Source organism: Hemitrygon akajei, chromosome 20 (assembly GCF_048418815.1).
Source record: "Hemitrygon akajei chromosome 20, sHemAka1.3, whole genome shotgun sequence".
Classification (NCBI taxonomy): domain Eukaryota; kingdom Metazoa; phylum Chordata; class Chondrichthyes; order Myliobatiformes; family Dasyatidae; genus Hemitrygon; species Hemitrygon akajei.
This window is the reverse complement of record NC_133143.1, coordinates 21,366,713-21,510,891: the sequence shown is the minus strand read 5'-3', so window position 1 is coordinate 21,510,891 and position 144,179 is coordinate 21,366,713. Positions and strand designations below refer to the sequence as shown.

Sequence of the window (144,179 nt, the reverse complement as noted above, 5' to 3'; positions counted from 1 at the left end):
ACCGCCATTGCTGGGTGCGGACTTCCTCTGCGCGCACTGCTTGCTTATGGATTTGACGGGATGACGATTGGTCAATGTGAAGATGTTCCAGACTTTCTCCCTTGGTGAGGCCAGGTTACCGGCCCTGCACCTGGACTCTATCACGTATTCTAACAACGAGTTCGCCAGAGTGTTATCGGAGTTCCCATCTATCATCACGCCGCAGTTTTCCTCAACAGACCCCAAGCATGGCGTGATGTACCACATCCCCACACAGGGACCTCCCCTTCATGCCCAGGTCCGCAGGCTACCGCCCGACAAACTCCACCTCGCAAAAGAGGAATTCAAGAAGATGGAGGAGATGGGGATTGTGCGGCGTTCCGACAGCTCGTGGGCCTTCCCACTCCATATGGTGCCCAAGTCCACGGGAGGGTGGAGACCATGCGGCGACTATAGGAGGCAGAACGACGCCACCATGTCCGATCGCTATCCGGTACCACACACCCAGGACTTTACGGCCAACCTGCACAGGACGAGCATCTTTTCGGAGATTGACCTGGTTCGAGGGTATCATCAGATCCCAGTCCACCCAGACGATGTACCCAAGACGGCCCTCATTACCCCCTTTGGCCTGTTTCGAGTTCCTCAGGATGCCGCTCGGGCTCAAAAACGCGGCACAGATGTTCCAGCGCCTGATGGATGCAGTAGGGCGAGATCTGGACTTTCTGTTCATCTACCTGCATGACATACTTATCGCCAGCCGCTCCTGCCAGGAACATCTAGCACATTTACGCCTGTACTGCCGCCACCTAAGTGACTATGGCCTGGCTATCAATCCCGCCAAGTGCCAGTTCAGCCTACCCACCATCGACTTCTTGGGACACCGGATCGACCGCCATGGAGCTGTGCCCCTGCTGGCAAAAGTTGAAGCCATCCTCCAATTCGCCAGACCCAGCACTGTTAAAGGCCTGCAGAAATTTGTTGGGATGGTTAACTTTTACCACCGTTTCCTGCCCTCAGCGGCCCGGATCATGTGGCCCCTTTTCGGCTTGATGTCCGGCAAGGTCAAAGAGGTCACCTGGAAAGAGGAGGCGATGGCAGCTTTCGAACAAGCTAAGAACGCACTAGCAAACGCCACGCTCCTGGTCCGCCCCCGGGTCGATGTCCCCACTGCCCTCACTGTGGATGCCTCTGACGCAACAGTTGGCGGCGAGCTCGAGCAGCTCATCGAAGGCCAGTGGAAGCCGTTCGCTACTTTCAGCCGGCACCTACGACCCCCGGAACTTAAGTACACACTTTCGACAGGGAGCTTGTCATCTGGCACTTCAGGTATTTCCTGGAAGGGAGGGAGTTCACGGTCTTCACAGTCCACAAGCCCCTCACCTTCGCATTTGCCTAAGTGTCGGACCCGTGGTCGGGCTGCCAGCAACGCCACCTGTCATACATCTCAGAGGACCACCACGATCAAGCACATCTCCGGGAAGAACAATGTGGTAGCCGACGCGCTGTCACACCCCTCTGTCCAATCAGTGCACTCTCTGTCTCCGGGAGTGGATTATACGGCGTTAGCTAAGGTGCAACGACTGGATAGCGAGATGCCGGCGTACTGAACCGCGGTCTCAGGACTCCGCCTTGAAGACATACCCATTGGGCCCGAAGGTCATGAACTCCTTTGCGATGTGTCCACTGGGCAACCGTGGCCCATTGTCCTGACCGCTTGGAGGCGTCGCGTTTTCGATGCCTTGCACGGTTTAGCCCATCTGGCTGATCGCAGACAGGTTTGTGTGGCACGGCCTATGCAAGCAGGTCGGGCACTGAGCCAGGACACGCACGCACTGTCACACCTCCAAAATCCAGAGGCACGTGAGGGCCCCACTGCGACCCTTCCAGCCGGCACATAGGAGGTTTGAACATGTCCACGTGGACATCGTCGGCCCACTGCCGGTTTCGAGAGGAGCGAGATACCTGTTCACCATGGTGGACAGGTTAACGAGGTGGTCGGAAGCTGTCCCACTCGCTTACACGGCCATGGAGACATGCGCCAGAGCCCTGATTACCACCAGGGTGGCACGGTTTGGACTCCCAGCCCACATCACTTCAGACAGGGGTGTGCAGTTCACATCGGCTTTGTGGTCCGCACTGGCACAACTCCTCGGAACCCAGCTCCACCGAACGACTGCTTACCACCTGCAGTCCAACGGCCTGGTGGAACATTTCCACAGGCACTTGAAGTCAGCCCTGATGGCAAACCTCCGAGGGCCAGACTGGGTTGACGAACTCCCCTGGGTGCTGCTTGGCATCCACACAGCACCCGAGGAGGACCTGGCCACATCATCCGCCAAACTTATTTACGGTGCCCCGCTCACAGTTCCCGGTGAGTTTGTGCCAGCACCCCGTGACCAGGAGGACACACCTATGGCGGTCCTAACTAAACTCCGGGAGCGGCTTGGAACACTTGCCCCAGTCCCGACGTCCCATCATGGAACAACACCCTCTTTCGTGCCCAAGGACCTACAACAGAGCAAGTATGTTTTCGTTCGCCGAGGCGTGCACAGACCACCCCTGCAGCGACCATACGAAGGACCCTACAAGGTGGTGCACCATAATGGAACGACCTGTGTTCTTGACATCGGCAGTCGTGAAGAGACCTTTACCATTGATCGTCTCAAACTGGTGCATCTAGACCTTGAACGCCCGGTTGCGTTGTCACCCCCACGACGACGAGGCCGGCCACCTGAAAGAACTGACAGTGTGCAGGCTGTGGACTCTGCACCTCCTAGCGCCGGTTCTGGGGGGGGGGGGGGGGGGGGGTCATATGGCGGCTTGCCCACACGGCAAGTGAACCGGCTACAGCAGTCGCGGGCGAATCCACAGCCAGCAGTAACCGAGAGGGCTCTGAGTGCGGGGCAGACCTCGGCCCGGAAGCCAATGTCACTTCCACCCCGCAAAGAGTGGGGGATGCTGGGAGCGGGCACTTAAGCGCGCGCGGATTGAGACAGTAAACAGTTCAACCAGACCCTGCTCGACTCAGTGTGTTGCTTTCACTCGTTGCGTATCAGCGTGACTACGATGTAAAAAAAGTACTTATCAGCTGTTTAAAAAAAAAACCAAAGCAAATCTGATGTAGTAAACTGGTGGGGAGACCTAAAATAAAATTCTGAGCCTCCCAAACCAACTAAACCCATTTGTGGTCCTCAGTATTGAAGGTTATTCAGAAGTAGACTAGATTACGCAAGAAAAATCTGAGTCCAGAAGAAAGCTTTTTTTAAAAAAAGTACTTATCGGCCATTTTAGAAAGTCAAACCGGGTCCGAAGAAGTCAAAATGGCTGGGAGACCTTCAATAAACTTCTTGAGCCTCCTTGACCAACTTGAACCATTTGTAGTCCGCAGTAGTAAGAGTAATTCGAAGATTGGCGGGGTTACGGAGGGAAGGTTTGAGTCCACGATTAAAAAAACTCTTTCATAACATCTTTGAACTCAGCGCGCATCTTCAAAACCTGAGGGGCATAGTCTTCAATGATGCAAATGCTGTTACCCCGATAATCCAGTTATCCCCTCTGGCATGCCTCCATGATCAGAAGGTTTTTCACCTGATATCGATGAAAACAGAGAATTACTGGACGTGGCCTAGAACCCAGGGCAAACCTGGAAATGAATGTCCGGTGTGCTCTGTCTAACTCAGGTGGAGTCGAAAGAAATTCTTTCCCAAAAATCTCACAAAGTAAAGAAGAGAAAAATTCAATGGGAGATCCCTTTTGATAGCCTCTGGCAGGCCGAGAATTTGTAGATTATAACGCCTGCTCCGATTTTCAAGATCGGTCATCTGGAAAGTAAATTTGATGTTTTGCTCCGTCAAGTTGGAGCAGACGGCTTCCAGCTGCTGAACGCGGCGTTTTAAATCTTCGGAAGTTATGTCGATGCGAGATAGGCGTTTGGCATGATCATCCACCCTAGCGTTAATCTGATCCAATTTTGACTCCAACGAACTGAAAGAAGACTTAAATTCAGACTTGATATCAGATAGAATGTCTTGTCAATGCTGTTCCAGGACAGAGAGAATCTCAGCAGACAGAGACATGGAGGCTTCCTTTTTCCCAGATTTAGGAAGCTTTGTAGCCATTCGCAGCATATTCGCAGGCAGATAAGAAAGACGAAAAAAATTAACAAACTGGGGGGAAAAGGGAGATACAGAGTGCAAAGGTAGGAAATGTAACGGAGCAAAAGTTTTAAGCGACTAAACAATTGCCATCTTACCAGAGGTTCCTGTACATCTACAGTTGAAGTCAGAAGTTTACATACACCTTAGCCAAATACATTTAAACTCAGTTTTTCACAATTCCTGACACTTAATCCTAGAAAACATTCCCTGTCTTAGGTCAGTTAGGATCACTATTTTAAGAATGTGAAATGTCAGAATAATAGTAGAGAGAATAATTTATTTCAGCTTTTATTTCTTTCATCACTTTCCCAGAGAGTCAAAAGTTTACATACACTTTGTTAGTATTTGGTAGCATTGCCTTTAAATTGTTTAACTTGGGTCAAACGTTTTGGGAAGCCTTCCCACAAGCTTCTCACAGTAAGTTGCTGGAATTTTGTTCCATTCCTCCAGACAGAACGGGTGTAACTGAGTCAGGTTTGTAGGCCTCCTTGCTTGCACACACCTTTTCAGTTCTGCTCACAAATTTTCTGTCAGATTGAGGTCAGAAAATGATGTCAAGTCTATTTCATCCTTGGGAGCAATTTCCAAACGCCTGAAGGTACCACGTTCATCTGTACAAACAGTAGTACGCAAGTATAAACACCATGGGACCACGCAGCCTTCATACCACTCAGGAAGGAGATGCATTCTGTCTCCTAGAGATGAACGTACTTTGGCGCGAAAAGTGCAAATCAATCCCAGAACAACAGCAAAGGACCTTGTGAAGATGCTGGAGGACACAGGCAGGCAAGTATCTATATCCACAGTAAAATGAGTCCTATATCGACATAACCTGAAAGGCTGCTCAGCAAGGAAGAAGTCACTGCTCCAAAACCGCCATAAAAAAGCCAGACTGCAGTTTGCAAGTGCACATGGGGACAAAGATCTTACTTTGTGGAAAAATGTCCTCTGGTCTGATGAAACAAAAATTGAACTGTTTGGCCATGATGACCATCGTTATGTGTGGAGGAAAAAATGGTGAGGCTTGCAAGCTGAAGAACACCTTCCCAACCGTGAAGCATGGGGGTGGCAGCATCATGTTGTGGGGGTGCTTTGCTGCAGGAGGGACTGGTGCACTTCACAAAATAGATTGCATCATGAGGAAGGAAAATTATGTGGATATATTGAAGCAACATCTCAAGACATCAGCCAGGAAGTTAAAGTTCGGTTGCAAATGGACAATGACCCCAAGCATACCTCCAAAGTTGTGGCAAAATTGCTTAAGGACAATAAAGTCAAGGTATTGGAGTGGCCATCACAAAGCCCTGACCTCAATCCGATAGAAAATTTGTGGGCCAAACTGAAAAAGCATGTACGAGCAAGGAGGCCTACAAACCTGACTCAGTTACACCTGTTCTGTCTGGAGGAATGGAACAAAATTCCGGCAACTTACTGTGAGAAGCTTGTGGAAGGCTTCCCAAAACGTTTGACCCAAGTTAAACAATTTAAAGGCAATGCTACCAAATACTAACAAAGTGTATGTAAACTTCTGACCCACTGGGAAAGTGATGAAAGAAATAAAAGCTGAAATAAATCATTCTCTCTACTATTATTCTGACATTTCACATTCTTAAAGTAGTGATCCTAACTGCCCTAAGACAGGGAATGTTTTCTAGGACTAGATGTCAGGAATTGTGAAAAACTGAGTTTAAATGTATTTGGTTAATGTGTATGTAAACTTCTGACTTCAACTGTATATGTTTTTGTGTTTTATGTGACAAACCAGATCTCTTCAAACTCCTAATGAAGTATAGCCGCTGTCTTGTCTTCTTTATAGCTGCATCAATATGTTGGGACCAGGTTAGATCCTCAGAGATCCTGACACCTAGGAACTTGAAACTACTCACTTTCTCCACTTCTGATGTCTCTGAGGATTGGTATGTGTTCCCTCATCTTCCCCTTCCTGAAGTCCACAATCAGTTCTTTCATCTTACTGACGTTGAATGCAAGGTTGTTGCTGAGACACCGCTCAACTAGCTGGTATATCTCACTCCTGTAGCCCCTCTACCTGAAGTTCTATCAGCAATGGTTGTATCATCAGCAAATTTATTGATGGCATTTGAGCTACGCCTAATTCAAATGCCACATTGTATAATGAATAGCGCGGAGATGTGGCCTTTGGCCCTCTGAGTCTGCACTATTAATTATGTACTATTAAATATTAACTACAGTCGGCCCTCCTTATCCGCAGGGGATTGGTTAGGGGACCCCTCGCGAATGCTCAAGTCCCTTATTCAACCTGTCTCAATGTGGTGGACCTTAGGACCCAGCAGAACCCCAGACCTTATTTAACCTGTCTCAGTGCAGTGGACATTAGGACCCAGCAGAACCCCAGACCTTATTTAACCTGTCTCAATGCGGTGGACATTAGGACCCAGCAGAACCCCAGACCTTATTTAACCTGTCTCAGTGCGGTGGACATTAGGACCCGGCGCCAGAGCTCTGAATGTGCAGTGTTTCTGTTCACAAAAATAATCACGATCGCGATTGAAAATAAAGTGGAAAAAAATAAAGTGATGGGAAAGAGGTAAAATGCCATCGGTCATTGGAAAAGCATTAGGCTACGTCGGTCAACGATTGGAACAACTTTAAAGCATAAAGATCACAAGACAAAGGAGCAGAAGTAGGCCATTCGGCCCATCAAGTCTGCTCTGCCACTCCACCATGAGCTAAACTATTGTCCCGTCTAGTTCCAATTTCTGGCTTTTTTCCCATATCCCTTGATACCCTGACTAATCAGATACCTGTCAATCTCCTCCTTAAAAACCTTCAATGATTGGGCCTCCACAGCTGTATGTGGCAATGAATTCCATAAATCCACGACTTCTCCTCATCTCTGTTTTAAATGGGTACCCACTTAGCCATTCTAAGACTGTGACCTCTTGTCCTGGACTCACCCACCAAGGGAAACAGCTTTTCCACATCTACTCTGTTCAACTTCTCTCATGAAGTGAGAAAGGCCCTGCCCCGATGAAAGCTACAATTATTACTAAGCAACGCAGTGGTTTAATTATTGGGTTTTGGGGTTTTGGATTTTTGATCCTCCACATCAAAAATGTGGAGAGCGCACTAGGAGTGATCTGAACAGAGTCCCGAGAACTTCCGTTCCTGAGCCCGGCGCTGAAACATACGTTCTTAAGTGTTTTATATGCATAGAAAGGTAAAATATATACTATATACTAAGACAAACGTTTGACTAACTGACGCTAAATAATTACCGGATGCACCTGTTCTGACTTACTTAGTAAGAGAACTTCCGATTTTTTCGATCCTGATCCATTATAACCCACGCACATCCTCCCGTATACTTTAAATCATCTCTAGATTACTTATAATACCTAATACAATGTAAATGCTATGTAAAATGGTTGTTACACTGCATTGTTTAGGAATAATGACAAGTAAAAAAATTTCTGTACATGCTTGAACAACAAGTGCTGGAAGAGCACTTCCGGGTTTTCGAGATTCGTTGAATTCGCGCATGCGGAATCTGCGGATAAGGAGGGCCGACTGTACTCACTAATCCTACATTTACGGCATTTTTTATTCTCCCCACTTTATCAGCCGTTCACCACAGCTTCTACCTCTCACCTACACAACAGGGGTAAATTACAATGGAAATACCAGCCCTTAAGGCACTCACTCCACCAGGGCTATTAAGGTTCAATTCCCTTAAGGCCGTTACCATACTCTGGGTCGAGGTTGGCTGGAACAGACTACCCCCTCCCAGCTACCCCAAAACAGAAAGCCAAAACTCGAGAGGCCAGATAATTTCCCCCTTTTCTTTTCTTTGTCATCAAAGGGATCAATATCAGTGGCATCCCTTCTGTGATGTAGTAAGGAGTCTTCATCCAAATTCAGCAATCTGACCCAATGGTCCAGAATGCAAATGCTAACACCATCCACAAGAATATATAACAGGATCTCCCACCACAAACTTGCATTCACCACTTTGCCATTCTGTAATACAGGATGAAGCAAAATGCACTTGCTCCTATTAGTCACTGGATATTTTAGGAAAAAAACAAATTTCAACTCATTTCATATGGTCACTATGAAGTGAGTCACCCATAAACGAATCGTATGGGGAACGAGTAAAAGAGTAATAGACACAATAAAGTAATAGATTTAGAAAACAAGAAACAAAATAACTGACTGAACAAAAAGGACCAATAAAGTAACAGATTAGAACACAACACATTGCAAAGCTGGGGCTGTACTCCTTTTGTTTAAAACTTCTTATAGAACTGCAAAAAAAAAGTGGCTAATTTCTGAAAGAGAACCTGCACTTATTAAAGAACATCTCATAAGGAAAAAGCAATTAGGCGGGACCCACCACATTCACAGTCGGTCTCTCCCTCTCCCACACCCCACCCCCCCTCCATTTCTCTGCATTCAGATTATTCACAATCTATTTACAGGGAAGAGGGATGCAGATCGAATGACACCCTCTCTACAATGATGAGGCAGGAATGTACTAACCACCACCCCTGCAATTCCCACTGCTGCCAAACCAATATCCTTCGTAGAGATCCTAAATGGAATGCAAGAATCTGGCAGAGCACAAAAGGAACGCTTATCTGCAGAGGACTTGAAGAATGACCCTTCCCCGTTAACAGCCTCCCTTCCTTGCTCTTCCTGACAATGTTTCCACATTGCATAGAGGATGGGGTTGGAACCCCAATTACCTGCTCCTCTGGAACCACAGCTTTAAGCAAAGCTAAAATCATTTCTTTACAGGACATGCGGGAGCCCCCACTCCCTGTCTGCTTATCTAACTTTCGTACTTGGCTACGCACAGCCTCTTCTACATACTCCAAACTATGTAATAATTGAAACACTGTACTTACAGGATGACCAACAGCTGCTGCTATTACAGATAGCACTGCCCCTTTTATTGGAAATACTGCTGCTATAACCACTTGTCCCGCCATTCCAGAAGTTAATTCAACGTTCTCTGGTGGGATACCACTGTCGCGGAATACTTCTGTGATAAGATCCGACTGGTGTAGAACTTTAGTACCCTCCTCTACTGTGCTCCACTCTGCATGGGGTTTTAAGTTCCATTCAATAAGAGTGGGATACCCAACTTTAACTGCTGCCCTTACCCAAATCCATAGTGATCCATTATGCTCAGGGAAGCAAGCAGTGTTCTCAGGGCATTATTGGTTGCATTTTGGGACAATAGGCTCCCTAAAGCACCCATCCCTCTGTAAAGTAGGATTACTCTGTGATGCACCATCAATAACTCTCTCTGAGACGTAAAGGCGAGATATCGGCTTTTATTGACTGGAAGAAGGAACAAGCAGTGGTTGACCACCATACTACATCCTGGAGACAGAGAGGTCGGGCTCAGACCTACATCACCTTTATACAGGGGTCAGTGGGAGGAGCCACAGGAGCAGTCAGCAGGGGTCTGAGGGAGGAGCCACAGTCAGTGGGAGGGGCCACAGGAGCAGTCAGCAGGGGGCGTGTCCAGACGGGTATATGTAGTTCACCACACTCTGGTAACCCCCTCATCCCATATCCTCAATAAGCATGTAGCCAGAGACATCCCAACCTTTTGTCTGTATCAATCCCCAAAACCAGTGGTCCCCAACCATGTGCAAAGCATGTGCTACCAGGCTGCGAGGAAACGATATCATTTGGCGATATGAGTCAGCTGCACCTTTCCTCATTCTCTGTCACGCCCACTGTTGAACTTGAACCCACACAAGGTCATCAGTCACCTAGACGCAGTGATACCCTAGCGCCAGGGATCACTGGTTGGCTTTCGGTAACCGGCTGCTTCGTGCGGCAGGCGAGAAGTGCCGTTGCTACTGGCCTGGAGCGTAGACAGATGGGCGCCGCCTCTAAACTTTTTTAGCACACCGAAAGTTCGTGGGAACTCGATGCTAAAATATTCGCAGATGACCTAATTCGGGCTCAGGGTTTCATAAGTAGCAGAGCAGCTACCTTGCTGTGATCTACTGAAAGTCATCCCTCGAGCCAAACTTTTGTCGACCGATAGATCCTACCGACCTACAAGGGGGGCGAGCACGCACCCTGTCGCACTCCTCGCTCGGTCGATCGTTCTCTCCGGACTGCGACCGCTGCGGCCCCAGTACGGGGACCTCCGGCCCTCACTTTGTCCTCTCACTGGTGTGTTGCAATGATTTTATATGTTTATACGAGGAAAATATGCGCTGTGTGTTTAATATTAAATTCGTTAGATAAACCCTTTTAGAAACGAAATTGAGTGTATCAGCCATTTATAAATGACTTATAGTTGACTTATCACCTATATTCCGGTTGTGATTAACAACCCCCACCCCACCCCTGTCAGCCGGTCCGCAAGAATATTGTCAATATTAAACCAGTCTGCGATGCAAAAAAGGTTGGTGAACCCTGTCCTAATAATTCTTAACAGAGAATTCTCTGAGCACTGTTGTCTCAAAGGTGTCCATTCCTGAGAGGAAGAAGCTGTAGATCGATACCCCCCACGGCAGGTGTGGGAACGTGTAATCACTGGCTTGCCTGTCCTGTTTTGGACACACAAGAGAGAGGGCTCCCTCTTCCTCATTTTCATCATCCACCCAGATATCCATTCCTGCCCCTGAACCATTCAAGTCCATTACAGAGACTTGGATGGCTCAGAGGCAGGAGTGGCTACTTCAAGTGCCAGGCTTTAGATGTTTCAGAAAGGACAGGGAGGGAGGCAAAAGAGGTGGGGGCGTGGCACTGTTGATCAGAGATCATGTCACAGCTGCAGAAAAGGTGGACGTCATGGAGGGGTTGTCTATAGAGTCTCTGTGGGTGGAAGTTAGGAATAGGAAATGGTCAATAACTCTACTGGGTGTTTTTTATAGACTACCCAATAGTAACAGAGACATCGAGGAGCAGATAGGGAGACAGATTCTGGAAAGGAGTAATAATAACAGGGTTGTTGTGGTGGGAAATTTTAATTTCCCAAATATTGATTGGCTTCTCCCTAGAGTGAGGGGTTTAGATGGGGTGGAGTTTGTTAGGTGTGTTCAGGAAGGTTTCTGGACACAAGAGGAGAGGCTGTACTTGATCTGGTATTGGGAAATAAACCTGGTCAGGTGACAGGTCTCTCAGTGGGAGAGCATTTTGGAGATAGTGATCACAATTCTATCTCCTTTCCCATAGCATTGGAGATGGATAGGAACAGACAAGTAAGGGAAACGTTTAATTGATGTAAGGGGAAATATGAGGCTATTAGACAGGAACTTGGAAGCATAAATTGAAAATAGATGTTCTCAGGGAAACGTATGGAAAAAATGTGGCAAATGCTCAGGGGATATTCGCGTGGGGTTCTGCATAGGTACGTTCTAATGAGACCGGGAAAGGATGGTAGGATACAAGAACCGTGGTGTACAAAGGCTGTTGTAAATCTAGTCAAGAAGAACAGAAGAGCTTACAAAAGGTTAAAAAAAAAGGTAATAATAGAGATCTAGAATATTATAAGGCTAGCAGGAAGGAGCCTAAGAATGAAATTAGGAGAGCCAGAAGGGGTCATGAGAAGGTCTTGGCGGACAGGATTAAGGAAAACCCCAAGGCATTCTACAAGTATGTGAAGAGCAAGAGAATAAGATGTGAGAGAATAAGACCAATCAAGTGTGACAGTGGAAAAGTGTGTATGGAACCGGAGAAGATAGCAGAGGTACTTAATGAATACTTTCCTTCAGTATTCACTATGGAAAAGGACCTTGGCGATTGTAGGGATGACTTACAGCGGACTGAAAAGCTTGAGCATGTAGATATTAAGAAAGAGGATGTGCTGGAGCTTTTGGAAAGCATCAAGTTGGAGAAGTCACCAGGACCGGATGAGATGTACCCCAGGCTACTGTGGGAGGTGAGGGAGGAGATTGCTGAGCCTCTGGTGATGATCTTTGCATCATCAATGAGGACAGGAAAAGTTCCAGAGGATTAGAGGGTTGCAGATGTTGTTCCCTTATTCAAGAAAGGGAGTAGAAATAGCCCAGGAAATTGTAGTGGTTGGTAAGTTGATGGAGAAGATCTTGACAGGCAGAATTTATGAACATTAGAGAGGCATAATATGATTAGGAATAGTCATTAGGCTTTGTCAAAGGCAGGTTGTGCATTACGAGCCTGATAGAATTTTTTGAGGATGTGACTGAACACATTGATGAAGGTAGAGCAGTAGATGTAGTGTATATGGATTTCAGCAAGGCAATTTGATAAGGTATCCCATGTAAGGCTTATTGAGAAAGTAAGGAGGCATGGCTGAGAGGTAATGTTGTAGCTATATAGGACCTTGGTCAGACCCCACTTGGAGTACTGTGCTCAGTTCTGGTTGCCTCACTACAGGAAGAATGTGGAAACCATAGAAAGGGTGCAGAGGAGATTTACAAGGATGTTGCCTGGATTGGGGAGCATGCCTTATGAGAATAGGTTGAGTGAACTCAGCCTTTTCTCCTTGGAGTGAAGGAGAATGAGAGATGACCTGATAGAGGTGTACAAGATAATGAGAGGCCGTGATCATGTGGATAGTCAGAGTCTTTTTCCCAGGGCTGAAATGGCTAGCATGAGAGGGCATAGTTTTAAGGTGCTTAGAAGTAGGTACAGAGGAGATGTCAGGGGTAAGTTTTTTTATGCAGAGTGGTGAGTGCGTGGAATGGGCTGCCAGTGGCAGTGGTGGAGGTGGAAACAATAAGGTCTTTTAAGAGACTCCTGGATGGCTACATGGAGATTAGAAAAATAGAGGTCAATGGGTAAGCCTACGTAGTTCTAAGGTAAGGACATGTTCGGCATAGCATTGTGGGCTGAAAGGCCTGTATTGTACTGTAGGTTTTCTATGTTTCTATATCCTCATCTCCCAGTCCCACAGTAGGATCATCGCCCCGTCTCAACATCTTGAATCTTAACAGGATCAGGTTCCCAATAGGCCGTTCGAGGCTTCTCTGAATTCTGTACTTTCATTAGCCGACAGGCTATCTGTATATCCATATCCTCTAACTTCATAGCCCTGCTTTGAGCTATCAATAGTGATTCATTCAGAATAATACAGTGCTGACTGAAATAATCCAATTCATTCTTAAGACTCACTATCATTTCATACTGATGCCTTACAATTGTTGCAAACAGCCAGAAAGCATCTCACTGGCTATCCTTTCTTTTGGGAAAGCCCAATGATTTAAGTATAGAAACAACGTGATGTCCCATTTCAACCCCCCTGAAACCTAACTGGTCTGACCAATCTACTGGCATTCCACAACCCATCAGTAAGTTGGCAAGACTTCCAAAGCCTCTGCTATTATCTGTCCACCCTGGGACTCTTCATCTCTTATACTAGGGTCCTCTCATTTAAGTAACCTTTTGAAGAAATACTTTTCTGCTTAAAAGCCACACCCTGCTCACAGTGCCAAATGCAATGTTCAATCAGGTTTGTGGCTCTGGCAAGTGATACAGAAATTATTTTTATTTATTTACAAACAGTAAAAATTCGACCAGATTCAGATAAGGGTGGGATGATGGGCAGGTGGGACCAGATGTGAAAGGGGGGGGACTGGAATGGTTGAAGAAACCCATGGTGGGTGAGAGTGTAAGTGATGGGCGGATAGAACCAGGTTGGGGAGGGTCACGCGTCCAGTTCAAGTTCAAATTCTTGCTGCCCTAGTGACAAAACCTTGGTGGTGGCATAAGTCAGACTGCCTGAGGGAAGAAGTGTTACCCAGGCTGGCAGCCATAATTCTATATCTCTGTCCTGACAGTGGTGGGTCAAAGAGATCGTGGGATGGGTGGTAGAGGTTATCAAAAGTCCTTTGGGCCCTCCATCTGCAACACTCCGGTAAATGTCACAAATGAGGTGGAGGGGGTGAGAATGTGAAGAGGGTAAGGGGTACGTGTAGAAGGGGTGGGCGAGGGGTAAGTGTAGCAAAATATGTAGACAGGACCAGGGAGAGGATACTTTATTGGGGAAGTAGCTGAGATAAGATTCCAGATAGTATTGGAGTATAAAAGTATAAACTTTAACTATGAAGTCAGTTATTTGCTATGCATGTACTCAATTTAGTAGAATGAAATCTTAGGAATGTAGAGGTAGCTAAAGAGCTAAAGAAATGTAGATTAGAACATTGCTCAGTTCTGAGTTTCCTATTTGCTATGCATGTACCCAATTTGGTAGGAGACTGCAGTCTTAAGATGACAATGGTGTGTTAATGAGAGGTAGCTAAAGAGCTAAAGAAATGTAGATTAGAACATTGCTCAGTTCTGAGTTTATTATTTGCTATGCACAATGTACGTGCAGCACGTGTAAAATGCAACTAGAGATTGCTTTAAAAGCTGCTGTGTCCGAGGATCAGTGGGCAATCAGCGACTAGCTCAATGACTGTCTCAGCTTTGATTTGCAAATTAAAGTTTAACCCTTCTTGAAGAATCTTCTGCGTCTCCTGGTCATTTGTAAGGCACGAAAAACCACGACATAATTGGCAACCGCGGCAGGACCGGATAGAGACCCGCGGAAGGGAAACGGCAGATTGGGAACGCTTCCCGGTCCTCTAGGGACCCCCACAAGGCTAACAGAATTAAGGGTGCACCCAAACAAAAGGAAAGCGCTTTTTGCGACAATTTGGACTAAGAATTCTGTTGGCTTTGGGGAGGTCTTGGAATCTCAGGAGTGTGGAACCGCTGCCAAAGGGTCTCTCCGGTCCAAAGAATCTGGCAGAATTGGGGGTTAACAGAGGAGGCTCAGAGGATTGCTCAAGAACACTGCAGTGAGGGTAAGTACAAATAAGTTAATATGTTAAGAAAAATTCCACGTGGTGTTGGTAAATCCCTGTGAGTACCGCTTCGTATGAAACAAAGGGCTAAACGGGCAGGGAAAGTAGAATAGAATTAGAGTAGAAAGTCCTCGTGGATACCGCCTTAAGAGATAAGGGTCTGCACGGGCGAGGTGTTAGAATAGAATTAGAGTAGAACGTCCTCGTGGTTACCGCCTTAAGAGATAAGGGTCTGCATGGGCAAGGTGTTAGAATAGAATTAGAGTAGCAAGTCCTCGTGGATACCGCCTTAAGAGATAAGGGTCTGCACGGGCGAGGTGTTAGAATAGAATTAGAGTAGCAAGGCCTCGTGGATACCGCCTTAAGAGAGAAGGGTCTGCACGGGCGAGGTGTTAGAATAGAATTAGAGTAAATTATAGGAAGAAAAAGTCCACGTGGTGTTAGACTAGGACTAGGTGTAGAATTAGAGTAAATAATATTATCCAGTAAACAAACTGTGAATCTCTGAAATACCTTAACAAGAGAGAATAACATGACAGGTAAAGGAACAGCAGTAGAGATTCTGAGCAAAAAATTCCCATTAGTTCAAAATGAGATCACAAAAACTTCAGAAAAATGGGAAAAAAGAACCAAAAACCTGGTCACAAAGTGGCCAAAAGAAGGAACGTTTGATGTAAGTTTGTGCGAAGGAATGGAGGGACTAATTAAAAATTACAAATCAAAAAGATAAATCTAAGAAAAGAGAGCAAAAAAGAGAACGAGAAATGGAAGTGCTAAAACTCTTGAGAACGGAGGGAGAAAGGCTGAGGAGGACAGGTAGAATATTGATTACAAGCGAGGAAAACACTAAGGTGCTGGAGAAACAGCCTGTTAGAGAGAGAGAAGGGTACGGTGAGAAGCTGGCTTCGGTTCCGTACCCGGATGCGAAAGAAACAGAAAAACCCCCTCCCTATAATGAGGAAGGAACCCCTAAGCAGTGCCCCCTGCTGACGGGAACAGTAAACATGCAGGGAGAAGTCCAAGTTTGGGATAATGAGGAGGGGAAAAAAAAACAATATGAGAAGGAAAAAGCGGCGATATGGCAGGAGATACAGGCAGAAAGGATAAAGATAGAACAGGTACAGAGAGAAATGCAAGAACAGATTGAACAGATGAAGTACTTGAGAGAGGAAAAGGAATATGAGGAGTATCGATTATACCATAGAAATAAACAGACTAGAAAAGGTGACTCATTGGAGGAGCAAGAGTTAAGTGGAGAGAGAGAGGATGTGAGAATTTGTGGGGAAGAGGTAGGAGGCAGAAGCCTAGAAGGAAAGAAGGAGGAAGAAGAATGATGCCGTTGTTAGTTAAAGGATCAGGACAAGTGCAGTATATCCCTTGGGGATCCCAGGACCTAGAAGGGCTGAAAAACACTCTGCCCAATTTACATGAAGGAGCAGGGAAATGGATTAGAGCCTTTGAAGAAGAAACAGTGGGACGATGATTGGCTATGGGAGATTTGAAGGCACTGTTGATAAGGTTGATGGGAACCTCCAAATTTAACAAACTAATGGAAATGGCTGGCATAGTAAACTCGAACGACCCAAGAACTGATGGAGACGGGTTTGACAGAGTGAGGCAGAGAGTATGGCAGGCCCTCAGAAAGCTTTATCCACCCAAAGTGGACCCCAAAGCCTTAAAAGGGGATCCACTGGGAGACACTGAAAACCCAGCAGCCTACGTAGAAAACCAGTTGAAAAGGTGGAGACTGGAGACTGAGCAAGAGGTGGAGAACAGCTTATTTATGACCTCACTGTTCCGACATAGCATTTTGGATGCAATGCCACCACAAGTAAAATCCAAACTGGAGGAGATGGTTGGGCTAACGTCAAAGACCCCACAAGAATTTAGAGACCACGTAGTCCATGCGGTTGAGAAATACCGGAAAGACAAACAAAGGTTGGCTGAGCAGCAGGAAGAGGTGCAAAGAAAGTTAATACAAATGCAGCTCGAAGAACTCAAAAAGAAGGAAAAAGAGAAAAATAAAAAGATGCTGCCAACAACCACCGGTTCGAGTACAGCCATCGAACTGGACAAAGCACTGCTATATGGAGGGACCAATCATACTGTAAGACAAGGGCTGGAAAACCCCATGCCAATAATTGTCTTTGAGGGAGCATTCCCACAAATGCCCTATCAGGAACAGACTAAATTCAAACAGCCCAGACAGGACTGGAAGTCCCAAGAAGGGGGACAGAGGAGCTATGGGCAGAGGGGAGGCAGATGAGGAACCCATTGTTCAGGTTATGTTAGAAGGGCAACTGACACCAATGATGATAGATACTGGAGCCACGTACACTTGCGTACAGCCACAGTATGCCCTTCACCTTCCCATGTCAGGAAAGTTTATTAAGACGGTAGGGTTCTCGGGGAAAACACAGTTAACAGTGCAGTGCAGTGCGGTTGAGAATGGGAAATAAAGAAATTGTTTTGCCGGTGCTAGTATTTAAAGGAACTCCGATTAATTTGTTAGGCAGAGATGCCTTGTTGAAACTGGAATTAAAATTAGAATGCACCAGAAATGGGCTGAGTGTGGAAAGAGCAGGGGCTCAATTGATAGTGCGAGAAGACAAGAAGGCTAATGTCATTTGGATAGGAGACATCGCAGACCAGATTCAGGAAACCTGGGAAAAATGGAAAAAGGGCGTGCAGGCTATATTACCCAGGGCTGTAATGCCCAAATCTGAGCTACATTGTACAGTGATTTTTGATGAGACTCAGAACAGGGAGTTAGAGGAGAAATGGCACCTGGAGGTATGTACCCAACAGCACCTGGAAGGGGGAGGCTGTGATAATTGGAAAGCAAGGGGCAGCTTTACAAGTTAAGTGGAACACCTTTTTAGAAAAAATGGTACAGGATACCGGAGGCTGCGCCCCACGTAACGTTGTTGGTAAATAAGGGATATCAGTCTAAAGACTTAGGACCCTTAGTTAAGAGTGCTGAAACCGTAACAGTGTGGAGGAAAATTACGCCAGAGGTGTGGATATAAGAAGACAACAATTGTATTAAAATAATGGTAAGTGTAGATATGGTAGGGGCAGTGAGAGAGGTCGAAATAACTCCCCACCCACACATGCCCATGCTGGGAAAGGAAAGAGGCCAGCAGAAAGATAAAAGGTTAGATGAGTTGCCGTCTATTCTGTGGTCACAGCATGACACGGACGTAGGAAAAATAAAAACAGCTAGTCCAGTGGAAATAAGGCTGAAAAACGGAGCAATTCCACCCAGGAGACCACAATACCCTCTAAGACCAGAAGCAGAAGAGGGAATAGCGTCGACAGTGCAGGGGTTGCTTGAAATAGGAGTGCTTAAAAGAACAAACAGTCCATGCAATACCCCGTTGTTGCCGGTCTTAAAAACAGATAAATCTAAGTGGAGATTGGTGCATGATTTGCGAGCGGTAAACGATGTGGTAGAGGACTGGCCAGCGGTAGTCCCCAACCCATACACGCTTTTGACTAATGTTCCACCAGAAGCAAGTTACTTTTCAGTGATTGATTTGTGTTCGGCTTTCTTCAGCATTCCTCTAGCCGACCAGTGTCAGTATCTATTTGCATTTACTTACAGAGGTGCTCAGTATACCTATACCAGAATGCCGCAAGGATTTAAACATTCACCACACATTTTTAATCAGCTATTGAAGGCAGACCTAGAGGGCATGCCATTGGAAAGTACATTGTTTACAATATGTGGATGACCTGTTGATTTGCTCCCACAGCGAGGAACAGTGTAAGCAGGACATACAAATTTGAAGAACGGCTTACAGTGGAATGGAGAGGCAGAGGTAGCTTTCAATACTATTAAGCAGGAATTGCAGTCAGCACCAGCATTAGCTTTGCCTGACTACGAGAAGGTTTTTCATTTGTATGTATCCAATCGACAGGAGGGTTATGTCACAGCGGTTCTAACACAAGAGACAGGCACAGGAAAAGCAAAGCAGCCGATAGCATACTACAGTACGAGACTAGATGAGGTGGCTCAGGGGATCCACCCTGTTATCAGGGATTGGCGGCGCTGTACTATGCATATGAAAAGGCATCATCGGTAACCCTGGGCTATCCTGTAACTCTGTACACACACCACAAAGTAGCAGAATTGCTGGAAAAAGGGAAATTTGTGCTGACGCCAGCCAGGATAGCAGCGTATCAGATGCCATTGACATTTCCTGACATAACTATACAGAGATGCACTACCAGTAATATAGCTGATTTTGTCCCTTTAGACTATGAAGGAGAACCCCATGATTGTGTAGGGAAGACGATGGCATTTGCCAAATTGAGAGCAGATTTACAGTCAGAACCACTAGAGGATATAGATAAAAAGGTTCTGTTCATAGATGGCTCCTGTTATAGGGATTATGATGGAAATCACGCAGGATTCTCAGTGGTGCAGCAGGATCAGTCGAGCTATAAGATTATTAGGATGGAGTCCTGTCCCCAACCGTGTTCCGCCCAACTAGCAGAACTTAAAGCCCTGACAGCTGCGTGTGAAATGATGGAAGGTGAGAAAGTAGACATCTATACTGATTCAGCATATGCTCATGGAGTGTGCAATTTGTTCGGGGCAGTGTGGAAGCGGAGAGGTTTTAAAAAAAAAGTAGCGGAGATGCCATACAACATTGTCAGCAAATTCTAGACTTAATAAAAGCCACAATGAAACCTAAAGCATTGGCTATAGTAAAATGCCAGGCACATAAAAAGGGAAACGATGTAATAACAAAGGGAAATCAAGCTGCAGACGAGGCAGCTAGAAAAGCGTCTGGATGTACATCAGCTGTCATTGCCCCCCAGGTAAGCCTAACTCCAGAACCTGACGTGGAGGACCTAATTGAAATACAAGGTAAGGCAACTTTGGCAGAACAGACAATGTGGAGACGAAGGGGGGCCAAGCAGAACCCGGAAGGCTTGTGGAGCATGGAAGACAGTTTGTTGGTAGCGCCCACCCCTCTACTGACGATTCTGATTTCAGAAGTGCATGGGATGGACCATTGTGCAAGGGGGGAAGTGATAAGGAAAATAAAGAAGGATGGTTTTTGGTCACCTTTATTTACAGGCTTCAGTGGACTTTGTTTTGTCACAGTGCGAGGTATGCGCACAAAATAATGTTCGGAAAGGAATTACAACCCCAATAGGTCACATTCCTGTACCTGAAGGACCATTTAAACATTTAGTGATCGATTACGTAGACATGATAAAGACAGTGAGAGGGAAAAGATACATGCTGGTAGTAATTGATCGATTTAGCAGATGGGTGGAGGCGGTACCTTCAAGAGATCAAGGGGCAAAGACAGTGGTAAAATTTCTGACAAATGAAGTGATCCCAAGGTTTGGAATACCTTACAGAAGTTAGCTCAGACAATGGTTCAGCTTTTATCCAGAAAGTGGTCAAACTGGTACTACAAGCGCTGAGGATAAAGCAAAGATTTGGATGTGTATACCACCCTCAGTCGCAGGGCATGGTAGAGAGAATTAATGGAACCCTGAAAGCCAAACTAAACAAAACTTGTGCAGATACTAAACTTAATTGGGCCAATGCTTTACCGTTAGCATTGATGAGTTACCGCATGCAAACTAATCGAATAACATGCCTGACACCGCACGAGGTGCTCACTGGGAAGCTATCATACCTGTGATAGGGGTAAGCAAAAATGTTGAATGGATAAACTATATATACTATAATCAACAAAGGTTCATCAACTACACCGATGATGCACTGGAGGCCTTAGGGCAACAGCTGGATGCAACTAGCAGGATGGCGTGGCAAAACAGACAGGTACTGGATTGGCTTTTGGCAGAGAAAGGGGGTGTGTGTGTAATGTTTGGAGAACAATGCTGCACTTTCATACCGAACAATACTAGCCCAAAAGGGTCTTTCACCAGAGCAATGAATAAGTTAAAGAATCTGCGGACGGAGGTCAAACAGAATGCAGGGTTCGGACATCAGTTCTTTGGTTAGAAAGTAGACTCGGAGGATGGGGAGCATGGCTGACTAAAATAGCAATAACTCAGTATTATATTGTTCTGCTGTGCTGTTTTCTTCCTTGTCTCAAATCTCTTGTACTGCGTGCTGCAACCAAACAATTTCCGATGCTCGTGGCAATTACTGAAGCAAGCTTAGTGGAGAAAGAAACACCAAAAATGTATCGTTACAGCCTACAACACCTGCAGGATGAACAGGAGCAAAACGACAGTGTGGGAGTAGATTGTAAGGGCTTCTGAGTCTTTTTCCCTGTCTCAGATACATAAGGATAGGTTTTTGGCTCAGCGGCCCAGGGTAACAGGGAGAGAATACTTTGAGGTCTTGGCGCAGAAAATTTTAGTTTAACCTGAGATTTGGGAATAAGTCCTTGAGTTTATTGGGGCTTTTGTGCGCAGACTCTTAGTCTTCTTTCTCTGTGTGAGTGTGAGACCCCTCTGGGTCTCAAAGGGGCAATATATTGGAGTATAAAAGTATAAACTTTAACTATGAAGTCAGTTATTTGCTATGCATGTACCCAATTTGGTAGGAGACTGCAGTCTTAAGATGACAATGGTGTGTTAATGAGAGGTAGCTAAAGAGCTAAAGAAATGTAGATTAGAACATTGCTCAGTTCTGAGTTTATTATTTGCTATGGACAATGTACGTGCAGCACGTGTAAAATGCAACTAGAGATTGCTTTAAAAGCTGCTGTGTCGGATCGGTGGGCAATCAGCGACTAGCTCAATGACTGTCTCAGCTTTGATTTGCAAATTAAAGTTTAATACTTCTTGAAGAATCTTCTGCGTCTCCTGGTCATTTGTAAGGCACGAAAAACCACGACAATAGCAGGTGGCAACCACAAAGAAAGGGGAACCTGCGACCACAAGACAATGCGTTTGGCAAAGTATTTTGAGCTATATACCTATTTTGAGTGTTTTGTTTGCGTCCATACCCATTCTGAGTATTACGCTTGTGTCTATGCTTATTTTCGAGTATTTCGTGTGCTTAGCTATGCAATAGCCAATCAATTAATGAATTCGAATTGGTAACCATATTTGTATGACCTTTGTAAACCGACAAATTGGGAGTTGGCTACCTTACGCCTGAAGTGCGTGGGGCTGCGAACTCCTCTCTGAATAAAAACCATTTCAGAGGTAATTTCGTGTCTCTGCTGTCATGTCGGGAAAGACTCTGATGATCCTCTGTGGGGGGGGGGTTTACTGTCCTCTGTAGAGTCTTGTGGTCCAGTCCTTTGAAACCTGCAAATCACACAATGACGCAACCAGACTCCGGATGGGACCCCTGTCTGGAAAGGGGGCGGGGAGCCTTGTGTGCCTCAGTCTCCTCAGAAAGTGCAGATGTTGCTGTGGCTTCTTGTGAGTAGTGAGGAGGTGTTGTGGGTCATCCGTAATGTGCACACCAAGGAGCTTTGTGCTCTTCACTCTCTCCTCGGCAAAGACACTAATGTGCACTGGAGAGCGGCCAGCCTGCACCTTCCTGAAGTCTGCAATCACCTCTTTTGTTTTGTCCACATTGAGACTCAGCTTGCTGTTCTCACACCATTTGATGAACCTCTCCACCGCCTCTCTGTGTGCCGACGCATCATTGTGGCTGATGAGGCCAAGCACAGTAATATCAACAGCGAACTGTGGGCCGAATCTGGCAGTGCAGCAGCGGACTGAGCACACAGCCCTGGGGAGGCACCAGTGCTCAGCAGGATGGAGTGTGAGATACTGCTGCTGAATCAGACTGACTTCGCCCTCTCCATCAAGAAGTCCAACATCCAGTTACAGAGAGGGCTGCTAAGCCCCAATGAGAACAGTTTACTCACCAGCCTTTGAGGGATGTCATGTTAAACGCCGAGCTGAAATCAATGAGCACATCCTGGTGTATGAGACACTATTTTCTAGGTGGCATAGGACAAGGGTATGGCATCACAAGTGGACTGGTTTGAGCAGTAGGCGAACTAGAAAGGGTCCAATGTAGCTGGAAGGTGGGATTGCATACGATCCATTACCATCCGCTCAGTGCCACTGTGTGGTAATCATTTAGGCCAGTTAATGTTGCTCTCTTGGGCACAGCCTCACAGGTAGCCACCTCCCTGGCCATGGTGGCTGCCTTGAGGTTGCAGGGACAGTGAACTGTTTCAGGGAGATCTGAAAGATGTCTGTTAAGACCTCTGTTACCTGGGCTGCACAGTCCCTCAACGACTGGTCGGGTACATTGTCTGCCCTGCAGCTTTGTGTGGTTTACCCCGGCGAGAGTCCTCCTCACCTCGTCTGCTTGTTCCTCAGGAAGAGAGAGGGCTTGATTGGTCAAGTTGTGCATTGTTGTCGTCGACACGCAGGCTGGGCTTGTAATCGGTTTACCTTGCCACGTGCAGTGCGGGCCCCTGGTGGCACAAAGTGTACACACGCTTTGCCTTCCTGATGGCCGGGAGAGTGCGGCTCTTGCTGACCTTGGAGTCGTCCTGCCCCCCCCCCCACCCCCGATCTGAAGACAGCATTCCGATCCCTAAGCAGCACAGGAACCTCTGCAGTCAGCCGGGGTTTCTGGTTTGCCTTAGCAGTGTCGTGTTTAATCACAATAAGGTCTTCAAAGCACTTTCCTATGGAACCAGTCACCAATCCCACATATTCATCAGCCTTGCCCTGGTGGTCATAGGTAGCTGCTCCAGTCCGTGTCTTTGGATCAGACCAGCAGCACTGACGCTGCGCATTCTACCTAGGTTCCGATCTCCCTGTCAACTGGTTTGGCACGTTTAACTAGTAGTTTGTATGCAGGGATTAGCAAAATGAACATGTGATCTGAGTATCCATGGTGTGGTCAAGGGCATGAGTGTAAACCAGCTCTAACATATTCTCTCCTCAGCTTGTGAAGTTGACGCTGGTAAAACTTTGGCAGTATTGTTTTTAAGTTGACATGGATTGAAGTCACCAGCAACAATGAAGAAACCATAAGGGGATATAGCGGAGGGTGGAAGTTTGTAAACAGCAATAATCACACTGTCAGTGAACTCTCTCAGTACGTAGAAGGGCCTACACAATACAATTTTAAAACTCTATCTGCACTGAGCAGTGGGCCATTACTACTGAGGCATTCACAGATCATTTCTTAACAATGTAGACGCACAGACCCTTGGGTCTTGCCGGAGGTCGTAGCATTTCTGTCTGCCTGTCAGGAGATTAGGCCTTCTAGCTGGATGGCTGGGTCTGGAATAGCCACACACCTGTCAGGACGAACGTGCAACAGTCCTGAACAGTGGTTCAGATGCAGACGCAGGTAATCCAGTTTATTTTCCAGCGAGAGGAATCGGCAGGGGCATGGGGCTGCAGGGATCCGCTTTAATACCGGTGTGCTACTGCGCTTCCGTGTTCAAGGGCACCGCCTCCCCGAGTAGCTGTAGTAGACCGAGGCACGGAGTGAGAGTCCGCTCCCCATGTTAGTACAGCACCTTCATTATTCTGCTTGCTAGCGAGGTAGGCTTACAGATCTTGCTGTTATTGATGTTCAGCAGTGTTCTTCGGTCATAGAGATAAGAAATTTCACCATAGGTTCAGGCTGGAGTAGCCGCTGCATCCACAAGTAGTGCCATCTTTTTTTTTAATCAATAAGATGCTGATATACAATCTAGATAACGTGGTGGAGTTGCAAAAGATGGACAAAGTGGGATATTTCTCCACTATATCAACAACTGCATTAACTCTGCATCCTGCTTTCATGTAGAATTCATCGATTTTATCATCTTTTATTACCAGATGCCTGGGGTCCACAGCTACACGTGGTTTCATGCTGCCAGATTTGCCCACCCACGGTGCCACCCCGACTGCTTAGTGAATGCAAAGTTAACTAATCGGTGTTCTCTACATAAGGGGCTTTCTCAAAGTAGCAGCATCTATCGTCGAAGATCCCTACCACCTGGGTCATGCCATCTTCTTGCAACCGTCATTGGTCAGGGGGTACAGAAGCCTGTGCTCCCACACCACCATGTTGAAGAACGGCTACTTCCCTTCAGACATTCAGTTCTTGAACCAGCAACCACAACGTCATCAGCGTAGCATAACTATAACCATTTTACAATAAAAGGAATTTGGTTTGTTTTGTTTGGTTCCAGTTGTATTTTCTTATACAATTCATGAATAATTTATGTTTTTTCTTCAAATGCTCTGCCTCTAATACCATGTGCCAGTGATGCTGTTGCAAGTAAATTCTCAATTGCACCTGTGCATACACGGCACTTGAGCATTTGACATTAAACCCAATTTGTCTTGACTTGACTTGGCAATGAAGATTGTTTCATAAAATTATCCTGGGCTTTGAGATATCAGAGAACAGGAAGCACAAGTTGAAGTTGAGGGAGAGATGTAAACACAACATATCGACTCAAAGAAATCTCTAGGAGATCCACTCCTTCATTATTGGTCCTACCAGCACCCTCAACCATTTAACTGACTTCACCACTCCCCGAGCACCTACCCAAATGAATGTCCAAAATTCTCTCTCGGAAGACCACTCACTCCACCCCAACATAATCCTCTTCCCTATCATCTCCTTCCCTCCATTCATCTCCTTCTCTACCACAGTAAATAAATAATGGCTGCCCTTGTGGGTTTTCAGATTCTGGGACAACCCGTGTGATGATGAGTGAAAGAGATGTACAGAGTTGAATAAGGCACTTGCGAGTGAATGAGACGAAGGTGATTACCTGAGGGACTGGAGGGTGATCAAGGGGTTGGAAATGGAAGTGGGAGCAGCAAACATTTGAGGGAAGTGACAAAGAGAGGTTCTTCAATGGAGAGCAGGCTCTGCAATACAAAATTACCACAAGCATGTATGTGGGCACATACACTCTAAGCACAAACAGATGTACTCAGAATGTTCAGCACTTCTGCCTTTAACCAATTGCAGTCATTAATTGAATCAGCTGCAGGTAGATTTAGAGGGTGCAAGTGACTCCCACAGGATTTACACCAATGCTCTAAACACTACACTTGCATAATTCCCAGTACAATTGAATTTTCAGACTATTTCCAATGGGACATGGATAGGTTAACAACAAAAGCAAATTAACTTTATGACTTTGGGAGATCGGTTCATCTTCTACTCACTTAACTATTCACAGTAACAGAAATTCGGACTGGAGTGCCAAAACCTTTGCGTGCCACTGCATACACCTCGGAAATCTTGTCACCACAGGCATCCCTCAAGCTGGAATGGGCTGCAGGCACCAACTTGCTCTCAGGCACTCAACCCAACACTGAATCCACAGACTGTCTTGGGTGGCTTCCAATAGCTCATGGAAGCTCTTCCTGCTCCCTCAAATATCTCTGTTCATCTGAGACACTGAGGAGAAGTTGAATATTTAAATTATTTTATGAAGGATGTTTTAAGTAAAATTGAAAAATAATATGATTTATTTTAATACACTAAATGAGTAAAGCTAAGTGTTTGTACTTTTTGTTGGATAATTAATTTGATACAAGTTTAATGCACTAAACTTAGATAAATTAATTAAAATATGCAAATTACTTATCCAACAAAAAATACAAACCACTTAGTTTCATTTATCCTTTTTAGTGAAGGTCTGAGAGTCCACTCAAATGAATGGGGCTGTGCAAGATGTAAGAATTACAGCTCAAGGACCAGGCATGAAGCATTCTGTTGGTTACATCATGGCCTCGTTGGGGTTGGTGGACTTAGCCAGCTCTATCATGGGCACACCTCTCCCCACTGTAAAGAGGTGATGTCCCAGGAAGGCAACACCCATCATTAAGGACCAGCACCATCCGTGCCGTGACCTCTCCTTGATGCCACCATCAGGCTGGTTCAACAGCAGCTTCTTCCCCACTGGCATCACATTCTTTAAAAAAAAATTATTTATTAAATTTTTAGAAAATTACAAAGAATAAATGTAATGATAAAATAGTACGAAAAAGAAAAAATAATATTAACCCTCCCCCCTCCCCCCCAACCCTTATCTAAGAAAGAAAAAAAAAGAAAGAAGAGAAAGATTGCCTGGATATCGGAGGATCCCCACATGCTCCATGGAGTTCAAAATAATTTTAATTTTAATTTTTAATTTTCCTCAATTACTTTATAATTTTATCTTCAAAGGACCTATGTATTTAATCCTATCTTTTGTAGGTATGGGAGCCAAATTTTCAAAAATATATCATATTCATTTCTTAGATTGTATGTAATCTTTTCAAGTGGAATACAACTATATATTTCATTATTCCAATGATCCATAGTTAAATATAAATCAGATTTCCAAGTAACTGCGATAACTTTTTTGGCTACTGCCAATGCAATTTTTATAATCTGATACTTATTCAATTTAAGTTTCGGTATTGTCCCTTCAATGTCTCCTAATAAAAATAATATTGGACTATGTGGGAGTTGTACTCCAGTAATTTGTTCCAATAAAAGTCTTCGATTTATCCAAAATGATTGAATTTTAAAACAAGACCAAGTAGAATGTAAAAAAGTACCAATTTCTTGATTACATCGAAAACATTGGTCAGACATATTTGAATTTAATCTATTTATTTTCTGTGGTGTTATATATAATTGATGTAAAAAATTATATTGTACTAATCTAAGTCAAACATTTATTGTATTTATCATACTATCAGAACATAATCTTGACCAGCTTTTTCCATCAATTTTAATATTCAAATCAGATTCCCATTTTTGTCTTGATTTATGAATTCCTGATTTAATTGTCTGATTTTGAATCAAATTGTACATACAGGATGTAAATTTTTTAATTTTTCCTCTTTGAATTAATATTTCTATTTCACTAGGTTTTGGCATCAACATTGTTTGACCCAGCTTTTCTCGTAAATAAGCCTTTAATTGAAAATAACAGAAAAGAGTGTTGTTTAATATTTTATATTTCTTAATTGATCAAACGACATCAATATACCTCCTTCAAAACAATCACCTATATATTTAATCCCCTTTTGGAACCAATTATGTAAAAGTTTATTATCCATTGTAAAAGGAATAAGCCGATTTTGAATTAAAGTTCTTTTTGCTAATAAAGATTTCTTTATCTCATTGTCCATATTTACCTTATTCCATAAATCAATCAAGTGTCTTAATATAGGAGATTCTTTTTTTTCCCGTATCCATTTGGATTCCCATTTATATATAAAATCTTCTGGTATGTTTTCTCCTATCTTATCTAATTCTATTCTAATCCATGCCGGTTTTTCTTCATCAAAAAAAGATGCAATAAATCTAAGTTGATTTGCTTTATAATAATTCTTAAAATTTGGAAGTTGTAACCCTCCTAAATCAAATTTATATGTCAATTTTTCCAATGATATTCTTGACATCTTTCCAAAGAAATTTCCTTACATATTTACTCAGTTCTTGAAAAAACTTCTGAGGCAATTGTATTGGTAAAGTTTGGAATAAATATTGCAATCTAGGAAATATATTCATTTTTACAGCATTAACTCTACCTATTTATGTTATTGGTAACGTCATCCATTTATCAAGATCCTCTTTTATTTTTTTTAATAATGGCAAATAATTTTGTTTATATAAATTTTTTATATCATTATCAACTCTAATTCCTAAATATTTTATCCCATTTATTGACCATCGAAATTGAGTTACTAATCAACATTGATTATAATTTCCTTTGGTAAGGGGTAAAATTTCACTTTTATCCCAATTTACTTTATACCCTGATACTTCCCCATATTCTTCCAATCTAAAAGATAGTCTTTGCAAAGATTGCAATGGGTTTGTTAAATAAATCAAAACATCATCAGCAAATAAATTAATCTTATATTCTTCTTGATTAACTCTAAAGCCCCCAATGTCTGAATCTGTTCTAATTAATTCAGCTAATGGTTCTATTGCCAATACAAATAAAGCAGGTGATAATGGGCAGCCTTGTCTAGTTGACCTCGTTAAGCAAAATGGTGTTGAAATCTGACCATTTGTAACTACTTTAGCTTGAGGATTAGTATTTACGGTTTTAATCCATTGTATAAAAGATTTTCCTAACTCATATTTTTCCAATACCTTAAATAAAAAATCCCATTCCAATCTAACAAATGCTTTCTCTGCATCCAAAGCCACACTCATTTCCTCTCTTTTTTGTGCCAAATGAATTATACTAAGTAACCGAGTTATATTACCCATTGATTGTCTGTTTTTAATAAAACCTGTTTGATCCATATGTATTAATTTTGGTAAATATTTAGATATTCTATTAGATAAAATTTTTGCTATTATTTTATAATCTGTATTCAACAAAGAAATAGGCCTATATGATGTTGGTTTTAAAGGATCTCTATCTTTTTTTGGCAATACAGTTATGATCGCTGTTAAAAAAGATTGTGGGAGTTTATGCATTCTTTCCACTTGATATATTAATTCCATAAAAGGAGAAATTAATAAATCTTTAAATTTTTTAATAAAATTCAGGAGGAAAACCATCTTCTCCTGGGGATTTATTACTCTGAAGTGATCCTAAAGCTTCTTCAACCTCTTTTAATGTAAAGGGCGTATGTAATCCTTTCTGTTCTTCCAAATTTAATTTTGGAAGGGTTATTTGTGATAAAAATTTATCTATCTCAGCAATCTTATTTTGTAATTCTGATTGATATAGTTCAGTATAAATTTTTTTAAAGTTTCATTAATTTCTAAAGGTTTATAAGTAACCTTATTTGCACTTGTTCTAATTGCATTTATTGTTTTAGAAGCCTGTTCTGTTTTCAGCTGCCAAGCAAGAATCTTATGTGATCTTTCACCTAATTCATAATATTTCTGTTTAGTTATCATAATTACTTTTTCTGTATGATATGTCTGGAGTGTATTATATTGTAATTTTTTATTAACAAGTTGTCTTTGTTTTTCTTCTGTCATATATCTTTGAGATTCTTTTTCTAACTTTATGATATCTTTTTCCAATTGATCTATTTCTGCCATGTATTCCTTCTTAATTTTAGATGTATAACTTATAATCTGACCCCTTAAATATGTTTTCATCGCTTCCCATAATACAATTTTATCCTCAACTGAATGTATATTCGTATCCAAAAAAAATTGAATCTGTTTTTTCATAAAATCACAAAAATCTTGATGTTTTAATAAAATTGAATTAAATCTCCATCTATAGATTGATTCCTCCTTATCCATCATTATCATTGTCATTATCAAGGGGGAATGATCTGACAGTATTCTTGCTTTATATTCCACACTTTTCACTCTATCCTGAATATTTTTTGATAATAAAAAAAATCAATCCTTGAATAAGTTTTGTGTCTATTTGAATAAAATGAATAGTCTCTTTCTCTTGGATTAATTTTTCTCCATATATCAATCAGGTTTAAATCTTTCATTAATGATAAAGTTAGTTTTATTACTTTTGATTTTGTAACAACTTTAGTTGACCTATCCAAAACTGGATCTAAACAAAAATTAAAGTCTCCACCTATTAATATTTTATCATGTGCATCAGCCAAGTTCAAAAAAACTTCTTGTATGAATTTTGCATCATTTTCATTTGGTGCATAAATGTTCATAAGAGTCCATAATTCTGAAAAAATTTGACAATGTATAATCACATATCTCCCCACAGAATCAATTACTACATTTTGTATTTTAATTGGTAAAGTTTTATTAACCAAAATTGCAACTCCTCTCGATTTTGAATTAAATGAAGCTGCAATGACATTTCCAACCCAATCTCTCTTTAATTTCTTATGTTCTGTTTCTGTTAAATGTGTTTCTTGTAGAAAAGCTATATCTCCTTTCATTTTCTTAATATATGTTAAAACTCTTTTTCTTTTCACAGGTCCATTAAGTCCATTAACATTAAAGCTTAAAAAATTAAGTAAATTAATCATTCATAATACCTTGGGAACTCTTTAAAATTCTCCATGTTGCTATGAGTCTCTTCCCAACCATCCAGGCAAAAAAGAAGAAAGATAACTAATATATAAAAAAAAACAAAATACCCCCCACTAATGTTGCGAATAAAAAGAACACAACATTCCCCCCCCCCATTTTACGGGTCATGGCAATCGCCATGATTGTACACGTGAAACTCGCAGCCATCGATCAGGAGCTCCTCCAGCTCCCCCGCAAAAAAAAATATATTAGTGAAGAAACAAAAAAGAAAATAATTAATGTCTCTACTCCCAGTTAATACTCCTCAACTATTTTTTTCTTCTTATTCCTTATAAATGTCCGTCAAGTCCAACCTTATTTCAGTCTTCATCATTAGTCCACTTCATTTCTATAATTCTTTACTCCCCCTCGTGGATATCAAGTAGTTCTTGTACAAATTTCTCCGCTTTCCGGTAGTCAACGAAAAATCTTCTTTCTTCGTTACCCAGGAAAATGATCAATTTTGCTGGGTAGCTCAATAAAAATTTATAGCCCTTTTCCCATAAAAATTTTTTCACTGAATTAAATTCCTTCCGCCTCTTCAGAAGATCGTAACTTATGTCTGGATAAAAAAAACTCTTTTCCCTTCTGTCATCAATGGCCCATTTCTCTTTTTAGCACCTTGAGTAGCTGCCTTCAAGATCATTTCTTTATCTTGGTACCTTAAGCATTTTATCAAAATTTATCTTGGATTTTGATCTTGTTGAGGTTTTGGTCTTAAAGCTCTGTGTGCTCTTTCCATTTCAATTACTTGACTTCCTTCTTTCATTTCCAAAATTTTCGGAATCCATTCTTGGAAGAATTTTATTGGATTTTCTCCCTCTGTACCTTCTATAACCATATAACCATATAACCATATAACAATCACAGCACGGAAACAGGCCATTCCGGCCCTCCTAGTCCGTGCCGAACTCTTAATCTCACCTAGTCCCACCTACCCGCACTCAGCCCATAACCCTCCACTCCTTTCCTATCCATATACCTATCCAATTTTACCTTAAATGACACAACTGAACTGGCCTCTACTACTTCTACAGGAAGCTCATTCCACACAGCTATCACTCTCTGAGTAAAGAAATACCCCCTCGTGTTTCCCTTAAACTTTTGCCCCCTAACTCTCAAATCATGTCCTCTCGTTTGAATCTCCCCTACTCTCAATGGAAACAGCCTATTCACGTCAACTCTATCTATCCCTCTCAACATTTTAAATACCTCGATCAAATCCCCCCTCAACCTTCTACGCTCCAATGAATAGAGACCTAACTTGTTCAACCTTTCTCTGTAACTTAAGTGCTGAAACCCAGGTAACATCCTAGTAAATCGTCTCTGCACTCTCTCTAATTTATTGATATCTTTCCTATAATTCGGTGACCAGAACTGTACACAATAAGACCAACAATTTTAATATTATTTCGTCTACTAGAGTTTTCAAGCGCATCTATTTTTTCCAACATCCGTTTTCTTTCTGTTGTCCAGGCAAGATTATTGTCTTTTATCTTATCTATTCTTTCAGTGTTTTCTTCCATTTTTACTTCCATCTCTTTAACTTTATTATCCATCTTCTTTTGTTTATCCACCACATTATCGAGTGTAATCTGCATCCTTCTTATATCTGTTCTTATAGCTTTTAATTCATTCATCATATATATCAGGATATCTCTTATGTCTCCTTTAATCTCTTCCTTTTCCTCTTCTTCTTCATCTGTGTTTCCCAAAGAATCTGATTCCACTTCCGATTCACTTCCAGCTGTAGTTGGGATTTGTAGTTTTGTTAGTATCTGTTCATGCATACTTGTTTCTTAGCGCATGCGTTGTTCTTGCCGTTTCTTCTTAGAGACCGCCGACATTGCCGCAACTTCCTGTCCTGCACCATCAGAAGTGCCATGCACTTCGCCGGGAGGAGATCCAATTTGAGTACGAGGCTTCGCCAAAACGGTTAGGCCTTTTTCCCCGCCGACTTGCGCAGTCTTTGAAGTAGTAGCTTTCTTCTGTTTCAGTTTAGGAGCCATAATCCTGAGTTGCTTATAAATAGTTTCTAGTAGGTATTTGTTAACTCTTCTTCACTTAAACCCTATTTCATTACTTTTTACGAGGGAGCTGGATTCCCAACGTCTCGAGCCTACGTCATCACGTGATGCCCCCACTGGCATCACATTCTTGAACTGACTTAAAACTCCTTAATTCTACCTTGGACTATATTGCCTCAACTTGCACCAATTATTTTTTTGTTTATTTTGTTGCATACGTTATGTATAATTTATGTTAACTTCCATTTATGTAGTTTATATGTGTCATGTTTGTAATGTACAGCGCTGATGTTGCTAAAAGCTATTTTCCACGGGATTTATACCCTGGGCATGTATGCCCATGACGATAAACTTGAATATGAACACCATGTATCCCAGATTCCCAGTTCAATATATAAAGGAGCTGCCCTTGAGGACGTAGCAGGATGTCACTTGCTGGAGTCTTTACGCTCACTATAGATACATAGAACATAGAATAGTACAGCACATTACAGGCCCTTCGGCCCACAATGTTGTGCCAACCCTCAAACCCTGCCTCCCATATAACCCCCCACCTTAAATTCCTCCATATACCTGTCTAGTGGTCTCTTAAACTTCACTAGTGTATCTGCCTCCACCACTGATTCAGGCAGTGCATTCCACACACCAACCACTCTCTGACTGAAAAACCTTCCTCTAATATCCCCCTTGAACTTCCCTCCCCTTACTTTAAAGCCACGTCCTCTTGTACTAAGCACTGGTGCCCTGGGGAAGAGGCACTGGCTATAAAAGTCACCAGTCATCAAAGTCATCCCCAGTTACTTAGACAGGATAATGAAGGCAAAGGAACAGATCATTCATTTAGTAATAAGGGAAAGTAGAATGTCCTTTGAATGACAGAAAAGCCTTTAAATGCTGATGGATTTGGTGAAACACATGATGCTTAAGCCTAAGATTCTTCACATCAAATGCCACTGCACAGCTGGTATCTAATAGTTTCTTGTAGGTTAAAAGGGTGAGTTTTCTCCCCATTTGTGATACCTTATGCACATCAGCATCATAAGTCCAGGGTTTTCACCGTTGATCTATAAGGTATTTAGAAAGTTGCCAGTGAATTATAAAGTTAAAATCCTGTATTGGTAGGAAATCATCTCCTTCCTTTTCCTTCACCCACTGTTTACACTTTGCTGAGATGCAGCTCGTGTTGTTCACCAACTATTGCTACCCTTTCCCACCAGGCACCCATGCCACCATTTGTGTTATTCAGATTTCACTGGTTTCCACACTATCGCAAACCTTCCCTCCACCCCACCTCTGTGCCCTTTGAAATTTCTTTAATCTCTTATCCTTTCCCATCTCTGGTGAAGCATTCACTCTGTTTTTCTCCCTCCTCAGCTGCTTCCTAACCTGCTATGCATTCCCATAATTGGCTTTTACACTCCACAGGGTATTAGTACACCCAGTGGGAAGAAGAGGTTATTGAATGTTAACCATGATCTTGTGCAAAATGCACCAAGGGCAATGAATATGTTTAGGAGATAGTACAAATGTAGACTGTCCATATCCTCCCCCTGATGTTGCTTGACCCACTGAGTTCCTCTGGCAGCTCATTCCTGTGCTCCCTTTTCCAGCACATGCAGTCTCAGGGATTGACATGATTTTTTTCTCATGTTTTTCTACTGTTCATCCCTCCTGCCTCCTGCACAGTGTCAAATTTCCACCCCAAGGCATCTTGTGATGTTTTGCTATGTTAAAAGTGTTATTTGAGTGCTGGCTTTGTTGTTGTCTTTAAGCTGCATTTATTAAATAAAACAGAATAATAGGAATGGATTAGAAACCTTGGGACATAGTTATAAAATGCTTCTCCAAAAACCAAAGAAATCAATTAAAACTAGTTGCTCTGCTTAATAATGCTTCATATTCTGCTTGGGTAGCCTACAACCCAATGGCATGAAGATTAAATCCTCTCCTCTGACCCTTTCTCTCTCTTTCTGATCAACCCAGGTCGTCCTACACCCACTCTCTGTAAAGAAAATTGACTTCTCCTCAGCATTTGCTAAGATGTGTACCACGAAGTGGAATTTTGCAAGACAGGACAGGGTCAGTCTGGAATATGGTGATAGCCTGGAGATGTGCTTTGATGCATATTAGTGAGATTAGATCTGGTGAAAAATCTTTTCATCCTTTCAGCCTCGGTTTCTGAGCTACGTGCCTAGGCCAAAGGGTGCAAGAGATAAGAACACATACGCTGATTCTACTAAGGGAAGGAAAAGTACTGGGATAAAAGATATAGAGATTTTTGAGGAGCATAAAGTGGGGCAATTTCTTTGTGCAAATGGGAATCTTGGTTTGTGATGCACCATCAATAACTCTCGGAGATGTGAGGCAAGAGATAGGCTTTTATTAGCTGGAAGAAAGCACTGTCAGCAGCAAGAGACCATCACACAACATCCTGGAGACTGAGGGAGGAGCAGTGCCTCCAATTGCCTTTATACAGGGGTCTGTGGAGGAGCCACAGGAGCAGTCAGCGGGGGGCGTGTCCAGACAGGTATATGTAGTTCACCACAGTTTGTGACCAGTGATAAGAGCTGGAGTTCGAGACATGGACAGACTATTATATTGTCTCTATTACTACATTAACCATATTTCTTTCTTTCTGTATTTTCTTCTTTATATAACTCTAAAAGATATTTTTGTAACCTTTAATGTAGGTACAGTACCTCCTTTGTTTGGGAATTCCTCTGGTTGTTGAATCAGGAAAGAGCAAGGAAAGAAATTTAAAATATTTTTGTGTGACACAATTGGTGAAGTTGATGGGATTCAGCACAACATTCTGCAAACAGGGTATACCCACAGGTGGGGTGGAGTTCAGGGTAGCAGAATGGTTGAAGAGCACTCGTGGTTTTGGAAAACTGGCCAACAGAACCGTGGTGGTGACATCACGGGTATAGCAGCCATTCTGTTAAATAAGTTTATCCCAAACAGGAAGAGATTAAGGGTACAGCCTTATAGATCTTGCTTATGACTCTACTGCCCAATATGTGTACAGGTTCTGCAACTTCTCAGTCAGGATTGTGGGAATGAGAAGTTGCTGCTCAATGGGATAGGTCAAAAGAAAATCACGCTGTGTTTGAAGTTCCACCCTTTCCTTATAAAGATCTTCATTAGGTGTCACTGAATAAACTTCATCTGTTTCTTTAATTCTGTTAGTAATCACTAAAAGTTCTGCTTTGGTTTTCCTTCTTAAACCTACTGAATATGAAATTATCTGTCCCCTGAGAAAAGATCAGGTGCAGCTGTAGGTATACTCTCCCTTTCAAAGTGGGCATAGAAGGCTTTGAGTTCATCTGGTAGTGAAGCATCACTGCCATTCATACTACTGGGCTTCGCTTTGTAGGAAATGATGTTTTGCAGTCCCTGCCAGAGTTGCCGTGCTTCTGATATCGCCTCCAACCTTGTTCGAAATTGTCCCTTCACCCTTGAAACAGCCCTCCACAAATCATATCTGGTTTTCTGGTACAGGCCTGGGTCGCCAGACTTGAATGCCACAGATCTAGTCTTCAGCAGTCGACGTACTGCCTGGTTCATCCAAGGCTTTTGGTTTGGGAATGTACAATAAGTCTATGTAGGCACACACTCATCCACACAGGTTTTAATGAAGTCGGTAACAACTGTAGCATATTCATCCAGATTCAAAGATGAATCCCTGAATACAATCCAGTCCGATTCAAAGCAGTCCTGTAAAAGAGAAAATTAAATGTCATCCCAAAGGCATTACACAAGTTCACCCCACATCACCATCAGTTCAGTTCCTCTTTCAACGCCCACCCCCCAACACAAGGTCCTGCACCACCTCTCCCTTACTGCCAGTTCCCACCGCACCTTCCTTCACCGTGAAACCTCCCAATCTCCCAGCCCTACCCCTAAACTAACATCTCCACCCCTCCCACACAGTCACACAAACCAAGCCCTTTCCCTAGCAGGGGGCCAAGTTTACCCCACATCACCTGTTGAACACTATCAGCCACTACCCCACAGAATGCCCCAACCCTGCCCTTCACCGTATTCGTAACTTCTGAACTAAATCGGACTGCAACCCAAATAGCCTTGGCCATACCCCCACAAAGGGGCTCACTTAACACCAAGTCCACCCTCTCCCCTCTCTCCCCATGAGGAGGCATGCATCCCCATTTCTCAGCCCTATCCTAACCCTAACAGCTTCACCCATCCTACACACCCCCATAAACCCAAGCTCTCTCCCCACCAGGGACTTGTTCACCCTACATCACCATCAGTTCAGTTCCTCTTTCAAGCCTCTCCCTTCCCCCAAACCACCCCTCTCTGCACTGCCAGTTCCCAGTCTGGCGTACTGACCTCTACCCTGCTGAGGCCAAGCGCCAATTCGCAGACGCCTCCTTTTACTTACCCCTCGAACAGGGCCCCACTCAGGAACACCAGGCCATCGTCTCCCACACCATCACCAACCTTACCGACACTTAGGGATCTCCCATCCACCACCACCAACCTCATAGTTCCGCACCCCGCACCTCCCGTTTCTACCTCCTACCCAAGATCCACAAGCTTGCCTGTCCAGGGAGACCCCTCTGAACTTGTATCTGCATACCTTGGCTCTATTTCATTTCCCCTTAGTTCAGTCCCTTCCTACCTACATCCACGACACTTCTCACGCTCTGAATCTTTTCAATGATTTCAGGTTCCCTGGCCCCCATCATTTTATTTTTACTATGGATGTCTAGTCCCTATACACCTCCATCCCCCACCAGGAAGGTCTTGAAGCTTTCCATTTCTTTCTGGACACCAGACCCAACCAGTTCCCCTCCACCACACCTTCCTCCTGGAACTTGTCTTCACTCTAAATAATTTCTCCTTTGGCTCCTCCCACTTCCTTCAAACAAAAGGGGTAGCCGTGGGCACTCGCATGGGTCCCAGCTATGCCTGCCTGTTTGTTGGCTACATGGAACAGTTTATGTTCCAAGCCTGCACTGGTGACCGTCCTGCACTTTTCCGATGCTACATCGGTGACTGCATTGGTGCTGCTTCCTGCACCCATGCTAAACTCGTTGACTTCATCCACTTTGTACCCAACTTCTACCCTGCTCTCAAATTTACCTGGTCCATTTCCGACACATCCCTCCCCTTTCTCGATCTCACTGACTCCATCTCTGGAGACAGCTTATCCACTGTGTAAACCCACAGACTTTACCCCGTCCCACCCTGTTACTTGTAAAAACCCCATCCCCTTCTATCAATTCCTCTGTCTCCACTGCATCTGCTCTCAAGAAGAGGCTTTTAATTCTAGAATGAAGGAGATGTCTTCCTTTTTGAAGAAAAGAGCTTCCCTTCCTCCACCATCAGCACTGTCCTTAACTGCAACTCTTCCATTTCACACACGTGTTTGCTCTTACGTCATCTTCCCGCCACTCTACCAAAGGATAGGGTTCCTCTTGTCCTCACCTGCTACCCCAGCAGCCTCTGCATCCAGTACATAATTCTCTGAAACTTCTGCCATCTCCAACGGGATCCCACCACTAAGCACATCTTCCTCCCTCCACCCATTTTCTGCTTTCTGCAGAGAGTGCACCTTACGCAACTCCCTTCTTCATTTGTCCTGCCCCACTGATCTCCTTTCTGGCACCTACCCTAGTAAGTGGAACAAGTGCTACAACTATCCCTACACTTCCTTCCTCACTACCATTCAGAGCCCTAAGCAGTCCTTCCATGTGAGGCAACACTTCACCTGTAAGTCTTTTTGGGTTGTATATTCTATCTGGTGCTCCCGGTGTAGCCTCCTGCATATGGTGAGACCCAACATAGATTGGGAAACTGCTTCGTTGAGCCAGAAAAAGTGGGATCACCCAGTGGCCACCTATTTTAATCCCACTTCCCATTCCCCATTCTGGCATGTCTATCTATGGCCTCCTCCACTGCTGTGATGAGGCCACTCTTAGGTTGGAGTGACATCACCTTACATTCCGTTTGGGTAGCCTCCTACCTGATGGCACGTACATCAATTTCTCAAAATTTCGGAAATGGCCCCAAACCCCCTCTCCTTCACCAATTCTTATCACCTTTTCCCTCCCTCACCTCATCTCCTTGCCCACCCATCGCCTCCCTCTGGTGCTCCTTCCACCCCCTTCTTTCTTCCATGGCCTTCTGTCTCTTTCACCAATTTACTTCCCTTCTCCTTACTTCATCCCTTGCCTGTCAGGGTTCACCTATCACCTTGTGTTTCTCTCTCCCTCCCCGCCACCTCTTAAATCTACTCCTCATCACTTTTTCTCCAGTCCTGCTGAAGGGTTTTGGCCCAAAACGTTGACTGTACTCTTTTCCTATATGCTGCCTGGCTGCTGAGTTCCTCCTGCATTTTGTGTGTGTGTTGCACACAATAACATTAAACAAATAGGGCTAGACAGTAATATCTATGTAAATCTCCAGAAAGCCACAATACTAAACGCCACTAGAATAGTCCGAAAGTTCCTAGCAATTGACAAATGAGCATGCTTGGCTATGCCAGTACCTCAGGTTTTACCAGCTTGAGCTGAGAAAAAAATAAATAATAATTTTTTAAAAAGCTATAAATATCAAGAACATGAGATGAAGAGTCCTTGAAAGTGAGTCAATAGGTTATGGGAACTGTTCAGTGATGGGGCAAGTAAAGCTGAGTGAAGTTATCCCCTCTGGTTCGGAAGCCTGATGGTTGAGAAAGTCCTGAACATGGTGGTGTGTGCCCTGTGCCACACACACCTTTCTCGTGATGGCAGAAGTGAGAAGAGCACATGACCTGGGTGGTGGGTGGGGCGTCCTGATGATGGATGTTGCTTTCCTGCAACAATGTTCTGTGCAGATGTGCTCAATGTCAGAGAGGACCGGCACATATCCATTACTTTTTGTTGGATTTTTTGTTTAAGGGTATTGCAATACCATACCAGGCTGCGATACAGCCAGTCAATATACTCTCCACTACACGTCTGTAGAAGTTTGTCAAAATATTAGATGTCGTGCTGAATTTTCACAAAGTCCTGAAGAAGAAGAGGGCTTTCTTTGTAATTGCACACGAGTTCCTCTAAAATAATAACACCAATGAATTTAAAGTTCTGACCCTCTCCACCTCTGATCCCCCAATTAAGGCTGGCTCATTAGACACTAGAATAGTACAGCACAGTACAGACCCTTCGGCCCTCAATGTTGTGCTGTCCCATATATTCCTTTAAAAAAAAGTACTAAACCCACACTACCCCGTAACCCTCTATTTTTCTTTCACCCATGTACCTGTCCAAGAGGCTCTTAAATACCCCTAATGTTTTAGCCTCCACCACCATCCCTGGCAAGTCATTCCTGGCACCCACAACCCTCTGTGTAAAAACCTTACCCCTGATGGACTTCTAGTTTCCTCCTCCTGAAGACAATAATCAGCTAACACACACAAAATGCTGGTGGAACACAGCAGGCCAGGCAGCATCTATAAGGAGAAGCACTGTTGACGTTTCGGGCTGAGACCCTTCATTAGGACAATGCATCTCCTTATAGATGCTGCCTGGCCTGCTGTGTTCCACCAGCATTTTGAGTGTGTTGTTTGAATTTCCAGCATCTGCAGATTTCCTCGTGTTTGCACAATAATCAGCTCCTTGGTCTTGCTGACACTGAGAGAGATTGTTGTTACAACACCACTCAGCCAGATTTTCAATCTCACCCCCCACCCCCCGCCACCCCATATGCTGATTCATCACCAGCTTTGATTCAGCTGACAATAGTGGTGTTGTCAGCAAACTTATATATGGCAATTGGGGCTGAGGTTAGCCACACTGTGCTGACGGAGATCATGGAGGAAACATCATTGCTAATCTGAACTGACTGGGGTCTGCAAGTGAGGAAATTGAGGATCCGATCCCAATATAAGCATGCATGCAGAGGAGATTGGCTAGAGTAAACCTCCACAAGAATCAAAATACATTAGTCTGCTCTTACATGCTCCAGTAAGAGCCGAGGACCACGAACCTGGCTGAGATCCTGCCACTTACATCAATTTGCATCATTCTCCAGGATACATTGTGAGTTGGAGGAATATCTCCCTTTGTTCAGATTTTCCATCCCTCCTCTTACCTACTGAGCTCCATTCTGCCCAATATTCCCCTCCTAATTTTTCTATTACCTCCCATCTCCTGCTGTACCCCTCTCCTGCACTTCCCTCTATTGACAATCTGTTGTCTTCACTCCCAGTCACAACATAGGGTCTTGACCTGAAACATCAACACATCCCTTTTGCCTCTGGGGGCAATTCAGAAGGCACAGAAGAGATACGTCCCAAAGAGGAAGTGTTCTAAAGGCAGGATGACATAACTGTGACTGATGAGAAATCAAAACCAACATAAAAGTAAAAGAGAGGGCATATAATACAGTAAAAATTAGTGGAAGTTAGAGGGCTTTCAAAAATCAATAGAAGGCAACTAAAGATGAAACAGGAAGCTGAACTAGCCTATAATAGCCTTTGTTGGTGGATCAGCAGGCCTCAAAGTTGTGTCTCTTCTCTGCACTACAGCAACAGTGGCTTTGGCACATTTTCTTTCATTACTAATTTCTTGCCAGTAATCAAATTTAGTTAGTTTTCAATCACACTACAATTTCTTTACCCTTTTCTGGCCAGAATTTACCCTGTCTTTGAAGTCCCTATTGACCTTTAATTTGACTATTCAGTGGACTCACTGTGGGTCTCGGACCCTGTCTTCCATCTACCATCTTGCCGCTCTCCAGGAGCTCAGGGATGTCCACCAGCTGGGCGGAGCCTCTCATCTACACTCGTCTCGTCTCCCCCAGAGACTCACAGTGGCTCATGGTCAAATGTTCTCCACAAACACTTCGCAAGTGATGCTCACATTGTCAAAGGAAATTTACTATCATTTCGCTTGGATCCTGTATCTACAGGGATCCCATCCTCATCGCTAAATTGTTAGGGAAATTAGTTTGCTAAGGAAATTCAATTAAAGTTGATTGCAAGTAAATTAGACACCAACTTTGACATAAAGAGAGCTTTATTCACAATATCGTGTGGAGTGGAGCTCTAACAATGGGTTCAAACTCCAAATAATACAGAGAGCACAGTTCTTTTTATGCATGCACAAATTGATTACAGAAGCAAAGGCTGTTCGATTGACCTTGTGAATCAGAATAGATAAACTAGGTTCAGATGCAGATCTCTTGCGATAAACTAAACCCACAGCCAAATATTAAAAATTCAGTCCTGTGCACAACTTTATATTAATAGTTTGCATCATATCCTTATGACTAATTCTTACACAATAAGCTACTGCAATATTTATTCTCAGAATCATCTCTGCTGAAAGCCAAGGCCATATCTCTAACAAACTAAGCTGCAAACTGGTCTCCATACTCAAAAAGCCAAAAATAACCCCTTATCAAAATCTTTAACTCACAATATTTTCTTCCACAGGATACCAGAAGTTTTTTCAAATATATAAAGTGTAAAAGAGAGGTGAGAGTTGATATTGGACCAGTGGAACCTTATGCTGGAGAGGAAGTAATGGGGATAAGGAAATGGTGGACGAATTGATTAAGTATTTTGCATCAGTCTTCATAGTGGAAGACACTAGCAGTATGCTGGAAGTTTGAGAGTGAATGAACTTACCACTACCAGGGAGGTGTTTTGGGAAATTGAAAGGTCTGAAGGTAGTTAAGTCACCTGGACCAGTAGAGTGGATATGGAGAGGATGTTTCCTATGGCGGGAGAGTCTAAGACCAGAGGACACAGTCTTAGAATGGAGGGACATCCATTTAGAATGGAGAAGAGGAAGAATTTCTTAAACCAAACAGTGGTGAATCTGTGGAATTCATTGCAATGGGTGGCTGTGGAGGACAAGTCATTGGGTATATTTAAGGCAGTTTGATAGATTCCTGATTAGTTAGGGCATGAAGGGATATGGTGAGAAGGCAGGAGATTGGGGTTGGGAGAGAGATGGATTAGCCTTGATGAAATGGCTTCCTCAACACTATCTGCCTTTCCACCAATCTTTGAATCATCCTCAGACTCTGTCACAAAGCCATCAATTCCATCATCCAGATATCATGTTTCCCTGGCCAAACCGTATGTGGCTGAACTTAAATTGCAGCACTGCTAGATCTGGTTGATTTCAAGAACCAACTATATCATATGATTGCAGCCAAGGTTAACATTGCACAGTTGTCATTCTAATCAACTGTGGTCTGTATTGATCAGGCATGTTCTGTTGACTTCAATTTCAACTGTTACGCCTGTGCCCCAACTCTGAGGGGCCGAAGGGTACAAAGTAGCCCCCTCCTTTTTGAGAATCGCAAGATCACTATTAATTCAGGTCAGGAGACCAGGAAATGAGAGAGAGAGATGCAGAATCCACAAGGGGTTTGGAATGTCCTGGCCCCTCAGCGATACAGCGTTTCCCCTCAGGGGAAACAGCCATTGTCTCTTGGAGACGGAATTGTGCATTGAGCACTGTGCTATTCATCGAAGCCCTCAAGGAATGAGCCACGTGGGCTGGTTGGGGGAGGGCATCATCCCAACCTGATTGACATCTGAGACCCCGTGAGTAAGGATAAAAGAGGGTCTGGGAACCAGGAGAAACGCTAGAAATCCCGTGACAGCGTTTAATAGTGACAGCCGGTGGAGGGCCCACGTGTGTCCTTTCCCGTTGCTCGGGATTGAGGCCTTACCACGGAAGACGACTTAACTAAAGAAGAGATCACCACCGACGACATTTTGAAGGATCGACATAAAAAGGAAAACGGGCAAGTTCTAAAAAAATCGTCTCTCTCTCCAACCAAAAGCTGCAGCCTGAATGAACTTGAGTGACTTTTATATTTCCATCGGACAATACATTATCCCCTAGACAATGATAGAGCTATTTCTTATTGATTATTATTATACCCACGCTTTTAGATTTAGTATTGACGACATATATTATCTGTATGTTTGCATTGATATTATTTTTGTGTATTTTTATCAATAAATACTGTTAAAAATAGTACCATCAGACTTCAACGGACCTCTCTATCTTTACTGGTAAGTGACCCAGTTACGGGGTACATAACACAATAAATAGATGATTTTCATTTTATTACGCTTGTAATGCTGCTATTGGCCTTTGTACTTATAGACAATAGGTGCAGAAGTAGACCATTCGGCCCTTTGAGTCTGCACTGCCATTTTGAGATCATGGCTGATCAATTACTATCAATACCCGGTTCCTGCCTTGTCCCCATATCCCTTGATTCCCCTATCCATAAGATACCTATCTAGCTCCTTCTTGAAAGCATCCAGAGAATTGGCCTCCACTACCTTCCGAGGCAGTGCATTCCAGACGCCCACAACTCTCTGGGAGAAGAAGTTTTTCCTTAACTCTGTCCTAAATGACCTACCCCTTATTCTCAAACCATGCCCTCTGGTACTGAACTCTCCCAGCATCTGGAACATATTTCCTGCCTCTATCTTGTCCAATCCCTTAATAATCTTATGTGTTTTACTTGTGTCACAAAAATGGCTACATTTCAAACTTCATGCTTCTATTTAAAAACGCAAACACGAGGAAATCTGCAGATGCTGGAAATTCAAGCAACACACACAAAATGCTGGTGGAATGCAGCAGGCCAGACAGCATCTATAGGAAGAAGTACAGTCGACGTTTCGGGCCAATCCTTCGTCAGGACTAACTGAAAGAAAAGATAGTAAGAGATCTGAAAGTGTAAGGGGGAGAGGAAAATCCGAAATGATAGGAAAAGACAGGCGGGGGGGGGGGGGGGAGGAGGATAAAGCTGAGAGCTGGAAAATGGATTGGCAAACGGGATACAGAGCTGGAGAAGGGAAAAGATCATGGGACGGGAGGCCTAAGGAGAAAGAAAGGGGGAGGGAAGCACCAGAGGGAGTTGGAGAGCAGGCAAGGAGTTATTGCGAGAGGAACAGAGAGAAAAAGAGAAAAGAGAGAACAAATAAATAAATAAGGGATGGGGTAAGAAGGGTTGGGGGCATTAACGGAAGTTAGAGAAATCAATGTTCATTTAGCAAAAGGGATACACAGCTGCATTTCTCTAACTTCCGTTAATGCCCCCCTCCTCTTCTGACCCCATCCCTTATTTATTTCCCCCCTTTTTTCCTTTTCTCTCTGTCCCTCTCACAATCACCCCTTGCCTGCTCTCCATCTCCCTCTGGTGCTCCCCTCCCCCTTTCTTTCTCCATAGGCCTTCCATCCCATGACCCTCTCCTTCTCCAGCTGTGTATCCCTTTTGCCAATCAACTTTCCAGCTCTTAGCTTTATCCCTCCACCTCCTGTCTTCTCCTATCATTTCGGATCTCCCCCCCCACCTCTCAAATCTCTTATTATCTTTTCTTTCAGTTAGTCCTGACGAAGGGTCTCAGCCCGAAATGTCAACTGTACTTCTTCCTATAGATGCTGCCTGGCCTGCTGTGTTCCGCCAGCATTTTGTGTGTGTTTCATGCTTCTATTGATGCTTCGAGATTTCTTAAGATTCTGTCAGGTGCTATTTACATCCAAGTTCTTTGCTTTGAAGTAAAGGCCTCAGGGATAATGCTTGGGTACATGATCGGCCACAAATTTGAGCAAAAACAGAATAACCTTGAAGAACCAGATGACCTACTCCTGTTTGGAGATCTTAATTTTTTTTTGGAAAGTTTGCATTTCCCTTTACTGCCTGTAATATGATCATCATTTCCATCTGTTTCCTTGTTCTAGACATTGGAATAACCCCATATTCCTTTGATTTACACTAAGCGATTGAACATCCACTTCTTCACTGCAGAGAGGTGCCAAGTTACAAAGTGTGGTAATCTAGCATGTATCCAAAGATGACATCTGTGACAGATACTGGCTGTGCAAACAGAGATGTGATCAATTAAAAACAAACCTAACAGTAGCATTATCTATATCATAGATAGTTGCAACAGTTGATTCTGCTACCTACATTTTCAAAATTTGCCTTAAATTATGTAAACCAAACAAATTAATGTTTAATGACTTTATAAAATAGAGTTCACTGTTAATCTGCAATTATAAAATTACACAACTTTCACTCAATGTCAGTAAAGAATCGATATTGACTTCAGAAAGGGTAAAATAAGGGAACACATTGTAGTCTGCATTGAGGGATCTTAAGTGGAAGGAATGATCAATTTCAAATTCCTGGGTATCAACATCTCTGAGGATCTATCCTGGACCCAACATATCAATACAGTTACAAAGAAGGCACAACAGCGGCTATATTTCATTAGTTTGAAGAGATCTGGCATGTCATCAGACACTCACAAATTTCTACAGATGTACCATGGAGAGCATTCTGGCTGGCTGCACGGCACAGAGTCAAAGTAAGCTACAGTAAGTTGTAAACTCTGTCAGGTTCATCATGAGCACTAGCCTCCCCAGCATCCAGGACATTTTCAAGGATTGATGCCTCAAGTAGGAAGCATCCATCATTAAAGACCCCCATCACCCAGGACATTGGCTTCTTCTCATTGTTACCATCAAGGTGGTGGTACAGGAGCCTGAAGGCACATTTTAGGAGCAGCTTCTTCCCCTCCATCATCAGATTACTCAAGGGATAATAAAAATATTTCATATTGTAAATTATAGTTTATGTATTGCAATGTACTTCTCCCACAAAACAACACATTTCACGATATACGCCAGTGACATTAAACCCGATTCTGCTATGTTCTGCCCAACACGACACAAAATCTTAGTAATACACCTTTGTTGTTATATTCTAGTCATCATTGAATGCCAACATTGCACTGGCTTTCTTTCAGCCATGATTGAATGGCAGAGCAGAGTCGATGGGCCAAATGGCCTAATTCTGCTCCAATGTCTTGAAGTCTTTACCACCGACTTATATACCATACACCGCGTTGTGCTACTGTCTGAAAAGTCCTGGCTCTTGGAAACACCATGCCTCTGCCAACATGATGGCACTCCAAACCCGTCTCAACTGCCTGCACATCATCTTTTTTTCTGGCTGTATAAATGCCTCTTTAAACACTGCTGTTGTGTCTGCAAAACCTGCGCCATCTGTTCCCCATTGAAGTAGGAAGTCAGAGAGATGCAAGCCAAGTTTATTATTCAGCTTTCCTACTCTATTCTAGGAAGTCAAAATGACCTCTCAGTGTATCCAGGCAGATGACGGCAATCCAGTGTAATACTGCGGCAACCCAGTGTTGTTAGATGGCACATTAAACCAAACTCCCTCAGGCAGACATAACATTTCTAAGCCAATTTCCAGTAGTGAAGGAGTTTCTCTTCCATGTTCTGGGGAATGTTTATCCTTCAACAAATACTTAAATAGATTATTTGTGTTTTACTACATTTCAGACAATTTTGTTGTTTTGAAAGTTTTTACATTGAAGTAGGTTATAGTTAATTATCTGAGCAGAAGGAATCTATTTGTAATACACAATATTCTGGGTGAGGTATCATTGAGGGTAGTGAATGTTGCAGATGACAGAAAGGTTGGTGGTGATGTGGATTGTGTAGGTTGTTGTTGGTTACAATGGACATTGATAGGATGCAGAACTAGGCTGAGTGGCAGATGGAGTTCAATCTGAAAGGTTGAAAATGAAGGAAGAGGAGAGAGTTAATGACAGGATTCTTAAGAGTGTGGAGGAACAGAGGAACCTTGGGTGTCTATGTCCATAGATCCCTCAAAATTGCTGTGGAAGATGGACAGGATGGTTAGGAAGGTGAATGGTGCACTAGCCTTCATTAGTCAAGGGATTGGGTTTAAGAATCACGAGGTAAATGTTACAGGTCATACTGTACTGGTTATAACCAATACTGGTTATACCACACTGTGTACATTCTAGTTGCCTCATTATAGGAAAGATGTGGAGAGGGTGTAGAAGAGATTTACTAGGATGCTAACTGGATTAGATGGCATTTGTTATGAGGATAGGTTGAACGAGCTGGGGCTTTTCCTCTTTGGAGAGGAGGAGGATAGCAGGTGACGTGATAGATGTGTACAAGATGATATGAGCGATACTTAAGAGTGGAAAGACAGAGATTTTATTCCCTGGGGCAGAAATGGCTAATACAAGAGGGCACAACATTAAGGTATTTGGAGAAAAGTACCGGGGGTGGGGGGAGGAGGTAGTTGCTTTTTTTTTAAAAAAAAAAGTATAGTAGGGGCATGGAGTACACTGCAAGGGGTGGTGGTACAGGCAGATACATTGGGGACATTTAAGAGACTCAGTTTTAGAAATAAAAAATGGACGGCTATGTGGGAAAGGAAGTTCAGTTTGATCTTTGAATAGGCTAAAAAGTCTGTAATGTATGGATCTTTTTTTTTAGAACAATGACTCCCCTTTAGGACTAATTATTGACTGATAAACTATGCATGCACATTGATTTGCTGCTCTGTTTGCAAAGTGAACTCCCTTTGCAAATTAACTTCTGCTCTGAGTGCATGCCTTTATTTATTTGATATGTAGATGCACAGACAGAGCAGGACCAGCACAACATCGTGGCCTGAAGGGACTATATTGTGTTGTACTGTTCTAATACAGTCCAATCCAGCTAACAGCCTGGTGAACCTTTTCTGCACCCTCTCCCAAGTCTCCACATCATTTCTGTAGTGCAGTGTCCAGAACTGCACACAATATTCAAATCCAGGCATACCAAAGTTCTTTGCAGGCCCAGTACAGTTTCCCAACTTTTATTTAAATGCATTTTCCTGATCAATAAAGGCAAGAATGCAGTGTACTTTTTAAAAAACCAATCTGTCACTTGTGTTGCTACTTTCAGTGCGCTCAGGATCCCAAGATCCCTCCGTACATTAATACTCCTCAGGGTCCTATCTTCACTGTACGTATACTTTTCTCTTGCATAAAATGGCACATCTCAGTCTTATCTAGATTAAAGATCATTAAACTGTTGTGGGACATTTGTAACGACAAGTTGACTGTGTATTTCTCAGTGCAAAAGGAACTAAACTTAAATAATATTTCTAAATTAAAGCCAGGAAGTTGCTTGAAATACTCAAGAAAGGTAGAAACAAAAGTTATAGCATAAACTGGTTCTGCAGGTCCACTGACCCTCATTGTTTCTCTCTATGGAAACTGGCAATCTGAACAATCATTTTTTAAAAAATTGACATTTCAAGCATATGCTGCTGTTGTTTTTCAATGAATCACTATGAAGGCAGATGCTTGCCTATATTTGTACAAGCATCTATTGCAAATATGCAAGGAAACAATATACAAAATGCCCACACTCCCATCATCCCCAATAAGCAAAGTAAACCAGCATATGTAAATAGTATGTAGCATTGTCATTAATCTGCCAAACTCACATCAAATCACAGAATGGCAGCAAGTCACTTAAAGCATGAGGAATCTCATGTGGCTTATAAAGAATAATTAAGAGGCTTTCCTTATAGTAAATTCATAGAAACTAAATTAATGGAAAATCAAGTGCGAACTTTTATTTTAGATATATTTTAACAGTGCAATGTGAACAAAATAAAGGTCTTCATAGGTGAGCAAACCTGATATCACAGTACAGTAATATTTCAGATTCTTTAAGAATATACAATTATCAAAATATAGAAGATTTTACATTATACAATCAGCTCCACTTAATCAGCAGCACCTGCTTATTGATTTCACTGCAGAGGTTTACACAAATTAGACAACATAGTACACATATTACACGACATAGTGGCAGAAGCTTGAATTATAATTTTCAGTACAAGACCCAAAATGGAACTTCATACAATCTCTCAATCTATAGATACCAAACCGTAGCATTCAAATAACAGCTATGGTAATACTTGAGTAAGAAGGACTTGAGGTTGGATACAAACAGGTTCTGCACATTTTGTTTTGAAAGCAATTTGAATGGAAATATTTAAGCCATGATTTAGAAGCATTTAGATATTGCACAAAAATATGAAGGTTATACATTGTTCCCCTTGATCAAACGATAAGTTATTTGGTTTGCATATTGACACAACTACATAGTGCAAATCCACATACATTGGTACCTACCCTGCAGTGCTCCACAGAGCACAGATTCTATACGGCACTCCTGACCAGGGGAAGAAAATTCATAATTTTTATTAAAAAAATAGAATAAAAGAATAATCTTAAGCTTTATCACCTTTACAGTTTATCAGCTGGCTAGTTATAGAACCTTTATAGTCAGGCAGGTTCCAACAGTGAGTGAACCAAGACGTGAAACTTTTAAACATGGTCCCGATACCTTCAATCTTTAAATGTAAACTCCTATTTCTTAACAAGGAATTACAAAACAAAAATGAAACATTAGTCAGGATATGAGGCTAATTAATAAGAAAGGCTATAATTAACCAATCATTGACTCAGCTCCTATGACACAATGTTTTCTTGTCACATCTGTCATGGCGAGAGATTGTTTCTGTCCTGATTGAGCAACATAACAAGCACAATGCATTGCACTGATTGCATATTAGAAATTATGCTCCTCCGTGGCCTCCATGCCATGGGACCTCCTGCAGAGCGATGGAAGAATTTCTTTTTAAGTTCACTGTATTTGGCAGCAAAGTTAGATTGACACGGGCTGAGTAACTCAGAGGTCCAACTCTGAGTTACCATCGCACAAGCAATAGCTGCAGGATCCAATTACAAAGCAACAAGTTCACAAATGCCATTGTAAATTTTGACATCAAGTATTTTATCAATAAGGTTCACACAAAAACCAGGCACAAATCCAGGATAATTTTTGAACAATTGATGGACATTTGAAAAGCAGTTCAACTATGGAATTACAAAATGCTAAAACATTTATGTTCCCACATTCTCATGCAGTAATGTGCACAAGGAAGTGAATATGTCTAGTAGGTAGTAAGCTTTCATAATATGCAACCACAATAGTTAATCCCTCATTCAGTATGCTATTTTGATCAAAGATAATCCCACACTTATATTGTTAATTCCAATTATACACACAGTGTAAGCTAATCATATCCTGGTGAACACAGAATCACTAAACAATTTTCTTACCAACAGCAAACTGCATGAGTCACTTTTACTTCAATCAATTTTAAGGCATTTTCTTTGACCATTTAGAAACAGCCATTAGTTTTCATTGGAATTATTTGGAGTGCAGAAGAGTGAATATACTTGCAGCTACAGGATAAAAATCATAGGGTCCCTTCTCATGCCTTCAAAGAGATGTGAAATCAATTAAGTTCTGCTGCTATTTCCTCATCAGTCTCTTGTGTATCCCAAATATTTATTCAATTTTCCCTTTGAATGTTACAGACTTCTTCCTGGCAGCCTGTTCCAGTTCAGTTATCACTATATGAGAAGGCTTTTTAAGATGCCTCCTGTTCTTTTCAAAGCATTATAACTAGGTAAAAATAGTTAGCTTTGAGATAGTGTAGGATAAACTCGCTGGATAGATTATTGGGGATGAAGAACTAATGCTATGAAGAGAGACTATGAAAGGATGGTATAACCAAAGAGGAGGTAATTTCATGGGGGGGGGGGGTGGTGGAAAAGATTCTAAAGGGAATTGGAGTGGTGGATCACAAATGAGCCATTTCCTAGGCTGGAAAGTGTAGATCCAGGGGTCACATCTCAAAATATGAGGCTGGCCAATAAGGAATGAGATGACAAATACCCAATATCTTCACTCAGTAATGAAATTCTCTGTCCCCGAGCTGTGGACTTTTAGTTACTGAGTATTTTTGAGTTCAGTATCAATATTTGGAATGAAGTAATGGAATCAGAGATCATGTAGTAAAGAGGAAACATGGTACAGAACCAGACATGTATGATGGAAGGCCAAGCATGTTCAAAGTAACCAGCAGCCCATTCCTAGATCCATTTCTCACAACCTGTGGTTGCGGGCTCTTTTGTGCAATAGAATAGTGTTTGCCTTGCTATACTGTCAAAACTCCTCGGGGATTCTGAAATAGCATCAAATCTGTTCTCAACGTTCTCTGCTGCAAGGACACTAGCTCCTCTAATATACTTATTTAAATCCCTCATGGCATATTTTTAAATATTTGCATCCTCTCCAAGAACTTAACATCCTTTCTCACTGTGATACCAAACTTGAACACAATACTCCAGCTGCAAATGTTGTAACGACTTGCCTTTTTTTTTGTAGTCCAGGCCTTTTATTTCTAACATTAAATATCTTGTGCAACTTTAAAAAAAAAATATCCATTTCACTTTATTATGTGCAACATCTTCAAAAATGTGGAATCACAATAATTTAAGAACTTTAGGCTGCCTGGGCATATTACCATTCAACAGCTTTCCTATTAAAATATTTGCCCACAAACTACATATACTGCAATTAAAAAAAATCCAGCTGAATATAAACAGGAACCAAAAGGAGCTATTGTGTTCTTCATAACACTTCAGGGAGCTGAACACAAAGCAAAAGCAAAAGGTTGAGGTAAAATACCAAATACAATACTAACTTTAGTGACACAGAGGTTTGCTATTTGGCTTCTGAATATCCTTTACAGTCACACAAATATATCAATTTATAAGATTAATACACCATACTTGGTAAATATTGCAATCTGAATTGATTTTCACGGACTATTACAAAATAAAACTATTTTGAAAATGCCAATAACTGCAAGATAATATGGTTTAAAAGTGAATGTAGTAGACTAATAATTGAAGTGCAATCCGACCAATTTTGAAAGTACATTTAGCCCATAATTGGAATATTGGAACCAAGGGGGTAGCACCCCCAGGAAACACAGGTAACTTCAGTTTTTTCAAAACTAAAGAATGAAAGTTTCTTTTTTGGGTTCTTCTGCACACTTCAATTTTCCAATCTATATTATTTTAATACTGGTGTTTTACAAAATCATAAAACTTTGGGGTAGTTATTGGTTCTTTTATAGTATTGTTTTATCCATTTCATTTTGGAAATGCTACCAGCTCACCACTTAGCACTTCCTTGTCCCTGATTTTATCAAAAATATTAACTCAAAATAAATGAGCTAGAACTTGCATAAAAGTAGCAGACACAGAGATATAAAACTAACTATCAGCAATATTAATTTCTGGATTCCAAACAATATAACAAGAAACAAATAAATCATTTTTGTTAAGAACAATTTACCATAGTGTATGTTAAATGTTAATATTTGCTCCATCTTAGTGTAATATGCACAGCATACAATTAATATGGATTTAATTACCAAATATGGAAAACACACAAAATTTCAATATTATTCCTTATACCGTTTAAGTCTGGTACATATTATACCTAACTTTCAGACTGTGGAATTTTTTTCCCCAACAAAAATGTTCCTTATTCATTTCACTGATTTCCTATGCTATAATTCCATGTTTACTTTAGAAACAGCAGCACCGCTGCAAAAGTTGTTTCGCTGGTCATTTTGTAATAGAACAGTTGTATAGCACAGTAAGAGCCTGTTAAACTAACCACATTCACACCAACTAGCTTACACTCTTCTGAATGAATTCCATCTTCCAGCACTTAGCCTATAGTACTCTAAACCTATACCATTCAAATTCTTATCTAAACAGCTCTGAAATGCTGTCAATTACTCTGGTTCCCCACTCTTGCTCCGAATGAAAAAAGGCTCCTCTCAGATCTCACTTACACTTTACCCTTCATTTACATCCTCTTGTTTTATTCACCTCTGATAAGGAGAAGATTCTGGTAGCCTATTCTATTTATACCCTACTTAATATTTTACTGCACCACAGTCACATTCCCTCTTAACCTCTGCTCCAGGAAAACCAGAACTATCCTCTCCAGGAACACACACACAAATAGTTCAGGATGAACTCCGAAGGCCAAGCAGAGTCCATGGAGAGGACTATGTTTTGGGCTGGAATCCTTCACCAAGACTAAGTCCTCACAATTACAATGCCCCATTCCAGATTCCGTAAGGCTGTCATAGCCGGGGGTGGTAATGGGGACAAGTTTCCACTACCAATTAATTTCACAACACATGCTGGTAATAATAAACCTGATTCTGATGTTCCCAATGGTGTACGCTTCAAATAGCAACCGAGTCCAGCTCCTGGTCTTCACATGTGGCTTAGCCACTAAGCCCAGTGGGAGTAGTTTCTACTGACAGGAGGAAGGGGCGAAGGCGGGTTACTGGCACCTTAAAACCAGTTGCTTTGGGCAGATGGAGCTCATCAGCCGTGGTTGGCAGCTCAACTAGAAGGAAAACTCTGATCTCAAACCTCCACTGCCTTGCAGCTATACCCACTCATGGGGAAGACTTCAAGAGTAAACCCTCAGGGAAAAATCCGGAGCTGGAGTCCCTAAGGCAGTCCTAGATTGAATTCAATGCTGATTGGCAACTCCTGCGATGCTGCTGGTGCCAAACTGTGTCAGTCTCTGCCATTCCTTTGGGTTCATCAGTTGTGAGGAGAGGGGGAGCTTGCTACATGGGCAATAGCTTCCTCTCCATATTGTACTGCCCAGGCTTACATATCTAGGTAGGTAGGACACAATATCCATGGTCAGCTCAGACCAACAGAGGCCCTAACCTCACCTCATTCCGGAGGATATGCTGGTCGATCTCCAGTGTTATCACATCTTTTCTATAGTGTGACGAACACACCAGAATGCAGTACTTCAGCTGAGATCTGAGCAAGGTTTTTTTTTAAAGTTGGAGAATAATCTGCCTTTCGCATTTGGTGCTCAAACTAATGAATGACGGAATCGATCATGCCTTCTTGGCCACATTATCTATCTTCATTGCCACCTTCACAAATTTTTGGATCCACACACCATGGCTGCTATGGTCCTCAATACTTCCGAGGACCATGTCCTGGCCTCATCAGTACCTCCAAAATGAATCATCTCACATTTATCAGGATTAAACTCCATCTGCCATTTCTCCATCACATTGGTATCACCGACACCACTCTCCACACTGTCAACAGCTCCAAAAATTCTATCATCTGTGAACTTCAAATAAATTAGAATTCAAGGCCCAAGTTGACTCTGGAACTAAGACAAGTACCAATCACATGCTGGAGTCAGCCAAGTACTCACTTAGAAATGGCTCATCAACACTAGTACTGCAATTGCAAATACAATTCCACTCACCTTTTCTCCAGTGACATTCCATTCTTGTTGAACTGGATACAATACCCATTCTCTTTTTTGTTAAGCTTTCCACATTACAATTACAGTGACCATAAGTAAAATGCATCACGTTTTATTTTGGCCATGACTAAAGATTAAGACAAGCTGCTCTAAATCTGCGATTTACTCAACATTACTTTCAACACTGTATTGACAACAAAATTCACCTATGTTTTCTGCAGCACATTTGCACTTTTTAAAATTTCAAAAATATCCAAAAACGTTACTGTCTCAATCTGATCCTGCATTACATTCTGCTTACTCATTTCTTTGGTCCTTTGTAATCTACACTGATTTCCAGTCCCCCTCTTGATTTAAAATCCATTCTTAGCTCCCCCCCACCAAATCTCAGAAATATCCTCTCTCACGCAGTTCCAATTCACTTACATAAATCCATGTCCTTCCTGCTCTACCTTATTCTGCCACTCACACTTCCTTTGCCTCACTGATGGTTTAAGGCTTCAACTATCTGCATTTGCACCAGATTTAAATCTCCACCTTTTTGCTCGATGTTTGAGACCAATCTGAAAACCCATTTCCAACTAAACCTACTTTGTAATTTACTTATCCTCGGCTCAATACCTATTTTTAATTATTCTTCTGTGAACAGCCTCGAGTTATTTATCAATGTTAAATGGTGTTATTTAAGATATATTAATGTGTGTGCTCTTTACCCGTAATGTTTACTTTTAATCAGTATTAGCTCTGATTTTCTCAATCCCTACAAACATTTCACAGTCAGCACATTCATAAAAATTTGGAAGGGCTTAAAATCAGATCCTTTAGTCTCAGGCCATGTCTGCACTAGACCGGATAAATCCGTAACCGAAGCATTTTCTCTTCGTTTTGACTCTCCGTCCACACTGAAACAGCGTTTTCCTCCCCTGAAAACAGAGCTTTTCTAAAATGCACTCCAGAGTGTGTAAATTTGAAAATGGCGATTGGGCAGAGCAGTGTGAACGGGGGTAACCAGAGATTTCTAAAAAACGCTGTCGTGACTTGCTGGAACAACCTAACAATTTCAGAACAGTGAGACTGACACCAGAAGAGTTAGAAATGTACTCATCAGATACTTTGACCTATAACTTCCTGAATAAATAAGTATACTCACTTTGCCGTTTTCTGTCCTTGCTTGTATGAAGGTGGTTTACCTGTTTATGCAAGTACTTCTCTGACAATAGATGTGTAACAGCCTAATGCAACATTGTATGGAAATACAAGATAATTCTGATGAAGACATGCTTTATACATTTAACAAGGTGCTTTATTAATGCAACAGAGTTCGTCAGTTTTTCAATGTTTGTCATCAGCCGGGTCATACTGTCCGTGTCGTTTGCCTCCATATGCTCCAGTATTTGTTTTTTTTAAAGTTTTAAGTCCTCCTGTGCAAGAGCTAACAGCTGTCCGTCGTTTGGCAATTTCCTTTTAAGTTTTTCTAGTCTACAACTGCACAAGCACGGACTTTCACAGCGAGATTCGACACCAAACATGTGTTGCTTGTTTTCTGTAAATGTGTCCTGCGCATGCCCAGTAGGAGATTCATCCAAATAAATACCCGTTTTAATGTGGACGGAGGTATTTTCAAAAACGCTTGGTGTGGACGCCTATCGTTTTTACGCAAAACCAGCGTTTTCAAAATTATCTGGTCTAGTGTGGATGTAGTCTCAGTAACTAGTAGAACTTCCTTTAAAAAAAAGAATGCCCTGATTTCTACTAATAAAATATGTCAAGTTACCTATTTACACAAATTCACAACTTTCATTACGATAAGTGTGAAGAATCTCATAACTCAGAGAAAAATAATTTCAATATGTAAGCCACTTATGAACATCCAACTCCTTGCACGTTGTTCCCTTGTTTGGCAAACCGAGGGTAGTACCACGGAAGGGAAGGGAAAAGAGAGCAAAAACTCCAGGTTACTTCTCCTCTACATGTTTTTAAAGTAAGTGATTACATAGCAGCACTCGAGTTAGCTGGGAGGCTATTCCTTCTTTTCATTTATAGATGATGTTCAGCAAAGCAACTAAAAAAAAAATTGGGGATAAAAATATAAAACTTCCAATAAAATACAAAGACCAGATGATTACATACATTCTGTAAAGGAAATGTAAATGTAGTTGAGAAACTACTTAACTGATGGATAGGTACAGTTGGCCCTCCGAATCTGCGGATTCAACCAACTGCGGATTGAAAATATTCAGGGGAAAAAAATTTCCAGAAAGTTCCAAAAAGCAAAACTTGAATTTGCCATGCGCTGAGCACTACGCTGAATCCATGCGAGTGATGTGTAGGCATACCCTACTGTAGCCTCCCGCCATTTCACAGATCAGTCTCTCTCCAGCACTCGTTGTTTGAGCATTGTTCGCCTCGCGTCCTGTGTTGTGAGCGAGAGGAAGGAATTTAAGGCTAGTAAGGGATGGCTAGCTAGCTATGTAAAGTGCTACAGCCTCAAGAACTTAAAGATCACGGGAGATTCGGCATTGGCTGATGCCGAGGCAGCATCAGTGTTTCCAGAAGAGCTACAATGGTTGCATCTGTACTGAACATGTACAGACTTTTTTTTCTTGTCATTATTCCCTAAACAATACAGTATAACAACTATTTACATAGCATTTACATTGTATTAAGTATTATAAATAATCTAGAGATGATTTAAAGTATACGGGAGGATGTGCGTAGATATGGATTAGATTACTACTCCATTTTATATAAGGGACTTGAGCATCCGTGGATTTTGGTATCTGCAGAGGGTCCAGGAACCAATCCCCCGCGGATACTGAGGGATGACTGTAGTTACATATTTTAAGATAAATAAATACTATTTTAATTGTTAGATCATCAAGGATCTCCACATCACAATGAAGTGGTACTGCAGCTGTTGCCTTCAATGTCAAAGAAACACTTGTTGTTTTGAATATGCCATTCTTGTTGAATAGGTACTTCGGACAGAGATAATGTTTTTCGTCTTAACCACCGCTCCAAACACTGTGCCACCAGGGGGTGGTTGTCAGCTTCAAATTTGTTTGCAAATAAGCCGTCGCTCTGAACCAGCCACTCCAGGTCTCCCAACCCATACACACAGATGCCGCGAACATAATGACCTGAGGGAAACAAAACAGATGAGAAAAAGCATCTTAATTTATACATTGTGTCAGCAGAGGCATTACAATCATACTGCCTTGGTTTAAAAATTAATCGCTATTGATCCCCAACTGAGAAATCCATCACCCATGAGTGATGCACCGGACAGTAGTAAAAAAGGAAGATCTCTATTTTCTGTAAGGTACAATATCATTGCAAGGAATGAGGACTTTTATAAAAGTCCACTGGTCCTGCTCAAAACTCAAGCTCATTGCAAAGCGATACAAGCTTTTCAAATTTCGTTAGACATGCTGATGATGTGTACAAGAGGCTGCTTGAGAGTCAAAGAAAAAGTGTTAGGTTAGAAACAGGAAATGGCTGAATGCCTGTGTTAGAAACTTCATGATATTCCATATTTTAACCCCTGAAAATGTGCATTGCTTTAAGATTAGTATTGACTGCATGCCAACACCAATACGGGTTTACTGTATACTGTTGTTAGTACATCACATCTTTCAAAAATTCATTGTTAGTTAATGACTGTGAAAGCATAAGCAATGTTAAATTATTTAAAATTTCATTCATACTGTGTGGTCCAGCCCTAGCTTCTCCACAGGCCGTGCCAACGGCGCAGAAGAATTGTGTAGCACTTCGAAGGATTAATGGCACCTAACAGCGACTCCTTTGCTTGCATCTTCGGAAACAGCTCTATTTCCATCTTTAATATCTCTATTTTTCCCTTTCAGGGTTCTTTTGAAGACCCTGACCTGGAGTTACACACTGACTACGGTTCTTTGCGGGAATGGGACCCGCTCTCAGGGTTTCACAACTGGCCGTTGTTTGGCACATCAAGGGCTCGGCCTAAGAGCTCAGCTCACCTTCAGAGGGCCGAGATCTCATGGCTCTGGAGACGGGAGGATCGAAGATCAGCGTCTGGGCAGGAGATCGGTGTGTTGTTGGAGATGGAAGATCTAAGGCTGTGTGCCCAGAGACCAGAGATCTTTGGGCACAGAGCTCGGAAAAAATGACGCAACGGACTTTTAACATTGTAATCCAGCAAGTTGTTTGTTATGTCTCTCCTCTTGCTGTGAAACAGAGACACCCCTTTCTCCCTTGAGGGGGAGGGGGTTGAGAGAGGAAGAGTGGGGGAGGGGGGAGAGACTGACCTACCCTGTGGTATGTGGAATGCTGGGAGAACGATTGAACGATGAGGTCTTTGGGGTAACTGCAAGTCTACGTCTTTGCTGTTGAGAGGGAGGGGGGAGAGAGAGGAAGAGTGGGGGTGGGGGGGAGGGAGGGGGAGAGACCGACCTACCCTGTGGTATGTGGAATGCTGGGTGAACGATTGAACAATGAGGTCTTTGGGGTAACTGCAAGTCTACGTCTTTGCTGTTGAGAGGGAGGGGGGAGAGAGAGGAAGAGTGGGGGTGGGGGGTGGGGGGGAGGGAGGGGGAGAGACCGACCTACCCTGTGGTATGTGGAATGCTGGGAGAACGATTGAACGATGAGGTCTTTGGGGTAACTGCAAGTCTACGTCTTTGCTGTTGAGAGGGAGTGGGGAGAGAGAGGAAGAGTGGGGGTGGGGGGGGGAGGGAGGGGGAGAGACCGACCTACCCTGTGGTATGTGGAATGCTGGGTGAACGATTGAACAATGAGGTCTTTGGGGTAACTGCAAGTCTACGTCTTTGCTGTTGCTTTGCTCATACTTAACTGCTCGGTGAAAGGTGCTGAAGCTTTTATTTTGCCGGTGGTGGAAGGGGTGGACTGTTGCTTGCTGCCTCTTACGCACGGGAGGGAACCTGGGGGGGTGGGGGGACTGAGGTTCTAACATTTAACTGTCATTCATTCTTTGGGGGCACTCCTCTTTTTTGTGGGTGGTTGCGAAGAAAAAGTTTTTCAGGATGTATATTGCATACCTTTCTCTAACATTAAATGCACCATTAAAACCTTTGAAACCCTGTATGGCAGTCACCATTACTGACACTGGCTCAATATCCCAGACTCATTCAATTCCATGAGCTTCAAATCTCTAGGTCAATGGCCCAAGAAAGAACATAGAATTGAAAGCAGGTGCAAGCCATATTGCTCCATCATTTCATAAGGTCACATCAGATGTAGGGTATATACAGGATGGTGTATAGAAAAATATTCAGCAACCAGTCTTTAACTCTGAACATAAACACCCATCCAAAGCCCAATTACATTCTTCTGAAACATCTCTATATCATCACAATACACACAAAGAGATCTTATATTTTGGCTCTTTACCCACATCACTGAGAGAGAAGAAACAGTGCCAATTCCTGCACTGCCTCCTCCTAGAAAGCGGTCAATCTATAGTCTATACTAATCCATGTAAGAATATTGCCTCCAATCCTGTTTGCTTGAATTTTGCATAATGACCTTGTGCATCAGATCATCTATGACCCTATGAAACAGCAAAAAGGCCTTGAGGTACCAAGTGGTCTGGTTCTGCTTCTGCTCGTAATTCGTGTCTTTCTTTGTAATTTGTACCTTATCTAACGAAAGTCAGAATGCATCACATCCATGGATTTGCTCTGATCCACTCTGTCAGTTACAGTGCCACAACGTTTTAACAGATCTTTCCAGAGTGCTTTCCTTTCATAAATTAAATTGGAGCTAGAGGTAGTTCCAGTAATAGTAAATTTGATACTACCACATCAGCTACCATCTTGTTCACCAGTGTCTTTTCAGGGAAGGAACTCCACATCCTCTGCCACATGCCACAAGGCTCTCTCATTTGACATTTTGCTCACCTCTCATGTATTGAAAAAATCTCAGCTTCATGACAAACTCAATTGTCATTATTCATGCAATTCGTCACATTCATTTCAATGGGTTTGGTTAATGATCATGGCAAAATGTAGTCTCCTGTTGCAGTCTGGCAGTTAACACTAAATATAACATTCATGTTTTCCAGATGTCGGTGTGTGCATGTGCTAGAATCTGAAGTTGAAACACATCTTATTAAAATAAGATGCAATAAGCTTATCTGAAGGTAGGCAAATCTACAAACTTCTTCATTAAATCGTTATTTGTGAAGCTTGTTTCAACAAGCTCTCTTTACACATGAAGATAGATACTTGTGTTGGAGGAGCGCCACCTAGTGATGAGGTAAAATACTCTGTGGCCACCTTATGAGGTACCTCCTGTACCAAATAAAGTGGCCACTGAGCTTATGCTCATGGTCTTCTGCTGCTGTAGTCCATCCACGTCAAGGTTCCATTCAGGTGTCCTCCTGCACACCACACTGTTGTAACATTCTGATGTTTGGTCTGAACAACTTGGCCATGTCTGTATGCTTTTAAGTACTGAGTTGCTGCCACATGACTGGCTGATCAGTTATTTGAATGAACAAGCAGATATACTTAATAAAGGGGTCACTGAGTGTATATGGTGCCTCAGATTTCCATGCGAATTGCAATGGCTCCCACTGAACAAGCAGGTGTATAGGTGTACCTAATGTAGTGGCCACTATATATTATCTGGGTACTATGTGTAGTGAGGGAGAGAAACCTTTTGTGTGGAAGAGAATGTCATCCTATATTAAATCAAAAGTGTGTATTGTCACGCAGGTGAGAAACTGCTAGAAAATCCAGCAGTCTAATGAACAAGGAGGCAGTTAAACAAGAGAGAGAGGACTCTGACTTGGTTTTGATAACTTAATTGTGACTTTGAGAGAGAGAGTACAGCGCCAGTTGAGACACGAGCTGGGAAGTCACCATGGTAACAGCCCAGAGCGGTTGAGCTAATGGACGGTTGGAATTTTGAATGGATTATAAAAAGTTGAGGCTTTTGGTCTGATAACGGCAGAGGAGACACACCATGGGAGAATTGCGGAAGCTACCCGAGAAACTACTGGTGGAGTTTAAGACCACCACGGGGGTGGAGGCCACGGACCGATTAATTTCGACCTGTGATTACCAGTGTGGGTAAGAGCTTGCCTGTGGGGGTCTGCTGGTGGTGAACCCGTGCCGTGGGTTAGTAGACCGTTCCCTAGATGGACAGAGCCCCTTCTGTGTCTGTGTGGGGTTCACACGAAGTGACTCTAAAGACTTCGGAAGCAAGAACAACTAAAGCTGCCAACTTAAACATCAACTCAATTAACTCTCTCTCTCTCTCTCTCTCTCTCTCTCCATCAATTCAACTCGACACAACACAAAGTGAACTGAACTGCTTAAACTTACCTGACACTGTAAGACTGATATCTACCTCCGGGACTATTATTTTTGTATCCACACACACATTTACGGAGATGGAGATAGATATATATATAAAAAATAGTTTATAAACGGTATCATATTATCCGGTTTTAATGATAGTAATTCATAGTAGTAATAAATATAGTCTTAATTTATGGTAAACCAGACTCCAGGTGTGTTCCATTTCGGCTGGTCCTTTTCAACTTGTCACGTGATTCGTGACAAAATTGGGGTCTGCGTCCGGGTTCTGAACAAATTTGGTTGGAGCCAATTTTCAAAATTGTAGGGGCTTGTCTTAATTGGGGAAATCCCTTGTAATTAATCTGTGTGTGGAAAACAGCAGAAATGCAGGCTATTGAATTTATAGAGAACCCTACTCTGGTTTTTGAGGACAGCCAGAAAGGAAATTCTATGTGACATTGCTAAAAAATGGAAACATACAGAGGAGTATGACAAAGGCAGGAATTCGGAGGAAAATAGCTGAATATTGTGTTGGGAAAGAGTTATTTGAGGAGGAATCGCTACAGCAGTTTCCGATAGGTGATGAGGAGACCCTGTTATGACTAGAACAATTAAGAATGGAGACACTTAAGTTTGAGGCTGCAGAGGCAAAGAAACAGAGGGAGTTTGAGAGACTGCCAAAGACTGCAAGTGGCCACCTATACTTGTTAACCATTATGTGCAATACCCCTCAGGAACCTAAAGGCTAAAACAGTGGTGAAGGCACTTATTAAGTTCTTCACCTTAGTGGGTCTGCCCAAGGAGATACAATCGTATCAGGGCAGTAATTTTACATCAGGTGTATTTCAACAGATGGTTACGGAACTGAGAGCAAAACAAATTTTGTCCACGGCATACCATCCCCAATCCCAGGGAGCGATAGAGAGGTTTCATTCTACCCTCAAAACCATGATTAAAATGTGCTGTATGGAAAACGAAAAACACTGGAATGAGAGCATACCTTTACTCCTATTTGCAATAAGAGATTCGATCCAGGAATCATTGGGGTTCAGTCTGTTTGAACTTGTGTTCGGTCATAGGCCTCGAGGACCCTTGACCTTACTGACAGAGCAATGGTCTCAGAAGGAAGTGCAAATTGGGTTATTGGATTATGTCTTAGAGTTTTGAGACAGGCTGAGCAGGGCTTGTGACCTTACGAAACAAAATCTCCACGACTCCCAGGCTGATATGAAGCGCTGGTATGACAGGCAGGCGAGGGAGCAAAGCTATGAGGTTGGAGATAAGGTTTTGGTTTTGTTTCCCTTGGAGAATAACCCTCTCCAGGCTCAATTTAGTGGACCTTACGAAATAATGAGGAAAATTGATGAGCTGAACTATGTTATCAGGACACCTGGAAGAAGGAAGGCCACTCAATTAGTGCATGTGAACCTAATCAAACCTTATTTTGACTCTTAATCCGTATCAGTTGGGGTCACGACCAAACAAGACCCAGCTGCAAAGACTAGCTCAGAGATAACAGGGGAGTGTAATGAGCAGTGTCTGGTTTCAGCTCAATTCAAGAATGCTAGTGTTTTGGAGAACATGGACAGTAAAATTAACCACCTGGAACTGAAGCAACAACAACAGATAAAGGAGCAAATTGGCAAACATTCTGATCTATTCCCAGATACACTGAGGCAGTGTAGTATCGCTACACATGATGTCATTGTGGGGCAGGCTGATCCAGTGAAACAGCACCCCTACAGGATGAATTTAGAACATAGTAAAGTAGTGGAACAGGAAATCGAATATATGTTGGCCAATGGTATTATCAGGCCATCGACCTCTGCGTGGGCTTCCCCGTGCGTGATAATTCCCAAGCCCGATGGGACAATGAGATTTTGCACAGATTATAGAAAGGTCAATGTAATAACCAAAACAGATACATACCCTATTCCCAGAATAGATGACTGCATCGATAGGGTGGGGAAGGCTAAGTACCTAACAAAAATTGACCTGCTAAAAGGGTACTGGTGCGTTCCCTTAACTGATAGGGCTCGAGAGATATTGGCATTTGTCACCCCTTCAAGGTTGTACGAGTATAATGTGATGCCTTTCAGGATGAAAAATGCCCCTGGGACATTCCAACGTATAATAAACTCTGTGATTCAAGGCTTGAAGAATACTGGGGCATATACTGACGATTTAGTAGTATGGAACGACATGTGGGAGGAACACATTGTAACAGTAGAGAAATTATTTGACCGGCTCTCTAAAGCTAATCTGACAGTGAACCTTGCCAAGAGTGAGTTTGGTCATGCCAGGGTCACATATCTTGGTTACGTGATGGGTCAGGGTCACCTGGCTCCTGTGAAAGGGGAAGTTCAGGCTATCGCTGATGTACCCATTCCAACGGGTAAGAGAGCGTTGAGAAGGTTTTTAGGTATGGTGGGGTATTATCGAAAATCTTGCAAGAACTTTGCGGATATTGTCCTTCCACTGAAAACTGTTGAGAAAGAGTGAACGATTTGTGTGGGATGAGCGTTGCCAAAAGGCGTTCGAAAGGTTAAAGGGTATCTTGTGTCACCATCCGGTGCTAAAGCTACCGGACTTCACAAAGCCGTTCTCCCTAGCGACGGACGCTAGCGATGAAGCTGCAGGGGTGGTGCTATTACAGGGGGGGAGATGATGGTATTGAACATCCAGTGGCATACTTTTCCAAAAAATGTAATGTGCACCAGAAAAATTACTCGACAATAGAAAAAGAATTGCCGTCCCTCATTTTTGCATTACAACATTTCGAGGTTTATGTCAGTGCCGCACAAAAGCCGTTAGTGATGTACACTGACCACAACCCTTTAGTGTTTTTAGATAAGATTAAAGAGCGAAATTGGCGTTTATTAAACTGGAGCCTGTGTTTATAGCAGTTTGATATTGAGATTAGACACTTAAGGGGTACGGACAATGTCATTGCAGATTGCCTATCCCGCTCTTAAAAAAAATGCTGATGTTTTGATAACGCTTAATTGTGACTTTGAGAGAGAGTACAGCGCCAGTTGAGACACGAGCTGGGAAGTCACCATGGTAACAGCCCAGAGCGGTTGAGCTAACGGACGGTTGGAATTTCGAATGGATTATAAAAAGTTGAGGCTGTTGGTCTGATAACAGCAGAGGAGACACGACACGGGAGAATTGCGGAAGCTACCCAAGAAACCAGAGGTGGAGTTTAAGACCACCACGGGGGTGGAGGCCACGGACCGATTAATTTTGACCTGAGATTACCAGTGTGGGTAAGAGCTTGCCTGTGGGGGTCTGCTGGTGGTGAACCCGTGCCGTGGGTTAGTAGACCATTCCCTAGAAGGGACTCTGTTCATCTGCATCTGTGTGGGGTTCACACGAAGTGACTCTAAAGACTTTGGAAGCAAGAACAACTAAAGCTGCCAACTTAAACCAACTCAATTAACTCTCTCTCTCTCTCTCTCCATCAATTCAACTCCACGCAACACAAAGTGAACTGAACTGCTAACCTTCCCTGACACCATAAGACTGATATCTACCTCCGGGACTATTATCTTTGTATCCACACACACACATTTACGAAGATTTTTTTAATATATAAATAAAAATAAAATAGTTTATAACCTGTATCGTATTATCTGGTTTTAATGTTATTAATTTGAGTAGTAATAAATATAGCCTTAATTTATGGTAAACCAGACTCCAGGTGTGTTCCATTTCTGCTGGTCCTTTTCAGCTTGTCACAGGATTCGTGACATTATACAAAAAGCATGATTTTGAAAGTGGATGATATTCAAAGGGTGCCATTTCACACAAGTCACTGAATATTATTGCCCTAATTCAATAGTTCCATTTACTGTAATATCAGAGAATGTATACAATAAACAACCTGAAATTCATGTTCTATGCAGACATCCACCAAAACTGAAGGGTACTCCAAAGAATGAGTGACAGTGAATGCGTAACAAGCCCCAAACCCCCCTCCAAACAGCAACAAAGCATCAACCCTCCCACTCCCCGCTTACTCTCCACTCACTAAGCAAGCAACAGTAATGCACCCCCCCCCAGAAAGACTATGATCTGTAGTACAACAAAGACTAATTGCTCATCCGATAAGTCAACATACCACAGGTTCTCTTTCTCCCTAATAAAGGGGCAGAGAGGTGTCACACAGTGGGACAGGAGATTAACACAATTAAAAAAAACACTCACTGATTTATGGTGTTAAAAGTCTGCACCCCCCCCCCCCCCCCCGAGTACTTCGACTCAAGAATCAACAACAAACTCTCCCCCACCAATTCAGCAAACTATGGTATGCTGCTATAATAGAACAGTAAAGATGTTGTACTACATTTATATAAGATCCTGGTAGGAACACACCTGGAATATTGTGCATAGGCCTAGTCTCTGAAGGAAAATGCTTGCAATCGTGCCAGTTCAACAGAGATTCATCAGACTGATTATAGGGTTTGCAGAAATTGGTCTATGACAAAAGATTAAGCATAACAGGCCTATACTCTTTAGCGATTTGAACACTTAAGGGATGATCTTTTTGAAATTTTTTAATGGGACTTAACATAATAGTTGCAGGTGGATTAACCACAGGTTTGTCACTCATCAATAAGAGAGATAGAATGGTAGATGCAAAGTGTGATTGCTGGAGGTGCATTATGGGTTATAAATGCATCCTAGACTTGCCACTAAATGTTGTGACTTACTAGTAGTTTGGAGCTATAGTTATAACAGGTCTTTTTTTTCAGATGATCCAAGAGGAAGGATGGAAAAGCCTCCCCAAGGAAACTGAGTACTTTTTAAGAACAAAGTTAACAGTAGGCGATTAAATTGATTTCTAATTGTTTCTCACTGAAACCTGCCATTCATCATGGGACATCCTGATAGTGTGTAATTGTAAAGAAACAACAGATGTACATTAATCCTGATCTAACTACATTGAAACCCCAAGGACAAGACCAGGTACAAGGTCCAGACTGGCAAGCAACACTCATAACATGCTGGAGGACCTCAGCAGTCCAGGCAGCATCTATAGAAAAGAGTACAGTCGACGTTTCGAGCTGACACCCTTCAGCGGGACTGGAGAAAAAAAGACGAGTAGAGTTAAAAGGTTAAAATGTGGCCGTGAGAGTGAGAAACACAACATGATAGGTGAAACTGGAAGGGGGAGGGGTGAAGCAAAGAGTTGGGAAGTTGATTGGTGAATTAGCTACAGGGCTGGAGAAGGGGGAACTTAATAGGAGAGGATTCTTTTCCATAGACACTGCCTGGCCTGCTGAGTTCCTCCAGCATTTTGTGTTGCTTGGATTTTCAGAATCTGCAGATTTTCTCTTATTTGTGTCCAGACTGGCTATCCTGTCACTAAACACATAATTAAAGGCACATTTGTTCTTTCAATATTTGGAGTGTTTGTGTATCCAGAGGCCACCCAAGTCAAAAGGCGAAAGAAAAAGATTCTGCAGACACTGGAAATCTTGAGCAACATACAAAATGCTGGAGGCAATTAATAGATCAGGTACCATCTATAGAGGGAAATGAACAGTCGACATTTTGTGTCAAAACTGGCAAGGAGGGGAAGAAGCCAGAATACAGAGATGGAAGAGAGGAGAAGCACAAGCTAGCAGATAATAGGCGAGTCCAGGTGAGAGGGGAAAGAGTTGTGGGTGGGAGAAGGGGAAAGAGTTGTGGGTGGGAGAAGGGGAAAGAGTTGTGGGTGGGAGAAGGGGAAAGAGTTGTGGGTGGGAGAAGGGAAAGAGTTGTGGGTGGGAGAAGGGGAAAGAGTTGTGGGTGGGAGAAGGGGAAATGAAAGGGAATGATGCAAGAAGCTAGGAGGTGACAGGTGGAAGAGGCAAGGGACTAGAGAAGAAAGAATAACATAAGAAAAGACCATGGAATAAAGGAAAGGAGGTGGGGAATCAGAGGAAGGAAATGGGTAGATTCTAAGGGCAGGGAAAAGGAAGATAAGGGGTATAGGTGGTCACAGGAATTAAGTAGAACAAAGGGGAGGGATGGAAGGAAAACAGAGAGGAGTAGTTCCTGGAAGTCAGAGAAATTGGTGCTTATGCTGTCAGGTTGGAGATTACCAAGACAGATATGTGTCTGGGCTCGATGGGGCCGTGGACAGTGCGAGAATGGAAGAGAAATTGAAATGGGTGGCTAACAGCAGATCCTGCCTGTTGTGGTGGAAGGATGGAAGGTGAATAACAAAATAGCCTCCCAATCTGTGTCAGCTCTCACTGAAGTCTGTCCACAGCCTACTGTCATGTTGCGGGCAAATGCAAGTTGGAGGAACAACAGCTCATATTCTGCCTTGATAGTCTCTAACCTGACGGTATCAACATTGACTTTGTAACCACTCCACTTTGTTTTCCTTCATTTAGTGCTTCTCTACTGCTCTGATGACCTGCCTATCTCCTTCTTCTAATTCCCCATCTCTTTCCCTTTATTCCATAGTCCACCCTCCACTCTTATGATATTCCTTCTGAATTGCCATGTTGCCAAACTTAATCTTTACCAGGTCAAACTCCTGAATCTCCTCACATAAGTGTTCTGCAAGTACTACAAAGATTTAAGAAGATAGTGGAAATTACATTCAAGGATGGGCAACAAATTTCAGCATTGTCAGTAATAATTTCAAAAAAAAATTAAAAATTATATGTTCCATGTAGCAAAACATTATTGAAAATAGTTTCAGAATGAGTACAGGTTTTCAGTGAAGTCTGTGAATCCATACTAGACCATAAGACTTAGGAGTAAAATTAGACCATTCAGCCCACCAAGTTTTCTCTGCCAGTCCATCATGGGTGGATTCATTTTCCCTCGCAACCACATTCACTTGCCTTATTCCTGTTACCCTTAACGATCTTACGAAGGAAAAAACTACCAATCCCCGATTTAAATATACCCAATGACTTGGCCTCCACAACTGTTCATGGCAATGAAGAGTGGTATATACTGTGAATTTGATCAACCTAATTCTGCTTGTCTTTCCAGTTATATTTTTAAATTAATAACATAAAGATGATAAAACCAAGTTTTCCTATTACGTTGCTGTTGGCAGGTATGTTTGGACACTGACCTCATCATTTGCTCTGAGTACGTGTGGCAGAAGGAACAGGAACATTTTCATGGTGAAAACTCTAGTGCCATATCAAGTAAAATTTGAACTGAGGCAAACATTCAAAGGTGGTCAAAATGGAGCTTGGTTGTGGTGGGGCGGGAGCCAAGGAGAAGGAATTCTTTTAAGCTACCATCTGTAGGTGACGTGCTTGAGATAGACCTGAAGAAGGTGATGGGTTTGGCATTCAAAGGCACCTCCTCCACTATTTTCACTTGCACCATCTTTAGTTCGGATATTGTTTTAATGTTATTGATGAAATTGCATGTTCTTCTGTAAATTAATTTCATAGTTTTAACATTTCCAATTGGATTTGTCACGACCAATCTCTACTCCATTGCTCGTTGTACTGGCAGCAAACTTTTCACTGTCGCTTGTTAGTGTGTTTTCCCAATGCATCTACCAATCTAGGAGTAGGTTAGGTGAAGAGAAGATTAACCTCCTTTCTCATGAACAATGAGGAGGATTAGCCTGACAATAAGAGACAAAAAAAAACTTGCAAAACTGTGCAAGCACCCATTTAGAATCCCTTTTCAGAGGAGACAGCTGCTGGAGCAAATTCTCCAGGAGTTAGTTTGTTTCCTCCAGATTTCAACACCTGCAGTTTCTCATGTCTCCTCATTCCTTATTAGTTTCAGCAGTAGTGTGCTTCTGATTGCCATGGGCAAACTGGTGATATGCCATCTCACTGTTACCCATTTAACATCAGCTATGCGAGCAATGACTAGAATTTTAAAATTAACATGTTATGAATGGGTCCTTGTTCCAAATCACGAGGACCCACTATGAATTTCCTGCAACCTTTCTCAAAATACAACTGGTAGGCAGTCAGCCTTAGTTAACAAAAATATAAAATGTTTCCCTTACAGGATTCAAAATTTGCCAACCTTACTGACCCACTGCAAGAAACCTTGGATCAAAAAAGTTATTCTCCAACATTTTTTGGAAGAATAAGGGCCCACTACAATGTATGAACTATGGTAATACCTTATCCAAATCTTACAAAGGAGATCCCCGTGTTTAACCTACAGTGCAAAACTTCCCAAATCCCATTTCTTCATAATAACTTGTTATGTGCCAAATGCAGGCAAATGGGACCAGCTTGAACGGGGAAACCTTCATCAGCATGAGTCAATTGCGCCATACTTTATGCTGTGCCATTGCAATATTCTGCTACAACGGTCCTCATAGAGCACAAAGTAAACAGTCCTTATCCGTAGCACACATGTTCAAGATTATATTGTCATTTCCAATACACAAGTGCAAAGGAAAAACAAAATGATTATTACTCCAGATCTGATGCAGCATAAAAAACCCAATCAAATAAGAAACACAATAATAATAAAAAAAACATTAAATATATACAATAGCTGATACACATTGACTGTATGTCCATACAGTGATGTTAGGCACAGGAATGTCTGTATGTAAGGTGACTGCCAGCAAATGATAAAGTGGTGGTGATTGGGGGTGTGGAGGGTGGGTTAGTGGGTAGAGGTGTTCATTAGCCTTTCTGCTTGTGTAACTGCTTTTGAGTCTTGTGGTACTGGTATAGATGCTACGTAGCCTCCTCCCTGATGGGATGAGTAGTGTGGGTGGGATCCTTCATGATATTACTGGCCTATTTTTGTATGTACAGTATGTCTTTGATGGCAGGTAGGCTGGTGCCAGTGCTGTATTGGGCAGTTTGACTATCATGGTAGAACCTTCCAGTCTGATGCAGTGGAGTTTCCGTATCACGCAGTGATGCAGATTTTTAGGATGCTCTCTGTTGTACATGTGTAGCAGGACATGAGTATAGAGTCCAGCTCTCTTCAGCCTCCTCAGAAAGCAGAGGTGTTTATGAGCTTTCCTGTATGTGCTCTGGGACCACCAGAGGTTGTGCAAGAAGTGCACTCCCAAGAGTTTGAAACTGCTCACAGTTTCCACTGCTGTGCCTCTGATGTAAAGAGAGGGTGTGAATGGGGCAAGTTCTTCTGAAGTTGACACATATTTCCTTTCAATATGCAAGTAGATTGGGAAAATCAAGTTGGTGCTGGATCCCAAGAGAGGGAATTTGTAGAATACCTACAAGATGGCTTTTTAGAGTACCTTGTGGTTGAGCCCACTAGGGGAAAGGCAGTTCTGGATTGGGTGTTGTTTAATGAACCAGATTTGATTAGGGAGCTTAAAGTAAAGGAACCATTAGCAGACAGTGATCGTAATATGATAGAATTCACTCAGCGGCCAGAGAGTGAAGAGAATGTCAGACGTATCAGTATTATAGTGGAGTAAGGGAATTACAGAGGCATGAAAGAGGAGTTGACCAAAGTTGATTGGAAGAGGACACTAGCAGGGATGACAGCAAAACGGCAATGGCTGGAGTTTCTGGGGGCAATTCGGAAGGCACGGGATAGATACATCCCAAAGATGAAATAGTATTCTAAAGGGAGGATGAGGCAATTGAGACTGACAAGGGAAATCAAAGGCAACATAAAAGCAAAGCAGAGGGCAAACAATACAGCAAAAATTAGTGGGAAGGTAGAGGATTGATAAACATTTAAAAACCAACAGAAGGCAACTAAAAAAAACACTAAGGAGTGAAAAGATGAAATATGAAGGCAAGCTAGACAACAATATCAAAGAGGATACCAAAAGCTTTTCAGATATATAAAAGAGTAAAAGAGAGGCAAGAGTACATATTGACAGGAAAATCTGCAGATGCTGGAAATCTAAACAACACACACAAAATGCTTGAGGAACACAGCAGACCAGGTAGCATCTATGGAAAAAGAGTGAACAGTCAACATTCCAGGCCAAGAAGTAATGAGATGTTTTGGACCAGAACTAATGAGATGTCCTCCTTCAAAGAAAGGAGCTCTTCTTCCTCTACCATCAACGCTGCCCTCACCCACATCTCTTCCATTTCGTGCACATCTACCCTCAGCCCATTCTCCTGTCACTCCACCAGCGATAGGGTTCCTCTTGTCCTCATCTGCCACCCCAGTAGCCTCCATGTCCAGCACATAATTCTCCGTAACTTCTGCCATCTCCAGCGGAATCCCACTACCAAGCACATTTCTCTGCCCACCACTTTCTGCAGAGATCTCTCCCCCGACGCGACTCCCTTGTCCATTCATCCCTCCCAGTACTTACCCTTGCAAGCTGAGTAAGTGCCACACTTGCTCCTATACCTCCGTCCTCACTACTATTCAGTGACCTAAACAGTCCTTCCACCTGAGGCGATGCTTCATCTGTGAGTTTGTTGGGGTCATCCACTGTATCTGTTGCTCCTGGTGTGGCCCCCTGTATATCGCTGAGACATGATGTAGATTGGGAGACCACTTTGAGCCCCTACACTCTGTCCACCAGAAAAAGTGGAATCTCCCAGTGGCCACCCACTTCAACTCTACTTCCCATTCCAACATGCCAGTCCATGGCCTCCTCGATTGTCATGATGAGGCCACATTCAGGTTGGATGAGTAACACCTAGTATTCCGACTGGGTAGCCTCTAACCTGAAGCATGAACATCAATTTCTCAAACGTACGGTAACGTGCCCGCCCCCTCACCAGTCCCCATTCCCATTTCCCTCTCTCACCTTATCCCCTTACCTGGCCATCACCTCCCTCTGGTGCTCCTGCCTATTCCCTTTCTTCCTTGGCCTTCTGTCCTCTCCTGTCAGATTCCCCCTTCTCCAGCCCTGTATCTCTTTCACCCATCAGCTTCCCAGCTCTTTACTTCACTCTTTCCCCTCTGTCGATTTCACCTATCACCTTGTATTTCTTCCTCTCCCCCGCCACCATGTTGCTCTAACATCTGTTTTCCCCAGTCCTGATGAGATGTCAACAGTTTACTCTTTTCCATAGATGAGGCCTAGCTCGCTGAGCTCCCCCAGTTTTGTGTGTTAAGAGTGGAAATCGGACTGCTGGAAAACTGCACTGGAGAGGTAGTAATGGGGGGGGGGTAAGAAATGGCAGACAAACAACAAGTATTTTGTATCAGTATCCCAGAAATACGAGAGTGTCAGGAGGCAGAAGTGAGAGCATTTGCTAATACGAAGAAGTAGTTTGTGAAAATAAAAGGTCTGAAGGTAGATAAGTCTCCCGGACCAGATGGTGCACACCCCTGGGTTCTGAAAGAGGTAGCTTAAGAGTTTGTGGATGCATAAGTAATGATGTTTCAATAATCACTGGATTCTGAAATGGTTCCAGAGGACTGGGAAATTGCTAACGTCATTCCATTCTTTAAGCAAGGAAGGAAACTGAATAAAGGAAATTATCGGCCAGTTAGTCTGACCCCAGTGGTTGTGAAAGTGTTGGAGTGCATTATTAAGGATGAGATTTCAGAGTCCTTGGAGGTGCATGATAAAGTAGGCCAATGTCAGCATAGTTTCCTTAAAGGGAACTCTTGCCCGACAAATATGTTAGAATTCTCTAAGGGAATAACAAGCAGGGTAGACAAAGGAGAATCTGTGGATGGTCTGTTGGATTTTCAGAAGGGCTTTTACAAGGTGCCGCACATGCGGCTGCTTAACAAGGAAGACCCCAAGGTGTTACAGTAAAGATACCAGCATGGATTGATTGAGCATTCGCTGATTGGCAGGAGGCAAAGAGTGGGAATAAAGGGAGCCTTTTCTGATCGGCCGCTGGTTAATAGTGGTGTTCCACAAGTCAGTGTTGGCACTGCTTCTTTTTATGATTGAATGCCATTGATTTGGATGATGAAATTGATGGCTTTTTGACCAGATTTGTACACGATAAGAAGACAGGTGGAGGGGCAGGGAGGCTGCAGAAGATGAGGACAGATTAGGAGAGTGGACAAAGAAGTGGCAGAGGGACTATAGTGTAGGGAAGTGCATGGTCATAGAATTTGGTGGAAGGAATAAACGCATAGACTGTTTTCTAAAAGGGGGAAAACATTCAAAAATCAGAGGTGCAAAGGGACTTGGGGATCCTTGTGAAAGATTCCCTAAAGGTTAAATTGCAGATTGAGTTGGAAAGACAAATGCAATGTTAGCATTCAGTTTGAGAGGACTAGAATATCAAAGCAAGGATAAAATTCTGAAGCTTTATGTCATTGGTCAGACTGCACTTGGAGCAGTTTTGGAGGCCGCTCATCTAAGATGTGTTGGCATTGGAGAGGGTCCAGGGGAGATTCACAAGAGTTACTAAGGGAATGATAGGATTAACAATACATATTTTTGTAAAAAATGTCTAACTTGAAGATATTATAAAAAGTGTGAATATGAGAGAGAATATTTATCGACTAATTGTTCAAAAGACATCAATCTGCCTTCTTTAAATAAATCCAAAAAAGAATTTATACCTTTATTTTTCCAAAGTAAAAAATTGGATCACTCCAAGAAGGTTTAAAAAAAGTAATTACGATAAATTATACTACAAAGTTTAAATTTTTTAAGATTAAAAAAAAAATTGCAGAACTGGAGCCAAATTTGTAAAGAGTGCTTAACCACAGGATATAGGTTTAAATTAGCAACTTTAGCTAATTGTATAGGTAGAGCAACTCCTAATAATGAAGTTAAATAAAACTGTTTCACAGCTCTCAGTTCCAGGTCTACCCAAATTGGCCGATCATTCCTATCACCTCAATATAACCAAAAGGACATATACTGCAAATTAACAGCCCAATAATACATTCTTAGATTAGGCAAAGTGAGACCTCCATCCTTTTTCAACTTTTGTAAATGACATTTACCAATTCTTGGTCTTTTATTATCCCAAATAAAAGAATAATAGAATCAATCTGATCAAAAAACTTCTTAGTCAAAAAAAGGAATATTCTGAAATAAATATAAAAAATTAAAATAAATATAAAAATTGTAATTTTCCTTACATATTGGAGGCTGACTTGTTAGATACTATTATGAATATGAACCCCTCGTGGAAAGGTTCTATTGGAAGAATTTATAATTTATTATTACAATGGGATAAGCGTCCTTTACTTAAGATTAAACAGGATTGGGAAAAGAAACTCAATTTGACTTTTATATGGGAGGATTGGATGCGGATTCTGAAGCTGGTTAACTCTTCTTCGATCTGTGCTAGTCATTCACTGATTCAATTTAAAATTGTACATCGTTACCATTTGACGAAGGAGAGACTTTCTAAAATATTTCCCAATGTTGACAAGTATTGTGATAGATGTAAAACTGAGATAGCTACACTGACACATATGTTCTGGTCATGTTCTATATTAAAACAGTTTTGGAAGTCAGTCTTTTCGACTATTTCTAAAGCACTCAGAATCAATTTACAGCCTAATAAATTGACTGTTTTTTGGAATAATTCCTCAAAATATCCATGGTATTTCTGTCTGACCAACATGTTATTGCGTTTGTTACACTGATAGCTAGGAGGGCCATCTTGTTGAAATGGAAGAATGTATCTGCTCCTACTTTGTCACAATGGTTCTCTCAAGTGATGCTGTGTCTTAGCTTGGAGAAAATTAGAAGTCGAACCTTTGAACCTTTATTTGATTTTGAGAAGAGATGGGGCTCATTTGCTCATTATTATCATTTCAGTTAACTGATAGATTTCCTCCATGATCTAAATGTAATTTTTTTTTGATATACTTTTTTTCTTGTTGGCGGTTTGATGTTTACTTTTAGAAGCTTTCTGTATGACGCATGGCTCTGGGGTTGTACCCCCAATGGGTTTCTTTTTTTTCTTCTCACTTTTCTTGCTTAGCAGGGTTTTTTTTTAATTCACAAAAATGTTTCAATCCTTGATAATTTCTTTTTTGAGGCATTGTAAGTGTTGTTGCTTCGATGTACATGTACTATTTTTGAATAATAATAATAATAATAAAAAGATTTGAAAAGAAAAAGGATTAACAATACAAGGAGAGTTTGATGGCTCTGGGCCTGTACTCGCTGGAGTTTAGAAGAATGGGGTAGGGGATTTTTATTGAAAGCTATTAAATAGTGAAAGGCCTTGAGAGAATGGATGTGGAGAGGATGTTTCCTATAGAGGCTGAGTCTAGGACCAGAGGGCACAGAACAGAGATGAAATGGAATTTCTTTAGCCAGAGGGCAGTCAATCTGTGAAATTCAATGCCACAGACTTCTGTGGAGGCCGTCATTGAGTATATTTAAAGCAGAAGTTGATAGATTCTTGGTTAGTCAGGGCATCAAAGGTTATGAAGAGAAGGCAGTAGAATGTGGTTGAGCGGGATAATAAATCAGCCGTGATGTAATAATGGAGCAGATTTGATGGGCCGAGTGGCCCAATCTGCTCCTATGCCTTATTGTCTATATTACTAAAGACATTCAATAGACAATAGACAGTAGGTGCAGGAGTAGACCATTCGGCCCTTCTAGCCAGCACCGCCATTCACTGTGATCATGGCTGATCATACACAATCAGTACCCTGTTCCTGCCCTCTCCCCATATCCCTTGACCCCACTATCTACAAGAGCTCTATCTAACTCTCTCTTAAATGCATCCAGAGACTTGGCCTCCACTGCCTTCTGGGGCAGAGCATTCCACATATCCACCACTCTCTGGGTTAAAAAGTTTTTCCGCATCTCTGTTCTAAATGGCCTACCTCTTATTCTTAAACTGTGGCCTCCAGTTCTGGACTCAACCATCAGCGGGAACATGCTTCCTGCCTCCAGTGTGGATGTCCAATCCCTTAATAATCTTATATGTTTCAATCAGATCCCCTCTCATCCTTCTAAATTCCAGTGTATACAAGCCCAGTCACTCCAATCTTTCAACATAGGACAGTCCCGCCATTCCGGGAATTAACCTTGTGAACCTACGCTGCACTCCCTCAATAGCAAGAATGTCCTTCCTCAAATTTGGAGACCAAAACTGCACACAATACTCCAGGTGGGGTCTCACCAGGGCCCTGTACAGCTGCAGAAGGACCTCTTTACTCCTATACTCAATTCCTCTTGTTATAAAAGCCAGCATGCCATTAGCTTTCTTCACTGCCTGCTGTACCTGCATGCTTGCTTTCATTGACTGATGTATAAGAACACCTAGATCTCGTTGTACTTCCCCTTTTCCTAACTTGACTCCATTTAGATAGTAATCTGCCTTCCTGTTCTTGCCACCAAAGTGGATAACCTCACATTTATCCACATTAAACTGCATCTGCCATACATTTGTCCACTCACCCAACCTGTCCAAGTCACCCTGCATTCTCCTAACATCCTCCTGACATTTTGCACTGCCACTCAGCTTTGTGTCATCAGCAAATTTGCTAATGTTACTTTTAATCCCTTCATCTAAATCATTAATGTATATTGTAAACAGCTAAGGTCCCAGCACCAAACCTTTCGGTACCCCACTGGTCACACCCTGCCATTCCGAAAGGGACCCGTTAATCGCTACTCTTTGTTTCCTGTCAGCCAGCCAATGTTCAATCCATGTCAGTACTCTGCCCCCAATACCATGTGCCCTAATTTTGCCCACTAATCTCCTATGTGGGACTTTATCAAAAGCTTTCTGGTAGTCCAGGTACACTACATCCACTGGCTCTCCCTTGTCCATTTTCATAGTTACATCCTCAAAAAACTCCAGGAGATTAGTCAAGCATGATTTTCCCTTCATAAATCCATGCTGACTCGGACTGATCCTGCTACTGCTATCCAAATGTGTCGTAATTTCCTCTTTTATAATTGACTCCAGCATCTTTCCCACCACTGACGTCAGGCTAACCGGTCTATAATTCCCTGTTTTCTCTCTCCCTCCTTTCTTGAAAAGTGGGACAACATTAGCCACCCTCCAATCAGCAGGAACTGTTCCTGAATCTATAGAACATTGGAAAATGATTACCAATGTGTCCACGATTTCTAGAGCCACCTCTTTAAGTACCCTGGGATGCAGACCATCAGGTCCCGGGGACTTATTAGCCTTCAGACTCAACAGTCTATCCAACACTGTTTCTTGCCTAATATAAATTTCCTTCAGTTCATCCTTTACCCTAGTTCCTTTGGCCACTATTCATTTTAGTTTCCATGTGAAAATAATTTTAATCTCCACTTGATGCTTTGCTTGGAAATCCAAATGAAAGAGTTGTTATTCTACAGTGTAGAAATTTACCTTTACAGCCCTTGTGAGCTACTTCAGCCTGGTCCAGCCATTTAATCGATCGTATGCTGCCTTCCCACTCAGCACTGGGATCTGCACCTGGTGCATCTGTTAAGAGAACGAGTGTTGTTTAGTGAACTTCAATGAAATACTTCCTCCTAACCCTGGAAGTCTCTTGGAATATTCTTAAAATTACCACCTGGCCTGTTCAAAATATACTACAACCACAAAATAAATTGCGAGAGGAAATCAGTGAGTCACACAAAATCGTTGGAAGGAAATGATCATGTCAAAACCCTGCATCTGGACTGAAAGATTAGTGGGAAGGTAGCCATTATAAACTTTTGACTGTTCAGTTCCCCCTGGAGATGCCTTCGATCTGCGAAGTTCCTCCACAGGTTTGTTTTTTTCTGCTCCATATTCCAGCATCTGCAGTCTCTTGTGACTCTAAAGTACACTGGAAATGTGTATTAGCGTGACTCCATACACATTAGTTTCCAATTAATGCCAAAACATATACAACTCAGGAATACTGAGAATAGTTTAATGTGAATGCTGACAACAGAAATAAACAATTTACTTTGCACCTTCACATTTTATTTGTCTATGCTTGAAAACAAATCAGTAATGTAAAAGGACACCCATCCATAACTTAAGAACTGTCTGGAAGTCCTTGACACACAAGAGGTTTGCTATTTTTGCATTAATTCCATGATTACTCAAGTCAAAAACTTTTGACTTCTACATACATGGTTTCCTTTTACAAATCATAAAGACCAAAAATCAATGTTTTTATAGATAATCTCTGTATATGATTAAATTATAATGTTATCAAGGGCAATTTTCTTGATAACATTACTAACAATTATCAACATTTCTCTCTTACTAACAATTGTTAGAATTATCAGCTTATTTATTATGTGACAGGAGACTAACTATTCTGCAGTTCTATCCAGCATCCATCTATTTCCGTACACCCTGCAACCTCTCTCTCTTACAGGCCCAACAACTCTCTTTTGCTCCGTTAATTACAATAAAGTAATTTATTGTAAAGTAATAAAGCAATGGCCTGTTAACCAACCAACATCTCCTTGGGATGTGGGAGAAAACCAAAGCATCTGGAAGAAACCCACACCGTCACAGGGACAACGTGCAGACTTTAAACAAACAACACCCGAGATCAGGGTTGGACCCGGGTCCCTGGATCCGTGAAGTTGCAGCACTGTTAAATTATCAGGATCTCTACATGGTACTCTGCAGAAATCCTAATACTTAACTATTAGTACTGCATGTTGTCAAGGAGACACTGCTAGGTTAAGTTGCAAGAAGAATCAAAAGGGAGTTGATGGAAATGTGAAGGCCAGCAGTTTACAGGAATATACCAGGGACTGGACTGGACTGTGGGACTGCTCTGCCAGGAGACAGCATGGATACAATGGCCTCCTTCTGTATTTTAAAAGTAAATTAAATGTGCACAAATATTGTGCTACACTGAAGAAAAGAAAATTTTACATTGCAGAAATATATCCATCACTTGTTCCTTCCAATGTCATGATGAGCAATGAATGGGGCAACAAATCTACCTAATCTGATTTGTTTTATTACCATCCTTCTTGCCTGTGCACCTTGCACCGAAGGATATCGTGGCCTCTTAGTCATAGAGTGATAAAGCCCAAAAGTAAACCCTTTGTTTCACAAAAATTCACACTCATCCAGCACCCATTATACAATAAGCCCAGAGCAGGAACACAACACGTCAGGCATCCTTTACAGACAGGCATAAACAGTTGACGTTTCAGGTTGAGAGCCTTCATCAGAACTGGAAAGGAAGGGGAGAAGACAGAATAAGGAGGTGTCGGGGAAGGTAAAGAGTAGAAACTGGCATATGATAGGTGAAGACAGGTGAGTGTTTTGGGAGGGTTCTGAAGGGAGATACTGGAAGGTGATAGGTGGAAGAGTTAAAGAGCCGTAGGAGAAATCTGACAGTGGGCTATGGGAGTAACAAGTTGCCACACACGAGGCTGCTGACCAGTTAAGAGCCCATGGTATTACAGGAAAGTTACTAACATGGTTAGAGCATTGGCTGATTGGTAGGAGGCAGCGAGTGGGAATAAAAGGATCCTTTTCTGGTTGGCTGCCAGTGACTAGTGGTGTTACGCAGGGGTCTGTGTTGGGACCACTTCTTTTTATGCTGTATATCAATGATTTAGATGATGGAATAGATGGCTTTGTTGCCAAGTTGGCAGATGATACGAAGATTGGTGGAGGGGCAGGTAGTGTTGAGGAAACAGGTAGGATGCGGAAGGACAGATTAGGAGAACAGGCAAGGATGGCAAATGAGATACAATGTTGTTAAATGCACGGTCATGCACTTTGGTAGTAGAAATAAATGTGAGGACCATTTTCTAAATGGGAAGAAAATCCAAAACTCTGGAAAGCAAATGGACTTGGGAGTCCTTGTGCAGAACACCCTGAAGGTTAACTTGCAGGTTGAGTCGGTGGTGAGGAAGGCAAATGCCATATTAGCATTCATTTCAAGAGGTCTGGAATACAAGAGCAGGGATGTGATGCTGAGGCTTTATAAGGCACTGGTGAGGCCTCAGTGAGTATTGTGAACAGTTTTGAGCCCCTCATCTTAGAAAGGTGTGCTGGCATTGGAGAGGGTTCAGAGGAGGTTCACAAGGATGATTCCAGGAATGAAAGGGTTATCATACGATGAACATTTGATGGCTCTGGGTCTGTACATGCTGGAATTCACAAGGATGAGGGAGGATCTCAACAAAACCTTTTGAATGTTTGAAGACCTAGACAGAATAGATGTGGAAGGGATGTTTCAAATGGTGGGCGAGTCTTGGACAAGAGGGCACAGTTTCAGAATAGAGGGGCACCCTTTCAAAACAGATGTGGAGAAATCTCTTTAGCCAAAGGTGATGAATTTGTGGAATTTGGTGCCACGTACAGCTGCGGAGGCCAGGTCTTTGGGTGTACTTAAGTCACAGATTGATAGGTTCTTGACTGGACATGGGCATCAAAGGTCACGGGGAGAAGGCCGGGAACTAAGGTTGAGGAGGAGATAGAAAAAAAAGGATCAGCCATGATTGAATGGTGGAGCAGACTCAATGGGCCAGATGGCCTAATTCTGCTCCTATGTCTTATGGTCTAAAGGAAGGAGGGACACCCAGAGGGAAGTGGTGGCAGGTGAGGGGAGATGGGGTAAATTAACAGAGGCTAGATAAGTTGATGCTCATTCCATCAGGTTAGAGGCCACCCAAATAGCATATGAGGAGTTGCTCCTCCAACCTGAGAGGGCCTCATCATGACTGTAGAGGAGACCATGGGCCAACTTGTTAGAATGGGGAGTCAAAATGAAATGGGTGGTCAGCAGGAAAACCCACCTTTTGTAGTGTACGCAGAAAAGGTGTTTGATGAAGTGGTTCCCCAATCTAGGTTGGGTCTCACCAATGTAGAGGGGGGCCCCTACCAGGAGCACTGGATGCAGTAGATAAACCCAAAAGACTGTCAGGTTAAGTGTCACCTCTCGTGGAAGCACTGTTTAGGGCCCTGAATTGTGACAAAAGAGGGGGTGAAGGGGCAGGGGTAACACTTGCCCTACTTGAGAGGATAAGGGCCAGAAGGGAGATCAGTGGGGAGGGACAAGTGGAGAAGGGAGTCGCAAAGAGCATTTGCTGTGCAAAGCACAGTTGGGGAGAGGAAGAGATGGTTTTAACGGTTGATTCCATTGAAGATGGCAGAGGTTATGGGGAATGATGTGCTGGAATGGAGGCTTATGAGGTGGTAGAGAAGGACAAGGGGAACCCTGTCTCTGTTAAGGTGACAGGAAGATGGGGTGAGGGTAGGTATCTGGGAAGTGGTAGAGGAAAGGAAACCCTGCTCTTTGACAAAGGGGGACATCTCAGAAAGCCTCATCTTGAAAACAGAAATGAATGGCATAATCTAGCAGGATTCACCAAACCTGGTTGATTCTCACCTATATACTTTAATTACAAACAGTGGCTGTTTTAGTCGATACATTAATGCAAATACCTAATCAGCCAATCATGTAGCAGCAACTAAATGCATCAAAGAGGTTCAACTGCAGTTCACACTAAACATCAGAATGGGGAAGAACAATCGTTGGTGTTGGACATGCTGGATTGAGGATCTCAAATACTGCTGATCTCCTGGGATATTAATGCGTAACAGTTTCTAGAGATTACAGAGAATGGTGCAGAAAAACAAAACACCCAGTGCTGCAGGCAAAAATGCTTTGTTAATGAGTGAGGTCGGAGGAAAATGGCCAGACTGGTTAAAGCTGACAAGATAACGACAGTAACTCAAATAACCACGAGTGAGCAGAAAAACATCTCCGATTGTATAGAGCTTTTTTCCTAATAAAATCACATTGAAGTAAACTCCAGCTGTCTGTCCATATGTAGACTTCCACGTGTGGCATAATCAACAGCATTATGCCTATTTGTTCAAAATCAATGATGTAAATACATAAAGCTAATCATATTACCAGCTCCTGGTTGCAAATTCTACAACCCACATCAGTGACAAAGCAAAACAGACACACAAAGACCAGGGTTCCTTTTGCTGTATTAGTCTCAGTTGATTGAGATGTTATGAGTTTTTCAAAAAGCAGAAATCTTACTGTCTGTAAAGCAAGGTGGAATTATTCTCTCTAAAACAACAATATAATGCTAGAATGATATAGTTAACTTGACACCAGTGTAGTCTGTATAGTGAAAGGACAGGAAATGCTAACCAATCAACCTTTCTTGTTACTAACAGATTTCCTGTAAGGATGTTTGCAGGAAGTCAACAGTTGTCATTTTTCTCTTAGTAACTGAGAATAAACTAAATACATTTAAAGAGACTGAGCAAAGTAATTCAGCATCACATTTAATTTAATCTTGACCTTCAAAATTGTTTAGACAACGCTTTGTGCAGTAAATTGATAATATGGTCATATTAATTTATAAATTAACATACAATATTGCTGTCCGGGGTTGGTAGGCTCTGTACTTAACTTGGCATCATATCAAATTCAAAGTAAATTATTTATCAAAGTACATACACCATGTTCCGATACCTTGAGATTCATTTTCTTGCAGGCACTTACAGGGGGAATAGACAGTAGAATTTTACGGAAAGTATGCATAATTAAAGACTGACAAACAATTAATGTCCAAAATACAAACTGGGCAATTAATAAATACACAGATCATGAGGTGCAAGGAGTCCTTCAAAGTAAATCTGTAGATATAAAATCAACTCAGAGAACATCACACTAGTTCAGGAGCCTCAAAGTTGCAGGATAATAGCCATTCCTGAACCTGGAGGTGTGCTACCTAGGCTAAAAACCTAAATATTACATACAATAATGCACAGAGCATACAATACGGAATGACACCTTTTAGCTCACATAGACTATTCTGGTGTTAAGTCCACTCACATCTCTCCCTGTGATTTTTCAACAACTGTCAGTAAAAGATCTCCCCTTTTCCCTCAAATGTTTCTTCTTATAGTCTTAGTGTGCTGTTTTTCAGACACAAGGATGGCCTCGAGCTTTTTACTTTCCCATCAGAGGAAACATTTACCCATGTCTCCTCTGCTCGTTAGTATCCTCTTGTGAAGAGGGGACAGACCAAGTCTAGTGTCTCATTCCCTCCACTGTCCTTGACAAAGCACTTGGCTTTACAGAGCAGGGAGTGTTTATAATGGAGAGTAAAGAAAATGGCAGAAGGTCTAAACAATTACCTTGTGACCATCTTCATGGGGAGAAGAAAACACAGAAAACCTGCCGGAAAATCAAACACACAGCAAAAATGAAGACTCTTAATCAAAATCAGGTGTAATTATCACAGACATGAGAAAGTCATCAGATGCTGAAAATTAAAATAATACACACGACACACATACAAAATGCTGGAGGAACTCAGCAGGCCAGGCAACATCTATAGATAAGAATAAACAGCTGACATTTTGGGCCAAGACCCTTCTTCAGGGCTCACGAAGGGCCTCAGCCTGAAAGGGTGCCTGTTTACTCTTTCCCATAGATGCTGCTTGGCTTGCTGAGTTCCTCCAGCATTTTGTGTTTTTATTTTGTGTGTGTTGCCTGATTACCATAGACATATGTCGTGAAATTTGCAGTTTCGTGGAGCAGTGAAGTGCAAGACATAAAAGATTTTTTCCCACAGATGCTGCCTGGCCGCTGAGTTCCTCCAGCATTTTGTCTGTGTTGCTTTCTAGCTTGCATCAGGATGGCCAGAAAATGATCTTTCATCAAATATGTTACATCCCTCTTTCAAAAATGCTGACTGAGCTGTTCAGTGTTTCATGTGTTGATTGCCAGTGAACAGTCATCACAAGATAACTGAAACAGAAATTGGTGGCCATGGTAGCATAGCGGTCAACATGACGCTATTTCAGCTCAGGGTAGTAAGGCATTTGTATGTTCTCTCCATAAGCGCGTGCTCCGGGTTTCCTCCCACTGTCCAACGACTTACCAGTTAATAGGTTAACTGGTCATTGTAAATTGTCCTGTGATTAGGCCTGTGCTAAATAGACAGTGTGGCTCATGGAGTCTCATCCCTAAACAAATAAAAGATAGGCGAGATGTGCCTATTTGTATTAAAATGCTCAGTTCCCCAGCTATCCTTTCTATCAGTGTAAAACAACATTCTTTTTCTGGTGTAGCCCAATCAAAAAACCATCAAAATGCTTAACAGATGATATCTATAAAACCTTTTGGTTTTGCGCTGGTTTTCTTTAGGAATGCCCTTAATATTGGTGCTCATTGGAAACTCAGATACAGTTTTGAGAAGAAGTGAACAGACAATCTTGCTGTGAAAACCAAGCACTTGTTAGCACCTGCTCTGATTTATTGGGTGAGCAAAGCCTCAAGATCATCTCTTCCTCAGCTTTAGAAAAGGCAAAAAGCTTCCCCTTCATGTTGCCTCTTTTACATGTATTTAACAATTCATTACGCAGTTACACCAGTACACTTCAGCACCAGTTTTATAGTGTTTGTTGTAGGCAACAACTACTGGCTTTTTGCTCCATGAACATATTCCAGTTCAGCTTTCAAAATAAGTACATACATGCCCCTCTAAGAGGACCACAGCCTTGTTGTTAGGTTTTGAGACTTGTGTGCCTCAATGACTCAAAGAGCTACATTAGCTGGAGTCAGGGCATTATGCTTTGGCTTCTGATATTGTTAAACAGTTCAAAGAAGAGGTCAAAGTCGCCCACCAGTCTGGTCCTTCAGGGGCAAGGGGTTCAGCTTAGGCCTAGCAACGCCGACTGGAAAAACAAAATTGTTACGGAAACAGCAATGGAAAATCCTTCTATATCTGAGTGTGACAGCTATCCAGAGTCTCCACCCTGGAAATGCATGACCAACAGCAGTAAAACCCAAAAGGAAGCTGCTGACACAATGAAGGAAGCCCTAAACACTGCCGGAGATGGAGGACCTTCGCTGCTACCATAAATACCAGCAGCATAACAGGCCGCAGGTAAGTAAGCAGATCAGTGTCACCATGAACAATCCTGTGGGCATACTCACTACATCCAATAATTGTCATAGAATCAAAGACCAGTGTCAGAAGATTTCAAACTGTGCAAATACAAAATAATAAATAAATAAATAAATTTAAAAACAAAAAAGAAGCAAGCAAGCAAGCAATAGATATCAAGAACATGAAATGAGTCCTTGAAAGCAAGTCCATTGATTGTGGGAACAGTTCAGTGATGGGGCAAGTGAAGCTGAGTGAAGTTATCCCCTCTGGTTCAGGAGCCTGATGGCTGAGGGGTAATAACCGTTTCTGAACCTGGTGGAGTGAGTCCTGAGGCTCCTGGGCCTTCTTCCTGATGACAACAGTGAGAGAAAAGCATTTCATGGTTGTGGGTGCTACTTTCTTGTGACAATGCTCCATGCGGATCTGCTCAATGGTTGGGAGGTCTTTAACCGTAATGAGCTGGGCCATATCCACTACTTTGTGTTGGATTTTCTATCCAAGGGCCTTGGTGTTTCCATACCAGACTGTGATACAGCCAGTCAATATATTCAATAGAAGCTTGTCGACATATCATGCCCAATCTTTGCAAATTTCTAAGGAAGAGGTGGCGCATGTTTTCTTCATAATTGCCCTTGCGTGCCAGGCTCCGGACAGGTTGTCTGCAATTATAACACAGAGGAATGCAAAGTTGCCGACTCTCTCCAATGAGGACTGGCTCATGGACTTCCGGTTTCCTCCCCGAGATCAAGCTAGATCTTTGGTCTTGCCGACATTGAGTAAGAGGTTGTTGTTGTGGCACCACCCATCAAAATTTTCAATCTCACTCCAATATGCTGAATCAACACCTTTAATTCAGCCTACGACACTGGTGTCATCATCCAACATGAATATGGCATTGGAGTTGTGCTGATGGAGATTGTGGAGATGTTGTTGCCATTTGGAACTGACTGGGGTCTGAAAGTGGGAAATTGAGGATCCAATTGCACAAGGAGGTATTCAGCCCAAGGTCTTGGAGTTTATTGATTAGTTTTGAGGGGAAAATAGTATTGAATGTAGTTGATAAAGAGCATTCTGATGTATGCATCATTTCTGCCCAGATGTTCCAGGGTTGAGTGAACAGCCAATGCACAGGTATCTGCTGTGGATCTGTTCTGCCGGTTGGTAAACTGGAATGGATCCAAGCTGCTTCTCAGGCAGGAACTGATATGTTTCATTTCAACCTCTCAAAACACTTTATCATTGAGGCAGATTACCATGTTTTATGTACCAGTACAATTGAAGTCTGCTTAAAGCATGTAGGTATTTGACACTGGAGGTTCAAGAACTTAGTGAACACTCCACCCAGTTGATCAGCATGGGTCTTTAGAACTTGGCCAAGTACTTCATCTGATCTGGATGCTTTCCGTGGGTTCACCCTCCAGAAGGATGCTCTTACGTCTGCGCTCTCTACTGCCCGTTACACCACTGGCACTTAGGGCAGCAATGAAGGTCCTCCTCCTCTGGCAGTGTTCAGGCTTCCTTCATTGTGTCAGTAGCTCGGTTTTCACTTCCGTCAGTCATGCAAATCCTAGAAGAGACTCAGGATGTAGAAGGGTTCTTCATTGCTATTCCCGTAACAGTTTTGTTTAACAGTCAGGATTGTTGACCCTGAGCTAAACCCGCAGTCCTGGATGACTGGTGGACCACTCTTAGTCTGGCCTCAACCCTTTGACCTGTTTGGCATGGGTGACCCTACCAAGGGCCAAAGCATAAAGCCCCAACTCCAGCCAGCATAGCTCTGCAGGTCATTGGAGCATGCAAGCCTTCATGACAAGGTTGTGGTCCTCTTAGATATCGCACATCAACATCAGAGACTGAACTCGCAGGATCCCTGGGGGCTGTGAGAGCTCATGATGGTCTCTCCATGTTTTGATGGTCAAACGAGTATAAAAGACTCTTATATGACAATTCGAATGTGCAAGAACACAAGCAGCTGCAAAGAATAATGCCCATCAACTCCTGCCTGAGCAGTGACAGATCCACTCCAATTTACCTAATGCAGCAACATGCCCACAGCAGATGCCATCTCATTCACTCTTCACTCGACCCTGGAACATCTGGACAGCAAAGATGCATATATCAGGATGATCTTTATTGACCATAGTTCAGCATTCAATACCACTGTCCTCTCAAAACTAATCAATAAGCTCCAAGGCCTTGGCCTCAATACTTCTTTGTGCAATTGGATCCTCGATTTCCTCACCTGCAGACCCCAGTCAATTCAGATTGGCAACAACATCTCCTCCAGGATCTCCCATCAAGGCTGTGTGCTTAGCCCTCCGCTTTTACCCAATGTCAGCAAGACCAAGGAACTGGTTATTGATTTCAGAAGTAAACTGGAGTCTCATGATCCAATCCTCATCGAATGACCATAGCAGGAGAGGGCCAGCAACTTTAAATTCATTGGTGTTAATGTTTTGGAAGACCTGTCTTGTAACAAGCACCCAAGCTCAATTATGAAGAAAGCATAGCAGTGCCTCTACTTCCTTAGGAGTTTGTAGAGATTCAACATGATATCAAAAACTTCGACGAACTTCTATAAATGTACAATGGAGAATATATTGACTGGTTGCATCACAGACTTGTTTGGAAACACCAATGTCCTTAATTTGAAAATCCTACAAAAATGTAGTGGATGAGGCCCTGTCTATCAGAGGTAAAACCCTCCCCAACAATGAGCACATCTACTTGAAATGCTTTCACAGGAAAGCAGGATCCATCATCAGGAACTCCCACCACCACCAAGGATATGCTCTCTTCTCACTGCTGTCTTCAGGTAGGTAGTGCTGCAGCCCAGGGACTCATACCACCAGATTCAAGAACCATTATTACCCCTCAACCATCAGGCTCTTGAACCAAAGGGGATAACTGCACTTGCCCATCATTGAAATGCTCCCACAACCTATGGACTTACTTTCAAGGACTTTTCATCTCATGTTCTCGATATTTATTGCTTATTTATTATTATTTCCTTTACTTGTGCATTTGCACACTGGTTGAACACTAAATTTGGTGCAGCCTTTCACTGATTCTGTTGGGGTTATTATTCTATGGATTTACTGAGTATGACCATAAGAAAATGAACCTCAGGGTTGTATATGGTGACATACATGTACTTTGAAAATAAATTTACTTTGAACTCAGCCTGGTACTTGGCATGGCTACATCCCTCTCTAGCTTTGCTAGTATCTACAGGAGATGCTACACCAAGAAGGCAACATCCATCAAAAACACCCTCTAGGCTTTTTCATCTTTTCGCTGCTACCATGAGGCAGAAGGTATAGAAGCCAAAAGTCCATGACTTCAAGAATGGCCACTTCCAACTGTATGGATCTTGAATCTCTAACTATTAGCTCTAATCATTACAGTTTTGCACTACAACCACTTCTAGCTCCTTGCTCTGAAATGGACTTTGTTTTGTTTGTTCAAATTGATTTTCTTGTAAAAACTGTTCATAATTTATGACTATTTGAGTTTTTCTTGTGAATGCTACTTGTATGATGCTTTATGACTGGGATGCTGCCGGAAGCATGCTTTTCATTGCATCTTTGCACGTGTTTTTGTACATAAAATAAATTCGACTAACTAAAAGAATGCACTAACAAAAAGTGACTTGGGGCTTGTAAAGTTTGATCTTACCCATGAGAGAGTTTGGAGAAAGTATTGGCCTCGTCTATGGGCACTGTCTGCATTTTTTCCTACTGGTGAGAAAATCTGAGAGCTATACTTGAGAGTAAGGTCTGCAAAAAATTGCGTAAACTCAGAATCCCTTAATTAAGGTCTTCCATAATCTGGGGACCTCCTGAACAACCAGTAAACAATCCCTCACCACCCATGGCTGTCAGCTAACCAAATTTACCCCTCATTTAAAAAAAAGTATCTCCAGCCCACCGGTCCTACCATTAAGGAGAAGGTACAGAATGCTGAAGACACACACTAGATTTTAGCATCAGATTTCTGATGGTCCATGAACACTAACTGATATACCTCTTTCACACTATTTACTCATTGTAACTTACAGTAATTTGTCTTGCACTGAATTGCTGCTAAAAAAACAAACAAATTTCACAGCATATGTAGGTAATAAACCTGATTCTGAGATTTGCTGGTATCACCACAATATCCAAGAATTAGACAGCACGCTCAGAGCCTTACACCTTTACTTAATTGGGAGGTGTTCCCTTTGAAATTGGTGACATTTCTACTTCGTTTGCTATAAGATTCTTGGCTGATCACCCAAAACTGAGACACCAATAACAGTGACAGGAAATAGAAAAAAAAAAAGCAAATTTCAAAATCTTTTTCCTTGAATTTAAATAGGCAAAGGAAAGAGGGATCAAATTGAAGTCCAGTATACAGCAATTCGTGGTGGTGTAGAGGGAGGGGTGAACTTGGATCTTGTTCCTTAAGACATCACGCTAAGAATCAGCTGACGATCAAGATCAATGAGGAAGAAGTTGGGGGCTATTGTGGGAGACCATCTTCACCAGAGTCTCCGCAGATCACAAAATTAAAAGAATGTGGCTTCAGGAGCAAGAATGTTGGTGGAAGGAGGAAAGCACAAGGATGGAATGTAAATCATGAACTCCTCCCCCCCCCCCCCCCCCCCATCCCATTGGTACTCCAAAATGATAATATTCTGAGCAACACTAATGTGAAAAGCCTTCAGGGGCATAAGCATATCTCACGCCCAGAAGAGCCCTGTTATATTTCCAGACATGAAACAGACCAGAAATGATCATGACAATCTTTCAATCTTGGAAAAAAAATCATTGATTTTCAATCACAAAGCTGGAAAAAGTTCTTGAATTTCTATTTGCTCTTCCTTATCTATTTTTAATCCTATTCAATATCATTACTGTCTTCTTTTATTATTAAACTGCTGCACTGGCAGTTTGTTTCTTTATGAAGACTGCTGCAAATAACTCAGAGTTATGCTCATTTCTGCACAAGGCAGCTTCTCTGGTCCCAATTCAGTCTAACATTAGAGTGGGTTACCCTTCCACAATTTAATTGTTATAAAATTATTCTGGATTTCCTTCTGTGTAATCCAAGAGAACCAATAATCTTTTCCTACTACGACTAGGTCACATTTCAGTAATTGCACTCCATAACATTCTCCAAGTTAGTCATATGATAATGTTCTATTATTTGAAAACAATTGAACCAAATGGAAAAAAATACAGAACTGTGGATTGATAACAACTGGACTGGAAACAAAATCCTTTAATGTTCAGCCTGAGGTAGAATTCAGCTTGTTGTTTTCTTGCTTTTAAAAACGCAATGTACACAATGTCAAATTAATTGAGATAGCCTTAGTTTCCACAGTTGAAGGAGACATACAGTACTGTGTAAAAGTCTTGGGCACCCTAGATTTTTTTTTTAAAAAAAAGTAGTTTCAGATGGTATGGCCTCCACAGACCCCTGATCCCAATGTCACTGATGCTCCCCAGGATTACCTGGACAGATAGAAGCAGTCAAGGTAGCTAAAATGTGCAGAATAGTGGCAAGTTCTCCAAGATGCTTGGAACAACCTTCCAGCTGATTTTCTTATAAAACTGCACGAGTTTTTTTAAGAAAATCAACGCAGTTTTGAAGGCAAACAGTGGTCACACCAAATATTGATTTCCTGGCACAGCAATCCCAATCCCATAGTCCAGTCCCTCACATATCCGGAAAATCAGTGGTCAACCTAAACTCCAATAACCAGTTGGTCATAAGCTGCACAGAAAGACAATGGTAATAAAACAAATCAGATTAGGTAGATTTGTTCATTGCTCATCACGACCTTGGAAGGAACATGTGATGGATATATTTCTACCAGGTATTACTTTCTGTACTTTATTTTCTGTATTCTGTACTTTCTGTACAGAATTTGTCCCTGGTAGATTCCTGCAAACTGTTGCCTACACATGTCCATCAACTCCCTTTTGATTCTTCTTGCAACTTACCAGAATTAACTTAGCAGTGTCTTCTTGACAAGACGCAGTACTAATTGTTAGGGATTAGGATTTCTGCAGAGTGCCATGCGGAAAATCATGGAAACTCAGTGCTGCTGCTTTGACCCAGATTCAATCCTCATTTTGTCTGTGTGGAGTCTGCACACTGTCCCTGTGATAACATGGGTTTGCTGTTCCTTTCCACGCCTTGTGGTGCACCAGGTGGCAACCTTGCCAGTTCTTTAACATTTTTTTTTAAAAAACAAGGCTGAATTCCTAGCTCAATGCTCAACCCGGCACAGATGGAAAGTGTGCAAGGAGCTGGCCAGATTTGAACCCAGGACAAGTCCACCGCAGAAGCCACTGCACCACTGGCCTACTAATGATGCAGGTTTCTTCTAGATTATTTGGTTTCCTCCCAGACCCCAAGGAGATGCTGATTAACTGCCTGTTGTAAATTGTCCCTTTACTGCAAACTCTCCCAGATGCTGACTTACTCCACTTCAGGCCCAGAGATTGTTCATCTAACGAATGCAGGATCCATCAAACAAAAATCATAACTTGAACACATCATAATTTGAAATACTGGCAAGGCTAGGAAACTGCCTTCTATATATCAGAATACACTTAAAGACGTAATTAACTTATAACCATCCTCGCTGATGTGTTGTTATTTTTGTCTTGTTTGCTTCAATACAGCAGGGCATTAGCAGTTTTGTTTGTTTCTGTATCACATGTAAAGTAATCTCTCAAGGGTCTAATGAAACCCATTGGGTTACAAACTGCGTGATCGGAGTTATCGGAAAATTGAGAGTCACATCAAAACCCAAATCCTTTCCCCACAGAATGGTTCCCTGCACATTATCCACCTCCACAATGCTGAAATTATGTGTTAAATCTACAAGTATCATGGTAGCACAATGCCAGCAACACAGGTTCAATTCCTGCCCTTGCCTGTAAGGAGTTTGCAAGTCCTCCCCGTGACTGCGTGGGTCCTCCGGTTTCTTCCCACAATCCAAAGACAGGCTGGCTAGTAGGCTAATTGGTCATTGTGAATGGTCCCACGATTAGGCAAGGATTAAATCAGGGGATCACTGGACGGTGCAGCTCAAAAGGCTGGAAGGGATTAATTCACGCTTTATCGCAATAATAAATAAATAAATAAATTCTTCCCCATTTGAAATTTTCATCACATTTCACATAGCATGATTAAGTAATTCTGCAATACAATGAGAACTCTTTGTTCTTGAAATTATGTTTTCCTCTTTGCAACTTCCTTCCCGTGCTGAGGCCAAGTTTTCTGTAGAGGAGGTTATTCTAGCTTATGGGAGTCAAAATCAGAACGAGCGAAAATAACGCTTTCCCTAGATGACAAGAGCAGCTGAACAAACAGGCACGCTTCAGCTTCAAATGGAAATTAAACGGGTGAAGCATTTTGTTTGGTTGATCAGTCAGTTGATAAACAGTATCTGCAAACCAGAAGGTTAATTTAAACTGAAATGAAAATAAATATAGACAAAGAGCAATTTCACCACACAGTAGTGTCATGTTACAATCAATAAAACAGCTTGATGAGACCATTTTCAAAAGCAGATGCTCATATATTTACTCATGAAATTTCACTTCAATCACCCATAAACAATGCAGAAATGTAAAAAATATGAAAATATTAAAAACAAATTATTTCACATTTTGCCAATGCATCTGCCTGTCTAGAGATGGATACAATTGGTGCAGTGTTTAAATTACCAGACATAATTCAGAGATCTGGCTGATAATCCAAAGACCCAAATCTGAATCTTACCAAAGTAGCTGTGAAATTTGAGTTCTGTTACTATCTGGAAGCTGGGGGGAAAGATCAGTCAGGCTCATTGCAAATCTATCAGCACTGTCAGCTGTTTCTATGTTGTCCTTCGGGGGATGGAATCTGATGGCCTTATGATACCTGACCTGCATGTGACTCCAAACCCTCCTTCTGAATGACTTCTAAATGCCATTTCAAATGGCCTTGGAAACCAAAGTTCACTTTCAATTAGGAATGGGCAATAAGAGTAGGCTTTGCCATGGTACTCAGCTTCTGAAAAAGCAACAAGTCCCCATCTGGTCTTCTGCTATCCATAGACAGTAATCTTCTCTGTGATCGAATTTGAAGCTTTGACTTTCATTGGTTGGCTCTGTATTCGACCCTTTGACCTACCACTGGTAAAAGTGAAAATACACACCTTGCAGGAATTTCTGTCGAGGAGATCTTATACTGTCATCAATGTGTGATGAAACTATTGCAGCTACACTGACTGAAACACAGCATGGTAATTATTGTGCCTGTAGGATTCCAAGTTGGCAGGTTTGACTGGGCAAACACTGATCATTTTAAAAGCTTGGTTTCATTCAGGACCATGCTCTCATCTTGCCTGTGTCACAATCACCGCCCTAAACATTCATTCAATAGGGCACCATGACACCAGTGTATACCACCTATAAAATTAAAAAAATAAATTCGAAGTAGTTACTCATTTGCAAGCATAGGTTATTCCAACCTGTAACCGGTACCACCAAGGATAATATCAAAACACCAATCCCCACAGATTCCTGTCCACAATCCAAGGTGACTCCGGTATACTATCGAAATCTGACCCAAAAGGGCCAATGAATACCTGAGCAAATGTGCCACACGCAGCTTTAGGTCAGATTGCAGAGACCTGGACCCACTGCCATGTAGGAATGGGTAATAAAAACTAAGCATGCAAGATCATGAAAAATTAATAAGGCAAAGTAATTCATAATGTGAAGAGTCACTGACATATATAGTTAGACTGTTTAAGTGATAGATAATCTTAGAGCAAGTCTGAGCTGCTCAAGTGTTACCACAAAGCTCATTGGAGATTAAATACCTAAAAACATGCCTTATACTAAAATGACTGGATTATAATAGAACACACAATAAAACCACTGAACTTACTTTATTAATCCTTACACATTTTGGAAAAGTACTCCCCCTCATCCAAGTGTAACCCTAGATTTGGCTAGCGGCTTATTTGGCCCCGGCCTGGCCAAAGTTAAAAAATCTTGTTTGAGTGGGTACTGCGTGATGTGCTCCCGTTACAAATCAGTACCACAAAATAACAAACAGTTTACAATATGCAATTAAACAATTGAACTTTATAATTCTAAATTTGACAACATGGTTAGTAAAGCAGCAAAATAAAAGAGCCCATTTTCATGAAACAGTCTAATGCGCAACGATGGAGCTCACGGTTCTGTCCAACTCGTTCCCCATCGACCTCCTCCAAATCTAGCCGACCCTCGCTCCAAGACCAGTCCATCTGGCTGTCCACCAACACTCGCCATTCATCTCTCCCCCGACAAAAGATCGCCAAGTCCCTTCTCTCAGACCCCCAAGAATAACAGGCCTCTCATTGGATGGCACACATTCCAAAGCCCTCGTTATCTTTAGTCATAACCCAGATATCACTGCTACAGAGAAACTATTACATTAGCAGTGAAACATTACAGAGAGGCCATTGCATTAGCAGTGAAACCTTACAGTGCATTACAAAAGCCAAATCTAAAAGGTTTCAATTGATATCAAGTTTGCGGATGACACAACAGTGACTGCCCTCATCAGCAATGACAGTGAGTTGGAGCACAGAGAGGAAGTGAAGCACCTGGTGGACTGGTGTGAGGACAACAACCGAAGTCTGAACATCGAGAAAACCAAGGGAATGATTGTGGACTTTAGGAAGGTGCAGATAAACTTTCTCCATAGAGAGAGTTAAATGCACTAAGTTGCAGGGAGTTCACATCATGGATGACCCTCAATATCTCCTCCCTGAATAAGGTGGCACAGTAGTACCTCCACTTCTTGAGGAGATTGAGGCGAGCAAGGCTACCCCACCATCTTAACTATATTCTACAGGATGGCCAGGATAGAAAGCTGCTTCAGGCCATTAGGCTTCTAAACTCCCTGCCACATCACACTCAAAGTGTCACTGGATAATTTGTACTTGTACCCTACAGTATTTATGCACTTTACTTTGTTTATCTGTGCATAATTCATTTATGGATTTAATTTTTACTTTCCTAAAATATTGTGTGTTAAGTGTACTATCATGCTTTACAACCTGGTTCGGAGAAATGCTGTCCCATTTGACGGTATAAATTACAATAAACTTGACATCTGTCATTTTACCTGTGAGCACTAAAGTTCTCTCCATAAATCCAACTTGGTTACAACTTTTTATACCATTATCTGAATACATCACTTTTACTCAATGAAATTTCTTTCCTTCTCCAAAGTTATGCATTGTGTCACATTATCCAAAGTACTCTATGACACTATGCCATATTAATATACCAGAGCAAACACCATAGTTCTAAAGCATGTGCAGTAACTTGAGTATATCTTTTAAAATGGGAGCATATATTGAGAACTCAGTTAGTTAGAAGCAAAGATTACAATGGCCAGGAGATCACTATATGTTGAACATTTATACTAAAGTTTAAAAGCTGCAGGTTTTTCAGGCCCTTGATCCTGGTCAACCATTCACCAAGATCATGGCTGATCTTGTTTCCTCAGTAGAAACCTTCTGTAATGAATCTCTTAATTTCCAAAAATCTATCCACTTCTGTTTTCAGTATGCTCAGAAACTGAGTCTTCACAGCTTGAGTGGAGAAATTCAAAGATTCACTAGCCTTTGGGTAAAGAAATATCTTCTCATCTTGGCCCTGAGTTATTGATCTGTTATTTTGAGACGCGTCCTAGTTCAACATTGCCCAAACTGAAGTCACCCCTTCATCTCTTTGTCAAGCCCAGTCAGTATAAGTTGCACAAAGTTTGAATAAGATTGCATTTTACTGCGGCAGTCTGTGATACCCACTTGCTTCAAGCAGGCCTCAATCGTACCACTGCCGAAGAAAAACATGGTAACCTGCCTCAATGACTACCGTTCAGTAGCACTTACATCTACTGTGATGAAATGTTTTGAGAGTTTGGGAATTGAAACAGATCAACTCCTGCCCGAGAAGTAACTTGGATCTGCTCCAATTTCCCTACTGGCAAACCAGGTCCACAGTAGATACCATTTCGTTGGCTCTTTACTCAACCCTGGAACATCTAAACAGCAAAGACACATACATCAGGATGTTCTTTACGGACTACAGCTCAGCATTCAATACTATCATCCCCTCAAAACTAATCAATAAACTTGAAGACCTTGGCCTCAATACCTCCTTGTGCAATTGGATCTTTGATTTCCTCAAATGCAGACCTCAGGCAGTTCAGATTAGCATCCCCACCACAATCTCCATCAGCACGGGGTATCATAAGGCTGTGTGCTTAGCCCCCTGCTCTACCTGCTTTACATTTAAGACTGTGAGGCTAAGCAAAGCTCCAATATCATATTTAAGTTTGCTGATGACAACACTGTTGTTGGCCAAAACATTGGTGGTGACAATTCAGCATATAGGAGGCAGATAGAAAACCCAGCTGACTAGTGCCACAATCATCTATCACTCAATGTTAACAAGACCAAGGAGGAGGAAACTAGAGGTCCATCAGCCAGTCCTCATTGAGGGATCAAATGTGGAGAAGTTCACAACTTTAAATTCCTTGGTGTAATCATTTCAGAGAACCTGCCCAGGAACCAGAACATAAATGCAATTATGAAGAAAGCATGGTAGTGTCTCTTCTTCCACAGAAGTTTGTGAATACACCTAATACTTTGACAAGCTTCTATAAATGTGTGGTGGAGTGTATATTGTTTGTGTCACAGCCTGATATGGAAACACCAATGCCTTTGAATGGAAAATCCTACAAAAAGTATGAATAAAGCCCAATCAGTCAAAGGTAAAAGCCTCCCTACCACTGAGCACATCTACCCGGAGCGTCATCACAGGAAAGCAGCATCCATCATCAGGGACCCCCACCACCCAGGTCATGCTCTCTTCCTGCTGCTGCCATCAGGAAAGTGGTAGAGGAGCCTCAGGACTCTCACTACCAGGCTCACAGACAGTTATTGCCCTTCAACCATTAGGCTCTGGAACCAGTGGGAATAACTTCATTCAACCTGACTTGTCCCATCAATGAACTGTTCCCAAAACCAGTGGACTCTCTTTCAAGGACTCCATCTCATATTCTCTATATTTATTCCTTAATTTTTTTTCTCTTTTGTATTTGCAGTTTGTTCTCTTTTGCACGTTGGTTCCGTGTCTGCACTGTTGGGTGTAGTCTTTCATTAATTCTGTTATGGCTCTTGGACGTACTGAACATGCCCAAAAGAAAACAAATCTCAGGGTTGCATATGGTGACATATATGTACTCTGATAATAAATTTAGTTTGAACTTTGAAATTCCATTCCAGGTTGTGTAATTTCTCATTGTCATTCTTCCTTGCCACTCCCCCAAGTATTCTAGGAACCAACCTGGTGAACAATGATTTCTCTTGCTTTATCACAAATTGATGTGGGAAGGAGACCAGTTACATACACAATATCCCAGTCCAGTTTCACTGGAACAGTACATGATTTAACTAAGACATCTTTAGTCTTGCATTCATATCCTTTTGCCTTCCTAATTGTTCATTGTTTTGGTATTTGAGTTTTCAGTTACTTGTGTAAAACCTTCTGAATATCAACATCATTCAGTATCTGGACTATAATAAAACTCCACTAATCAGAAACCCTATGATTCAGCAACCGGCTTGCTCACTATCCTGGAGTGCAAGCAGGGTAAAGTTCTCCCAACCATTGAGCACATCTACATGAAATGCCGCTGTAGGAAAGCAGTATCATCATCAGAGATCCCCACCACCCAGGTCATGCTCTCTTCTTGCTGTTCCCACCAGGTAGAAAGTACAAGAGCATCAGGACTCTCACCACCAGGTTCAAAGGACAGTTACTACCTCACAACCATCAGGCTTTTGAATAGATCACTTACCCATCCATTGAGATGTTCCTACAACCAATGATCTCACTTTAAGGTCTATCTTTTTATCTCATGTTTTCATTATTTATATTTGCATAGTTTGTTGTCTTCTGCACTCTGGTTGATCTTTCACTGATCCTGTTATAGTTACTATTCTATGGACTTGAGTATGACCACAGGAAAATGAATCTCAGGTTGTACATGGTGACATATGTGTATTTTGATAATAAACTGTAAATTGAACTTTGAAGAGAATGGACTAGACACTTAAAGAAAAAAGATTTTGAGGTATACTTAGAAAGAGAAGTGAATGAGGATGACTGGATTACTTCATGGAGAGCCAAATAGTCTTCTTTGTCACAACTCTAAGAATGCTAGAAGACCAAAACATGTGGCCTGGATCCAATACAAACAACAAACAATAAATGACAACTGCCCTTGAAATTATCATATATTGTGCTAATAGGTACCATGTGGAGGTCCGATATAAATGATTACCAGTAAACTGCTCTCACCCAAAGCTTCAATAAAACTTCTCTGTTAACAGCAAGGAGGGATAGACTGGTGCCTGGTTCATTCCAGAGACTCAGATGAAACCAACCTTTTAATGCAAACATTTTCACCAAAGATTGACAAGAGGACTGGCTACAGAGGGCTCAACTGGATACAGACTTGGGGGATGTTTCCCCCGTTTACTGAATCTACAACGAGAAAGCACAATTTCAAGGTAAAGGCTAGGCTATGTGAGGTTGAATTGAAAACCGATTTCTTCACACAGAGGCTGGGGAATCTCTGTCATTCTAGATGAAGAAAATTTGATAATTTTAATTTCCAAAGCTGCAACGAAAAAAGACCGGTAAGTGGAACTAATGAATTCTGCTGATAGAGGGTTGACACCGAAAATTGGCTTAATGGCCTCCTGTACCAAATTAATCACTGATTTGATTAATTAGAGGGCTGCTGCTGAATCCAATCAAAAGTGACCCGATGGGTGTGGATATTGGAGGACTTGTGGAGTATCGGGATTGGTGCAAGAGAATAATATTGAGGTGAAGGCTTAGCTATAACCACCATAAATGGTGGATCAGGCACAAGTAGACAAATACATGTTCAGAACGTTATCAGAAGAAACTAAATAGTCAAAGGTGGATGTATAAAGTAGGAAAAAGTAAATTAGTACTTACTCCAATGCACGGAAGCAGAAAGTGGCAAATTCTTAAGAATAAAGTAGGTTTCAAAACATGTCTCAAACCCTGTCCTTGGCTCCATGCCGTGTTTCTCCAAGCTTCCATCCCCCCCCTCTTTTTTTTAATAGTAAATAAACAAAATGAGTGCGGTAATAGTTACTTAAAATGGAAGACGACATTTGGTAGCTACAGAAAGAATTCAAGCCAAGATCGGGGGAAGGTTCGGGTGGTAAATGTTCTCACGAACCTCTGAAGGAACTACCATTAATCTCCCTCAAAAGGAAAGTAATTAATTACTCTTAAAGTGTTTGGACTCTGCAACAAAATTACATTGGGAGATACACTGCCGACAATCGCGTCGTTCCATGAACTTTGTTTCGCCCAGGGATATAATTAGAAGACGTGCATTTAAACTGAGAGGTGGAAAGTTTAAAAGACGTGTACGGGCAATATTTTTTTTCAAAATGAGGGTGATGATTGAAACGGGATGCAGGCATATACGATCATGACGTTTAACATGAATACACAGGAAGTGGAGAGATACGAATGATCAGAATATATTTAGTTCAATCACAAATCAAAATAATGGCTTCATAGTGTAAAGGCCTGATCCTGAGTTCTGTCTCTTATACGTTCACCCTTGCCTCTAGTTACCTGAGATGCGATTTAAAGTGACCCAGTAGTGCTCGTCGGGGCTGTAGGTATCCTTCGACCACTGTAGCAAATCCTTAGCCCGTTCGTCCTTCAGTACAAAGTTCACAAACTCTCTGGTAACAGCGTAGTAAGCCGAACCAAAGTACAGTTTCAGCCCGTGGGGCACGCTCCCAGTTTTTCTCTTTGGGGTCTTCACCATGTACGACTTGGACTGGGAGATGAACTCGCGGTGGACATGCGTGGTCCTCTGCTTGATGTGATCGGGCTGCAAGATGCCCGGGGTGATGTTCTTATCCTTCCATCGCTGCTTCAGGTACTGCACCAGCTCCCGATTGCTCTTCAGCGGGTAATCCTGGCCGCACAAGTTCAGCGCGTACTTCCACGGGACGCTGGAGAGGACCAGGTCACGCATACAATTGAGGTCGGCCTGGAGGCGCGAAAACCCCCCATACACCACGTTCTCGGTCCTGGACGCCAGGAACACGTTATCGAAGCAGGCAGCCAGCCCCGCCACTGCCTGTCGGAACTCGACCGGCGTCTTCTGGTCGACATGAATGCAGTAGACGTTCTGGGGCATATAGATGGCTCGGAAGAGCCATTCCAAGGTCTCCAGGTTCTTGTGCACGACCAAGATATAGGCCAAGGGGAACTCCGCCTCTTCTTGGGATAGGGGTTTGGTGATGTAGGAGTAGTCAACTAGAAGCCGGGAGCAGTTGACGGGCAGGCCGCTTGCGAGTCCGGGCCGCTGCCGGTTTATTTGTTCGCACTGCGCTCCTAGTACAGTGGCGACTGACTTGCCAGCAAAAAGCGCCGAGCACAGCTCGTCCGGATAGTCGCCGCACCGGGCGCAATCAAAGCTCCAGCCCCCAGCCACCGGCGTTTTGGTCTTGGTCACCAGATAAATGCAAACGCAGACGAGAATGCTAACGGCCGCGCAAAACAGGACGCTCAGTTTGGCCGGATTCATTGGCGTCCCTGGCGATTCAGAGTCCTGGCGCTGCCATCCTCCACAGCTTTCCAACGAGGCAGGGCAATCAATTCCGTGTCACGAGTTAGAACAGCCTCCCGTCCACGGCATTGGCTGCCCGCTGCTTTTCTTATTCGACTCCACCTACAGGACATTGTCCTTCTCTTTCGCAAACTCGCTCCCTCGGCCAGACCTGACTCTCGCCTTACCCCCAACTTCAACTCTCCTCCTTCCTCACGTTACTGTTTTGGTGAGGCTGTACTTGGGATATTGTTCAAAGTAAATTTATTATCAAAGTACGTATATTAAACCATATACTACCTTGAGATTCATTTTCTTGCGGGCATTCACGGGAAAACAAAGAAATACAGTAGAATCAATGAAAAATTACACACAAGGACTGACCAATGTGCAAAAGACAAACTGTGCTATTATAAATAGATTGATGATATTACTGAGAATATCAGTTTAGAGCCCTTGAAGATGAGTCCATAGGTTTTGCAATCAGTTCAGAGTTGAGGTGAGTGAAGTTATCCACGCCAGTTCAGGAGCCTGGTGGTAATAGCTGTTCCTGGTTGCCACAGCACAAGGGAGGATGTCATTAAGCTAAAGGTGCAGAAAAGATTCACAGGAAAGTTTTCTGGACTATATGGCTTGAATTATGAGGAGAAGCTGGGTCTGTTTATCCTGGAATGAAATAGGCTAAAGGGTGACTTTTATGTTTTGTAACTCCAAAACATAAAAACTAATTGAAAGGAAATGAAAGGAGCTGGAAGATAACTCATGTACATTAATTCATCTTTTACTTTAAGTGAGGCATACATGTATGATGTTGTGACATAATGACATATGCCATTTTCTTACTTTTACATACAACCTGCAGTACATTATATAAACAAAGTATGCTTAATCAAACAATATATTTACAATATTTCTTGAATATTACTGAAATATTAAATGTATAACAGTCCTCCCTGCTTAGCAGTAAACTCCAGCTCAATAGAGGACGCATCTCAACTACATACTATATTATATAATACAACTATTATATACAGACATCCACAGAATGGAAAGTTTTAAGTTGTCCTATTCAGGCCTAAAGATTTAATCACTGTGCATGCTTTCTTACTCTTGGGGGGGTGGGGGTTGTGTCCTTCCTGACATCTGCTTGGCAGGTGAGACTTGTGGCTGTGAAACAAATTCAGGTTCTGGGGCCTCCTCCATGGTGGCTGTAGGAGTTGACTCTGAGACTGTAGGAAGAGGTTCAGACAGCTCTGGTCACCTTTCTTTTCTTTTTCTTAGCTTTTCTCTCCATCTCTTCTCGCTCTTTTTCACTTTGAACAATGTTTAAATTGAGACAGAAAGGATTAAAAAGGGATTTGAGATGCAGTTTTATCTCACGGTGTAGAATGTAGAATGAGCTGCCCAAGTAAATGCTGGAGGAGGTCCAATTAAATTCAAAGTAAATTTATTATCAGAGTACATCTATGTCACCATATACAACTCTGAGATTCATTTTTTTGCAGGCATACTCAATAAATCCATAAAAGAATTAATGGAAGACTACTAATGTGGGCTTTCAATCAGTGTGAAAAAGACAACAAATTGTGTAAATACAAAAATAAAGAAATAATAAATAAACAAACAAACAAACAAATAAATAAATAATATCGAGAACATGAGATGAGGAGTCGTTGAAAGTGAGTATATAGGCAGTGGAATCATTTCACTAATGGGGCAAATTAAGTTGAGTGAAGTGAACCACTTTGAGTTGTTCAGTAGGCTGATGTACCACTAAAAAAAATCTTGTCTATTAAGACTTTGCAAAGTGTCATTTAGAACATACTGTAAAGATGTGGAAGGAGGTTTTGTGGTCGGATGAGACTAAGGTGGAAGTTTTTGGCCTCAACACTAGCACTATGTGCGGTGTAAATCTAATTCTGCACATCAGCTGGGTAACACTATCCCTACTGTAAAGTATGGTGGGGGTAGCATCATGCTATCTTACAATATGCTGTCCGGACAATATAAATGCTGGCCCAAATAGACTGGAAAGGCAGGGTGTCAAGAGTCAGGTGAGGTTGGTTCGCTCTAACACTGAGCCGATTTGGAGAGGTCAAGGATTGGCTTCTCTGGCAGCAAAATCTAGGTCCAGAACAATTCGTCGCAGCCGGGTCTGGGTCCTAGTGCGTGATTCGGACAATTTAAGTGCCAGTCCAGATAGTCTGGGGGCTCCTCTCTCCATGAAACTAAGCTTGTGAGGCTGCCCCACTAATATGAGGAGCTGTACACTGAGGCTTTGAGCCTAACTCTAGGCTGCTCTGGGGATTTAAATCCAAGGACTCAATCTGCTTCGGAATGCAGTTGTTGTCGCTCGCTTCTGTTGTTAGCATGAGTAGTTCTGTTTTTTTTCTCTGTGGGCACTGGGGGTTGGTCTAATTTTTTTATTTGGGTTCTTTCAGGTTCTTTGCTTTGCAACTGCCTGTAAGCAAACAAATCTCCGGGTTGTATAATTTATACATTCTTTGATAATAAATGCAATTTGAATCCTTAATGCTTTTCTGCTGGTAAGTACAGCGAGATCCTAGATAAAAACGTACTAGAAAGCTTAAACTGGGGAGAAAGTTGGTCTTTCAGCTGGGCAACAACCCAAAGTACACTGCCAGAGCAACTATGGAGTGGCTTCAAAAAAAGAAAATTGACGTCCTTAGGTGGCCCAGTCAGAGTCCCGAACTTTACCAGATCAAACATCACTGGCAAGACCTCATGACTGCTGTCCTCTGCCGCTCCCCAGCTAACCTGGCACAGCTTCAGCAATTTTGCATGGAGGAATGGACAAATCTTGCTCCATCACGTTGTGCAAAGCTAAAAGAGACTTTATCCAAAACGACTACTGGCTGAAATAGCCATGAGAGTTGGTTCAACTAAGGACTGAGCAGAGGGGGATGAATACTTTTGAACGACTGATATTTCAATTTTTGAATTTTTAGTTTTTCACCTTCTTTACAATTTTCCCTGTTTATTGGAGCTCTACCGTGAAAAGTGCAGCATATGATTCACAAATAAATATTCCCAGTTAAATTGTTCAAAATCTCTGGTTGTAATTCTCATTTGTGTTAACAAAGGTCTGGGGGCTGAATGCTTTTTCAAGGCACTGTAAAAGAAGGCTGCTGATACATGGAAGGCTCAGCATTATTCAAAGATTTACTTTAGTTTCTAAATAAATTACTCAGTCTGTGGAATTCTGTTTCTCAGTCCTATTGATAGAATTTATCAGTGATGAAAGTGATTTTATCTTATGTTTGGAATAACAAAAGCTCTAGAGTGAATAAACTTTTATTGCAAAAATCAAAAAAAGATGGAGGACTGGTCCTACCAAACTTTAGATTTTATTATTGGGCAATTAATATTCATTATATTACTTTTTGGATTTATGATATTGATAACCAGGATCGCCCTCCATGGTTACATTTGGAGGAAAATTCGGTAACGGGATTTTCTTTAGCTTCTTTATTAGGAGCTCTCCTTCCTTTTTCGTTCTCCAGAATAGGTAGACAAGCTCTCAACCCTATTGTTAAACATACTTTAAAAATTTGGTTTCAGTTTCATAGATTTTTTGAATTAAATAATTTTTTACTCTCTAGCAATATTTATTCTACTTTTTTTTAAACCATCAACTCTAGATAAGGCTTTTTAATATGGAAAACTAAGGGAATAAAAACTTTTTTAGATTTGTTCTTACAGGATTGTTTAATGTCTTTTTCACAGTTATTGGATAAATATGGATGTAGTGTTCTCGCACAGGTGTAAAAGAACTCTGAACTAAACACCAAGCATAAACCAGTCAATGAGGCGGTCCAAGTAAGATTAACCGTTTACTGTTCACTCTTCCACATTAACGTATGGTGAAAACTGTTGATAAAACAATACAAAATATATACAGTATTTGTTTCCTTCTTGACATCACATTTACATCATAAATACTTGCAAAAGTAAAACTGCAACAACTATATTACATTAAAGTGCAACATACAGTCAGAATCTACCTACGCCATCAACTGGCTTTAAATACACTTCAACACAAACTATCCACAACTCTTTAAATAACAAAAAACATAAACTTTATCAATCATCATTACTTTTAACAGAATCAGCGTTAACATTTTTAATTTAACATATCGATTATCTCATGAACTTACGGCGTTGCTTCACTGAAGTTTCTAGTGTGTAGAAAGAAAACTTTTCTCACGCTGATCCTGCACACATAAGCCCCCTCCTTCCCGTTTCTCCAAACCGGTATTTTCCCACAAGACGCGGCGAAACTGGGTGTGACATCATCGCATGCCGCGATATATCACAGACAACGAATTTACTTTAAACAACCTTAACTTTAACTGGAAAACGATAACAAACGAATTACTAAAGCGAAAATATAGTAAACTAAACAAATGCCTTAAAGGCAACACACTCCCTGCCTGACCTTCGTAAGGTCACAATAAACATAATACAAAACTTCAGTCTCTAAATCAGTCCTTAGGGAGAAGTAGAATGACTTATGCAACTGGCCTTTGGTAAATTTTCACATCACATTGGTCAGAAGTTTTCAACTCAACCTTCCTGACATGTCCATCCTTACTAGGGAATGTGGCAGTGATTCTGGCCATTGGCCAGCAGTTGTGGGTGATTTGCTTGTCCCTGAGCAGGACTAAATCTCCAATTTGAAGATTCCTTCGGGGTTCTGTCCACTTTTGTCTGTGTTGCAACAAAGGTAGATATTCATGTCTCCAATGAGACCAGAACCGATTTGCCAGAGCCTGGACCTGTCTCCATTGCTTTGTGTACAAATCCTTATCAGAGAAGTCCCCAGGTGGAGGGGGAGCTCCTGCCTTCTGTGTAAGGAGCATTGATGGTGAGAGTATGAAGGGGCTTTCCGGGTCAGAAGACACAGGTAGGAGTGGTCGTGCATTTATAATGGCTGTGACCTCTGCCATTAGTGTGCACAGTACCTTGTGGGTCAGTTGGGTGCATTGCTGCAGAAACATTGAATCAAGAATTCTTCTGGTGATACCAATCATCCACTCCCATGCGCCTCCCATGTGAGAGGCGTGTGGTGTGTTAAACTCCCAGTTGCATCCCTGCTGACTGAGATACCTTTGCACCATTTTGTCCATCCCCAGCTCCTTGGATGCTCCAACAAAGTTCGTGCCGCAATCAGACCTTAACTGTTTTGCAGGGCCTCTTAGCACAAAGAAGCGCCTGAGAGCGTTAATGCAGCTGGATGTATCCAAAGATTCGATGACGTCAATGTGTACCGCTCTTGAACACATGCAGCTAAACATGATGGCCCACCGCTTGCTCTCTGCTTGTCCTCCTCTGGTGCGTCTTGTAGTGATAGTCTAGGGACCAAATACATCGAGTCCCACATATGTAAAAGGAGGGCAGGCTTCGAGGCATTCTGGTGGGAGGTCCGCCATACTTTGAGCTTCCAGCTTCCCTTGCAGTTTCCTGCAGGTTACACATTTGTGAAGTACTGAATTGATCAGTGTTTTACCTCCCAAGATCCACAGTCCCGCTGCCCTGATTGCTCCCTCTGTCAGGTGATGGCCCTGATGCCTTACCTGTTCGTGGTGATGGCGAGTGAGCAGTAAGAACACATGGCTGTCTTTGGGCAGGATTACTGGACTCTTTTCTGCAGCTGGAAGTTGGGAGTGTATTAACCGGCCTCCAATGCAAATGATATCATTCTTCAGGATTGGGTTGAATTTCCTCAAAGGGCTGTCCTTTGGTATTGGTTTATTAGCTTGGAGAGCCGAAAACTCCCTTGCAAAAGCTGCTCTTTGAGTTGCTTTAAAGATGATGTCCTTTGCCTGGGCCAATTCGTCCGCAGTGCAAGGTACGTTACATTTGTGCCATAAGAAACGGAGGAAATTGCGATGGTCCTCCTGTACTAAGAAGCAATGGAACATCTGCTGGATGTCTGCTAAGATTGCAACCTTCTCCTTCCGGAAGCGCAGCAGGACCCCGAGAAGGGTATTGTTAAGGTCGGGGCCTGTAAGGAGCACATCATTAAGAGAGACACCAGCGTACTGAGCACTGGAGTCAAAGACCACCCTGATCTGATTGGGCTTTTGTGGGTGGTAAACCCCAAACGTTGGGAGGTACCAGCACTCCTTGCCTTCCCTCAGTGGCGGTGCTACTTCAGCATGTCCATTAGTGAAGATCTTCTCCATAAATGCTACATATTGTTGCTGCATCTCAGGTTTCCTTTTCAGGGTTTTTTGCAAGGACGTGAACCGCTTGACTGCCTGCTCTTTGTTGTTTGGCAAGTGCTGGCGTGGTTCTCTGAAAGGTAGTGGGGCGACCCAGTTATTTGCTTCGTCTCTGAAGACCTTGGTGTCCATTATTTTTAAGAAAATGGCATCTTGTGCTGATGGAGCAAGTTTATTATCATGCTCAGTTTGAGCGAAGACTGACTGACCCAGCGTCTTGTCGGTTACTTTACATTTGTTAAAGCCTTGTCGTGCTTCCTTAATACACATGACACTTGTGCGGGGTTGAAAAATTGAATGGCGGCCAGTCTCTAGCACATTGGTCTTGAGTGTGTTAACTGTCGGTTTGTGTACATTGCCAGGGCACACCTCTCCTATCACCACCCAGCCCAGATCCGGGTGTTGCGCAAAGGGGGCGTCGTGTGGTCCATTGACCCGCTGCCTAACCTTGTGCACCCGGAGAACATCTCTTCCTAATAGCAGGAGTATTTCTGCTTTTGGATCCAGTTCTGGGATGTGCTTGGCAATGTGGTGGAGATGTGGCTGGTGTAGCACTGCACTTGGCGTCGGGATCTCAGTGCGGTTATTCAAAATTTCATTGCACTCTAAGAGTGGAGGGAGACAGATGACAACTTTACCATCCAGGGACTCGAGCTGGAAGCCTTCTGCCTTCCTTCCATATGTTTCCACGCTGCCTGAGCAAGTTCTAAGGTAGTATGGTAACTGATTACTCTCAATGTTGAACAAGTCAAAGAACTCTGGTCTGACTAGTGAGCGATTGCTCTGATCGTCCAGAATCACATAGGCTTTGATGGCCTTGTCTTTGGCTCCCTTAGGGTACACCTTAGTGAGGCAGATCTTTGAACAAGAATGGCTTGACTGAGCTTGACCGCAAACTTCTGTGCAGTTCGAGCTGACAACAGTTGTTCTGGAGTGAGCCTCTCCCTCCCCGCTGTCCTGTTGTGAGGGTGAAGGAGCTTTGTTGGTTTGCGGTAACGGGCCGGGATGCATGGCCCCATCGTGATTAGTGCTATTACATTCCGGGCACTTCACGGCATTCGTACACTCTCTAGCAAGGTGAGAGGTCGAGGAACAGCATTTAAAACATATTTTTTTCTCCTTGAGAAGGGCCATTCTCTCTTCAAGGGTTTTTTTCCTAAACGTTCTGCATTTTTTGAGGGGGTGGGGTTTGTTGTGCAATGGACAATTCTTGTTAGGGTCATTGTTAGTTGTAAAGACTTCAGTTTTACGCACTGAGACAGGTTTATTAATGTTGAAATTATTCGAAGTTTGTCCACAATTCAAATGGAAGTTTGTCCACAATTGGTCTAATCCCGTATGAAGTATCTAGGTATGATAGACCAGTTAAATAGCCATCTTCTTTGGCACCTTGAATCTCCATGAGTAAATCTCCGAGCTCTCTTAACTTAGTGTGGTCCTTGGCTGACACCTTAGGAAAATATTCCAGACGTCGAAATAGTGCCGTTTCAATAATTTCAGGGGCCGCATAGCACTCCTAAAGTCTCTCCCATGCTTTGCGTAAGGCTAGCTTGGGGTTGTTAATGTACACTGAACGTATGCGTCTCACCTGTTCGCATGATTCTTTTCCCATCCATTTCGTCATAAGATCCAACTCTTGGGTTGCTCTGAGCTGGACTCCGTGGATAGCGTTGGCAAATGAGGAGTACCATGCACAGTAATTTTCAGGTTTATCGTCAAACTGATATAGTCCTGAAGTGACGAGATCTCGTCATGCTAAATACTGTGCCATGGGTTCAACTGCAAGTGGCATGCTGGCTGGGGGAATATGTCAGCAGGTATATGACTGAGGGTGTACATTTGTTATGGAATTTGCTGTTCTGAATTCAGCCTTTGCCTCTCTTCTCGCCAAATCTGGTAAGTTTGGTGTCGAGAAGTATTTGTCATCAGCCCTTTCATTCTTGAATTTGTTGCGGAGTTGCAAGGGTAAATTGTCTTCCTCAGATGGATGTAATGCAATTGGGCCTCTCTGAGACTCCTCATGAGGTGGGATTTTATCATATAAGTATGGAGAGGAAGAACGAATCTTCAAGTCCATTTGAGATCGGACATAGTCGCTCGTGCGTTCCAATCTGGTCCTCACTGAAGTAGATTTTACGTCATCCAGAACATGCATTTCTTCAGCACTTTCTATTATCTCTGCTTCCACCCTGGCAGCTTCTGCTTCTCGGTGTAGCATCAGCACTTCTAACTCTGACTCTATCCTTACCTTTTCCAACTGGTTTTCGGCTTCTCTGGCAGCCGCTTCCTTTTGGTTTTCGGCTTCTCTGGCAGCCGCTTCCTTTTGGTTTTCGGCTTCTTGTTCGGCGTACAGCGCTCGCACCTTGGCGGCTTCTGCCTTAGCTCTTGCACGGGCAGCCTTACTTGTTGATGCCCTACTGCCCCTGTCGCTGGATGGCAACGACTTGATGCTGGATCGTGATGCCATCGTAGCACTTGAAACACCTGGCAATGCCGCCTTTTCACTGTAGTGTTCTCGCTCGGGTGTAAAAGAACTCTGAACTAAACACCAAGCATAAACCAGTCAATGAGGCGGTCCCAGTAAGATTAACCGTTTACTGTTCACTCTTCCACATTAACGTATGGTGAAAACTGTTGATAAAACAATACAAAATATACACAGTATTTGTTTCCTTCTTGACATCACATTTACATCATAAATACTTGCAAAAGTAAAACTGCAACAACTATATTACATTAAAATGCAGCATACAGTCAGAATCTACCTACGCCATCGACTGGCTTTAAATACACTCCAACACAAACTATCCGCAACTCTTTAACTAACAAAAAACATAAACTTTATCAATCATCATTACTTTTAACAGAATCAGCGTTAACATTTTTAATTCAACATATCGATTATCTCATGAACTTACGGCATTGCTTCACTGATGTTTCTAGTGTGTAGAAAGAAAACTTCTCTCGCGCTGATCCTGCACACATAAGCCCCCTCCTTCCCATTTCTCCAAACCATTATTTTCCCACAAGACGCGTCGAAACCGGGTGTGACATCATCACATGCCACAATATATCACAGACAATGAATTTACTTTAAACAACCTTAACTTTAACTAGAAAACGATTACAAACGAATTACTAAAGCGAAAATATAATAAACTAAACAAATGCCTTAAAGGCAACACAGTAGCTATCAAAGATTCACAATAGAATGTCTTTTTAAGGTTGGGCTGTAACATCAGGAAATCCTGTAGAATACAATATGCTCAGTATTTCTTTGTTGAAAAAATTCTGCCTCCATCCCTACACTTAGCTATTTTTCAAGCAAACATTAAGTGACATTTCATATTTGCCATTGTTTTCTGAGGTGATAAAGAGGAAGGTGGTCATTAGTCTATATTCAAGGGTAGGGTTTCTGGAATGTTCACAAATTGTGGTTTAATTTGCCTAGGAATGCTGCTGTATTTGTCTCAATACCAGCAATTATTGAGTTAAGAGTCACTCATGTGAAGCTTTTAATGTTATTCAATATCTCCTTTTCTAATCATCTTAACACCATATTCACAATAGGAAATCATAATGTTTGTTTTGCAGATGTTAAAACTAAGGTCTTTTCTCTCATGTATCTTAGTGAATAAGAGGGGTCCAATATCCGTTTAAACCTTTCTACCTTCCTGGTTAAATTGCAAGACTAAATGACAATGCACATTCTGAATGTTCCTTGCTGACTTATAACATGGCATTTCAGTGTCTCTTACCAGATGCTCATTTTGATCGAGACACAGAAAAAAACTGTTAAATAACTCAAGGATGATATTGGATGAAGACTTTCATTCCATGAATATATTGGGACATATATTTGTCCATCATGACGGATATAAGTAAAGAGAAACTTGGGAATGGGGTAGGAAGAAACTTAAGTAGTGGAAGCCTTATGTAGAATGTAAACACTATGTTAGAGTGGCTACACTTAATAGTTATTTTTGTAATATAAATTTGGCATGTACGACAAGTTATACAAAATGTTTGTATGATTTTGTTATCTGCAGAGTTTACACATTGGGGATAATGTTAGTAAATCCAAGGTCATACACACATAGAAATGATACGGCAAGTTAAACTGTGGTAAGTACCAAGTTGCAAAGTATTCACAAACACCTATGCAGGAGGTTAAAAAATCAATTCACACTCCATAAACAATCATATATTTCTGGTTGTGCAATGAAGTATAATTACTTTATGGTATGAAGCTTTGCTTTGTGTTGAGTGGTTTCTGGTTTAATTGGTAACTTTGGTGTACCAGTGGATTGATACATCTTCAGCTTGGTACTTGGACCAATTCTTCTTCATTCCCTCTTCCAAGACTAGTGCTTGGTTTTGCTATGTTCTTGTTAACTTTGTCATCATTATTGACTAATTTTCAGAGTCTGTTGCTAAGGTCTTTGAACCCATCTACTACCAAAAGCCTCTGACCATTCCTGAGGATGTTTGGTTCTGTGTTTGGTGCAGTCTGGTTCATAGTTTTTGTTTATATTTGTGCTAATGGTGAGGCTATAATTGCCACAGGCAGTAGCAAAGCTTTTCCCATGTTTCTTGCATGTTAGCTTCTGAGCTCCCATTGAGTACTTTTGCCATCAGCAAGTCCTTTGGAGTGGTTTCTCACACGTTGATTTTGGCTGAGAGTCCCCTAGGTTTAAAAGAAGGTGTTCAATCCTGTATGTAAGGTTTATTAATCTTATCAGAATAGCTTTCAGACCATATTGCAGGGAAAATCACACTTATTAGTATAGAGGTAAACACACAGCAATGGTGAACAGTAATGGACCTGAAGACTCACTGTCATCCATTACTTCATGAAGTAAAGGAAGATCTCTAACCAAAATTATTGTGAAAGTAGTTTCAGAACATAGATTTCCACGTTGAAGAGATGGCCTCTTCCTATGCCAAGGTGAGGCTACCCTCAGGGTGGAGGAGTAATACCTTATGTTCTGTCTGGGTAGTTTCCAACCTGATGGCATGAATATATATTTCTCCTTCTGGTAAAAAAAAAAGTCCTCCCCCCTCCTTTATTCTCCACTCAGAACTTTTGCCTCTTGTCACCTGCCTATCACATCCCTCTGGGTCCCTTCCTCCTTCCCTTTCTCCTATGGTCCACTCTCCTCTCCTATCAGATTCCTTCTTCTCCAGCCCTTGACCTTTCCCACCCACCTGGCTTCACCTTCCAGCTAACCTCCTTCCCTTCCCCCCCACCTTTTATTCTGATGACTTCCCCCTTCCTTCTCAGTCCTGAAGAAGTGTCTCAGCCCAAAATGTTGACTGTTTATCCGTTTCCACAGATGCTGCTTGACCTGCTGAGTTCCTCCAGCATTTTGTGTGTGTGTTGCTCTGGATTTCCAGCATCGGCATACTTTCTCATGTTTGTGGTTTGCTGCACCTAATTAGGTGCTAGTTAGGCAAACCAGGCCAGCTTAGGAATGGAAGCACAAGATACTGTAGTCAAGATGAAGGGTCTTGACCCAAAATATTGACTATCCTTTTGCCTTTATTGATGTTGCTCAACCTGCTGAATTCCTCTGAAAGTTTATTTTCTGTTTGTGATCCCACCATTGACATTCAGTCAGTGCCCTTATTGTTGGTAAGATCATAACAACTACTGGTGACATCTTTGATCTTGGTGTCTTCCATAGGTTACCAGCAATAAAAATGCATCACAGTTATTTCTGAAAGGAATCACTTATGCACTAGATCCTGTACTGTCTCAATGATATTAACAATTGAGAGAGGTGGTTACCAAGGTAATGGAAGTGCTAAATTATCTTCAAGGTCTGTCTGTCAACAATGATTTGTGGTGAGTCATTTGAAGGGCTAACAAAGGCTAATAGAGTAGTCCTGACGAAGGATCTTGGCCCGAAACGTCAACAGCGCTTCTCCCTATAGATGCTTCTACCAGCATTTTGTGTGTGTTGTTGTTTGAATTTCCAGCATCTGCAGATTTTCTCATGTTTGCTAATAGAGTAGGTTAGGTTTAACATTAAATGAGAATTCTAGGCTCTTGTACATTAGTACAGAAAGCCCTAATGTGCCTTGACAGATAACTGTCAATATACAGAAGACTGGCTGTTATTGCCGCATGGAAAATAGGTAATGGATGCCTTGGAGATTCTAGTCACTATGCAGATAGCATACCAATTAAAGGGCTTTCCATCGATTTAGTCTCAAATATCAATTCGCATGAGGAGGTAGTATTGCATAAAGTTGGAGATCAAGGGTATATGTGAACTAGGAACAGCAGTAAGCCCTCAAACTGATCCACTGATCTCAACTCCATCTGCACATTCCCATCTGCCCATGGTAATCTTTCTTCGAGGTATGCCTACCTTGAAGAAGTTTAAATCTTCTCTTTGATGGGAGTTCAGTGAGACCATTTCTCACTGCTCACCCTCTGTGATCTCCGCCTCTCTTTGACTCTTTGATCATATCCTGACACAGACACGGGACCACAGCCATGTCTCATTTTTGGGAACGTGTCTCCGCTGCCATCTTGTACCGCAGGGTGGAATCCCTGTTCCCTGCTCTGGTTCCAGGCCTCCCAGTTCGGGCCCAGCAAGGATCCCTGGTACTGCCGTTTTATTGACCATTGCTCCCTCTGCTGCTTGCGCCGGATTCTCCGAGCCATGCTCACCGCCATGTGGAAATACCACCAGACCCTGTCTCTCTCTCTGCCACGACTGTGGGCCTCGCTCTCCACTGTCTGCCATGGACCTCTCCTACACTTCATTCTCCGCCAGATTCACGCCTCCAACTGCTGTTTCTTCTCCTTCCTCGCGTCCAAGAAGGATCACAAGTTCGCCCGCCTACAGCCCACAATGACCGCCTCCAGCCCAGACCCCAACCTCTTGGACTTCGACTTCTCAGGGCAGGCCGAAGACCCATCCACCACTGACTCTAACCCCGACTGGAACCACGGGCTCCCGGACATGGGCATCAGCCTCCAGTGCACCATGGATTCACCTGCTTCTGATTCGGACCTCAGTTCTGGCACCCTGCAGGCCACAGACTCCAACACCCATAGCTCTAGATCCAGCTCGAACCAAAATCCTGACCCTATCCAGACTGGGACCGCTCTTACTGCCGCTGGGTCCTACCACTCATCTTATTCCTCTAGTATCCCCTATCCTCCCCGCGACTCCCAACCCTCCCTCCACCCCTCATCTCCCCTCCATTCCTCTGATCCCTCATCCTCCCCTCAGCCCGCTCTCCCTGAACATCCCAACCCCCCCTCCCTCTTGAGACCTCCGACTCTTTACCCTCCTCTGACACCAGCCCCAACCCTTGCCATGTCTTCACCATCCCCTCTGACCTTCCCCTCTCTCAGGCAGAGCGTTCTGTGCTCAGCAAGGGCCTCACTTTTGCCCCCCTCCATCCACACCTCAGTGAGTTCCATGCCCGGCATGATGCTGAACTCTTCTTCCGTCGCTTACATCTCCGGGCCTACCACTTTAACAAGGATTCCCCTCCCCCTATTGATAACCCCTTCTCCCGTCTTCAACCCTCCTCTTCCTCCTGGACACCCCACCGGGCCTTCTACCTGCACTCGATCTTTTCATCTCCAACTGTCGCCGAGACATCAACCGTCTCAACTTCACCACTCCTCTCTCCTGTTCCAACCTCACTCCCTCTGAACGCACTGCCCTCCACTCTCTCCGCACTAACCCCAACCTCACCATCAAACCCGCAGACAAAGGTGGTGCCGTAGTAGTCTGGCGGACGGACCTCTACCTCAGTGAGGTCAAACGGCAGCTCTCTGACACCTCCTCTGACTTACCCCTGGAACAGGACCCAACCAAAAAACATCAAACCATTGTCTCTTGTACCATCACTGCCCTTATCAACTCCGGAGACCTTCCATCCTCAGCCAAAAAACTCATAATACCCACACCCTGCACTGCTCCCTTTTACCTCCTCTCCAAGATCCATAAGCCTGACTGTCCTGGTAGGCCTATAGTTTCGGCCTGCTCCTGTCTCACCGAACTTATATCTGCCTACCTCGACTCCATTTTGTCACCCATAGTTCAGTCCCTCCCTACCTACATCCAGGATACATCCTATGCCCTCCACCTCTTCAATAACTTCCAGTTCCCAGGTCCCGACCGCTTCATTTTCACAATGGATGTCCAATCCTTATACACTTCAGTTCCCCATCCAGAAGGCCTCAAAGCCCTCTGCTACTTTCTGGACAATAGACCTCACCAGTTCCCCAACACCACCACACTCCTCAGGTTGGCGGAACTGGTACTCACACTTAATAACTTCTCTTTCGGCTCTTCCCACTTTCTCCAGACCAAGGGTGTAGCTATGGGCACTCGCATGGGCCCTAGCTATGCCTGCCTCTTCGTGGGTTATGTGGAACAGTCTATGCTCCAAATCTATACTGGTACTGCTCCCTAACTTTTCCTTCGATACATTGACGACTACATTGGTGCTGCTTCCTGCACCCATGCTGAGCTCATCAATTTCATCGACTTTGCCTCTAACTTTCACCCAGCCCTCAAATTCACTTGGTCCATCTCGGACACTTCTCTCCCCTTTCTCAATCTCTCGGTCTCCATCTCTGGAGATAGACTGTCCACTGACATCTATAAACCCACTGACTCCCATAACTACCTTGATTATACATCTTCCCACCCTGCCAAATGCAAAAATTCTATTCCCTATTCCCAGTTCCTCCGTCTCTGCTGCATCTGCTCCAAGGATGAGGCTTTTCGTTCCAGGACATCCCAAATGTCCTCTTTCTTTAAGAATCGTTGTTTCCCTTCTGCCGTCATCAATGATGCCCTCACCCGCATCTCCTCCATTTCCCGCACTTCAGCCCTCACCCCATCCTCCCGTCACCACAACAGGGACTATGTCCCCCTTGTCCGCACCTATCACCCCACCAGCCTCCGGATCCAGCATATTATCCTCCGCAACTTCCGCCACCTTCAACAGGACCCCACCACTAAGGACATCTTTCCCTCTCTACCCCCTCTGCTTTTCGCAGGAATCATTCCCTCTGTGACTGCCTGGTCCACACGTTCCTCCCCACAGATCTCCCACCAGGCACTTATCCCTGCAAGCGTAAGTGCTACACCTGTCCCTACACCTCCTCTCTTACCACCATTCAGGGCCCCAAACAGTCCTTCCAGATGAGGCAACACTTCACTTGTGAGTCTGTTGGGGTAATCTATTGCATCTGGTGCTCCTGGTGCGGCCTCCTTTACATTGGCGAGACCCGACGCAGATTGGGGGACCGCTTCGTCGAGCACCTACACTCTGTCCACCACAACAGACAGGATCTCCAGGTTGCCACTCACTTCAACTCTCCTCCACATTCCCATTCGGATATGTCTATACATGGCCTCCTCTACTGCCATGATGAGGCCAAATTTCGGATGGAGGAACAACACCTCATATACCGTCTGGGTAGTCTCCAGCCCCTTGGTATAAACATCGAATTCTCCAACTTCTGGTAATTCCCTCACTCTCCCTTCCCCCATCCCACCTTCACTCTGTCTCCTCTTCTAGCTGCCTATCACCCTCATGACTCTGCCTTCTTCTACTACCCATAGTGCTTTCCCCTTAGATTCCTTCTTCACCTCTCCTGCCTATCCCCTCCCTGCTTCCCCTCCCCCACCCCTTGATCTTTCCTCTGATTGGTTTTCCACCCTCCCCCCACCTTCTTTATAGGGCCCCTGCCCCCTCCTTCTTTAGTCCTGACGAAGGGTCTCAACCCGAAACATTGACTGCTTCTTTCAACGGATGCTGCCCGACTGGCTGAGTTCATCCAGCTTTTTTGTACGTCTTAATCTTTCACCCTCATGATCTACACATCCTTAAGTATATTGAAAAGTCTGCTTCCACCACCCTTTGAGACAGAGTTCCAAAGACTCGCTAACACCTGTGAGAAAAAAATCCTTCATCTTTTCTCATCCCTCACCCCTCATTTTTAAACAGCAATTGTTAGTTTTCCAGTTTCCCTCAGGATCAAAAAAGTATGTCTGTCTGTGTCTGTCTTTTTTAGATTGATACACAAGTGGAAACATCCTCTCCACATCCACACTGTCAAGACCATTGAGGATCTTTCAATCAAGTCTGCTCTTACTCCTCTGGACTCCATCACTCACAAGAGTGATTTGTCCAACATTTTCTCATAAGGCAACCCATCTATTCCAATAAGACAACCCGCCTCTGCCTTTCCTGCTCCATCCTTTACCCCATCATCCTCTATTCTAGGTATTAGTCAAATCATTAACAGTACATCTTATAAAAGGAGATAAATCAGGAGTACGATCAGAAGATGAACTTTCCATCCCCAGAGAATATTTGCTTAAGAATATTTGTATGTTAATATTCAAATATTAATATTAATTTGAATATTTAAGAATATTACTTAAGAATATTTGCTGTCTCCTCCCTTCAAATACAGCATGTGTCCAACAACCCAAAGGTAGCACTGCACAGGAACGTTTCAACAGAGGTTTGCAGATGATAGGCATGAAAGGGAAGCTCAAGAGTCATTAGTTGGGTACTTACTAAGTTTTATACTTGGTGTTGACTTTTGTTTTTGCATTATTTTTTAAATGATTACTTAATCCTTCTGAGTTTGAGATCATGGGGACTGTTAATTGTGGTGAGCAGCGTCAGTTTAAAAAAAATGAATGGATCTTTTGAGACTTTCTGCTGATCTTGAGATCATTTGGGATATTAAGCCAATGGAAAGAAGTTAGATTTAAGTGGATCAGACATTGTGGGAGCGGTTGTAGTGTGAGTGAATAGACTTAGAGCAGGGAACTGAGACTTTGGCTCAAGAGATCCAGGCTAAGGCTAAGCCGAGGCTTCTGTTTCTTTCTTTATTAGAGCCTAGCTAGAGCACTCGAGAATGAACCCCAGGGCAGTGGTGTGCTTGTTTGCAAGATTTGGGAAATCTGGGAGACCTCCAGTGTCCCTTATTGCTCCATTTGCGAGACGTGCATCTGGGTGTAACTCCATCACAGACCTTATTAGGGAAATGGAGCTGCAGCGGAATGACCTGCAGCTCATTTGTGAGAACAAGGGGTTGATAGGTAGGAACTGCAGGGAGGCAGTCACACCTAAGGGTCAGGAGAAGGGGAAAGGGAATAGGCAGACAGTACAGAGCACCTCTGCAGCCATTCCCCTCAATAAGTACAATGCCTTAGACCAGGGGTTCCCAACCTGGGGTGCCCGCAACCCCAGGGGGTGCGAGATGGAATTTCAGGGGGTGCGACAAAGAGTGGCTTGTGTCCTTGAGTGACGAGTCACGAATCATCACTCAGCCAGCTGCCAGTGTGCCTTGAGAAGTGGTAGCAACATTTGTCCCAAGCACACTCCAGTCTCCCACTGCCCGAGTCAGCATTGAGGATTCTCATCAGTGTTACCTGGGAGTTACACCTCAGAGTTGAGGAGTCTCATCAATTTTAGCTAGGTTACATCTCAGAGTTAAAAATCATCTCATAATGCCAAAATCTTTATACATCCCGAATCAACCATCGAGCAATGACTTCACGTTAAAACCAAACCCGCAGGTTGGGAACGCCTGTTCTATGGATGTGAATGAGGCTGCCAAATGGTCTGTTGCCTCCCAGATGCCAAGGTCATAGACGTGTCAGATCAAGTCCACACATTCATAAGGGTTAGGGTAAGCAGGCAGAAGTGGTTGTACACATTGGTACTACCAACATAGGTAGGTAAAGGGATGAGGTCCTGAAGAGTGACTATATACCTGTGACACATGCCAGTGAGCTAGGAACAGGATGATATGGGAGATGAATGTGTGGCTGAAGAACTGATGCAGGGGTCAGTGTTTCAGATTTGTGGATCTTTGGAATTTCTTCTGGGGAATGTATGACCTGTAAAAAAAAAAAGACAGGTTACACCTGAACTCAAGGGGGACCGATATCCCTGCGGGTAAGTTTGCTCGAGCTGTTGGGAGGGATTTAAATGAAGTTGGCAGGAGAATGGCAAACAGAGTGATAGAGCAGAGGATGGAGCCGTAAAAGGTGCAGAGAAACTGAGAGGAAGGATAGTCAGTGGAAAGGGCATAAATGTACTCAGTTGGATAGGTAAAAATGTGCTTACATTAATGCAAGAAGAATCAGGAACAAGAGTGATGAACTTCGAGCATAGATCAGTACTTGGAACTACAACATTGTGGCCATCACAGAGACTTCACTGTCACAAGGGCAGCAATGGCTGCTGGATGTTCCAGGTTTTAGATGTTTAAAAAGAGGTAGGGAGGGAGGTAAAAGAGGTGGAGGAACAGCAAAGCAAATTAGGGAAGTTAATTAGGATCACAGCTACAAAAGGTAAGGGCACCATGGCTGGTAAACAGAAAGAGGAAAGGAGCAATCAGTCTACTTGGACTATTCAGTAGATGCTCAAATAACAACAGAGACTCTGAGGGGCAGATCAGGAAGCAGATTTTGGAAAGAAGCAAAAATAATAGGGTTGTTGTCATGGGTGACCTCAACGTCCTCACTATTGATTGACACCTCTTTACTGCAAAAGGTTTTGATGGGGCGGAATTTGTCACGCAGGTCAAGGAAGTATACCTGACAGAACATGTGGACAGGAAAACTAGAGGAGGTGCCAGATTGGATCTAGTACTAGGCAATGGATATGGCGAGGTGATAAATCTCTTGGTGGGTGAGCATTTTGGAGACAGTGACCACAATTCCTTAACATTTACCGAAAGCAAAAGGAGCAGACAACATGGAAAAGTATTTAATTGGGGGGAGGGAGAATTATGATGCTAGCCACATGCTCAGCTCACACTCCTGGATCTGGCTACACATCCAGCTTGCACTCTGGACCCGTGACTCACACGTCAGACTGATGAGTGAACCTAGTGTCAGAAATCAGGATTTCTGAACAAACAGATGCCTGATTATTGGAGTTTACATTTACTGTTGTGGTATCCCTGGGCTCTACTTCACCACAGCACATATCAAAACATGACTTCCATTGCCTGCGTGCTGCCAAGCAGTCTAGGGTTTGGAAATGGCTTCATGCTCTCCAGTCCTTAGAACCCGGTAGTCACTCTTTGGATTGTTCTCGTGGTTCATTTGGTGCAGTAGACATACAGAAAATGAAAGCATCTTTTCCGCTGACAGGAACAACAAGCAAGAACCTGAAGAATCCATGCTGGGTAATCAAGTGCAGCTGGTCGCTGAAGGGTTGAATTACCTTCTGTTGCAGTATAACTCAGCAACTTTACTTACCCACAAAATTCAATGTATGCATTTAATTGGATAAGTGCAGTGAAACCACATGTTGAATCAACAAGCAATGTTCTGGTAAGAAAGTCATCTCTCTCCTAGAATGAATGACTTCAGCAACTTTTCTTCCACAGTTGTAGGCAGTAGATTGTGGTATATTCATAGTGGAGAGATTGAGTTGCATTGTGTGATCATGACCAGTTTTAAAATTAACTGCATTAAAAGACACTGTTTTACTTCTACAAAATGGATAAATAGTTTATGAAGCTTTCCATTTCAAACAAGGTTCTTGGACAGGATCTGATTGCTTCGAAGTTTGCATAGATTTGGCATGTTACCTAAAACTTTGAAAAATCTCTTCAGATGCACAGTGGAGAGTTTCCTCACTGGTTGTATCACAGCCTGTACGGAAATACCAAAGTTCCTTAACTAAAATGTCTGCAGACAATTTAACTAAAGTTGTCTTCTGCCAATGATGGACTGGAATGCAAGCCTGTCCATCACAGGCTAAGCCCTCCCCACCATTGAGCACATTCACGAGGAACGCTGCCACAAGAAAGCAGCATCCACCATCCAGGCCATGCTCTCCTGTCATTACCACCATTGGGCAGGAGGTACAGGGGCCAGGTTCAGGAATAGTTATTACCCTACAAGCATCAGGCTCCTGAACTGGTGTGGATAACTACATTTTCCTTAATTCTGAACTGGTCTCCCAGCCTACAGCCTCACTTTCAAGGATGTTACAACTTGTGTTGTCAGTATTTTACATATATTACTATACAGTGGCATGCAAAAGGTTGGGCACTCCGGTCAATATTTCTGTTCCTGTGAATAGCTAAGTGAGTAAAAGATGGCCTGATTTCCAAAAGCCATAAAGTTAAAGATGACACATTTCTTTAATATTTTAAGCAAGATTACTTTTTCATTTCCATCTTTTACAGTTTCAAAATAGTAAAAAGGAAAAGGGCCTGAAGCAAAATTTTGGGCACCCTGCATGGGCTGTACTTAGTAACACCCCCTTTTGGCAAGTATCACAGCTTGTAAACACTCTCTGTAGCCAGATAAGAGTCTTTCAATTCTTGTTTGGGGGATTATTGCCCATTCTTCCTTGCAAAAAGCTTCTAGTTCTGTGAGATTCTTGGGCTGTCTTGCATACACTGCTCTTTTGAGGTCTATCCACAGATTTTCAATGATGTTTAGGTTGGGAGACTGTGAGGGCCATGGCAAAACCTTCAGCTTGCGCCTCTTGAGGTAGTCCATTGTGGATTTTGAGGTGTGTTTAGGATCATTATCCTGTTGTAGAAGCCATCCTCTTTTCATCTTCAGCTTTTTTACAGCTTTTCTTCCAGAATTTGTTGGTATTTAATTGAATTCATTCTTCCCTCTACCAGAGAAATGTTCTCCGTGCCACTGGCTGCAACACAAGTCCAAAGCATGATCGATCCAGCCCCGTGCTTAACAGTTGGAGAGGTGTACTTTTCAAGAAATTCTGCACCCTTTTTTCTCCAAACATACCTTTGCTTATTGTGGCCAAAAAATTCTATTTGAGCTTCATCAGTCCACAGGACTTGTTTCCAAAATGCATCAGGCTTGTTTAGATGTTCCTTTGCAAACCTCTGACGCTAGATTTTGTGGTGAGGACACAGGAAAGGTTTTCTTCTGATGACTCTTCCATGAAGGTCATATTTGTGCAGGTGTCACTGCACAGTAGAACTCCAGTAGACTCCAGGGTCTGCTAAATCTTCCTGATGGTCTTTTGCAGTCAAACAGGGGTTATGATTTGCCTTTCTAGCAATCCTATGAGCAGTTCTCTTGGAAAGTTTTCTAGGTCTTCTAAACCTCAGCTTGACCTCCACCATTCCTGTTAACTGCCATTTCTTAATTACATTACGAACTGAGGAAATGGCTACCTGAAAACACTTTGCTACCTTCTTATAGCCTTCTCCTGCTTTGTGGGCGTCATTTATTTTAATTTTCAGAGTGCTAGGCAGCTGCTTAGTGGAGCCCATGGCTGCAGATTGTTGGGACAAGGTTTGAGGAGTCAGGATATTTATAAAGCTTTGAAATTTGCATCACCTGGCCTTTCCTAATGATGACTGTGAACAAGCCATAGCCCTAACAATCTAATTAAGGTCCGAGACCTTGGTAAAAGTTATCTGAGAGCTCAAATCTCTTGAGGTTCCAAAACTTTTGCATGGTGCTTCTTTCCTTTTTTAAACTCTAAAATGATACAAAACAAAAACAATACACTAATCTTGCTTAACATGTTGATAAGAATGTTTCATCTTTAACTTTATGGTTTTGGAGATCAGTTCATCTTCTCCATACTTAACTATTCATAGTGTCACGTACCCCGTAACCGGGTTACCAAACCAGCAGAAATGGAATGATATGTTGGAGTCTGGTATTACTGTAACTAAAAGTGTTTATTAGTAAACTAGTAATACAGTACAATAAAATGCAAATAGACATATAAAACAGGTTAGCAATGATATATACATAAGTGTGGAAATATAAATCAAAACCAAACTCTTTCAAAGTCTAGGGGTAAATGAATAATTTTAAGATGATGCGGAGTTAGTTCAGTTCAGTTCAGTTTAAGTTGAGGTAGTTGTTGTGGTGCCGTGGGGGGGAGAGAGGGAGAGAGAGATGCAGCAGGCAAGCCTTTCATTGTCTTCTTGTCCTGTTGTGCTGTTGTGGTCACCGACTGTGATCCCTCCGTTCCTGGCTAGACCGTTCTTCAGTGATAAGCTTGTCCCCCAGGTGAGGGACACACACAAGCCCCCACTGGTCTGCCTTCACACACTGTGAGCCTCTGATCGATTCCCCCGAACTGATCCTCCAAGCCCCCACCTTCCTGTGGGTGCACAATGCTCTTTCAGTGGCCCGTGGCGTGTCTGCTTGAGTCTCAGCAGACCTGCCTTTTATCTCCCCTGCCGGGGTACCAGTCATCCATCAACTGACCATGTCCATCAAACTGGGCCGCTCCTTGCTGTCTCAGCAAGAATGTTAACGAGCAAAGAAGAGTGTCCTTGGAGCAAAGGTAAATAATCAGTGAAGAAGGCATAATACTAAATTATGTGTGTGTGTCTCTCTCTCATCTGTGTAGGACGCCTCCCCCCTTCTTCTCTCTCTCTCTCTCTCTCGTTAGCAGCACAAGCAGTGTCCAAAAGCCAGACTCATTCTCCGGACATTTTAAAGTGGTTGTCAACAGAAAATATGAACCCTAGGGGTACATAACAATAGTAACAGAAATTTTGACCAGGGATGCCCAAACTTTTGCATGCCACTGTATATATGTTCGTATATTTACTTATTTTTATTTGCACAATTTGTTTGCATATTATTATTTGCATATTGCATATAACCAATTTGCATATTGGTTGTCTGCCTTTTTACAGTTTTTCACAAATTCTATTGGATTGCTTTAGTTTCTGGTAAATGCCAGCAAGGAAATAAATCTCAAGATAATACGGGTAACCTATACATACTTTGACTTTGACTTGTTAACGAATGGCTGGGATAGAAATTAAGTTGAATAGTTAGAATCGAGGGCACTGCAGGCTCTCTCTCTAATTAACAGCCAAAAGCTGGAGGAACTCAGCAGCTCAGGCTGTAGAAGCACAGTGAAGAGAAATGGAGAGTTGACATTTCATGTTGAGATACTTCATCTGATTAGTATCTGACATGCTGAGTTTCTCCAGCTTTTTCTTTGTTGCTCCAATTTCCAGCATCTGTTCTGTCTTATATCTTTCTTTAATTATATTTTTAATGTTCTCATATTTTCTTATGACATAGAAGAAGACTATTCAGTTCATCAAGCCCATGGTAGCTGTCAGGATAACTCTAGACCACACTTACAGGCAGCTGCTGGGTTACAACAGGTTCCCAGCAGATGCCATCTCATTGGCTCTTCACTCAACCCTAGAACATCTGGACAAACAAGATGAACATGTCAGAATGCTCTTTATTGACTACAGCTCAGCATTCAATACAATCATCCCTTCAAAACTAATCAATATTTAGGCCTTGTGAAATAGGATCCTGGATTTCCTCACTGGCAGACCCCAGCCAGTCCAGATTGGCAACATCTCCTTCATGATCTCCATCAGCATAGGTGTGCCACAGGCTGTGTGCTTAGACCTCAAGTTCTGCTCGCTTTACACTTATGACTAGGTGGCTAAGCACAGCTCCCGTGTCATATTGAAGTTTGCTGATGATATCACTGTTGTGGGCCGAATCAAAGTTGGTGATGGATCAGCAAACAAGAGGGAGCTTGAAAGTCTGGCTGAGTGGTGCCATAACAACAATCTCTTGTTCAATATCAGCAAGACCAAGGAGATGATTATTGACTTTAGGAGAAGGAAACCAGAGTTCCATGATCCAGTTCTCATCGGAGGATCAGAGATAGGGAGGGTTAACAGCTTTAAATTGCTAAACCTCAGAGAACCTGTCCTGGGCCCAGCATGCAAGTGCAATTACGAAGGAGTGTGCGGAGATTTGGCGTGACATCTAAATTGTTTATAAACTTCTATAGCTGTGTAGTGGAGAGTTTATTGACTGGCTGCATCACAACTGGTATGGAAACACCAATGCCTTTGAACAGAAAATCCTACAAAATTAGTGGATATCATCCATTCCATCGGATGTAAAGACCTCCCAACTACTGAGCACGTCTACATGGAAGGCTGTCACAGGAAAGTAGCATCCATCTTCAGGGAACCCCACTACCCAGGACATGCTCTCTTCTCGCTGCTACTGTCAGGAAGAAAGTACAAGGGCCTCAGGACATACACCATCAGAAACAGGAATAGTTATTATCCCACATCCATCTGGCTCTTGAACCAAAGAGGATAACTTCACTTGCCCCATCACTGATATGTTCCCACAACCAATGGACTCACTTTCAAGGACACTTCATCTCATGTTCTTGATATTTATTGATTATTTATTATTATTATTATTTCTTCTATTTCTATCTGGCTGAATGCCCTAGATAGACGGTCTTTCATGAATTCTGTTATGGCTGTTTTCCTAGAGATTTATTGAGTATGCCCGTAAGAAAATGTATCTCAAGATTGTATACAGCGACTGTAACACAACAGGTTGGCAATGCTAATTCATGGCAGACTATCTCTCCCGATTGTCCACCTTGTGCAATTCAGAAGAGATTAGAAGTAATGTGGCTGAACAAGTTGGCAATGTTAATTCTCCCACTAACCTTGCCCCTTTGCCTGGATAGTCACTCCTCCTTGTTCTGTCCCTGGTCTAGGTTTCCCAGTAGTTCACACACTTTGCCCTCCCATTCTGCAGTTCTTGGGAGTTCACCATCTCCCTCCCGGCACTTATCCTTGTAAGCTGAACAAGTGCTACACCTGCCCTTAAACCTCCTCCCTCACCACCATTCAGGGCCCCAGACAGTCCTTCCAGGTGAGGTGACACTTCATCTGTGAGTCAGCTGGTGTGGTATACTGCGTCCGGTGCTCCCAGTGTGGCCTTTTATATATTGGTGAGACCCGATGCAGACTGGGAGACCGTTTCGCTGAACACCTACGCACAGTCCGCCAGAGAAAGCAGGATCTCCCAGTGGCCACACATTTTAATTCCACGTCCCATTCCCATTCTGATATGTCAATCCATGGCCTCCTCTATTGTCAAGATGAAGCCACACTCAGGTTGGAGGAATGACACCTTATATTCCATTTGGGTAGCCTCCAACCTGATGGCATGAACATTGATTTGTCTAACTTCCGTTAATGCCCCTCCTCCCCTTCTTATCCCATCCCTTATTTATTTATTTGTTTGTTTGTTTTTATTATATATTTTTTCTTTTTTTTCTCTCTCTCTTTCCCTCTCACAATAACTCCTTGCCTGTTCTCCATCTTCCTCTAGTGCTCCCCTCCCCCTTTCTTTCTTCGAAGGCCTCCCATCCCATGATAATCCCCCTTCTCCAGCCTTGTATCCCTTTTGCCAATCAACTTCCCAGCTCTTAGCTTCATCCCTCCCCCTCCTGTCTTCTCCTATCATTTCCGGTCTTCCCCTCCCACTTTCAAATCTCTTACTATCTCTTTTTCCCGTTAGTCCTGACGAAGGGTCTCGACCCGAAACGTCAACTGTACTTCTTCCTATAGATTCTGCCTGGCCTGCTGCGTTCCACCAGCATTTTGTGTGTGTAGCTTGAGTAAAACAATTGCCAGCTTAGCTAATCAAAACAATCCCCTTCAGTAACATGCTCTACTGGTTTATAACTCATAAAAATAAGGATTCTAGACACAGGCATTTCAAATAGATTTATTTATTTTCTGTCACATTGTTACAGACAGCAGAACAACTCCAAATGACCTGAGGCACAGTTTGGGGAGAACTGAAATAACGCCTGTGTTAGTAGGAGCAGGCACATTACACCCTACACGGGTAACACCACTGGGGGGGGAAGGGGGAGGCATTATTCTTTTATATTAAGACGTACAAAAAAGCTGGATGAACTCAGCAGGTCGGGCAGCATCCGTTGAAAGAAGCAGTCAATGTTTCGGGTCGAAACCCTTCGTCAGGACTAAAGAAGGAGGGGGCAGGGGCCCTATAAAGACGGTGAGGAGAGGGTGGAAAACCAATCAGAGGAAAGATCAAGGGGTGGGAGAGGGGAAGCAGGGAAGGGATAGGCAATTCAACAGATGCTGCCCGACCTGCTGAGTTCATCCAGCTTTTTTGTACGTCTTTTTTGTAAGCTGTAGAATGTTAGAATCCCTGTTTAAAATGTTCCAATTCTGCATCTGAAATAGTTATTATGGTCTAGTCACGTGATTATGCCCCCCCCCCCACCCCCAGCTTAGACCAACAGCAGAATTTCCTGGTCCTTCTAGGCCGGGTGGAAGCAGATTTAAACCCTCAGTCTGGCTTTGCTAGAGAGGTGTGGAGGTTGGATTTGACAGTTGGTGAACAGTTATATTGGAAAGTTAAAGACAAAGTGTGTTGTGGAGAAAGCCTCTCTGTGTTTGTAAATTTTTCCACATACCTATTATTTTCATTGGTCTATTTGTAAATACTTCTTTTCTTCACAACTTTTGGGCAGCTTTTGCCCTTTTTCCACCTGGCTGTAAATAAAACCCCTTGCACTAACGTGCTTTGGCGTTTCATTTTAAACTGGTGATCCTCGTTGAGGCACGCTTACCCACACCTGATAGTGAAGTGTGACAGATGGTGGCAGCGGTGAAAGTGTTAGCCGAAAAGGGGTGAAGATATCGATGAGCTGTGCTGCACTCACAGAAGTCCAGGGTAAAGCCAGATGCTCCAGGGATGGAGTCTCACGAGGATGGATGGTGGGACAGATTGGAGTCAGAGAAAGTGTATGTGGCCCAAGGTGCACAGTCCAAGACACATCAGGGTCCTGAGAAGCCAGTGCAGTTTGTGGGGATGTCGGAGCTGGCAGCTCTTCTTGGCCAGTTCCTCTCCACACAGCAGGACTGGGAAGAAAAACTTCTACAGGGGTTCCAAGAGCTACAAACCACCCTGAGCAGACCCCCACCAGCAGAGACAAGCGTTGACCTGGGAGCACCCACCGCATTAGGGACTCCAAGGTTCATATCGTCTCCAGTCTTCTCGGAGAGCAGAAACCCAAGAGTACTGCTTCCACCACCATCACTCTGGCGTGCTCTGTTACTTGCATCTCCATGTGCATTGGAAACCTACTCAACAATGGATGAGGAAAGGTCCAACTGTTACCCTGACCCAAAGGAGGTGCTCCTGCCAAAATCTGACCAATCGCCAGAGACCTATCGATGGAGGCTCTGGGAGAGGTCTGTGCCAGCTGGAGAGTCACCAAAGGAGACCTACCAACAGCTGAAAGAACTCTACTGGTGCTGGGTAAGGCCAGAGGCCCATAGCAGGGAGAGATTGGGGAATTCATCATCCTCGAGCAACTGCTACAGGTCTTGCTGGGGGATGTTCGTACCTGGGTCAGAGAACACAAGCCCTCTAGATTCAAAGATTCAAAAACTTTATTGTCATTCTAACCGTACATCAGCTCTGCAGGGCAGAATGAGAGCGTTTCCCAGGGGCAAGTGCAATCATAACATAACAAACGCAACACTAAATAATAAACATTACAATAAATAGTAAAACACAACAGCCACATGTCAGTTAAAAACAAGTTATAAGTGTCCAAAGCAGAGTCAGGTAGAGCAGCTATTTAGCAGTCTGACTACCTGTGGGAGGAAGCTGTTTAGTAGCCTTGTGGTTTTAGTTTTGATGCTCCTGTAACGTTTACCTGGTGGCAGAAGAACAAACAGTTCATGGAGAGGGTGTGAGGGGTCTTTAATGATGTACCGTGTCTTCTGGAGGCATCGACTCTGAAAGAGGTCTTGGACAGAAGGTAGGGAGACCCCAATAACCTTCTCTGCTCCCCTAACTACCCTCTGCAAGGCTTTTTTGTCAGCAGCACTGCAGCTGGAGTACCAGGTTGTGATGCAAAAGGTCAGCACACTCTCAACCACGCCTCTGTAGAATGTAGTTAAGATGTTAGTGGGGAGTGATGCTTGTTTAAGTTTCCTCAGAAAGTGCAATCTCTGCTGGGCCCGTTTCACAATCCCAGTGGTGTTCCTGGACCAAGTGAGATTGTCCGAGATCTGCACCCCAAGGAACTTGATGTTTTCCACTCTCTCCACTGTGGAGCCGCTGATGCTGAGAGGTGTGTGTTCAGTCTGAGACCCTCTGAAATTGATGATCATCTCCTTGGTTTTGGTGACATTAAGCATCAAGTTGTTGTCACTGCACCAGCTCTCTAGGTATTTGACCTCCTCCCTGTACATTGTTTCATCATTTTTGCTGATGAGCCCCACCACTGTGGTATCATCAGCAAATTTAATGATCAGGTTCCCCTTGAATCTGGCTGCACAGTCATGTGTTAGCAGTGTAAACAGCAGTGGGCTGAGCACACAGCCTTGTGGGGATCCAGTGCTCAGTGTGATGGAGTCAGAAATGTTCCTGCCAATACGGACTGACTGTGATCTCTCTCTCAAGGAATCCAGAATCCAGCGACACATGGCAGTGTTAAGGCCAAGCAGCGACAGTTTCTCCACTAGTCTCTGCGGGATGATGGTATTGAACGCTGATCTGAAATCAATGTACAGGATTCTGGCATAAGTGTCTTTATTGTCCAAGTGATAGAACTGTGTGCAGTGTGGTGGATATTGCGTCCTCTGTAGAGCAATTTGGACGATAAGCAAACTGTAGAGGATCCAGTGATGAGGGGAGGCTGGCTGTGATACAAGCCATTCAAAACATTTCATCACTATGGGGGTCAGGCTGACAGGATGGTAATCATCCAGACAGGCTACAACTGATTTCTTTGCTACAGGGATGATTGTGGAGGTTTTGAAGCATCTGGGGACAATGGCTTGACTAGGGGAGATGTTGAAAATGTCTGTCAGGACATCTGCTAATACATCAGCACATTCCTTGAGCACACGTCCAGGGATGTTGTCGGGACCTCTAATGGACTGGTCAACTTGCCCAACTTTACATCAACACCCAGAGAGGAGCACCCTACCACCTCCTGCTAAGTCACGGGATTGGCGACCACTCGGAGGTAACCCTGGTCCACAAATCAGAGACACATGTGACAATGCAAAACCTAAAGTTCTCCTAATTCACTATCACTGCCAACAAGTTGGTCACAAATCTTCTGTTTGCCCTTTTTTAAACCTAAGCTGACCAGCTATTATGTCCCAAGGGAGGGGGATGTCTCATGCACGGGTGGCTGGAAGGGCAGAGAATTAAGTAAGATATTCTGTTGAAGTATCAGTCTCAGGAAACGGGCAGAGGTTGCATACTCTCTTGGATACAGGAAGTATAGTTACCTTGGTCAGAACAGAATTTATATCACTTAATCTTGTTGATTATTGCAAACTGTTAGGAGTGATGAACAGACCTGATGGACAATGGGGTACAAAGTTAACCATTCCCAACCCCCCTCCTGAGAAACACGAACTATTACTGTTGCTATGCTGACCATGAGAGAGAGAGACGAAAAACAGGCAAGAACATCTGTGACAGATGAGACGGAGGGGGAAATTGCTGATTAACTGTATTGTGACTCCTTTTTTGAATTATTTACTGTTTGGCTGCAAGGACAATAGTTTGCTCATTGATGCACCATCAATAACTCTTGGAGACGTGAGGTGAGATATAGGCTTTTATTGGCTGGAAGAAAGAACAAGCAACAATTGACCACCACACTGTATCCTGGAGACTGAGACCGGGGCCGTGTCTCCAATCGCCTTTATACCGGGGTCTGTGGGAGGAGCCACGGTCAGTGGGAGGAGCCATGGTCAGTGGGAGCAGTCAGCAGGGGGGTGTGTCCAGACAGGTCTATGTAGTTCACCACATTCACCCCCCCCTTTGTTTTAAAAGAGAGTCCCCATGGGGCGAAGTTTCCTACAAGTATATTTACAGGTTAAGTCTATCAGGTGGTTGAATCTGTCGCTGCGATCTACACAGCACCGGCTGTGATTGCACAGGTTCCGGTGGTGATTGCACCGGAGACGGTGGCTGTGCTGGTTCCGGCCTAACTGGAGGTGTCAGCGCACTAGGCATCAGTGATCCCTCATGCGTGTGCGAAGCCTGGTATATGCGCGTGCAAGACGCCCGGTATAGGAGTGTCGTGAGGAGTCTGTGTAGGGCTCGGTGTGTGCGGTGTCACCTCGGGTACAGGGTTCATAGTTACCGTGGAGTGTTCGGGGTAGTGGTCTGCTGCTCCTGCGGGCGCCAGGTCGCGGACGGAGACCGTGTCCTCCCGCCCATCAGGTAAGACCACGTAGGCATACTGGGGGTTCGCATGTAGAAGGTGAACCCTCTCGACCAGCGGGGAGTATTTATTGCTCCTCACATGTTTCCGGAGCAGCACTGGCCCTGGAGATGTCATCCAAGCCGGTAGGGTGGTCCCAGTGGCAGACTTCCTGGGAAAAGAAAATAGGCGCTCGTGAGGGGTGGCATTGGTGGACGTACATAACAGGGAGCGGATAGAGTGGAGTGCCTCGGGGAGGACCTCCTGCCATCGAGAGACCGGCAACCCTTTTGACTTAAGGGCTAAGAGTGTGGCCTTCCACACTGTGGCATTCTCCCTCTCCACCTGTCCATTTCCCCGGGGTTTATAGCTCGTGGTCCTACTAGTAGCAATACCCCTAGCCAGCAGGTACTGGCGCAGCTTGTCACTCATAAACGAGGACCTTCTATCACTGTGGATATAGCAGGGATATCCGAACAGAGTGAAGAGCTGGCTCAGGGCTTTTATGACGGACGTGGCAGTGGTATCGGGGCAGGAGATGGCAAAGGGGAACCGCGAGTACTCGTCGATTATGTTGAGAAAGTAGACATTGCGGTCGGTGGAGGGAAGGTAGCCCTTAAAGTCAACACTCAGTCGCTCAAAGGGGCGGGTGGCCTTGATAGGTTGCGCCTTTTCAGGATGGTAGAAGTGCGGTTTGCACTCAGCGCAGACTTGGCAGTCCCTGGTCATCGTCCTGATGTCCTCAAGGGAGTAAGGCAGGTTCCGGGCTTTCACGAAATGGTAAAATCGGGTGACTCCCGGGTGGCAAAGATCTGCATGGAGGGTGTATAGCTGGTCGAGCTGCGCGCTGGCACACGCTCCCCGGGATAGGGCATCAGGGGGCTCATTGAGCCTTCCAGGCCGGTACAGGATATCATAGTTGTAGGTGGAGAGTTCTATTCTCCACTGCAAAATTTTATCATTTTTGATTTTGCCCCGCTGTTGGTTGCTGAACATGAACGCAACTGAGCGCTGGTCAGTCAGCAAGGTGAACCTTTTGCCGGCGAGATAGTGCCTCCAGTGCCTAATAGCTTCCACTATGGCCTGGGCTTCTTTCTCCACCGCGGAGTGCTGAATTTCAGAGCTTTGAACGGTATGAGAAAAGAATGCTACTGGCCTGCCTGCCTGATTGAGGTAGCAGCCAGCGCAAAATCGGAGGCGTCACTCTCTACTTGGAAGGGAATGGTCTCGTCCATTGCATGCATCGTTGCTTTGGCAATGTCCCCTTTAATGCGGCTGAAGGCCGCGCGGGCCTCGGCAGAGAGGGGAAATGTGGTAGACTTGACCAGGGGGCGGGCCTTGTCTGTGTAATGGGGGACCCATTGGGCGTAATAGGAAAAGAAGCCCAGGCACCGTCTGAGGGCTTTGAGGGTGGTGGGAAGAGGGAGTTCTAACAGGGGGCACATACGGTCGGGATCAGGGCCAATGACCCCGTTCTCCACGACATACCCAAGGATAGCGAGTCGGGTGGTTCCAAACACACACTTGTCCCTGTTATAAGTAAGGTTCAAGGCTTTGGCCACTTGGAAAAATCATTGGAGGTTGGCGTTGTGATCCGACCAGTCGTGACCACAGATGGTGATATTATCCAGATAGGGAAATGTGGCCTTCAGTTGGCACTGGTCCACCATCCGGTCCATTTCCCTCTGGAAGACAGAGACACCATTTGTGACACTGAAGGGGACGCGCAGGAAGTGATAGAGCCTGCCGCCTGCCTCGAAGGCGGTGTAGGGGCGGTCCTCTGGGCAGATGGGGAGCTGGTGATAAGCGGATTTCAGATCTATTGTCGAGTACACCTTGTACTGAGCTATCTGGTTGACCATATCCGCGATGTGGGGTAGGGGGTACGCGTCAACCTGCGTGAATCTATTGATGGTCTGGCTATAGTCCACGACCATCCTGTTTTTCTGCCCAGTCCAAACAACAACCACCTGGGACCGCCAAGGACTTGTGCTTGGCTCGATGATCCCCTCCCCGAGCAGCCGCTGCACCTCTGATTGAATGAAGGCCCTGTCCCCCGCGCTGTACCTCCTGCTTTTAGTTGCCACAGGTTTAGAGTCGGGGTTTAGGTTGGCGAACAGCGGTGGGGGAGGGATCTTGAGGGTGGAGAGGCTGCAAGTGGTGTCAGTAGCGCAGCTGTCGGCATGGTGCTGGGTGGGATGTGTGGGTCCGTGTCTATGTGTGGTCAGTAGTGGGGTATATGGCGAAGTCCCACAAAACTGAGGATTCCTGACAGTGAGTGGTGGGAGGGTCCCGTCATATGCCATAGTCACACTTTCGAGGTGGCTCTGGAAGTCCAGCCCCAATAGCACAGGCGCGCACAGTTGAGGCATGACCAGTAGCGCAAAGTCCCGATATTCTGTGCCCTGCACCACCAATGTCGCTACACAACCCACCCGGATGTCTGCGGAATGCGACCCAGAAGCCATGGTGACCCTCTGGCTTACCGGCCGTGTCACGAGTCCGCAGCGTTGCACCGTGTCCGGGTCAATAAAACTCTCAGTGCTGCCTGTGTCAAACAGGCAGCTAGTCCAGTGCCCCTCCACCAAGATGTCCATCATTGACCTTGCAAGCTGGTGTGGGGTGCTTTGGTCGAGGGTTACGGAGGCCAGAGTTGAACCGCCGTCTTGGTGCCCGGTAAGCACCGGTGGGTCGGGGGCGGGGTGAGGTGGCGCTGACAAAGATGGCCACCCCCATGTCTTGCACGAGGCGGGCAGGCAAGATGGCGGCGACCAAGATGGTGGCCCCCATGCCTCACACGCAGCGCTGCCCGACCCCGCTCGTGGTTCAGACTTACAGACCTTGGCGAAATGGCCCTTTTTCCCACAGCTGGAGCAGGTCGCTTCTCGGGCCGGGCAGTGTCTTCGGGGGTGCTTTTCGACTCTGCAGAAGTAACACTGCGCGGACTTGCGACTGGCAGCAGCTGTGGTCGGTTTCGGGGAGTTCGTGGACTCGCAACTGGCAGCAGCGGTGATGAATTCGCTCACGGGCGGCGGGGTCTGCAGTGTCCACGGGACCGGCGGGGGATCACGCGGCTGGACAGCGTCATCGTTGTGCAGAGCAGTCTCCAGCATGTCAGCCGTCTCGATCGCCGAGCGTAAGGTAAGATCGGCATTTTCCAGTAGCCGCTGGCGCACATACACTGACCTGATCCCCGTAACGAAGGCGTCTCGTACTAGCAGCTCCGCATGTTGTTCCGCCATCAGAGCTTTGCAGTCGCAATTTCGCACAAGTGTCTGTAGGGCTCGGAGAAACTCGGCGTTCGACTCGTCGGGTCGCTGTCGCCGCGTCGCTAAGCGATGTCTTGCATAGACGGTGTTCACCGGCCGCAGGTACTGTCTTTTGAGGGTGTCCAGTGCCCCTTGGTAGGTCGGCAGGTCCCTGATAAGGGAGAATACTTTCAGACTTACTCTAGATAGTAATATTTTGTACATTGTGGCAGGCTCCGTCACTGGAATCTGTTCCAAGTATGATTGGAAGCATGCAAGCCAGAGTTCAAAGGCAAGAGCTGCTTCTGGGTCTTGAGGATCAAGGTCTAATTTTTCCGCACGTAAAATGCTTTCCATGTTTTAAAACTTCCAGCCAATAAAATTGATGCACCATCAATAACTCTTGGAGACGTGAGGCGAGATATAGGCTTTTACTGGCTGGAAGAAAGAACAAGCAGCAATTGACCACCACACTGCATCCTGGAGACTGAGACCGGGGCTGTGTCTCCAATCGCCTTTATACTGGGGTCCGTGGGTGGAGCCACAGGAGCAGTCCGCAGGGGGGGCATGTCCAGACAGGTAAATGTAGTTCACCACACTCATGAACATTCCTCAGTGGACTGAAGGAGTGGCCTTATTTGATGGACACAGTCATTCAGGATTGATGGATAGCTGAGTCCCCGTTAGTAGGGATAAAAAGACAGGTCTGGAGAGACACCCTCCAGACACGTCAATGGACACTAATTGAGTGTTGGAACCCACAAGAAAGGTGGGGGCTTCGAGGACAGAACCAGGAGGTCGGTCATTAAGGCTATCAGCGTAAAAGCAGGGCCAGTGGGGACTTGTGTGTGTGTCCACTCATGCCAGAGTGATGAGTCCACCACAGAAGAACGGTCTAGCTGAAGACCAGAGGGGTCATAACCACAACGATACGATGGATTAAGAAAGCAAAGGAAGGTTTGCCTGACTGTAGCTGTTACATTTTGCTCGCTCGCTCTCTCTCTCTCTCTCTCTCTCTCTCTCTCTCTCTCTCTCTCTCTCTCTCGCTCTCTCTCTCTCTCTCTCTCCAACGATTACAATACAACAACCATAACTACATCAGCACTTAGGAACTGAACTGAACTTTATACTTTTCTATGACAATTTATTTACCCCTAGACATCAATAGAGCTTGTTTATTATTGATTATTATTATTCCTACACTTTTAGGTTTATTATTGCTAACTTGTTTTATATGTATATTTATATTATTGATATGGTTTTGCTTATTTTTATTAATAAACACCTTTAGTTTGGTACCACCAGACTCCATTGGATTCTTCTTTCTCTGCTGGTTAGACACCTAGTTATGGGGTACATAACAAAACACACTGTGATTCAATGTGTACATGGGGATGTTAAAAGGTGTCCTTCTGCTGATGTTATTATTGGGGTGGCTGACAATCTATACCTACTGCGGATGGGCATGGTTGATGATTTGCCTAAAGATGTGATCATTGGTAGAGATTTACCGGTCCTACCAGATTTAGGTAATGCTGACTCCACTGCAAACTAGTCTTGCCCTGTGTTGACACGGTCCCAAACCAAAAATGGGGTGGAGCCACTGCCAGCAGTGGATGATAGCCTATTTGAGGGGGGTAAGAAAAGGCCATGTAAATCATATCAGAAAGCATTAGGTTCACCTGACCACCCACCTAACACCACAACCCTCACCACAGATCAATGGTGGCTCCCCACAAACAGAGCTGCCCTTCAGCGAGCTGCCCTACGGTCTGTGGCTCCTCTGTATACTCAGGTGAAGGGGGAGGATGACAAGGGTTCCTTTAGCTGTAAAGATAGCTATGTGCTGGAAAATGACATCTCGTATCTCTAAGGTACCCCTGACAACAGATTGTTACTACCCACCAGTTGCAGGCCTCTTGATTTACATCTTGCTCACACCATCCCCTGAGCCGGCCATTTGGGCAGCAAAAACCTACCTGAAAGTAAGGCACAGATCCTCTAGGTCATCTATGTATGCTGACGTCCAGCAATATGGTACTTCCTTCCCTGAGTGGCAAAAGACTCGCCACGTCCAACACACTGACAGAGCCCCACTACTGCCTTTGCCCATCATAACTACCCCATTCAAACGGGTTGCTATGGACATTGCAGGCCCTCTAGAGAAAAGCAGCTCTAGTTTCCATCATATTTTGGTCAATTGCGACTATGCTACCCAGTTCCCTGAGACCTTCCCTCTGCGTTCCACTACACCATTAAAATCATTGCAGCCCTAGTACAACTCTTCTCCTGTGTGTGTTTCCCTGAAGAAATTTTAACTGAGCAAGGCACCAATTTCACTTCATGCCTCGTGTCTCAGTTACATCATCAGCTGGGTATTTCAGGCATCTGTACCACACCCAAACTGACGGCCTTGTTGAAAGGTTGTAATCAAACCCTCAAGAACATGCTGAGGAAAATTGTATCTGACACAGGAAGAGACTGGGAGAAGTGTCTGCCCTTCCTCCTCTTTGCATATCAGGAGGTTTCCCAGGCATTGACTGGCTTCTCCACATTTGAGCTCCTGTATAGGTGGCATGTCCAGGGATCCCTTGATTTGCTCCACCACCAGTGAGAGGACAAATTCGAAGGCAGCACAGGTGAGGGCACTGTCTCCTATGTCTTACAAATGAGTGAGTGCCTGGAGGCCTACAGAGAGGAGGCTCAGTGCAAACTGGACAGGGCCCAGCAGATCCAGAAGATTTTGTATGACCGTAAGACAGTGGTCACCAACCTTTTTAAGCCCAAGATCCCCTACCTTGGCCTTAGTTCAAGGCAAGATCAACCCCAGAGCTATTAGTTACATGCATGCGCACCAGGGCAGAAAAGACCGGAAGTAAAACCCCGCAACCCGGAAGTAGAAATAATGTATGAACACCAGGGGTACCCACCCTTTTATGCACTGCGGACTGGTTTAATATTGACAATATTCTTGCAGACTGGCCAACGGGGGTGTGTTAAACACAACCGGAATACAGCGATACTTGAAGCAGGTTCCTTATGTCCAGTCTATTCCGCAATTTCGCGGCTCTCGGCACTTAACTTCTGTCCCGTGCTGCTCACAAAACTCGACGCGTTTGTCTTTAAGCGCAGGGTGCTTGGACTCAAGGTACCGAAGCAGTTTTGAGGGCTGCATTGCCTCGGACAGCCTCCCTGCCCGAACTCCAGCCTCCCGCCTGCCTGCCGCCAGACGCCTTGGCCAGGTGTGGTTGGTCATGGGTTGGGTGAGAGGACAATGTCAGGGCTGGTGGTTCCTGTACTGGGGGGGCGGTGGTCGCAGTCCAAAGAGAGCGATCGAGCGAGCGAGGAGTGTAACAGGGAGCGGGCCTGCCCCCCCCCCCCCTTAGGATCTATCCGCTGACAAAAGTTCTTTTCAGTAGATCGCAGCGAGGTAGCTGCTCTGATACTTACGAAACGCTGAGCCTGAATTAGGCTGTCTGCATATATTTTAGCACCGGGTTCCCCGTGAACATTCGGTATGCTAAACAGGTTTAGAGGCAGCGCTCCAGGCCAATAGCAACGGCACTTCCCGCCGGCCACCCGAGGCCAGCCAGTGATCCCCGGCACCTCAAGTGCATTCAAGTTCAACAGTGGGCTGACAGGGAATGAGGAAAGGTGCAACTGACTCATATTGTTTCCTCGTGGCCCGGTGGTTGGGGACCACTGAATTACACAGTGTAGTGTGGGGGGAGCTACACACATGCACACTGAGCAGAAAGAATGGAGCTAAAACCCCGCAACCCGGAAACAATCTCTCAACAATATTTATTTTTCATTTTTTTTCGGGATCTACTGGGAAAGTCTCAAAGATCGACTAGTCGATCGCGATCGACGGGTTGTTGACCACTACCGTAAGACATGGCTACGTGATCAGAAGGTCAGAAGGTCCTTCTGCTGCTCCCCACCTCCATCAACAACCTCTTGGCCATGTGGCAGGGGCCTGTTGAAGTCCTGAGGAAGCAAGATCCAGTCACCTATGAAGTGTTCCATCTGGGGAAAGGAAAGGCTTCTCAGACATGTCATGTCAACCTGCTGAGGGAGTGGAAGGAAACAGAGGGAAGCATTCCTGGATGGTCCAACGGGTGGAGGGAGACAGAGGAGAGATGGGTGAAGACCTGCAGTCTTGGAGCGCTTCTCCAAAGCCCTACCCTGGGCTATCCAAGCCCTGAAGAGGCTGAACCAAGTCTTCCATGAGTACCCATGGCCGAACAAAATGGCAGTGCACACCACTCACTTGAAGGACAACACCCCCCCCCCCCCCCCCCCCAATCCGACAGCAACCCTATCGAGTCCCAGTGAGGGTGATGGAACCAGTTATGACTGAGACCTGAACCATGTTGGACCTGGGAGTGATCGAGCCCTCTGAGAGTGAGTGGTTCAGCCCAGAGGTGAGTGTGTAAAGCCCGCTGTGTCCCTGAGGGTTTGCATTGACTTCCAAAACAGCAAAGCCATCTCTCAGAGTTTGATGCCTACCCCATGCTGCGGATTGACAAGCTGCTGGAAATGTCAGGCCTTGCCCAGTTTATAACCACCCTCACCCTCTGCAAGGGTAATTGGCAGATCCTGCTGGCAAAAGACTCTGGTGAGTACACCGCATTTAGAAGTCCCCTTGGCCTCTTTCATTTCACTGTCATGCTGTTCGGGCTGCATGGAACCCCAGCAACCTTCCAATGGCTGACTGACTGCGTGCTGAGGGGACAGGAGAAGCATTGTGTGGCCTACCTGGATGATGTGGTCATCCTCAGCACCAGCTGGGAGGACAACCTGAAGCACCTGGAGGATGTCCTGAAGAAGGCTGCAGCCACTGGCTTGACACTGAACATCTGGAAGTGTGAGTGAGCCCGCGCTGAGACACGGTACCTGGGCTACCAGCTAGGACAAGGACTAGTTCAGACGCTGGTCGTCAAGGTCAAGGCATCAGAAATAGTCCCCACCCTGTATGAAGAAATAGGTCCAGTCCTTCCTGGGGCTAATCGGGTGGTATGTCCCACTTATCCCTCAGTTTGCCACCTTGGCAGTCCCACTAACAGACCTGACGCTGAAGTCTACAATGAATCCAGTCCATTGGACTGAAGAGTGTGAGGGAGCCTTTGTGACTCTGAAGGAGGTTTTGTGTTCCTGGCTGGTTCTCATCAGCCCAGACTTCACCAACCATTCACCATCCAAATTAACGCCTCAGCAGTGGGGATTGAAACAGTCCTGGCTCAGGGGAAAGAGGGAGAAGAACAGCCGGGATTGTTCCTTAGTTCGAAGTTGCTACCACGGGAGACAAGGTATTCCACTACGTATTGAGAAGGAAGCTCTTGCCATAACATGGCTCTTGGAGAGCCTCCAATGTTACCTGCTGGGCAGAGAATTCATTCTGGAGACAGACCACAAAGCACTCACCTGGATCTGCTCCATGAAGGACCACAACGCCCGGACGATGAGATGGTACCTGGCTTACAACCGTTCCATTTCAACATTCGTCATAAGGCAGGGCAGCACAACGTCACGACAGACTATCTCTCCCAATTGCCCACCTTGTGCAATCCAGGTGGGGCTGATGTGGCCGAACAGGTTGGCAATGCTAAATCTCCCGCTAACCTTGCCCCTTTGCCTGGTTAGTTACTCCTCCTCGTTCTGTCCCTGGTCTAGTTTGCCCAATAGTTCATGCACTTTGCCCTCCCATTCCGTAGTTCTTGGGAGTTCACCATTTACACACCCCAACAGTAAAACAATTGCCAGCTTAGCTAATCAAAACAATCCCTCCAGTAACATGCTCTACTAATTTATGTCTGTCTGTCTAGGTACCATATCCGATGCGGACATTGGTGACCATGGTTTTCCATACAGATCTATCCCTTGTTCTTTGGATGACTTTCATTTCCTCGATGTGTAGCCACCTGGCTAGGCTTTTGATGTACATAAGCCGAGGTCTTCCTCTTGGTTTGCTCCCCTTGATCTTTCCAGAGAGTCTGCGTTTTGCTACTTCATCTTTCCACATGATGTGTCCTAGGAATCTGAGTTGTCTTTCTCTTATTGTTGGTATGAGTGATCTAACTGCTTGGGCTCTTCTGAGAACTTCTTCATCTGATGTGTGTGTAGCCAGTGATATTTTTAACATTCTCCTGTAGAACCATAATTCAGCTGCTTCTAGTCTCTTTTCCATTGCTGGGGAAATGGTCCAGCATTCACTTCCATTAGTCAGATAGAATAAATGTAGCACTGTCGTATTCTGTTTTTAGTGTACATGCTCATCTTTCTGTCTGTTAATATGATCTTCATTTTCTGGAAAGCTTCTTTCGCCATTGCTATTCTGTACTTTAGTGGTTGCCAACCAGTCGATTGCGATCGACCAGTCAATCTTTGAGACTTTCCCAGTAGATCCCAAAAAAAAGAAAAATAAATACACAAATACTGTTGTAATGTGAGCATTATAAAAATAAGTAATACTAATTAGGATAATGGTAATATAGCAATACTCCTGCTATGGAAAGCTGTTTGTAAAGAGAGGTTGTTTCCGGGGCTTCTATTGAAGCATCATTTCATGTAAGTCACCTTTTGGCTGAACACAAGAAGTCTTTTATAGATGGCGATTTATTCCCTATAGATGCTGCCTAGCCTGCTGTGTTCTACCAGCATTTGGTGTGTGTTGTTTGAATTTCCAGCATCTGCAGATTTCCTCGTATTTGCTCTTGAAATGGAAATAATTGATTTGCAAAATGACATCGAGTTTAAAGCAAGATCACAGGATGGCGACTTTTGGGGGCTTGTCAGCAGGGAAAAGCTTCCTCATCTCACCACATGTGCACTAAAAGTCAGTGCCTACTTTGGGTCAACTTATCTGTGTGAAATTGTATTTTCACAGATGAAAATTATTAAATCTATGTACAGGAGCTGTCTTACTGACAGACACCTCACAGACTGTCTCAGACTGGCTGTCTGTAGTTATGAGCCAAATTTCAGGGAACTAGCAGAAAGTATTCAGCCCCAGTCATCACACTGAGTGCAACAGTCAATTTTTATTCATTTATTTTTTGTGTTGAAATAAAATTAGATAAATGAAACTTAGAATTAAAGGTATAAAGTATTGTAATATTCTTAAAGAAAGACAGCTATGGCCTGTTTGATATGCTAGTTAGTGTTTTCTTGTTTGAATTAATTTGAAAGTTTGACAAAAGCATTTTATGTAATTCAAATACAATTAGCCCAAATAGACGGCCTCAAGTTGGAAGTACAATCTGAGCTGTTTTCTCTCTGAACGACTTAGTCGGTCGATCTTGCCTTTCACTAAGGCCGAGGTAGGAGATCTTGGGCTTAAAAAGGTTGGTGATCACTTGTATTTGATATCTGTGTCGTACCTGCCATCACTTGTTATTTGGCTACCAAGATATCTGTATTTGTTGACTTGTTTGATGTTTGTATTTCTGATCTTGATGACGCATTGTAGGATGCTTGTCTTTCTGGAGGTCACCATGCTTTCTGTCTTCTTGGTGTTGATTGAGAGGCCTCTGCGATTACTTTCTGCTGCCACTACAGTGAGTAGTTTTTGATGTTTTGTTTCTGAGTCAGCTATTAGTACGATATCATCAGTATATCTGATGTTATTTACATCATGGCCTCCAATTGTGAGTCCTTTGATGTCTTTGATACTTCTCAAGATATTTTCACTACAAGTCTGGTGAAAAGACACAACCTTGCCTGACTTCTGCTTGTTCCTGTCCCACTGAACTCATATCTGTATACCTCATCTCAGTTTTAACCATGCCCACTTCAGACCCTTCCTACCTACAACCATGACACTTCACACACTCTGGATATTTTCAATGATTTCAAGTTCCCTGGTTCCAAGCATTTTATTTTCACCATGGATGTCTGGTCTCCACCAGGAAGGTCTCAAAGCTTTCCATTTCTTTCTGGACATTAGACCTAACCAATTCCCCTCCACGACCACTCTTCTCCATCTGTTGGAACTCTCTCACTCTCATGTGGAGCTTGTCAACTTTGTCCCTGCTCCCAAATTTACCTGGTCCATTTCCAGAACCTCCCTCCTCTTTCTCAATCTCCCTGTCTCTATCTCTGGAGACAGCTTATCCACTGATATCTATTACAAACCCACTGACTCTCATAGCTACCTGGACTAACTCTTCCAACCCTGCTTCTTATAAAAATGGCATTCCCTTCTCCCAATTCCTCCAGCTCAGCTACATCTGCTCCCAGAATGAGGCTTTTCATTCCAGAACGAAGGAGATGTCCTCCTTCTTCAAAGAAAAGGGCTTCCCTTCCTCCATCATCAATGCTGCCCTCAACCATATTTCCTCCATTTTGCGCACATCTACCCTCACCCCATCCTCCTGCCACCCTATCATGGATAGGGTTCCTCTTGTCCTCACCTACCACCTCACCAGCCTCCGTGACCAGCACATAATTTTCTGTAACTTCCGCCATCTCCAACAAAATCCCACCATTAGGCACGTCTTTCCTCCCCCACTTCTCCACTTTCTGCTTTCAGATGCCATGCGATTCCCTTGTCCATTCGTCCCTCCCCATTGATCTCCCTCCTGGCACTTATTCTCGCAAGCATAACAAGTGCTACATCTGCCCCTACATCTCCTCCCTCACTACCACTCAGGGCCTTAAAAAGTCTTTCCAGGTGAGGCAACAGTTCATTTGTGAGTCTACAGTATCTAATGCTCACGGAATGGCCTCCTGTATATCCCTGAGACCCGATGAAGATTGGAAGATCATTTCGCTGACCACCTATTCTTCACCCTCCGGAAAATCAGAATCTCCCAGTGGCCACCCATTTTAATTCCACTTCCCATTCCCATTCCAACATGTCAGCCCATGGCCTCCTCTACTGTCGTGATGTGGCCATACTCAGGTTGGAGAAGCAACACCTTATATTCCGTTTGGGTAGCCTCCAACCTAA

General features: G+C 43.4%; 1 protein-coding gene across 2 annotated transcripts; it reads right to left on the bottom strand.

Annotated features, from left to right (window-relative positions):
* Positions 1-35,220: 35,220 nt before the first annotated feature.
* On the bottom strand, positions 35,221-101,725 carry LOC140713635 (N-acetyllactosaminide beta-1,6-N-acetylglucosaminyl-transferase-like). Of its 2 annotated transcripts, none has more exons than XM_073023999.1 (3): positions 100,689-101,725; positions 78,437-78,532; positions 35,221-36,577 (listed from the first exon to the last, which is right to left on the bottom strand). In XM_073023999.1, the coding sequence occupies exons 1-3, from the start codon at positions 101,653-101,655 to the stop codon at positions 36,567-36,569; spliced, it is 1,074 nt and encodes a 357-aa protein (XP_072880100.1). In that variant the 5' UTR covers positions 101,656-101,725; the 3' UTR covers positions 35,221-36,566. The 2 variants fall into 2 exon arrangements, with proteins under 2 accessions (XP_072880100.1, XP_072880099.1); XM_073023998.1 differs by lacking the exon at positions 35,221-36,577 and adding an exon at positions 49,302-58,094.
* Positions 101,726-144,179: the final 42,454 nt, after the last annotated feature.

Excerpts from the sequence above, each read along its gene's own strand:
- LOC140713635 (XM_073023998.1), bottom strand. The coding sequence starts at position 101,655 with ATGAATCCGGCCAAACTGAGCGTCCTGTTTTGCGCGGCCGTTAGCATT. Across the intron at positions 78,533-100,688 it reads CACTTTAAATCGCATCTCAG|ATGCACCAGGTGCAGATCCC; the intron begins GTAACTAGAGGC and ends TTCTCTTAACAG. Across the intron at positions 58,095-78,436 it reads AGCTCACAAGGGCTGTAAAG|GTCATTATGTTCGCGGCATC; the intron begins GTAAATTTCTAC and ends TGTTTCCCTCAG.